General features: G+C 40.8%; 1 protein-coding gene across 1 annotated transcript; it reads right to left on the minus strand.

The window, feature by feature from the left end:
* Positions 1-50,174: 50,174 nt before the first annotated feature.
* On the minus strand, positions 50,175-105,815 carry LOC149822394 (PH, RCC1 and FYVE domains-containing protein 1-like). Its single transcript, XM_089980281.1, has 5 exons — positions 104,226-105,815; positions 82,674-82,844; positions 82,392-82,538; positions 51,008-51,534; positions 50,175-50,475 (listed from the first exon to the last, which is right to left on the minus strand). The coding sequence occupies exons 1-5, from the start codon at positions 105,813-105,815 to the stop codon at positions 50,274-50,276; spliced, it is 2,637 nt and encodes an 878-aa protein (XP_089836407.1). The 3' UTR covers positions 50,175-50,273.
* Positions 105,816-144,179: the final 38,364 nt, after the last annotated feature.

Below are 144,179 nucleotides of genomic sequence, written 5' to 3' on the forward strand. Positions count from 1 at the left end.
CTGTGCGAAGCTGAGACGCGGATCTACGGGTTCCGTGTTTGAAGTTTTTGCTATTTTGGTGCGGACGGACCCCAAATCGGGTCATCTTTCAGGCTATTTTTGGGCCATGCAAATAACTATATAACTATATATATATGTAAAAAAAAAAAAAGAAGAGAGAGATCGATCAGGACTCGCCGTGTCCCGCTGCAACCCCTGCAGCGTTCGGTATGGCAGGGTGGTCTGACCCACTTTGGGGTTCGGACCCACCTATTGGGATTTCCCCAATCATATGGGGAAGGGGCGCCACACGGGACGCCCATGGTTTTGGGTAACCGGGTGTGCTTTACACCCGGAGCACCCTTTTCGTTGGGACACGCCCCAGCAGCCAGCAGGCCGCAGCCTTGCTGCTGGCTGTCCCTTGGCCAAGGAGGTTCCCTCCTAGACCCGGCAGGGTCTGGTCCAACGTGGACCAGACCAGCTGGTCGCTGGCCGTCGCCTTCCAACCGCACCCTAGCTGCACCCCATGGTGCAGGCTGCTCGCGGCCCATTGCAGGCTGCTGCCTTAGCAGCCTAGGGTCTGACACATAGGTCATACCAAGGTAGGTCCGGGTCTGGTCCAGCAGACCAGGCTGCCCAAACGACCCCGATGGGAGCCTTATGGTGGCAGCGGGTGCTAAGGGCGCCCGCAAAGCTTAGCCAACCACTAGGTGGTTGCGTGACCTGCTGCACCCACTCAGTAGCCTCGTGTAGAGCTTAGTGAAGCTCGTGTTGGTGGCTATCACAGCCCTATGAGTTTGGGACGACAGGCCTAGACTACCTATATATGCGATTTCCACTTGCCGCCATTTCAAAAAGCACGAAAATGCACGCATGAAGGCAAAACCGATAGAGAGTCACTAATAGACTCCTTGTAGCACGTGTATGATGTCCAAACAGCCATTTTGTACACTTGGCACTAACGGTGCATGGTTCGGAACTGCCTATAGGGCCTGGTGGGCTACGATTAGCCTTTTGGCATTTCGGCACACATTGTGCCATCATACCCTTGCCGTCACGTCAGTGGTCCAGAATGACCACCTTAGCCTTCGCTGCCACATCGTGGTGAGTTTGGAAAGGGGTATAGTGTGGCGAGCGGTACGCTGCCCATGTACCTTACTACGTTTCCCAAGTTTTGGGTCTTTCGACGTTTTCAGCAGAAAACCGTCGTTTTGACTTATTTGAGTTTTGCTAGTGCGGTGGCACCTCATGGATGTATTGACGTAATCCCCGTACACATGGGGTTACTTTAAGAACCTTTCTCGACACTCATCAGTGTCTACACTACGGTCTTCCCTAAGCGAATGGTTTCGCTAAGTGTTGGAGCCGACGTAGGGCGGCGAAAATATGTGTATTTGGGAGACCCGTGCTTAAAGCTTTGGACAATGGTTGTCGTACGAACGTGTTGATATATATATATATATATTTTGAGCCTGTTATCGCTCAGATTTGTGCCTCTATGAATATGTGTTCCAAATCGTGATAATGTGTGGTTTATGCACGTGGCACATCATGACACGTATGTCACCCGTTCAGGTCCGTCGAGTACTTTTTGTTTTGGCTCACATTCGTATATCAATGGATATACGACGCACCAGAGGTGTGTTTTGTACTCGATGTGACATACTCCTGGAAAGAACTGAAAGCACTGTAGGGTATGACACTTTTGACCTGTTGAGGTTTGGGACTCGGTTGGAGTCTTCGGGCAGTGGCCCGGGTTTGTGAGAGTGTACTCACACCTTGTGTCACCCTAGGCATAAAAATGAACATGTTATAATATCGTCTTCACAGGCGATGTGCTCGTGGTGGCCGTGAGAGGCTGAGCACGTGGATGGGCAGGCCAAGTCCTCGTTTGCGTACCCCGCGGGGACCACGAGGCACAACTACCTCGAAGGGAGGTACGACTTGAAGAATGAGCCTAAATAAGATAATCCTGCCGCGCCCCATTCACAAATTTGGTCACCCAGGGAGAGGGTGAATGGTACAGCCCCGAGTGACGTGTCGTTACTACGACCTGTTCTTTTGAGGAGCCGATGTGCCCTCTGACCTCCAGTCACTCGGAGTTAGGGAGGTCAAGGTTGCCCTCCACAGGGACCTTTGCTACTGCAGTAGTACGGATTGCAATCCTTTTCCCCTGCGAAAGGTTTCTCCTGGCTGCGTGTCGCCCGCAGGTGGTTTTTCTCGTTCTGTAGCATCCCCGATTACCACACTAGAAATTTAATAACAGACGCCGGGTGCATGTCTCACAGAACTCGAGGGTTTTTCCTTCGCGTACCCGAAGGAGGTTAAAAAGAAGAACATAAAGACTAACCAAACAGACTAACGTACAGTAGTTGGTTACTTGCTTACTTTAGCACTGCTTGCACTTCTATTAGACTGTTGTACCTTATTGGTTAGTTGCTGCTCTGTTTCAGTTGTTGCACTGCTACTTGTAGTTTTACAGTCTTCTAGCACGAGCACTTACCTGACACTCGCACATATATCTGTCATTTTACCTGTTGCATGATATGTGCCTTTTCTTGATAAAATGGATATACAATGTTGTTGTTCTTCACCAACTCGCAAGAGTTCTGACCCCGTTTTATGGGGATACAGGTGATGAGTAGGCGCAGTGGCGATGCGACGGTGTACGGTTGGAGACTTGAGACCCACACTTAGCTGCAGATCTTGGTCCGTGTCTTGTTTTGGGGTTTGAGGGGAGTTTTCCTCTCATTTTGGGAGAGACTCGTTGTATGGGTGTTTTTAGTCTCATTTTGTAAAACTCTGATATTATATGTAATGGGAATGGATATGTGGTTTGTATCTTTTACTGTGGCCCGCTCAGACTTGCGGCCTTTGCTTACCCCTTTGTACTTCCGCTATTCGTTTTAAATCCTTTCAAAAAAAAAAATTTGCTAAAAAACCAAAGGTTTTTACAAGGTCGGGGTTTTGGGGCGTCACAGAGATTGGTATCAGAGCAGCTTTAAGTGTGGTCCAAGACTTCTGCGTGCATCGTTCATCGCACTGTAAGTATGTTTGGCTCGGTTAATTATGTTGATTATCGTTGTTTCTTGTGCTACTTAGTTTATACATATGCATGCTTCGAATGTGGTTTGATAGATGTCGTCAGACCCAAGGTACGAAATGATCCTAGAAGCAGTACGTGACCTAAGTCAGGGCGTAAGATCCCTAGATCATGCTGTGAAGCATTTGGCACGAGGTGTTCAGATGATGGCACCTCCGGCACCTCCGTGTGAGAGATGTAAAGTCTGCCATGAGGGGCAGATTTGCCCACGGGAATGGTGTCACTGCTTTCGTTGTGGCCTTAAAGGGCATATTGAGGCTGAGTGCCAGCGTAAATTGGAAGACCTGGCAGCTGACCCAGTGGAAGGGGTGCATACTCCATCAGGTTTACCCAAGTGCACACCTTCTTCAACTCCTTGTCCGAAGCGAAGACGGTGCGGAAACCGGAACAACTACCGCGACCTCTACACTAGTAGGAAGTGAGAGCGGTCGCACGGATATAAATGTTTTGTTAGGACACTGAGTCAGTGTCTGCGGTTGTTACAAAGGAGTATATCCTGTAACCCTGTTATAGAGGGTAATTTTGGCTTGTACTACATATATGTATGCATATTTGATCGTATAATGAAATTTTGTTTTGGTATCTACTCTTTGCTTATACGAGTCTCATTGTTGTCAAGATGGCTTGGCGTGAACGTTGCAACAACATCATGGACACCTTGAACAACCTGACAGAGGTTGTAGGCAGGCAGGCTGAGGCCATGCGTGCCATGGGGGAGAACATGCAAGCCTCTCAGGGACGAGAGACTCCTGTTCCTACTCCTTCCCCGGTGTTAGTAGCGACAGCCGTACCCTACAAGCAGTTCATGGCTATGAACCCTCCGTCATTCGATGGGAAGTCTTCTCCTGAGGCAGCCGAGGACTGGATACGAGAGATCGAGAGAATCTTTCGTGTGCTGCAGGTCAGTGATGACCGAAAGGTGGATTTTGGCACGTATCGGCTCCGGAAGGATGCCGAAAGGTGGTGGGCGACCACCTGGGATGTCAGGTTTGCGGGCGGAGCCGTTTCGTGGGAGCAGTTCATGGAGGTTTTCTACGCGGCCTACTTCCCGACCCACGAGCGCAGTCGGAAGATGCAGGAGTTCCTCGACCTTCAACAGGGGAACTCTACTTTGGCGGACTACATCACGAAGTTCAAAAGCCTAGAGCGCTTCTGTCCGCATGTATACGTGACCGAGAAGGAATGAGCGATGAAGTTCGCTCGCGGTTTGAAGGTAGCACTGCGCCTGAGAGTGATCACGCGCGCTCCCTCGACTCTTGAGGAAGCCCTGGAGACGGCTACACTCCTGGAGCAGGAATGGATAGAATCCCAGAAGACTCCACAGTCCAGAGGGAAACCGCAGCAGATAGGCCAAAAGAGTTGGCCTAAGAAGAGATCCTATCAGCAGAACTCGGGTGGAAAGAAGTCTGCCCCGCCAGCGAAGAGGAACCATCAGAACAACAACAACCGTCAGCGACAGAATCGTCAGCAGCAGCAGCAGAATCAGGTAGTGGAGACATCGGGATGCCCGAAGTGTCGTATGGATCACCCAGGCCGACCTTGTCCTCGTGACGTCGGAGGATGTATCTATTGTGGCAAGATGGGCCACTACATCAGGGATTGTCGGAAGAAGCAGTCCGATGATCTAAGGAGGAATACACCAGGAACGTCGCAGCCAGCACCTCAGCGACCTCCTCAGCAGCTGCAGCAATCGTACCCGCCGCAGCAATCTTCTCAGCAGAAGACGGGTAATCAGAAGACAGTGGCAGGGCGTGCCTACGCAGCCACTATCGAGCAAGTGACCAAAGGAGAGTTGGTCCAAGGTACTATTCCAGTCGCTGGTCATGCAGCTTTTACTCTGTTCGACTGTGGTGCTTCGCATTCGTTTATAGCTTCTAGATTTGCTAGTTCCTTGCCTATGACTGCTGTGTTGCTGAAATACCCATTAGAAGTGCGTACACCGACGGGTAATCAGTCCTTGTGTACTTTGTACATTCCGAGCATAGAGGTGTCAGTGGCAAGTCAGAGCTTGCCAGCTGACTTAATCCTGCTAGACATGACGGAGTTTGATGTCATTCTAGGCATGGATTGGTTATTTGAGTATCATGCTCAAGTTTTGTGCAGAGAGAGCAAGGTGGTTCTGTACCCTCCTAATCGTCCAGTTTTGGAGATCAGCCTTGATCGACCTATTCGAGATAGTCGTATGATTTCGTCATTTAAAGTTCAGAAGTATTTGCGGAATGGGGGTACTGCTTTCTTGGTCAGTATCGCCCCAGTTGACTCGGTGTTAACCCCTATTGAGGATCTTGACGTAGTTCGGGAGTTCCCCGATGTGTTTCCTGAGGAATTGCCTGGATTACCTCCGAAGCGTGAGATCGAATTTTGTATTGAGTTGTTGCCTGGAACAACTCCGATCTCAAAGGCACCGTATCGTATGGCTCCAGCAGAACTCGAAGAACTGAAGCGTCAGTTGGGAGAGTTGATGGATCAAGGATTTATCAGAAACAGTGCATCGCCGTGGGGTGCACTTGTGTTGTTCGTGAAGAAGAAAGACGGATCCCTGAGGTTGTGCATTGATTACAGAATGCTCAACCAAGCAACGATTAAGAATAAGTATCCGTTGCCGAGAATAGAAGATCTCTTTGACCAGTTGCAGAGGGCGAAGATATTCTCGAAGATCGACCTCAGATCGGGTTATCATCAACTCCGGATCAGAGAAGAAGATGTCTCAAAGACAGCTTTTCGAACTAGGTACGGGTTGTACGAGTTCGTTGTGATGCCTTTTGGGCTCACGAATGCACCAGCAGCATTCATGGATCTGATGAATCGTATTTTCCGTCCATTCGTGGACACGTTCGTGATCGTATTCATCGATGACATCTTGATCTACTCAGAGACCTCTGAGCAGCACCGAGAGCATCTGTGTATCGTGTTGGGAGTACTTCGGGAGCACAGATTGTTCGCCAAGTTCTCCAAGTGCGAGTTTTGGCTTCGACGAGTTATGTTTTTGGGTCATGTGATATCCAGTGATGGTGTGTCAGTTGATCCAGCAAAGGTCGAAGCGGTGTTGGACTGGAAGCAGCCGCAGTCTGTTACCGATATCCGTAGTTTTCTCGGGTTAGTTGGTTACTACCGACGTTTCATTCAGGACTTCTCCAGGATCGCGCTTCCTTTGACGAAGCTTTTGCGTAAAGGAATCAAGTTCGAGTGGACCGACTCTTGTGAAGAGAGTTTCCAGATCCTGAAGACGAAGCTGACTACCTCTCCGGTGTTAGCTTTACCTTCTGGTAGAGGCGGTTTTGTGGTGTACACAGACGCTTCAGGTACAGGCCTGGGATGCGTGCTCATGCAGCATGGTCGTGTTATTGCATATGCTTCGCGACAGCTGAAGATTCACGAAAGGAACTATCCGACTCATGACTTGGAGTTAGCAGCAGTGGTATTCGCCTTGAAGTCATGGCGACATTATCTGTACGGAGATACGTTTGAGGTCTTTTCTGACCATAAGAGTCTCAAGTATTTATTTTCCCAGAAGGAGCTAAATATGAGACAACGTCGTTGGCTCGAGTTTATCAAGGATTATGAGTTTACATTGTCTTACCACCCTGGTAAGGTGAACGTCGTGGCAGATGCGCTTAGCCGCAAATCGAGCAGTGTTCTAGCTAGTCTTGTGTGGAGCCAGAAGTTGATCGAAGATTTTGTGGCTTGGAAGCCATTTGCAGTCGAAAGCGGAACGATTAGATTGTCGGGGTTGGCCATTCGGTCAGAGTTCTTGCCTAAAGTTATCGAGGCGCAGAAGCAGAACGCTCAGTATCAGAAGTTTGTTGACCGAGCTCGTGAAGACGGCTCAGTCTTTCGTATTGATGACAGCGGTTGTATCCGCATGAAGGATCGACTTTGGGTGCCAAATGCCCCTGAGTTGAGGAAGGAGATTCTTGATGAGGCACATCTGTCGAAGTACACCATCCATCCTGGTGGTACTAAGATGTTTAAGGATCTTCAACGACGGTATTGGTGGAACGGGATGAAGTGTGAAGTCGCAGCGTATGTTTCGAGGTGTTTGACTTGTCAGCGAATCAAGATCGAGCACCAACGTCCCGGTGGTTCCATGCAGAGGATTGAGATTCCTCAGTGGAAATGGGAGGATATCACGATGGATTTTGTGGTAGGTTTACCGCGAACCAGGAGAAAGCACGATGCGATATGGGTGATTGTGGACAGACTCACCAAGTCTGCTCACTTCTTACCTATCCGGATTAGTCAGCCGCTTGAGAGCTTAGCAGACTTGTATATCCAGGAGATTGTACGGTTACATGGCGTACCTACATCTATCATTTCGGATCGTGATCCCAGATTCACGTCGCGACTGTGGGGACAGTTGCAGTCAGCTTTGGGAACAAAGTTAAAGTTCAGTACAGCCTTTCACCCTCAGACTGATGGCCAGTCAGAGAGGACGATTCAGACACTAGAAGATATGTTGCGGGCGTGTATGCTCGACTGGAAGGGTGAATGGGATTCACACTTGTGTTTGGTCGAGTTTGCCTACAACAATAGTTATCATGCTAGTATCGGTATGGCTCCGTACGAGGCTTTGTATGGGAGACCTTGCCGATCACCGTCATATTGGGACGATATCAGCGATCGATCCAGTGAATCGCCGATTGTTCTTCAGCACTACACTCAGCAAGTGCAGAAGATCCGAGAACGTCTGAAGGCAGCTCAGGACAGACAGAAGAGCTACGCCGATAAGAGGCGGCGAGAGCTTCAGTTTGATGTGGACGACATGGTTTTCGTGAAAGTATCACCGACGAAGAGCGTCTTTCGTTTCGGAAAGAAGGGAAAGTTGAGTCCTAGATATGTTGGGCCGTTCAGGATCCTCGAGAGGATCGGTGGAGCAGCCTATCGTATTGAGCTACCGCAGCGGTATGCTCAAATTCATAATGTTTTTCACGTGTCGATGTTGAGGAAGTACATTCCGGACCCATCGCACGTCATCCGATACGAAGATGTCGAGGTACAAGAGGACTTAACTGTGGCCGAGAGGCCTGTTGAGATCATCGATCGTCGTGATCAGGTTCTGCGTACCAAGACCATTCCGTTGGTTAAGGTACGGTGGCAACACCATGGCATTGAAGAATGCACATGGGAGCCGGAGGCCAGCATGAGGGAGAAATACCCTGATCTTTTTGTGGCCTAGCGTTCGTGATTTCGCGGACGAAATCCCTTTTTAGGAGGGGAGGATGTAAGAACCACGATATTTCTGAGATATTTTGTATTGGCATGTGCTTCATTATTTGTTACTCTTGCTTTGTCGCAAGAATTTTTCGTGATTGTGCTAATATAGCAATACGAAGTCTTAATCGCGTAAGATTCGATTTACGAAGCAATTAAGGACGACCTTGGCGAACTAAGGTCCGATATCCCTAGACTAGATTTATAACTCATCTAAGTAGGTTCATCCCGAATTAGAAACCTAAACTAGGAAATATTTCTGGTAGTAGGGCGAAACGGGTATATCGGTAAATACGAGTCACGACGAGAGTGAATTTGTCAGAATGGAAAGCCTAAGTAAATAAGCTTAAAAATTAAGTTTTAATTCAAAAGGGTAAGGTTTGAAATGAAATTTCTTAAAAGTTTGAAACCTAGCTTTTAAATGAAAAATTTACTAAGGTTTTATGAGATATTAAAATTTGATTTTTTTGTAAAGTTAGAAGAGACTTTTTTCAAAAATCTCCAAGACCTAATTTGGAATTTGGAAAAGGTAGCTAGCATGGGGCCCACGTGAGCATGAGCCCAGCCCATGCTACTTTTAAAAAAAATAATAATAATAATAAAACAATAATAATAAAAAAAAATGGTATTTAAATAGCATTTTTGAAAAGCATGAATTTTCAAAAGTTGGGGTTGGGTTTTGGCATTACCACAAGTGGTAGCCCAAAACCCAACGGCTATTGGGCTGGAGGGGGCGCCCCTTAGGGGGGGGTAGCTCCAGCCCATCATGTCAAAAAAAAAAAAAAAAGGGGTTGATTTGATTTTAAAAAGGGGTTTGACCTTAGGGTCAAAAGGTGGTCTATGGGGAGACCTACTCTCCCTAATTTAGGGAGAGTAGTTGTGGGCTAGGCTCAAGGGTTGTACACCCTTGAGCTAGGCCCATCATGAAGGGGGTCAAATACCCTTGGGCTAGCCTTATAGCACCTAAAGGAAGGGGGGGGCGTGTGGGAGGAGAGCCCTCCATCTCCTCCCCTCTAATCCCAGCCCTCCATCTCTTGGAGTGGCTATTTAAGGGAGGGAGGAGAGAGAAATTCATTTCTCTCTTCCTCCTCCTCAACCCTCTCCCTCCATCCTTCCATTTTCCCCTCCTCTCTCTCAAGTGTGAGAGTGAAGAGAGTGAGGTGAGTGTGGCTGAGAGAGTGCAAGTGAGGGCACTAGCACCACCACGCCGGAACCATCTCTGTCCCTACGCAGGAAAACCCCGAAGGTGAAGAGCTTCCACTTTGCATTCCACTTCTTTTGAAAAATGCATGTAAAAATTGTTATCGTTGGTTTGGGTTTTTCCTTCTTTTTCTATACCATGAAACTTGTATGAGTGTGGGTGTGTTTTAGAGGGATCGACACATCGTTGTGGTAAACACGCACACACCGGACGTTCCACGCAATGGGACTGTCCTCAGGCGATTTCGGAGTCCTGGAGCTCCGGAGTCTCCTCTGCTCAAAAGACCGTATCTCACTCGATACTGGTCCGAATGGAACGTTCTTGGACTTTTCGGAAAGGGGAGACGACGTTCTCCAACCTTCATGTTTGTAGTTTTCACTGGTTCGGTTTGCAACCATCCCGAAAAAGCTCCGTTTTTAGCAGACGTTCAGAACTTCTGTCAGTGTACAGGAAGTCCTGAATATTGTCCGGTAATCAGGTGATATTTCTCAAACCGTCTGTCAAATTCTTTCATGTTATAACTTTTCGGAAAGGTAAAATGATTATCTACGACTTCGATGTTGGAAATTTTCCCTGATCCGTTTTGTAAACCCTTCAAAAAGTCAGGTTTTAGCAGACTGACAGGGTTTTGACAGTGGTCCAGAAAGTTTCAGACACTGTCTGGTAACACAGCTCCCTTTTCCAGACCAATGGTCGGATCAGAGTGATCTTGGTGTCTGTGCGAAGCTGAGACGTGGATCTACGGGTTCCGTGTTTGAAGTTTTTGCTATTTTGGTGCAGACAGACCCCAAATCGGGTCATCTTTCAGGCTATTTTTGGGCCATGCAAATAACTATATAACTATATATATATATATGTAAAAAAAAAAAAAGAAGAGAGAGATCGATCGGGACTCGCCGTGTCCCGCTGCAACCCCTGCAGCGTTCGGTATGGCAGGGTGGTCTGACCCACTTTGGGGTTCGGACCCACCTATTGGGATTTCCCCAATCATATGGGGAAGGGGCGCCACACGGGACGCCCATGGTTTTGGGTAACCGGGTGTGCTTTACACCCGGAGCACCCTTTTCGTTGGGACACGCCCCAGCAGCCAGCAGGCCGCAGCCTTGCTGCTGGCTGTCCCTTGGCCAAGGAGGTTCCCTCCTAGACCCGGCAGGGTCTGGTCCAACGTGGACCAGACCAGCTGGTCGCTGGCCGTCGCCTTCCAACCGCACCCTAGCTGCACCCCATGGTGCAGGCTGCTCGCGGCCCATTGCAGGCTGCTGCCTTAGCAGCCTAGGGTCTGACACATAGGTCATACCAAGGTAGGTCCGGGTCTGGTCCAGCAGACCAGGCTGCCCAAACGACCCCGGTGGGAGCCTTATGGTGGCAGCGGGTGCTAAGGGCGCCCGCAAAGCTTAGCCAACCACTAGGTGGTTGCGTGACCTGCTGCACCCAGTCAGTAGCCTCGTGTAGAGCTTAGTGAAGCTCGTGTTGGTGGCTGTCACAGCCCTATGAGTTTGGGACGACAGGCCTAGACTACCTATATATGCGATTTCCACTTGCCGCCATTTCAAAAAGCACGAAAATGCACGCATGAAGGCAAAACCGATAGAGAGTCACTAATAGACTCCTTGTAGCACGTGTATGATGTCCAAACAGCCATTTTGTACACTTGGCACTAACGGTGCATGGTTCGGAACTGCCTATAGGGCCTGGTGGGCTACGATTAGCCTTTTGGCATTTCGGCACACATTGTGCCATCATACCCTTGCCGTCACGTCAGTGGTCCAGAATGACCACCTTAGCCTTCGCTGCCACATCGTGGTGAGTTTGGAAAGGGGTATAGTGTGGCGAGCGGTACGCTGCCCATGTACCTTACTACGTTTCCCAAGTTTTGGGTCTTTCGACGTTTTCAGCAGAAAACCGTCGTTTTGACTTATTTGAGTTTTGCTAGTGCGGTGGCACCTCATGGATGTATTGACGTAATCCCCGTACACATGGGGTTACTTTAAGAACCTTTCTCGACACTCATCAGTGTCTACACTACGGTCTTCCCTAAGCGAATGGTTTCGCTAAGTGTTGGAGCCGACGTAGGGCGGCGAAAATATGTGTATTTGGGAGACCCGTGCTTAAAGCTTTGGACAATGGTTGTCGTACGAACGTGTTGATATATATATATATATATATTTTGAGCCTGTTATCGCTCAGATTTGTGCCTCTATGAATATGTGTTCCAAATCGTGATAATGTGTGGTTTATGCACGTGGCACATCATGACACGTATGTCACCCGTTCAGGTCCGTCGAGTACTTCTTGTTTTGGCTCACATTCGTATATCAATGGATATACGACGCACCAGAGGTGTGTTTTGTACTCGATGTGACATACTCCTGGAAAGAACTGAAAGCACTGTAGGGTATGACACTTTTGACCTGTTGAGGTTTGGGACTCGGTTGGAGTCTTCGGGCAGTGGCCCGGGTTTGTGAGAGTGTACTCACACCTTGTGTCACCCTAGGCATAAAAATGAACATGTTATAATATCGTCTTCACAGGCGATGTGCTCGTGGTGGCCGTGAGAGGCTGAGCACGTGGATGGGCAGGCCAAGTCCTCGTTTGCGTACCCCGCGGGGACCATGAGGCACAACTACCTCGAAGGGAGGTACGACTTGAAGAATGAGCCTAAATAAGATAATCCTGCCGCGCCCCATTCACAAATTTGGTCACCCAGGGAGAGGGTGAATGGTACAGCCCCGAGTGACGTGTCGTTACTACGACCTGTTCTTTTGAGGAGCCGATGTGCCCTCTGACCTCCAGTCACTCGGAGTTAGGGAGGTCAAGGTTGCCCTCCACAGGGACCTTTGCTACTGCAGTAGTACGGATTGCAATCCTTTGCCCCTGCGAAAGGTTTCTCCTGGCTGCGTGTCGCCCGCAGGTGGTTTTTCTCGTTCTGTAGCATCCCCGGTTACCACACTAGAAATTTAATAACAGACGCCGGGTGCATGTCTCACATAACTCGAGGGTTTTTCCTTCGCGTACCCGAAGGAGGTTAAAAAGAAGAACATAAAGACTAACCAAACAGACTAACGTACAGTAGTTGGTTACTTGCTTACTTTAGCACTGCTTGCACTTCTATTAGACTGTTGTACCTTATTGGTTAGTTGCTGCTCTGTTTCAGTTGTTGCACTGCTACTTACTTGTAGTTTTACAGTCTTCTAGCACGAGCACTTACCTGACACTCGCACATATATCTGTCATTTTACCTGTTGCATGATATGTGCCTTTTCTTGATAAAATGGATATACAATGTTGTTGTTCTTCACCAACTCGCAAGAGTTCTGACCCCGTTTTATGGGGATACAGGTGATGAGTAGGCGCAGTGGCGATGCGACGGTGTACGGTTGGAGACTTGAGACCCACACTTAGCTGCAGATCTTGGTCCGTGTCTTGTTTTGGGGTTTGAGGGGAGTTTTCCTCTCATTTTGGGAGAGACTCGTTGTATGGGTGTTTTTAGTCTCATTTTGTAAAACTCTGATATTATATGTAATGGGAATGGATATGTGGTTTGTATCTTTTACTGTGGCCCGCTCAGACTTGCGGCCTTTGCTTACCCCTTTGTACTTCCGCTATTCGTTTTAAATCCTTTCAAAAAAAAAAAAATTGCTCAAAAACCAAAGGTTTTTACAAGGTCGGGGTTTTGGGGCGTCACAGTTATTATATAATACATTCAATGACCATAGTCAGGGATCTATTATGTCTTCAATCTAATTCTTAATTCATTTAAAGAATGAGATATGCTTTTCAAAATTCAATTTCAAATTCTTTAAATTCACTCATCATTTAGGATAGAATTGCATCATATTTTCAAAATTTTCTTTCAAAAACTCCAAGTAATTTTGAGTATCTTCCTTCATTTCTCAAATCAATTCTATTCTATAGATTCAAATTCAATTCTATCTCATTTCAAGATTCAAAAATTCAATTTTAAAGTCTAATTTGACTTTGAAATTTCAAAATCATTTTTTATTCAAACTTCAAATTTCCAAATTCAATTCAAAAATTCAAACTTCAAAGTTCAATTTAACTTTGAAGTTTCATCTTCTGATTCAAAATCAAGTTTTATCTTCTTATCTTCAAAAAAATTCAAAATCAAAGTTTGAGATTGATTCTGAATCTCAAAACTCAAGTCTTTTTCTAAGTTTTAAATTCAAACTGGGTTTTCAAAAAACCCAGATCCATCTTCAAAGTCCCATTTGGACTTTCAAAATCCGAATCCAAAGTTAGAACCCAATTCCACTTTAGGATCCAGAATTCAATTTCACTTTGCATCTCAGACTTCAGATCCAATTCCATTTTAGGATCTAGAATTCAATTTCACTTCGGATCTCAGATTTCAGATCCAAATTCCATTTAAGATTCAGACTTTGGATTCAAATTCCATTTTGATTTCCAGATTTCAAATCCAAATCCATTTTCAGACCTCATCTGGACTTCTTAAATCCAATTCTATTGTCGGATTCCATTTGGATTTCTCAAATCCAAATTCCATCCTGATTTCAAAGTTTAAATTTAATTCTATTTCAAATTTTATCTCTTCTCCTAAATCTAAGTTCAAAGTCCATTTTCCAACTTTGAAATTTCCTTCATTTTCCCTTTTATCTCAGCTTCAAAATCCTTCTTTTCAAACCAAAGATTTATTTTCCCAGCTCTGATCGTTTCAAAGACTTAGAACTTCAAAATATCCTTCCTAATATATCTCAAGTTCTAAGTTAGATTCAACCATTCAGAAATCATTTCTTCACTCTATTATCAAATTCATCTCAGAGAAGCTTGGAAATTTTCAAAACATTTTCTCAAAAGAATATACATCCTTGCATTGCACAAGCATGATTCTTTGTGCATTTAGACTTAGGATAAATTCTTAGATAATATTTAGGCAAAGCAAAAGGCATAAATTCGATCCTTGGTTCGATTACCCCTGGTAAAGGCGCCAGGAACAGTCGAACCTCGTACCGACGAGCGAATCCCGTCTCTTCAATTTTCCCGCAATATTTTCAAAACGAAGACGAATAATTTTCTAAATATTTTCAAATCAAGGTCAAGTGAGACCCCGCAAAAGAGTTCCTCTCTCTTCTCTTTCTTTTCTTTTGTCTTCTCTCTTCTTTTTTGCCTTTTATTTTCTCCCTTCAAAAAGGAGAAAATAGAGGTTGGAAAAGGAAAAGAGAAGGAAGAGAGAGAAAGATACAAGAGAGGAAAAATTTTGCGATGATCACAATAACAAGATGATCTAGATAAAAGAAAATTGATCCGGATAACAAGATGATCTGGGTAGCCAACAATAAATGAAGTATGATCCGGCTAACCAAAAAAAAAAGAAAAAGAAAACAAAAACAAATGAAATACGATCCGGTGACGTTTGATTCGGATCACGCCAAATCGATGTGATCCAGTCCCAAAATTTGTGACTTAGCCGACTCAACTTAGGGATTACGAGCAATGGTGCGCTCGCCGAAAAAAGGGACATCAACCGGAATCGCTCTGACAAGCTATCATCAATCTAGGAGTCTGATCGAAATGGTCTGGCAATATGACCATTAGCATGAATACGCTGTCGAAAAACAAGGAAAAGCAGAGACCATTCCGACAGACAAAATCGATCGGAGAATTGGGCTAGATCGCAGTCGCGACAGGAACCTGACGAGAGTCCGACATCTATTCGGGAAATCGATCAAGGTAATCTAGCAAGTTGACTATTAGCACAAGCACGGTTGCCGGAAAACAAAAACTGACACGGACAATTCTGACGGAGCAGGGTCGATTCAAAATTCCGACCAAGACAATCCAGTGACACAACTATCAGAATGAGCATGATCGCCAGAGAATCAGCGGATAATCGTTCGATTAAATCGAAGGAATAGGTGATAAAAAAAAAATTCAACATATCGATGATTAATTGGACACTATCCAACTCAGATAATCGGACGATTGCAGGATTCCGGCAGAACTCAGCAACAAACGAACGGGAAATCAGAATTTAAAAGAAAAATTAAAGTATAAATAAGCAATCAAAAATTAACAAAGAGGGGAAAATTAAAGCACAGTAGGAAATCAAAATAAGATGGGGAAAACATGCAATCAAAAGCACTGTCAGAATGCAAGGATTCCGTCAATATCGCACAGGGAGGTGTTGAGGTTCCTATAGGCAACTCAACACCTTCAATGGTGCATTTACGAGCCCGAAATAAGAAAAACTGAAAATGAAGCAGAAGAAAGAAAAAGAAAAATGAAAAGGGAAAGGAACGGTGCTTACCTTTCTGATGGAGCAGGGAGATTCGCCCTTCTGGATTGCTCGTATTGCTGGAAGTGTTGATCTTCTTCGCCCGATCAGAGGGAAGAATTTGAGAAGACGGGAATCGGAGTGAAAGGGGGGAGGTGAGAAAATGGGAAAGAGCTGCGCCCAAGAAAGATCAGGAGAAGGAGCTCAATGTGGTGAAGTGAATCGCAGATGAAAGGCTGAGAGGTGGACGATCGGATCCTGAAGGATTAAAGAAGAGGAAAGGATGGGAACGGATTTTAATGGATCGTGAAGGAGAGAGAAGGGTGTGTGAAGCAATGACGGGGTGAAGATGGATGGGAAAACGGAGGCTTGCGGCTTCTGTTTTATAACAGAAGGCCGTTAGGCCTTCTTTGAATTTGGTCCTTTCAATTTTCTAAAAATTTTAGAATAAGGTTTCTTGAAAAGAGGTCTTTTCAAAAGGGTGGTTTTCACTAAAAGAATAACTTTCAAAAAGGGGTTTTCTAAACTATTTTTTTGTATTTTTCTTTTCTATTTTTATTTTTTTGCTCTTTTCTTCATTTTCTATATTTTTTTGGTATTTTTGAAATAAAATTCTAAAACTAAGGAATTTTTAAACTAAATTTTTAAATATTTACAAAAGAAAGGTTTTCTGAGAATTCAGGGTTATTTTAGGGAAATTTCTTCAGAAAATGGGTTTGGATCCAGGTTTTGAGAAAATATTCGAGTTTTGAACCTCAAATCGAGAAATACAATGCGATGGATCCAAACGGATACCGGATGAACTGTTTGATCCTTTCAAAAGTTATTTTGGTGATTTTGAGAACTTGGTTTAAAAATTGGATAACGAAGCTCAGATTTGGATTCTGGTATTGGATCCGGATCCGAAATCGAGTCAGATATAGAAAATTGATTTGATTCCAGTAAATTTAAGAAATAAACTGGAATTTTGATTGAAAAATGACTCAATTATTTAGAAAATGGAGGCCAGGGGCAAAAAGGGAATATTTACAACATTTTGAAAAATTTCGGGTGTTTACACACTTCTCAGCTTTGTATTATCGTCAAGGGAATGGTCAGGCAGAAGCCACCAATAAGATCTTGATCCGCATTTTGGAAATAACTATGGAAATAGGCCGTGATTGGCACGAGAAGATGCACGATGCACTTTGGGCATACCGAACCACCATTCGCACTCCAACCAATGCTACTCTTTCAGAGCTTGTCTATGGGACCGAGATGGTATTACCTCTCCACGTTCAGAAGCCTGCATTCAAATTTGCATCGCTCATAGAACTCTTGCTTGATCAGTATCAGCAGTAGAGATTGGTAGAACTTGATCTGCTAGACTAGAAGAGACTCAAGGCAGCAGAGCATGCTCAAGTTTATCGTCGAAGGATAGCTCGACACTATGCCAAGTCAGTCATTGAGAGAAACTTTTGAGTTAACAATTTGGTGCTCAGATCGATAGCTCATCTCAAGCATCGACCGCGGGGCAAGTAGTCACCCAATTAGGAAGGCCTTATGTGGTTAAAGAAGCATTGTCTTGCAATTCGTATCGTCTGATCAACGTAGATGGGGTAGAACTGCCAGATCCTATCAATGCTCTACACTTGAAGAGATTTTATACTTAAAATGTTTATTCTAGCCTTTTGTACTCTTTAAAGAGCCTTTTCAATAAAACAATGATCTTCTGTTATTCTCTGATTAAAAAAATTGACAATAAAAATTGAAAAGATTGGTGAAAAATTGGTAGAAATTTGAGGAAAAATCAATGATGGAAAGCTTCAGGACTATCCCTTATCCTAAAAGAAAAAGGACCTCGCGGGACGAGGTTAAGGTTTATCCCTTAACCTGAAGGGGTAGAAGGAGATACCTCGAAGGCCGAGGTTCAAGTTTTATCCCTTAACCTGAAAGGGAAAAAGAATACCTCGAAGGTTGAGGTTCAGGTTTATCCCTTAACCTGAAAGGGAAAAAGAATAAAGGAGTACCTCATTGAAAAGAGGCATCAGGTTTATCCCTTAACCTAAAAGGGTAAAGAATAAAATTGATAAAATTTAAAAATTGATGAAAAATTGATAAAACTTGATAAAAATTGAAAAAATTGATGGTAAATTGATGTAAACTTGATCAAATTGAAAAATAAATAAAAATGGATGAAATTAATAAAGATAACAAGTTTAACTGAAAATTGATAAGATTTGAGGAAAAAGAGTTTTTAATTAGTTGTTAGTTAAGTAAATTGTTAGATAATTAGGTTTGTTAATTAGCTTGTAATTAGAAATCATTTTCACTTAAAATTGTCAATTCGATTTCTTTCATGTTTTTAGCATTTAATTAGTTTAGTCAGTTTAGTATAGTTTTTATTTCTATCTCTTGTACTGCTCGTGTTTCTTTTGAATTGTACAGGATAGCACAAAAGTGGAGCTCAAGTGGATACGTGACACGGAAGCACAAGAGTAGAAGATTTTTGCTTTTATTTTTTTAGAATTTAGGCATTTAATTCTGGGTTTGTAAATAATGTCTTTTACGCCCTCTGTGTAGGGTATTCATTTGTTGTAATAAGTAGTTAAATAGATTTCATTCTTTCATACTTTTTCTCCATTTCGGCAATAAATAAATAGTTAGTTATTTGTTTGAATACGAAATATTCTCGTTCCCTGAGTTCGACCCGGTCTCATTCACTAGTGAGAACCGGTTTTTATTATTTGATGTCTGGTTTTCACATGTTCTTCATTTAAAAATCTTTTCAAAACTACAACAAATCTCAAAAAAAGACATCAAATTTTGGTGTCATTGTCGGGGAATGGCGAAATACTAGTATTCACTTTATTGCTTAGTGTTTGTTTTGCATTTAGGATTAGAACTACGTGTGTGCATATCGTAGAGACGAGCTTACTTTTCTGCACAGCCCACCTACTAGGATTCCCTTAGAGGTGACTGTGTACGATTGCTACCGTACACAAATTTCATATTTTCTTTGCATAATCTCTGTTGTGTGCAACTGCGTGGTGTTTGTTTAGTTCATGTTGTTTGTTAGTTTACTCACTTTGTAGTTTGCGTGGTTTGACCGCTTAGTGTGTTAGTTAGGTAGAAAACCTCACATTAGGACGTGTGCTACACTGGTCTACTTCGAGGTGTATGCAAGGGCGACGTTTGCTTGACCCCGAGCTGGTAGAACTGATTGAGGACCCCGAGTTCCTTATTAGGAGAGCCCAGAGATCTCCAACCATGGCTGAGAATCAGCAAATTACTCGTCCTCTTAGGGAATACTTCATGCCCAACACCTATACTCCCGCCTCCTGCATTGCAAGACCTGATATAGGAGTGAACCATTTTGAGATAAAGGCCAGTGTGATCCAGATGCTACCTTCATTTTATGGTCTCAGCAATGAAGACTCATATCAGCATCTCGATGAATTTCTTGAGATTTGCTCGATAGTGCGAATCAACAACTTTGGAGACGACGCTATGAGGTTGACCTTGTCTCCCTTCTCTTTGAAGGATAAAGCCAAGCATTGGCTGAAGGCGTTAGATACAGTTCGAATTACCACATGGGAGCATATACAAAGGGAATTTTAAAAAAAATATTTTCCAATCGATAAGACGAACTAGTATCGAAAGGCCATCACCAGCTTTTCGTAAATAGAGGGAGAAATGTTCCACGAGACTTGGGAGAGGATGAAGGATCTTCTCCACAAGTGTCCTCAGCACTAGGTGCCTCTGTGGCAACTGGTGCAATATTTCTATGATGGTCTTACTGAGAAGAACCGTCAAATGGTTGATGTCGCGTGTGGGGGCACTTTTATGCTCAAAAGTGAGGATGAAGCGTAGTCGCTTTTTGAGACATTGAGCGAGAATTCAATGCACCATGCGATAGCTTCACGGTTCGATGGGGTTGCACCTGCACAGGATAGCACTAAGAGGGCAGGTATTTTTGAGATAGGGATGAACCTTGAGTTGAGCAACAAGGTAGACCAACTGTCTCAGAAATTAGATCAGTTATTGTTGGGTCCCTCTCCTGCCATGCAAGTGTGTGCTTTGTGTGCGAGTCCTGCACACCATGTCCTTGAGTGCCCAGTTGCGCCATAGTACCCTGAGTTTATCCAAGAGCAAGCTCATATGGCTCAAAACTTCGCTAGGTCCGCACCTAATCCATTTGCCAATACTTATAACCCAGGCTGGCGAAGCCATCCCACTTTCTCATGGCGCAACCCACAGACTCAACCCCCTAACCCTTCCCAGAGTCAACCCAGGCAAGGCGGTTATGCGTCTGGATTTCAGAGATCAAGTTATCCCTCAAACCAACCTGTTTATACTCAACCCCAGTCTCATGAGCCTTCACCAAGTCAGTCCTTCAAGGACAAGATGCTACAAGCCTTTTCTGATATTAAGGCGAATTTGAGCTCACATACCCAGTCTATTGCAAAATTAGAGACCCAAATGGGGCAGCTCGCCGAAACGCTTAGCAGGCGAAGTGAGGGGACACTGCCTAGCCAACCCATAGTTAACCCTAGGGGTAAAGAGCCAATTCATAACCTGCATATGACCGATACACATCAAGAGCAGGCTCAAGCAGTGATTACCCTTAGGAGTGAGAAGCAATACCATTCAAGGAAGGCTGCAGAAGAAAGAGAAAAGATAAGTGAGAAGTAGCCTATCCCTAATGTTTTACCTTAGGAAAACGAGAGGGTTCTTCCATCTGAGCCTTCCAAAGCCCATATTCCCAAAGCCCCCTTTCCTGAGGCGTTAGAGAGACAGAGAGCACTAGGTAAGTTGGAAGTGAACATGCAAGAGATGCTTGAGATATTCAAGCACGTTCAGATAAATCTCCTCTTACTAGATGTCATCCAACAAGTCCTTGCATATGCAAAGTTCTTCAAAGAGGTTTGTACGCAGAAAAAGAAGTTGAGGTCCCATGCGCAGAAGAAGATCTATTTGACTGAGCAGGTGAACGCAGTATTACAGCACCAAACCCCACCTAAGTTCAAGGACCCAGGGACCCCTATCATCTCATGTGTCATAGGAAACATCATTGTTGAGCATGCACTGCTCGACCTTGGGGCAAGTGTTAACATTTTGCCGGGTTTCTTCTATGACAAATTTGGATTGAAAGAGATGAAACCTACACCTATGACTCTTCAACTCGCAGATAGATAGATCAAGGTCCCGAGAGGGATACTTGAAGATGTTTTAGTCAAGGTGGAGGATTGTTATTTCCCTGTTGACTTCATGATATTAGATATGGAGGGAGTTGATAGCATCAGGCAGACCCCCATTATTCTTGGTCGCCCCTTCCTAGCTACCGCCAATGCGTGCATTAATTGTCGCTCTAGTGAGATGGATGTTTCATTCGGAAATAGGAAGATGAGGCTAAACTTTTTTTTTGCAGCGATGGGGTCTGACATTGAAGAGGTTTTTTTCGAGGTTGATGTCATTTAGGACCTCATAGAAGCCAAGCATGCTTGGTTGTTGAGTGATCCACCTCAAGAGGAGGAGGATGAATCACTCAAAGAGGATCACCTTGATCTGATAGATAGTAAGGCAGGTGAAGTGAGTTGGACTTGGCACTTCTAGCCACTTCCAGAGTTAGCTGAGAAGCCCGCAAAACCATTGATAGAGAGTCCCCCATAGTTGGAGTTGAAGCCTTTACCAGTTTCACTCAAGTATGTTTATCTAGGAAAAGAGCAGAATCTCTCAGTCACCATTTCTGCAGACCTGACAGATTCACAGGAGCATCAGTTGTTACAGGTCTTGCATGAGCACAAGGAGGCTATTGGATGGTCTGTTGCGGATTTGAAGGGGATTGACCCCTCCTTTTGCATGCATCGGATTATTATGGATGAGGGAGTTAAACCCTCAAGAGAAGCACAAAGAAGACTAAATCCCCACATGAAAGAAGTGGTGAAGAAGGAAGTAATCAAATGGTTAGATGCTGGGATCATTTATCCCATCTCCGACAGTCGGTGGGTGAGTCCTACCCAGGTTGTTTTCAAAAAGTTTGGGCTCACTGTGGAGAAGAATGAGAAAGGAGAGAGTGTTCCCATGAGGACTACTACGGGATGGTGAGTATGTATTGATTATAGGAAGTTGAACAGTGCAACTAGAAAAGATCACTTTCCGTTGTCGTTCATTGATCAGATTTTAGAAAGACTCGCAAGCCAGCAGTATTATTGCTTTTTAGATGGATATTTGGGATACAATCATGTGGTCGTACATCCCGAGAATCAGGAGAAGACGACATTTACCTGTTCTTATGGTACATTTGCTTATAAGAGAATGTTGTTTGGGCTTTGCAATGCTCCGGCTACATTTCAGAGATGTATGATGGCGATTTTCTCTGAAATGATGGATAACGTCCTTGAGATATTCATGGATGATTTCTCGGTCTATGGATATTCATTTGACGATTGTCTCCAAAAGTTATCTCGTGTACTTCAGCGCTGTAGGGAGATAAATCTAGTGCTTAGTTGGGAAAACAGTCATTTCATGGTTAGACAGAGGATTGTTCTTAGACATATTGTTTTGAGAAAGGGATCGAGGTCAATAAGGCTAAAGTGGAGACCATCACCAGATTAGCTCCACCGACCTTTGTGCGGTAGGTGCGTTCATTTCTAAGGCACGTAGGTTTCTATCGACGGTTCATGAAGGATTTTAGCCAGATTTCTCGACCGTTATGTAACTTCTTGTCGAAAGACCAACCGTTTGTGTTTGATGATGTCTGTCTGAAGGCATTCTTAGCCCTGAAGGAGGCTCTGACCACCGTTCCTATTCTTTGATCTCCTGAGTGGTCAGTGCCATTTGAGATTATGTGTGATGCATCAGATTACGCGGTTGGAGCAATTCTCGGTCAGAAGATTGAGCGACAATCTCATGTGATTCATTATGCTAGTAGGCCCCTATCGGAGGCACAAATGCATTATACCATCACTGAGAAGGAATTACTAGTTGTAGTTTTCGCGCTTGAGAAGTTTCGCTCGTATTTGTTAGGCTCCAAGGTCATCATTTACTCAGATCATGCAGCATTACGATATTTGATGAGTAAAAAGGATGTGAAACTGCGTCTTATTTGATGGATTCTTCTGTTATAAGAATTTGATCTTGAGATTCAAGATAAGAGAGGATATGAGAATCTTGTAGCAGATCATCTGTCTAGATTGACTGTGGACTCATCCACTGATCAGGGACAGATTGCTGAGTCTTTCCCGGATGAGTAATTATTTCATGTCAAGCGTCTACCCTGGTTCGCGGATATCATAAACTTTCTGGTTACTGGAGAGTATCCTACACATTGGAACTAGAATGAGAGAGAGAGATTTTTTGCACAAGTGAAGCATTACTTTTGGGAGGAACCAAAATTGTTTAGATCATGCCCAGATCAGATGATTCAGAGATGTGTGCCCAAAGAAGAGTATGACTCCATTCTATCTTTTTGTCATTCTTTGGCCTGTGGAGGCCATTTTTTTAGTCGAAAGACCGCCACAAAGGTTCTCCAGTCCGGATTTTGGTGGCCAACACTTTATAGAGATGCTCACGAATTCTATAGGAAGTGTCTGTGATGTCAGCAAACAGGTCGCATTATCAAGCGCGACATGATGCCTCTTCTACCTATTCTGATTGTGGAGATTTTTGATGTTTGGGGCATTGATTTTATGGGTCCTTTCTCGCCATCGTTTGGATTTACAAATATTTTAGTGGCGGTCGATTATGTTTCAAAATGGGTCGAGGCAGTAGCCACCCGGACCAATGATCATAAGAAAGTGCTTCGATTTATCAAGCACAACATTTTTAGTCGGTTCGGAGTTCCTAGAGCGATCATCAGTGATGGTGGTACGTACTTTCGTAATGTGCAAGTAGCTTCCTTAGGAAATATTTTGTGCATCATCGGATTGCTACACCTTACCACCCGCAGATCAGTGGCCAAGTTGAGGTTTCTAACAGGGAGATCAAGAGGATTCTTGAAAAGACAGTTCGACCAGACCGCAAGGACTGGTCCCAGCGCCTTGATGATGCCCTGTGTGCTTATAGGACTGCTTTCAAAACCCCGATTGGTATGTCACTATTTTGATTAGTTTTGGGGAAACCTTGCCATCTTCCTGTTGAGTTAGAGCATAGAGCATATTGGGCTATTAAAAAATTCAATTTTGATATTACCCAAGTTGGAACAGAGAGAAAATTACAGTTGAGTGAGTTAGAGGAATTGTGTAATAAGGCCTATGAGAGTGCAAAGATTTACAAGGCTCGAACTAAGCAGTTTCATGATTGAGATATTGTTAGGAAGCAATTCGAGCTTGGTCAAAAGATGTGGCTTTATCATTCGCGTCTTCATCTTTTTCCAGGCAAATTGAAGTCAAGATGGAATGGTCCATTTGTTGTGCATAGGGTGTTTCCACATGGAGCGATAGATCTTTTAGACCCTCGCACGAGTGCCATTTTCAAAGTGAATGGGCAGCGGCTGAAGCCCTATATCTCAGATACTGTGATAGGACACGACATTGAGGATGTCGATCTTTTAGAAACTTAGGGCTCACACATGTTTGTATATATTTTAAGATTTTATAAATATTCATAGAAAAACATTTTTTTTAGTTTAGTTTGCTTTCATATAGTTCATGCGCAAAATGCATAGATCATGTTCAGTGTAGGCATACTTTCACATTTTAGATTTCAATTCATATTGAGTTTACCTTCTTTCCCTCATTTATTTCGACTCATGTGCATTCACTTAGTTTCATATAAGCATGGGGGAGTGCCACTGGGACAATGTCATTCAAGCATGGGAGAGGGTGTAGTAGCTCACCTGAATATTTCTGTTTACGTTCTTGCACATGTTTACACATCTGTCATGAAAAGTAGGTTTTTAAAGAAAGAGTTTGAGCTTATATGAATGTTATTTCAAATCTAATGTTCTTAGAAGATTTTTAAGCCCCACAAAAAAAAAATTATGACTTGGATCTATAAATTATGGTTGTTTATGCGGATTTCAAAGAAATGATGATAGATACATGTTAGAGTTTATTTTGAACTACAACTATGAATATGCACAGTTCTATTTTTGAAAAACTAAGCAAATGAACAAAAGCATAAAAATGAGCTCAAAAAGTGAAAAATAGCATGTGTTAGGTTGTTTGGATAATTTCACAATCCTTAGTAGATGGGATTTAGATGTAAGATGAAGCTTTTGAATTCTATTTTGAAAAGGAGAGTGGAAAACTTCGTGATCTTTAGTAGCTGAGAACAGACACAAGTTGAAGTGTTTGACTCTCACGTTGCAAAGGTAAATGAAGGAAGTCACTTTTATGTCTTAGTTGATATCTTTTTATGTCTATTAAAAAAGTATAGAAGATATTAGCATTGCACAAGGCATAAAAGCAGACCACACGCAAGCTATAAAAGAATAAGTGCGCAAAAAGAAAAAGCATGAAAAAAAAAAAGAAAAGAGCTTAAAAAGAAAAAGAAAAAGTTCAGTGCTTAGAAGTGTGATTGAGAAAATCTGTGCAGAAAACATATGAGTGAGAATAAATAAATAATAACTTGTTTTTATTGGATTTTCTAAGAATAAAACATAAATAATTGTGATATTTAGAAAAGTGAAAGAAATTCTTTTTCTATGGTGGTATATAAAAGACTCTAATTATGTTTTGATTTTGAAATAACAGGAAATATTTGTGAAAATAAATTCTTTAATTACCTATTACTTATGAGGATGTGTAATATTATGCATACATGACAGAGATGTTTGTGGGTAGCATCACTGCAAACCCTCACGAGACCTTACTCGTCCACTGGGGTAAACCAGGGGTTGAAAGGGCTTGTTGCATGTGCTAAACACAACCATGATTCCTACAAAAGTGAGTTAGTGATAGTTTGATTTCTTGCATTTTTCTAGTTTGCTCGAGGACTAGCAAAACATAAGCATGAGGGTATTTGATCATGCATATATTTTAGAGATATTTCATATAAAAATATGCATGATTTCATGAGAAAATGATTTAAAAACCTTATTTTATGCTAGTTTTGAGTAAATGAGCTAAAATGATTTAAAAATAGAAAATGCATGAAAAATAGTGTTATTTTAATGTATATGTTAGTTTTTTATTGTAGTAGTTTAGTTATTGAAAAAATAGGAAAAATTATTAGAATTAAACTAGCATTAGTATAGATTTTTTTTTTAAAAACATAAAGGAGGCATGTTGTAAATATTTTTTAGAATAAGTTTTTTATGAAATTTCTAGTAATTTTTAGGACCTTTTGCAAAAAAATAATAAAAAATCGGTAACAACTTACTGGATGTGCTTTTAAACTGAACAAAGTGAAAAAAAAATCGTCTCCCCCCTGTGTGCTAGAATCCTCTCCTTCCCCCTCTTTTCCTTCTCTTCCCTCCTTCCCCACCACCGCCGGACCATTCTTCCCTATGTCTTCCGTCTCTTTTCCCCTATCCTCTTTCCCTTTTCCTCTTTCCCTTTCTTGCAATTCGGTGGAGGCTCTTCTCATTCGGGTGATGGCATACGGGAGGAGATCGCCCTCTTTTCCAACCCCTCTGATGTTACGGTAAGTCTCTCAATCATTCTTCTTCTTCTTCTTCTTCTTCTTCTTCTTCTTCTTCTTCTTCATCTTCTACATTCATCTTCATCTTCTTTTCTCTCAATCATTCCTATTTTTGTTTCTGTGTAAAAAACGAAAAGAAAAAAATAGATCGAACTCTGTATTTGTTGCTTCCCGATATTCTTTTTTTTTCTTTATTGTATGATTCTTTGTGTTCTGCATTCATCCTCTACATCTTCTTCTCTCTTCTTAATTTCCTTCTCCGTTTCTTCATTTTTTTTCCATAATAGAAAATAAAAACAGTAGATCGTTTGTTTTTCTTCCTCTTTCCGATTTCTAGACTAGAATTTTTGTTGTGCATTTGTGTTTTTAGGATAGCTTTACTGTGTAGAATTAGCTTCCTTGTTACATTTGATATTGATCTCTCATTCCCGATTACTGAATTTTGATTTCATTTAACCAATTTCCCCCATCTGATTTCAGTGCATCAAACTCCCTATTTTTTTTTTGTGTGTTTTTCTATTTTTGCTATTTTGATTTTCCTGTTCCTCATTCTTTTGATTTCCTATATATTCATTTGTTGTTTTTCCTGTTTTGCTATTGTCATAATTTTTGTTCATCGTTCGATCTTTTGTTCTTTCATTGATTCTTTAGTTAGCTTTCTTGATTCATTTGTTACATCATAGCATTTCATTTTCATAATCTTCATTCATTCATTGTTTTTGCATTTTGATTCATTTATCGTATAGATTTCCTGTTTGTGTTTCATTCCTGTTTTTTCTGCATTGTTCATTTCCAGATTTACTGCTTTTCATTTGTTAAAGATTAATTTTATGTTTGTTTTGATCGTATTTTCCTGTTATGATTCCATTTCCTGTGTTTTTGTTTTGTATTCACACTGTTTTCGATCTTGTTTTATATTCAATAATTTCCTGTTTCATGTTATCACGATTTCCTATTTTGTTGTTTAATTTCTTGCTAACTGCAATTCCTACTTTTCTTTCATAGCGCAGTCTTAATTTCCATTTTTCCTGTTTACTTCATTCACTAATTTTCCTGTTTTTCCTATTTTTTTTTAAATATTCGTTAACTTGTTGTTTTACAATTCATTTTCCTGTTTTTCAAATCATTCATTTCCTGTTTGTTTTTACACTCTGAATTTCTTGCTTTTCATTGCATCTTTTATATTTTCCTTTCTTTCCATTTTTGAATTCCTAATCTCCTGTCTTGTTTTCATAATTAGTTTACTCTATTGTTAGATACTAGTTAATCGAGTTTTAATTAGTTGTTAGTTAAGTAAATTGTTAGATAATTAGCGTTGTTAATTAGCTTGTACTTAGTTAGTTTAGTCATTAGATGTAATTAGAAATCATTTTCACTTAAAATTATTAATTAGATTTCTTTCATGAGTTCTTTCGTGTTTTTAACATTTAATTAGTTTAGTCAGTTTAGTATAGTTTCTATTTCTATCTCTTGTACTGCTCGTGTTTCTTTTGAATTGTGCAGGATAGCACAGTAGTGGAGCTTAAGTGGATACGTGACACGGAAGCACAAGAGTAGAAGATTTTTGCTTTTATTTTTTTAGAATTTAGGCATTTAATTCTGGGTTTGTAAATAATGTCTTTTACGCCCTCTGCATAGGGTATTCATTTGTTGTAATAAGTAGTTAATTAGATTTCATTCTTTTGTACTTTTTCTCCATTTCGGCAATAAAGAAATAGTTAGTTGTTTGTTTGAATACGAAATATTCTCGTTCCCTGAGTTCGACCCGGTCTCATCCACTAGTGAGAACCGGTTTTTATTATTTGATGTCTGGTTTTCACATGTTCTTCATTTAAAAATCTTTTCAAAACTATAACAAATTTCAAAAAAAGACATCAGGTTGTGAGGAAATGAGAGATGAGGTCTCTCTTCTTGCATTTCTCCTGGACTCACCTCCTCCAGTCGATCAAAGAGAGAGAAGAGGAGAGAGAGAGAGGAAGAAAAGGAAGAAAGAAAGGAAGAGAGAAAGGGGAAAAAGGAAAGAGGGAGAAGAAGAGAGGAAGGTGATAGGGCGATGAAAGGGATGCTTGGTGGATGAGAGATGGTCTCCTTTGCGTTGGTTTATAACAGGGGAGACCGTTACAAAATTTTCAATAGTGGTCCCTCATTATTTTAAATATTTTCAAACGAAAGGCTTTATTAGAAGGTTTTTCAAAAAGGGAGGGTAAAAGCTACTTTTCTGAAAATTTTCTTTTATGTTTTTGAGATAAAAACCTAAAAATACGAGGGAAATGTAAGGGCTTTGAAAGATGGGATCCAGATGAGGTTTTTGAAAGCTTTACGCAAAAATATTAAATTTGAAATTTTAAGGATTTACAAAAAGAAGGGTTTTATGAAATAGCATAATCGATTTTAAAAATTGGGTTTTCAAAATAGATCTAGATCAAATATTTTTAAACAAACATCGAGCTTGGATCTCGAACTGAGGAAAAATGAAAAGAGTGGAACTAAATGGAGATCGGACCCGAATGAAATACCTGAGCAATACAGAGAATTACTTTTTGGTTTTTTTGAAAATAGAATATTCTGGCTCAGAATTGGATTTGGATATCTGATCTAGATCTGGGATTAGGTCAAGTATAGAAAATGACATTGGATTTCGGATCTTCAACAAGGAAGTGAATCCGAGAATTTAACTAGAAATTGACTCAATTGCTTAGAAGGGGGGGGGGGCAGGGGTAAAAAAAAGAGAATCTTTAAAATTTTGAAAATTTGGGGTGTTCACAGATGTCCCTCTTTGCTGCTAAGCCGGTTGAAAGTCGAGCTTAATAGCAAAGAAAAATACACCAAATTTTAAAATGCCTTAGTCAGAAGATCTGAACTGGGTGTGGAAGAATTGTTTTGTGCAAATGATTCTCAAGCTTAGCACCTTATCCTCAATGGCTTGGAAAAAGACAAAATCCTCTAGAATGAAATAATTGGATAAAAGGAAATGAAGAAATCGTGATGGGACATTCGTATGAAGATCCCAAAATTGTGACAAAGAGATTTTGATGAAGTCTCATGGCTGAGACAAAAATAAGCTTTGGGAAAGATTCAGGTTTAGCCCTTGACCTGGATGAGACAAAAATATGTTATAATGAAGTTCAGGTCTAACCCTTACCTCAATGGGAATAAAAAATATGGATTCCTCATCAGAACAGAGAAACCATGATGGGACATTTCTGAAAAGTACCTCGTGAGACGAGGTTTAGGCACAATCCTTACCGGAATGGATATGAAAAATATGGATTCCTTGCCAGAATATGGAAACCATGATGGGATTGAAAGAAATACCTCATCAGAATGAGGTTCAAGTTTAACCCTTACCTGAACGGGAAGGAAATACGTCAAAAAATGAGGTTCAGGTTTAGCCCTTAACCTAGAAGGGGAATGAAAAATATGGATTCCTCATAAGAATGGGAAAAACTTTATGGGACTTCCAGATTTTGCACAAAGGATCTGAAAGGAGTTGCAAAAAGGCAAGGAAAGTGAGATAGTAGGAGTCAACTTGGAAGATGAATAAGGCAATTCTTTTGAAGAAGTATAAGGTAAAAATTTATCAGTGTGAACAGATGAATAGGGCAACTCTCTCAAAGAGGAGCGAAGGCAATTCTTTAGACAATGCAAAAGATGAATAAGGCGATCCTTTTGAAGAGGGGCAGGTGATTCGTCCAGCAATGCAAAAGATGAGTAAGGCGATCCTTTTGAAAAGGAGCTGGCAATTCTTTCGACAGTGCGAAAGATGAATAAGGTAATATGAGGTAATCCTTTCGACAATGTGAAAGATGAATAGGGAAATATGAGGCAATTCTTTCGACAATGCGAAAGACGGATAAGGTAACATGAGGCAATTCTTTCGACAATGCGAAAGATGGATAAGACAATCCAGAAGAGAGAAATGAGGAAAATCTTTCGACAATGCGAAAGACAACCAAGGATATTCTTTCGGAGAGGAGTAGGGCAAATCTTTCGACAACGTGAAAGACGACAAAGGCTATCCTCACAGAGAAGAGTAAGGCAAATCTTTCGACAACGCGAAAGATTAAAAAGGCAATCTAGAGGAACAGGGCGATTCTTTCGACAATGCGAAAGACGAATAAGGCGATCCAGAGGAGCAAGGCGATTCTTCCAACAACGCGAAAGATGAATAAGGCAATCTAGAGGAGCAGAGTGATGCTTTCGACAATGCAAAAGATGAATTAGGCAATCTAGAGGAGCAGGGAGATTCTTTCGACAACGCGAAAGATGAATAAGGCAATCTAGATGATAAAAGCGATTCTTTCGACAATGCGAAAGACGAATAAGGCAATCCAAAAGAGCAGGGCGATTCTTTCGACAACGCGAAAGAAGAATAAGGCAATCCAGAGGAACAGGGCGATTCTTTCGACAACGCGAAAGACGAATAAAGCAACTCTTTTGAAGAAGGATAAGGCAACTCTCTTGACTATGCAAAAGAATGAAAAGACAACACTAGGATATATCAAAATGTACGTCAAGTTTTTATTTCATATAAGGAAAGCCAGGAAAATTTTGCCAAAAAATGTAGCTGATTCAAATGTTGAAAATGTGCATGTATGTGCAGAAGACATTCCCTCTTTTACCTAGAGTATTTCCTCCAACAAGATTAACTCTATGGATTCAAGAGTCAAATTCAAATTTTGTTGCTTTTGGGCTTCTTCAAGGACGTCATTCATTTCCTTGATATGAAAAGAAAAGAATTATTCTCAGTTTCATAAAAGCAAATGATGAAAGGACATTGATGAAAGAATTTCGCATAAAAAAGGATAATTTTTGGCAACTTCGGCAGTTTGATATCTCAGATTTTCCCTTGTTGATCTTTTTGTACTCTTTTTGAGATATTGAGCTTTCTTGGGATTTAGAGAGAAGTTCATCACATCATCCTTCATCTTGGAGATGTTCTGATTTTCTCTAGAAGGGTACATTACACACTTCTTTAACTTGGAGGTGATATGATTTTCTTTGAAAGGGTACATCACACGCTCCATCAACTTGGAGATGGTCTAAGCCTTCTTTGTCTTAGGAATTATACTGATGATATTGTCTCTTTGATTGAAATTTCTTGATGATGACAGAAATTAAATATCTTTTAGGGTTTGTTGGGAGATTCATCGCATCGACCTTCAACTTGGCGATGATCTGAACTTTCCCTGGAAGGACACGTCACATGCTCCTTCAACTTGGAGATGTTTCGAGTCTTCTTTGACCCCAGGGGTCTAACTCAACCATCAGTCTTCAACTTGATGATAGTTAAGAGATCCCTTTTGCAGATAGTTAATTATGCTTGCTATATTGAGGAAATTGAGTGGATTCTTTATCGCTTAGGATATTTTCACTGCCTTATTGCCAGAAGAATTGTCTTTGAAATGTGTCATAGCTGTGATCAATATCAATTCATTTTTGGCTTTTCAAAATCATTGAATGCTCCTTTGCAGCCATATCAGGGACTTTTTCTTCATCCTTTCGGTTGACCAACAGGAAAATAATTTAATTTTGCTCTTTTTTGCAGAATGCTTCACCCTTTTGAAAGAAATAATAGAGAATAATAGAGGTAATTTGAGGTGATCTTTTTGTGCGATGAAAGTTTGAGATCAACAAATAGCTTTGGTAGCAAATTGGAAAAATTTCCTAGAATTCTTGGTGAAGGAATTTACTTGATATTAAAATTGATGGAATCCTTAGCCAAGATCTTGAAGGAAGGTCCAGCATAAAGCTGGAATTGGAAGGAGAGCCCAACCCAAAGCTGGAATTTCAGCAGAAGGCCGAATCTAGAAGGAAAGTCCAGCATAAAGCTGGATTTGAGAAATTGAAAGGAAAGTCCAGCACAAAGTCGGATTTGGAAAAAAAATCTAGCACAAAGCTGGATTTTGAAGGAAATTTCTAGCGTGAAGCCGAATTTGGAAGGAAATTCTAGCATAAGGACGAATTTTGAAAGAAATTCCAGCATAAAGTCGAAATTGGAGAGAAAGTTCAGCACAAAGCTAAAATTAGAAGTAAAGTCCAGCATAAATCTGGATTTAGATGAAAACTCTAATACAAAAAGGAGATTTTTGGGCCTAAAATTTAGCTGAAAAAAAAGGCAAATTTGAAGATAGAATTTTGAGAAGGGACCGATGAAAATCAGATTTTGGAAAGGAGATCAACCCAAGGGTTGTTTTTGGAAAAGGTTGATAAAAAATAGATTTAGAAAAGGAGACCAACCCAGGGTTTGTTTTTGGAAAAGATTGATAAAAATTAAATTTAGAAAAGGAGACCAACCCAGGGGTTGTTTTTGGAAAAGACCAGTAAAAATTAAATTTAGAGGAGGAGACAAACCCAGGTGTTGTTTTTGGAAAAGATTGATAGAAATCAAATTTAGAAAAGGAGACCAACCCAAGGGTTCTTTTTGGAAAAGACTGGTAGAAATCAAATTTAGAAAAGGAGACCAACCCATGGGTTGTTTTTGGAAAAGATTGATAAAAATTAAATTTAGAAAAGGAGATCAACCCAGGGGTTGTTTTTGGAAAAGACTGATTTGAAACTAGTTTTTATAAAAGGAGATCGATATGAAGATTGATTTTGAAAAGACCGATTCAAAACCAGTTTTTGTAAAAGGAGATCAACACGAAGGTTGATTTTGAAAAGACTGGTTCAAAACCAATTTTTGTAAAAGACTCAACCCGAGGGTTGATTTTGAAAAAGATTGATAAAAATTATTTTTGACAAAAATATTATACTCATGACTTCGAAAAAGACCATTGCTTAAAAAGCTCTCGATGATCATGATGGAGATTTTGTAAAAAATTTCAAAGGTTCACAATTTTGGACAAACCCCTATGGGTAATCTTATCGCTCTCATGAATTATGTCAGGATTGTCCCTTATCTTGAATGGGAATCTGGAATAGGAAATTGATAATTTGATAAAAAATGATACAAATTGGCGATGAAAAGAGTTTGATCCTGCCTGCATATAGGACATTTTGAAGTAAAAATAAATTTTTGAAAGATGCCTTAGTGTAACAGGGAAAAAGGATATGTGAAAAATGTTTTTTGAAGATAACAAGGCGACAAGCTTTTTGATTGATTCGGGAGGCCCTTCGAAAGAGGTCACTCTTCGTAAAAGAAGACATTTTGCAAAAAGAAGGAGAAATGAAGAAGATGTTGCCAAACTATAAGGAAAATTGAAAATTTTACTGATGTAATGAAGAAAGAGTGACAAAGGAAAGAAATGAGACTATATTATCTCTTTAAAATGACAAAAGAAAAAAATTGAGAAGTGAGGAAGCTCTGGCATTTTCAGTTTGAATGATCAGGGAAAGGCTTGGTCAGGACGACTGCTAGTCCTCTTCTTTATCTTCAACAAGGAGATTCTTGTCAATGCAGTCTTGAACGATATTTCTGAAGATGAAGCAGTGGTCGGTGTCATGCCCTACTGCCCGATGGAATTTGTAGATCTGATTAATGAATCTTCCCATGATTGTGGGAGGATCCATGGCTTTTGGGAGCTTTACTAATTCTTTGGTCAGCATGTATTCAAGGACTTCTTCGAGCGACTGCTCTAAGAGAGTAAACTTGTGGTCGCTACCCCAACCGTCATGCTTTATCTTTTCTTTTTGTTGAAAGTTGGATGGAACCGACTTGTTGTTCTGTTTGGAAGACTTCTCCCCCTAAGTTTCATGGTTGTTCTTGCTAGCTTTGTTGTCATTGCTGCCGGAGTTGGCAGAGAAGGTGAAATTTGTTTTCTTCTTTGAATCTTGATTGTTCTTGACGAGGGTGATTCATTCATAGACTCCGTTGTCTATCCTCATCTCGAGCCGCTCAGCTCGTTCAGTAAGTTCAATGAATGACTTGGAAGGTAAAGTGGAAATAAGGCTTTTCAGAGGCTGAGAGAAGTTGTTCAGGATAATCTGGAGTGTGTGCTCCTCTGAGATGGGGGTTCTCATTTTATTGCAGGTGTCTCTCCATCTGTGAATGAAGTCTCTGGCTTTCTTTTTTTGTCATTCTGTTTCAAATGATACAGGTGATTGAGGGTTGGTAGTGCCTCAGTATTGAACAAGAACCTTTCAATGAATAAATTGACAACTTTGTTGAACTCTCGTAGTTCGATCGGGTTGATGTGCTCAGCATACCATCTCGCTGCAACACCTTCTAGACTGCGCGGAAAACATATAAACAAGGCTCTGTTGTCCCTCTTAAATCGGTTGCAATATGTGAAGAACATGGCCAAATGAGCCTTGGGATAAACGGTTTCATCAAATTTAATGAATTTATGAGGAAGGTCCTCCAGGTTGTCATCCTCTTCTTGGTCATCATAGAAATCATCGCTGGTATAGATTCTCTTGCCTTTGTCCCTAACCTGCAGATCTTTGACCATGTGGGTCATCTCTTTCAATTGCAGCTGGATCATATCTTCCATCGGGATTTGAAACTTAGGCTTGTTCACTGGCTCAGGCTCCTCAACGATTCTCTTGAACTGATGTAGAGGGTTTTGAAAAAATGCAGGTTGCTCTTCCTCTGAGTCTTCTTCTGTTGAATTTATCCCTTTTGAATTGTTGTCAAGTTGAACCCTTTTCTTGGTCACTTTGACAGGTTTTCTCATGAGATTTACCTTGGATTTCTTCTTGGATGACTTTTTTCCTGATCCTGCCTTGGCTTGATCCGATTGCATCTTGACCATCATTTTTAAAATAAATCATACATGGTGGGATCGATGTCATCGCCGCCTGTCTGATCCTGACCTCTGGCCGATCTTAGAGAGTCTATTTCTTCGGTATCGTTGTAATGTCTTCTTCACAAATCACAATGCCAATGTTTCCTCTATAGAGGAACAAGGGGTGGTTTAGACTGAAGAAATTTTGGAAGAAAGAGAGATGATGAAGGCGATATTTGAGAATTAGGTTGATAATTTAAAAAAGATATCCCATTACCAGGGATTGGGTCATCACAAAATTTGCGATAATTACGTTGTTACTCTGAGAGAGAGAAGAAACAACTAGAATATGAAGGAAAATGTTATTTTGAAAAGGATATCTCTTGATGAAAGAGATTTTATGTGAGAAGGCAAACATAATTTTTTTTTTAATAGAATCGAAAGATATACTAGAAGATATGAAGAAGAAGAAAAAATTGAAAACAGTCGGCAAGATTTGAAATTTGAAAAAAAATACCAGGCAGGATCAGAGAAATCAAAAAAAGGAAGAAAAAGAAAATACACCTGGAGTTTTCAAAAATCGAAGGAGTATTTTAAAAAGAAGTTCCAGGTTTTGAAAAAATTGATATGAAGAAATAAGAAAATAGATGCCTGGATTTTAAAACATCGAAGAAGATTTGAAACAAATATCTAGGGTTTTTAGAAAATAATTCTAAAGAAATGTGGAAAGAGAAATATACTCCTAGATTTTAAAAAATATAGAGAAATCTAAAAAATATCCAGGGTTTAAGAAAATTATTCTGAAGAAATAAAGAAAGAGAAATACATACTTGGATTTTGAGAGGTAGAGAAAATTTTGAGATAAATATCCAGGGTTTTGAAAAGGTGAAGTAAATGAGGGTTACAAGACAATATCCACAAAAGAAGCAAAGCTACACAAGCAATGATACACAGAACAACATTCCCTAAGAACTGACTCTAAATGCAATATTTGAAAAGGCTTGTAGGACCTTAATCCTAACTCTAAGGTTTAGATCATCTGAATCCAACCAAGATGCGCTGATATACTCAAGTCGAAGCTTGAAGTATGTGGCATAGAAAATTATCTCTGGTTCTAAGGTAATGGTTTTCCCAACATCCTTGAGCGCCTGCTGATATACTTTGAACTATGGCCCTTAGTACGTGGCCGGGGGGTGTTAACCCAAAAAAAAATGGTCCAGTTGTGAGGCTCTTTCTTGAACTATGGTTCAGTGAGACTACCCAACAACGTGAAGACCGAGACAATATAGGTGTGGATGTTTTTGAAAATATGCTCAATATGCAAGAAATTAGATGGCTCTAATGCAAAGTCCTAAAGAAATAGAATTTTGAAAATCATAAAGAAGCATAGACTTGCATACATTATATTCATTCAATCCCTAGATTGAAGAGGGTTGTATTGCAGACCTAAGTCTAAGTGAGCATGCATAAATCTCCTCAATATGGTCCTACCAAACCATACTTAATCCTATATGCATCATGTCAGCTGGGTCAGAGTCTAGGCTCCTAAGTTTTGTATGAAAATGAAGCTAACATTGGTAGAATAATGACTTAGACAATTTAAAGTAAGGCAAAGGCATAAATTCGACCGGACGAAGACGGGTCCTATCACGGTCGCCAAACCTGTGATCATTGCAAAAAATTTTCCTTTCATTCTTTTCCTCCCTTTTGAGGGGGAAAAGAGGAGAGAATATAAACACTTTGCAAGGTCTCACTTGACCTTTTGAAAAAAATGTTTTAAAATTTACTCGCATCTGTTTTAAAATTTTGCGGGAAAATGGATAGTGGGGATTCGCTCGTCGGTACGAGGCTCAACCGTTCCTGGCGCGTAATTGAACCAAGGATCGAATTTATGCCTTTTGCTTTGCCTAAATTTTTCAAAGTGATTATTCTGAAATCCTAAATGCATATAGAGTCATGCTTGTGCTATAATGTATGCTTTTAAAAATATTTCAGAAATTTGGTTTTCCAAGTGATCTTGAAATAAGTTTGAAAATATCCTTAAAGAAGGGATTCAGAATTTAAACTTGTTTTAAACCTTGAATCCAAGTTTGAAACAGATTTGAGATTCAGAATGAAGTTAGAAATTCTGAAAGATTGAGTTTTGAAGAAAGATGTACTTGAAACTGGATTGAATTTTGAAAATTGGATTGGCAATATCCTTTTTAGAAATGTCCTTTAAAGTTCAGAAAATGGTTTTTGAAAGTTTGAATTTTGAAATGGATTCTGCTCTGAAAACTTTCAATTGAGGATTCAGAAATTGGATTCAGAATTTGAGAATTTTGAAATTTAAAATTTACAGAAAATCAAATTTGAATTGAAAATCAAGATTGGAAATCAATTCTAAGTTTTGAAATCATAATTAAACTTAAATTTAAACTTGAACTTGAAATTAGAATTGATATTGAATTTGAACTTCGAATTTGGAAATTGGAATTTGAAATTTGAAATTGAACTTGGAATTTAAGATGGGATTTTGAAATAAATTTCAAACATTTGATTTAGAATTGAATTGAGAATTGAAAAAGACTTCAGAATTTAAAATTGATTTTGAAAATAAAAATTTGAAATTTTTGAATTTTGAAGAGAAATAAAGAATTTTGAATTTAGCATTTGAATTTGAAAAGAAATTCGAAGTTAAAATAAGAAATTTAGAAATGTGAAATTCAGAAATAAGGATTGAAAATTAGAATTTGAAATAAGATTTAAAACTGAGTGGAATTGAGAAATAAAAGGTAAATCCATATTTGTAAATTGAAAAATGATTTTGAATAAAGTGAAAATTGTGTTTTTGAAAATTTTATTTCAAAAATCACTTGGAATTTTGAAGATAACTTGAAAGAATTTGAAAAAGATGGCAATTGACGAATGCATTGAAAGAATTTGTTTAAAATTAGAATTTTAAAAGCAAATTTCATTCTTCAATAGAATTGAAATGAGATTAAAGTTTAATATATTCATGGCTATGGTCACAAATATATTTTAATTTAATCTTCCTTTAAATTCCAAGAAAGAATAAAATTAATTTTTGTGCTTTTATAGAATTTAAGGTAAGATTAAATTTCAATATATTCATGACTATGGCCACAAATATATCTTGATTTAATTTTTACTTTTAATTTTGATAAAAGAGGAAAATACATTTTTGAAAATATGATATTTTTCAGAAAGGACCTAAAGCGTAGGTCAAATTTTATTCCATAAAAGATAAAAATCCTGAGTATTGTTCACATTTTGACTATGACCATAAATGTGAATCATTTACTTAAGATTATTTACCTCTTATTAGAATGGTGTATGTACCATTCGTGTTTCACCATTGTGCTTTTTGAAGAATAAAATAAAAGGAAATGTCACAAGCAATTATGAGAATTTAAAATACAACTATATGCTCATACATTCTATTCTAAACAAAAAAGTAGAAATTCTCATTAATAAGAAATTATTACAATTGAAATTGAATATTGAAACTCCTAATCTAGGAAAAGAAATTACCATCTTTCAAGCTTTCCTGCAAAAGATAAGATAGCACAAGGCAACAAAAATGCAAAGTATAAAAAAAGAAATTGAAAATATCATGTTAAAGCTAATATGCATATGGTTATGCCTAAGATATAATGGAAATGCATATATTAATGAAGATGCAATGCCTAAGGCATGAATGAAATGCATATGCATTTGCCTAAGTGAAATGCTTATGCTAATGAAGAAATGCACAGGCATTTGCCTAAGTGCAATGCTTATGCTAAATGAAAGAATGCATATGCAACTACCTAAGTATGATGCTTATGCTAATGGAAGAATACATATGCATCTACCTAAGTATGCTACTTATGCTAATGAGAGAGTGCACATGCATTTACCTAAGAATACACCTTATGCTATAAAGAAAATGCCTATGAGAATGCATATGTAATGCTAATGGAGAAATGCATATGCATTTTCCTAAGGGTAATGCATATACTTAATGAGAGAATCCATATGAAGATGTGTATGTGAGGCTAATGTTAATGAAGAAATACCTAAAATGAAGCTTACAACAGTTCATGGGACTGTTGTGGGTGTGTATGAAGCCACAACAGTTCATGGAACTGTTGTGAATGCATAGGAGGTCACAGCAGCTTATAGGCCGCTGTGAATGCCCATGACAATGTTCTATGAATGCATATGAGGTCACAATAGCTTATAGGCTGTTGTGAATGCTCATAACAATGTGCTATGAATGCATATGATGTCACATCAGCTTATAGGATGTTGTGAATGCTCATAACAATGTTCTATGAATGCATATGAGCTCACAACAACTTATAGGATGTTGTGAATACTCATAACAATGTGCTATGTAGGTACTGTGCCTATATACAAGTGTTGCAATATGCAGTGATTAACGCTACTTTGATGTGCAGGGGATGACTGCAAGTGCTGGGTTGGACTTTGATGTTGTGCATAAGCTAATCACACATAATGGTTGTGCACTGGATCATGATTGAACTTAACTGTAGATGATTCGAAACAACAATATGCAAGTACTAATATTCAGAACAAAGATATGCAAGATCCAAAATCAAATCAGAACAATATATATTAAAAATACATCACAGTTGTGTAGGTGGCTGATATTAAAGTTGGAATACAGGTAAGTTGCAACACACAAAAACGAAAAAAAAAATGGATGCAACTAATAGAAGGTGATCAGTATACAGAACCAGACTGAATACTGGTAGTATCCAAGGCTACATGGCTGCTGGCAGCAGCCTAGTATATAGAAACAGAAACAGGCTTCCTTGGGGCAAATGGTGCCCGAGGGGCAGTAAAGCTTATATTTGAAAAACGTTACTTAAACTTGGAACAGATGAAGTGCCAAAACCAAAACGGATGCTGGGAGAAGGTGATGTTGACCTAAATGCAAAAGACATGACAGTTTCCTCAACTTTCTGAAGTTTCACTTCTTTTATCCAACCCCAAGTTTATCTATTTAACTGGGCTCAATTTTCTTTTTGCATTGGTCTTGACTGAAGCATCAATTACAGCAGGAGCAGACTAGTTAAGTAGAGTGATGAAATTCTTTTTTTTAACAGCATGCTTCTCGATTTCGACTATTTTAGCATGGCTTGGAGGAACTAGTTAGTTTGAAGGAAAGTCTCAACTTTTGTAGATGGTTTACAGATAGTGACACAACATTCTCCATGGAAAAATCTAGCTTCCTCTTCTTTCTTTCTTTTTTTTTTTTTTAAGATCTGTTGGTAGTACAAACAAAAGCATTATACCCTTTTACATGTGAGACAACCTTCCTCCATAACAAAATTATATAGTTTTACCATAAAATTCAATTTTCAAATGGGAAGTCTTGAAGTCTTTTCTCTATTGAAAAAGAAATTCACTCAATCAAACACACAAACAAAACACCAATTCACTGTGGACAAGTATGGTAGGGCAAAAAATATCCTCGCTTCAGGCATTGCCTTCTCATACCCTTTCGAAACTTCAACATTAACTTGTGCGACTAATAGATGCTACTAACTGATCAATCACTCGTATCACGAGCAACATATAACAGATTTGCATCAATGAGGTAATGAAACATTATAACAGGGCATGACAAGCAAATGGAACTCCAATGTCTATAACAGGTAGAAGACATTAACCATACGCAGTTCATGCAATTGAAAGACCAACGAATGATGTTCAATGATATAAGAAAACCCATAACTCAAAATTTGAAGAGAGCATTTGGGTGGTATTTGAAAGGAGCAAGTTATTTTTCTGTGAAATGCAAGAATACATGATAGATTAAATCAATACTTGATATCATAGTATGGACTTTAAATTGATAGAACCAAGAGGCGATTAAGAGGCCTTAAGGATCGTCCTTCATTGCTAAAACATGAAACAACCAGATGATAGAAAGGGGATAGTCCCCAGCTACCTGAATGAGCGAGTTGACACTTCAAGATAACCCAAAGACCAGAGGAAATGAGGACCTCCAATCACAAACATAATGCCCGAGATGGCTTGTATAGTTAGAGAGTATTGACTTTAGCATATCAGGCCCCCACAACAAATACTGTTGTAAATCTTGCCACGAATGGTGCTTAATTATGCTTAGACAATCGATGAGACTGCAAAACACACTAAACTTATCACTAAAAAGCAAACACACAGAATTGTAATAAAGGGTTAGAAACAAAATGCAAATGGGAGTGTGGCAGAGAGTAAAATGTGAGAATGCAATAAAACAAGAAAACAAAGTGAGGATAATGATGTATTGTAAGTGGATGAACTTGATGGTGCGATGATGTTAAACATAAATACAATAGAGAATGATGCATATGTTACCAAAATAAAAGATTGTTGTAGAAATGTTATATTCACATTAATGAAGGCATCTCTTACACTTGAAAGGGGCATGTCATTCAGCGGTGAATGCCATAGATATGATGCAGCTAAAACATGATGTAGATGCAACTATGGTGATGCTGCTAATGATGAAAATATTGTGGTGCATCCGATTGGAATGTGATAAAATAAGTAAACAAAATAAATGACATAAAATCGAACAAGGCAAGTAAATGTATGCAATCGAAGAAGAAAAAAAAATATGAATAGATGCCAGATTATTGGATCATATTCACGAGATTTCAGGATAAAATATCAGTATTGAATCAACTTTGATTAAATCTGATATTTTCTATGCTGAAATCCACTTAATCGAAAATACAGTGAATCGACAAAGAGAATTATAATAAAACAAATAAAGAATGCGTGAACTATTGCTACACGATGAAAGAAGATTTTCAGAAGGAAGACAAGAAGAGAAGAGGAGAATATTTTACCATGGGTTTTGAGGAAATGAGAGATGGGGCCTCTCTTCTTGCATTTCTGCTGGACTCACCTCCTCCAACCGATAAAAAGAGAGAAAACCAGAGATAAAAGGAGAGAGAGGGGGAAAAGGAAGGAGAGGAAGAGAAAAAGGGGAAAAAGGAAAGAGGGAGAAGAAGAGAGGAAGGTGATGGGGGGATGCGAGAGATGCTTGGTGGATGAGAGATGGTCTCCCCTGCTTTGGTTTATAACGGGGGAGACCGTTACACATTTTTTAATAGTGGTCCCCCATTATTTTAAATATTTTCAAAAAGAAGGCTTTATTACAAGGTTTTTCAAAAAGGGAGTGTAAAAGCTACTTTTTTGAATTTTTTCTTTTATTTTTTTAGAGAAAAACCTAAAAATATGATGGAAATGCGAGGGCTTTGAAAGATGGGATCCAAATGAGGTTTTTAAAAGCTTTACGCAAAAATATTAAATTTGAAATTTGAGGATTTTACAAAAGAAGGGTTTTGTGAAATAGCGGAATCGATTTTAAAAATTGGGTTTTCAAAATAGATCTAGATCTGAGATTTTTGAGCAAACATCGAGCTTGGATGTCGAACTGAGGAAAAATGAAAAGTGTGGATCTAAATGGAGATCGGACCCAGATGAAATACCTGAGCAATAGAGAGAATTAATTTTTGGTTTTTTTGAAAATAGATGATCTGGGCTCAGAATTGGATTTGGATATCTGATCTGGATCGGGGATTAGGTCAAATATATAAAATGACATTAGATTTTGAATCTTCAACAAGTAAGTGAATCCGAGAATTTAACTAGAAATTGACTCAATTGCTTAGAAGGTGGGGGCCAGGGGCAAAAAAAGGGAATCTTTGAAATTTTAAAAATTTGGGGTGTTCACAAGCATGCGCTTTAGTTACTTTACGGTATGACCTTAACATAGGAGTCATAAATGAAGCCGCTAAATCATGGTTATGATCACTAATTAAAGTATGAACTATATATTTCTCATTCGGAAGTCTTCTTAACACCATTCTTGTTGGGCATTCACATCTTGAATCTGGCTTGCTCCTTGTTGGATTTTCACTTGACTTCTTCCAACCTTAGAACAAACATGTCTCTTTCTCACCACGACACCCTGTGCATTTTTTGACCAAAAATATCTTCTAACACTGAAGCCAAGTTTTAAGGCATAATCATTATAAAATTTGTATGCAACTTCCTCATTATTAAACTGCATTCCTTCTACGGAAACAGAGTCAAGTGTACTATCATGTACATTCTCAGTGTTTGCACCTTTATCAAGTGTATTGTCATGATCGTCTACCTCATAATTGAATTGCATTTCTTCTGCTGGAACATGCAAGTCAATAGTGAATCCAATGCCTGCACCCTTCTTATCATGTGCATCATTAGTGCACATGTTCACTTCTTCAGGTGCGTCATTAGTACAAATGTTCACTTCTCTATAACTTTCTAATTATTGAGATAGATCATCTTCATTGCAACCAGATGATAAGCTCACCACTGTCATAAGCAAGATATCTTTTTGTGTTAGCCAGCGCATATGTTTATTATGATTTATTAAAGATGCATATAACAACGGATACCGATAAGGTTAAGCAAGTCAAAGAAACGATTCAACGAATCACAGTATAAAAGCAACAACGATTTGTTATTTGCTTATACTATGCATCAAGTTGTTACTTACCATGCCAATAAAAGAAACAATTTATCATATATATGTGTTGACGATGGCGATTCACGTGACAACGATTTAATTATATCTACGACGCTGTGAAGCGATTTCAATAGAAATCGCTAAATGAGTAGCAATTTGAAAACAAAATCGCTATCGCAAGCGCGCAACAGTGTATTTCCGCATGCATACGTTTTAAAATTCTTTCTATAAATATCTTACAAATCGATACTAGAAAACACATAATATCATACAAATCGATATACATATCGCATAATATATTACAAATCGATACAGCAATTCAGCATAACAACTTACAAATCAACACTACGAAACACATAATATCTTACAAATCGATATACATATCGTAAATGATATTATAAATCGATACAGAAATTCAGCATAATAGCTTACAAATTGACACTACAAAACACATAATATCTTACAAATCAATATACATATCGCAAATTATATTATAAATCGATACAGAAATTCAGCATAATAGTTTATAAATCGACACTATAAAACACATAATATCTTACAAATCGATATACATATCATAAAATATATTACAAATCGATACAAAAATTCAGCATAATAGCTTACAAATCGATATTAACAAACAAAACAATATCTCACAAATTGGTAGTATGTTACTACAACCGCGATTTGCGATACCTTGCATATACTGAGTGAATGAACAATACCGGATGGAGTGGATGTCCTTCCTCGTGTCTGTAAACAAGCATTATTGTCAACAGGTCCCAGTGTACAAATATCTTTCATTTTCCAACAGTCAAAAAGACAAGATCCACCTGCAATAACAAAACAATGCCTTAATGGCACTCGCGATGACATACGTTCTTCAAGAATAGCATAATGACATGGAAAGGTACTCACAACGCCTTAATGGCACTTGTTGAAATGTTTGTGTGTCATTGCTTTTTTCATACTGCCTAACGAAAATGAAAAAAAAAAGAGAAGATTCTAAAAAAAGATGGCTGACAAATGCCCCTATGACACCCACCAATGATCAAACCAGACGATCGATTTATAGTTATCTTCATGAGATAGGAACGAACCTGGGAATGTTTTGTAACACAAGCCAGGAACGAGAAGGCGGCAATGCGTTATAACACAAGCTGAAAACCAAGGTGAGACCTTGGACTCGAGACGACGGCAAAGGGTGCTCCGACACCAGCAGACGATGGTAAAGAGTGTGTCGTCAAAGGGAGCTCCTGTTACAGCAGATGGTGCAAATGGAACGTTTGGACTTTGAAGAGTTAACATCATCCTCGACTTTCTGGATGGAAGACATTTTTGTCCTTTTCTTGAATCGTCGTTTCACTTTTCTAGAATCATTGTTTCACTTTTCTAGATGGAAGACAATTTTGTCCTTTTCTCGAACCATCGTTTTATGGCGAGAATAGCAGGAAAGAGTACTTAAGTCTTTGCAACCGCACTGATCTCCGATGCTAAGTGATGCTGACACACACAGGGATACGAGCCCCACATGCTTATATAGGTGGTGCTCATTCGGACCCCCAAACATGCACTGTAGCAAACAATGCGTCTTCAAGGGAGAACACACAACACCCTCTGTCGGGTTGGGCTCATTCGGACCGCCGAACACACAACGAGCCCCACATTGCAAGTTGGAATCCCAATGGTATGGTTGTATAACTGGTAGGGGTCTGCCTAATCCCAGCTTCTCTGTCGAAAAAAAAAGTTGAATGATTACCTAAGAAAGATTTTCCTATGGCATCCCTCAAAGTGATCGAGGTATATCTATAGCTAAAGTCATCTCATGATAAATGTTACATAAACTTAAACGTCAAATACATGAAAATCAAGATAAATTGTCCCGATGATACAAAAACAGGTTCATTTCACAATGAATAATCAAGATAGCTTGAAGTCAACTCTTTATCACTTGAAACCCTAATTTACAATTAAATATCTCATTTGAAAGCAAATTAACTTTATAATTTATAGTTTTTTGCAAAAACTTAAATGTGATCTATCAATCTCATGTTATTAGAAGATCATGCAAAGTTGAAAGAAATGTAGTCTTTTGGTCAAAAATCAATTTTGTTCAAGCGATATTTGTATATCAAAATCGGTCAATTTATGTAACTTGTTGAAAAGTTCTTAGTTGAGAATCCAAAGCATTTTAAAATCTTCATTCTGACTTCAGACTTGAAAGTTACGGCCAAGTTATTATAAAAAAAAACTTTCCCCAAAAATAGATCATAATAATCCAAAGATGTTTATGCTAATTTAAGGTGGTTTTTTTTGTAATCCTAGCACTGAGTTAGAGATTGTACACTTAGTAGTCATGATGCTCAGGACCACCTTGTAGGACTTTCCTAGAATACCTAATTGTTTCAATACAAAACAACAACAAATGCAAATCAAGCCCAACATTTCTATATTAAAAAAGAAAAAGAAGGAAACTTTTTTGAATAAGCTAGCATTTCAACAATTAAAAAAAAATTGAAGCAATTCGGCATTTCTATAATTAAAAGAAAAAAAATTATGCAATTTAGCATTTCTACATAAAAATGGTAACTAACTATATATTTGTAGTTGAGCGTAGAGTTGATTATAAATGACCAAGCTGATTGGGGCTTGGCTCAGATCGGGCTTATTAAGAGCTTGTTCAAACTTAACATGCAGATTCACAAGCCAAGCCATGATCTAGCTCATTTATGTCGTAGAGCCAAGAAGAAATAAGGAGTGGTTGGCCCTTGTAGGTGAAGTAGAAATAGAGCCAATTGTGAAAGATGCAGGAATTGCTTAACTGAAAATGATCGTATTGTACAAAAAATAAGACATATATTTTGAAATACCCTATAATTTTTGCTATTCTCTCTATGTCCAAAATGACAAATATCTGGTTTTAAAATGACTTTTTTACTCTTTGGACATGTGATTTCCTAAATATCTGTGAATTTTCTCTAAAATATGTGACTATTTTTTGCAAAACAGTTCTATTCTTAGATCTGTATCTCACTTATCCAACTTTAAAAACTTACGTTTTTATAGTTGTTGAAAAGTTGAGACATAGGCCTATAACTTTCCGGTTTTGATTCAGAACCAAAAACCCCTCTAGGGTTTCCATTTTTGTATTTCAAAACTAGAATAGAAGCATGCTCTGCAGACTGAAACAAGTGTAGTTGTGCCTTTTCTATCTGTTGTATGTTATTTTTCAGCCATATGCACTAAAAATCGAGAAAATTATAAAAAATAACAGAAACAAATTAGGATGTTAGCTTTCTAACTTCACCAAAATCACCTTGATCTAATGAATGGTTGGAGAGAAATTTCATCTGGAAGATAGACTGTCCGGTTATTCCAGTTTGTAGAACATGCTTCTATTCTAGTTTTGAATCTCTAAAACGGAAATCCTAAAAGGTTTTTTGACTCTTATTTTAAATAGAAAAGTTATAAGTTTATGTCTCAGCTTTTCAATGACTGTAAAAATATACGTTTTTGACATTGGAGCAGAGAGATACAGACCTGAGAAAAGAAATTGTTTTTTAATATATATACATATATATATATATATATATATATATATATATATATATATATATATATATGTGTGTGTGTGTGTGTGTGTGTGTGTGTGTGTGTGTGATTTTTGCATATATTTTCTATGATTTTGTTTTAAATAAATGTGGAGTTCCTCCTATATATATGATTTCCTCTTAAATATATGTAATTTCTTCCTATATATGTGATTTTTCTATTAAACATACGATTTTCTCTTAAATATATGTGATTTTTCTTCTATATATGTGATTTTTTTCTTTTATATGTGATTTTCTCTCAAATATATGTGATTTCCTTCTATATATGTGATTTCTCTCTTAAACCTGTGATTTTCTCTTAAATATATGATTTTTCTCTTATATATGCAATTTTTCTCCTAAATATATGTGATTTTTCTTCTTTATATGTAATTTTCTCCCAAATATGTGATTTTTCTTCTAAATATATATGATTTTCATGAATAAAAATCATATATATAGGAGTAACTATGCATATATTTAAGATAAAATTATATATATTTAAGAGAAAATTACATATATAAGAGAACCACCGCACATATTTAAGAAAAATTATAGAAAATATATACGAAAATCACATGTTTAGGAAGAAAATCACATATATAGGAGAAAAAATGCATATATAGGAGGAACTCTGCATATATTTAAGAAAAAGTCTCAGAAAATATATGTGAAAATCATATATTTGAGAGAAAATCACATAAAAAATAACAATCACATATTTAAGAGAAAATTCACATATATAGAAGAAAATGTGCATATGTTTAGGAGGAAATTGCATATTTAGGAGGGAAATCACATATATAGGAGGAACTCCGTATATATTTAATAGAAAATTGCATATAAAATAGAAAAATCATATATATTTAAAAAGAAAATCACATATATGAGAGAAAAATCGCATATATTTAGAAAAAAATTGCATGTTTAGGAGAAAATCAATATGTATGAGAAAATCACATATATAAGAGAAACTCTGCATGTATTTAAGAGAAAATCATAGAAATATATGTGAAAATCGCATATATATTTTCTGTAAAATAGTGTGTGTTCTCAAGTCTATATCTCTTTACTCTAACATTCAAAACTTGCATTTTTACGGTCATTAAAAATATAAGACATAGGTCTATAACTTTTCTGTTTGGAGTCAAAGACGAAAACTCTTCTAGGGTTCCTGATTTTGAGCTTCAAAATCAAAATAGAAACATGCTCTGCAGACTGGAATAACCGAAGAGTCTATCTTTCAGAATATGTTTCTCCCCAACCGCTCCTCAAATCAAGGTGATCTTGGTGGCATTGAAAAGCTAACGTCTTGATTTATCTCTATCTTTTTTTTATTTTTCTCAATTTTCAATGCATGTGGCCGAGAAATAATATAAATCATCCAGTATGCAAAGCATGCTTCTATTCTGGTTTTATAACTCAAAAATAAGATCCCTAAAAGGGTTTTCGATTCTTACTCAAAACAAAAAAGTTACAAGCCTATGTCTCAATTTTTCAATTACTATAAAAATGCATGTTTTCGATGTCAAATTAAAAAGATACGGATCTAAGAACAGAGACTCTTGTGCAAAAAATAGTCACATATTTGAAAGGAAAGTCGCATATAGTTAAGAAATCGCATGTGTAAAGGGTAAAAATGTCTTTTTAAAACTAAATATTTGTGATTTTGAACCTGGGGAGAATATAAAAAAGTGTAGAGCATTTCAAAAAACGTATCATATTTGCCATTAAGTATAGTCAATTTTCGAATTGCTTAATGTACCTGCCTTTCAAAGCAGACATTAAATCATACTGTTAATATAAAAATTAAAAAATGTGGTAAACAGGCTTAGCTCAAGCTCCAATCATCTAACTCTCTCGGTAAGAGCTTATGCTCAGCTTGGTTTTGAACTGATGTTTAAGCCTAAATGAGCCAGGCTCCAATAAGCCTAGCTTGGCTCGCTTAAGCATTTCTTTGTTAACTAAATTTGACAAGTTCCATAGCATAGAACCCTATAGGTAGAACTCAAACCTGTACTTTTGACATATTCAGTAACATCAGAAAATCATAACAATCTTTGGAAGAATCCAGTAGTTTTGAGAAGCTTTTGAAATAAGGAGTGAGAACGCTCTGTATTCTCTACCCAGGCATTTTGTAATAGCTTGATTGCATCTTTAAACTGACATCATATGCAGACATCCATCTTGTTAAGGCTCTAAATATCTGGACCATGGTTCAGATTTGGGTTAGTCTAGGTCTGAATAGTCTTTCTATTTGGTCAAAATATGATAGGATATGGATGTGGATTTGGATCTGACTGGACATAAATCTAGTTTTCATAAGTTGACATGTAAGGCTGGCCGTGGATCAGGTTGGGTTGGGTTTCGATCAGTGCAAGCCAATGGGACTTGGGTCGTATATAGGGTCAACCTGCTGGATCATGAGTCAGGTTCAGAAATTTTTGCCAGCCCTATTAACACGCGCGCGCTTCTTAATTAGCATCCCAGCATTGCAAAAATTATTTACTCGACCAAAATTAGGAGTAAGAATAAAAAATTGAAATTTTCAAAAAACACACCCAACTTATTAGCAATAATAGAACACGCATGAGGTTTAGAAATTGTTAAAAAAGCACCTAAATTATTATGGTTAATTGAAAAAAAAAGAGTTAAGATTCAGCAATGCTATTGCTAAATGTATGCTGCAATTACCATTTTACCCCTCTCCCATATCGATCTTCCGTCCTATGCAACCGACTTCTCGCCAAAGTAAACTCATAAAACAAGGCTTCAACAGAAAAAGAGGCGTTCCTCTAGCTTTTCCTTAATTAATTCTTTTTCATCAAGACCAAACTAAGTTGGAAAATGAATTGAAATCAAACAATAGTGATGCTATCAAAGAGAAGAGAGTTACCTAGCTTCCATTGCGTCAAAGAAAATATGATGGGCAACATGTGAGAGATAGAGGAAGAAGCCTTGCTGAAGAATGGCCTTTAGTTAGGTCGGTGGGAAAGAGTATTGAATTAAGGCAAAAAAATTATAAAATTTAGTTGTGTTTTCTATTATTGCCAATAATTTAGGTGAATTTTTGAAAACGTCACTATAAAGAAAAGGCATCTTACACTGTACAATGAAAAGGAACAAGTGCCTGATTTCTTTATTCCAACAGAGAAACTAAGTTTGGGTGGAAGTTCCTGATTCATTTTCTCCCACCGAATGCACATTCACTGGTGGTGGACTTGGAGGCATTGCCACACCCAAGGGTGGTCCACATGTAGGCTTTTCCATGATCCCTTGGACATTATACTTCTCAAACACCCTTTCCTGGTTTTCTGCCCACCAGACTTCAGCTTGACGTTCAGCAAATCTTCTTCGGCTGCAAAGAAATGTGAATGCTAATTATAGAACTGTTTATTAACTTACTGAGCACAAACAAATCAATTTGCTATCAGCCAACGGTCACCACTGTATGGGCCATTAGAGGATAGACTTTGCAGACCAAGTTTCAGCCTTATAAGTCGATCAAGCTCAAACTTGGATGCTGAAAAACAAGCCATAAGCAGAGACCATTTCTTTCTACATCTCATTTTTGAAGTTGAGAGCAAATCTCCAACATAGAGAAGGGGAGGGGAGGAAGGGTCTCGTTGATTTAGCCAAATGATGGACGAGTGTTCTAAGAGTAACTAATTACAACCCAAGCATCAGCAGCAGAAACTAACAAAACCCATAATGATCAAGCATATTCATCGGTTAACAGAGTGCACGTGTATGTAAAGCAAGAGATGTTTGGGCATAGTGGTGCATAAGTTAAATTAATAAAAGCCAAAACATCAAGCGAATGCATAACAGCTAGCGGTTAAACATGCAGACACATGTATGTACAGCAGTGCAAGAGAGAGAGAGAGAACCTGAATTTCACTTTTTTGAGAACTTGGGTCCCATCCCGAAGCCTTAGAAGTGTAACATAAACTCCAGATTCAAATTGCTCAGTCCATTGAGCTTCTACTTCATTAGTTTTTCTTTGTGCGGAGACCATGGGTGATGTTAAGCCATTCTCAATGTTTGGATGAGACCGTGCTTGTGGACCACCAGTATCAACCAGTGTACTACTTTGTAAGCTTTCTTCAATATCATGTAAAAGCGGATCAGTTAATTGAGCACTCTCAGTTGAATCAACATATCTACCTAGTCTATCAGCCAAGTCACTGATCAGTGATAGGTTATCAAGTGAGTTACGACCAGATTCAGAAAAGTCAAGTGCCACAGAAGAAGCAGAATGATGCCCATTTCTTTGCAATTTTGAAACTTGAATACCAGCAGATGAAGACTGATGAATGTCAGTTGGATCACTTGCAATAGCACTGAGATGATCCACCACATTTTGGATGTGACTGGAATGCAGTTCAAGGGGTAGTTTCTGTGCCACCTCCTTAAGCTGAGGATTTAAACAACGAATTAGGTAGTCAACATGAAAATTAATTAAAAAGAGAAGAAAATGTTAATCAGCACAGAGAGAGAAAGAGAGATGAATTATATGGTTGAGATCATGTAACACATTTTCACATTAAAGGCATGTTTGCAACTATTAAAGCTAAATTGGGGCTTAAAGCTACAGATTGTTCCAGTCAAACATCTAGCATCACCTCAAAATTAAAATAATTGTGTAACCACAGGTAGAGAGTGGAATTTTCCAATATGGCTAGGAAGGATCTTAGATGCCCAAGGGATTTTTTAGAATATACATTTTTTTTAGTCAGGATTTTTAAATATTTCTAGCAATAAATGAATTTTTTAAAATATTTATTTGATGAGTTAGGATTCTTTTTTTTGCAATATATCTAGAAAATCAAATTTATACAATGTCGATTTAGGCTGAAAATTGCTATTGAGACAGGAAAATGAGTCCATCCAGGAGTTTTATGCTCGATTTCAGCAGTTATCAGATGCCTTGTCAGCCATGATGATTATCGCCAAGTGCAACAAGTGTGAAGACTGAAGAGTGTGGAGTATAAGAATCACAAAGTTGAAACAAGGGACCAAAATCAAGTTATTGATTTTCGCATGGCTCTTCATCCAGAGTTCGACAATGTGTGCAGCAGTGTTGTGAAAAGCATTGAGGCGTAGCGAGGCGCTCCACCAAAATCTGAGGCGAGGCGTAAGCCTCAAGGCGTAAAGCGTAAGCCTCAAAGTTTTTTTTTTAAAAAACTTAAAAAAAATATCTAAAATTATAAATAAATAAAAAAATCTTATTGATGAAGCAACAACCAACAAGAAATAAAAAATCTCAAATAAATACTGAAAAAATATGAGATTAACATGTAAAAGTAACATTAATGCAACAACTTAATCTATGTAAGTATCTAAAAAATAAAACATGGGCATTCATTAAATTAAAAATCGTTTCACTTTCTACAGCTGCATGCTTTCTTGAATTAAAAAAAAAATAGAAAATTTTAAAAAAAAGATAATCATCGTGCATCTGTGCATGGACTGCAGCATAGAATATCAGTAAGCATCCTTGTGGACAAAAAACAAATGAATTATTCTTTTCTAAAAAGAATCAAAACTGCCCTGGAACTTAACACAGAGATCACTTTCTGTCAATGTGCTTAACACAGAAATTCAAAACTGTCATTAGGCTTAATACATCTATATCCTGTCATGGAACTTAACATAAATAAATTTCTGTCAATATCCTTAATACAAAATTTCATCAAAACCGAAAACATGCAATCAATCAAATAAATCTAAGTTGAAAAATGAAATCCTATGTAATCAACATAGAACACTTTGTTTGCTAGGACCCAAGAATGCCAAAAATAAGAATGCACGAGAACTGTTTGTTGAAGTGTGCTACTCTTGGTTCTTTCTTATACCAGGTCTTTCTGACCCAATTTAAACAAATTGAAATATTATGAACTGTATTTTGCAGCTGCTGTTACTTCAGAAATAAGTCTGACACATTAGAAGAAGCTGAGAGAGCAATGCTGGCGACATATTGTGAGAGAGCAAATGTAAAAGATGGGCAGACAATTCTGGATATTGGGTGTGGTTGGGGATCTCTTTCTATATACATTGCTCAGAAATACAATAATACCCATGTCACTGGAATTTGTAATTCTGAATTGATGCAGGCCTTCATTTGGTATGGTGTTACTGAAGCCAGGAAAGGCAGATAGTTGAATGAGCACTGGTCACCTCCCCAATAGACAGAGGTGGACTAGGCATCATTAGGTTATTTTCCATTGTTCTATGTGTTTCCACGGGCGGGAGTCTCGTGATGGTTCTCGCAGGGGTAGATGCGAGCTTTTGCCTTATTTTTGCATGTTGAATTGCAAAACTCAATAATTGGCTTTTAATAAAAAGATAATGAATAAGAACAGTGTAATATACGTTTTGGAATATCTCATCTGGAGTATGAGAATCTTAGAGAACCGGTCTTGAGAAGACTATGAGGATACAAGAACTCTGTGTGCTGAAATTTTGTCCCCTGAACCCGATATTGAGGTTCCTTCTCCTGACCACGGTTTTAGGGAAAGTCTGCCACTTTACCTGGGGGTGGTGTGTTGGTCACAACTGTGAGTTTGTTTTGGTACCAAGGAAGTGACACTTGTGGGCGTGGGTCTCCCTTGTGTCCCCGATATAAGATGCGGAGGTCTAATATTCCAAAGATGATTCGATCGAGGGTTAAGTTTGGAACCCAGTAATAAAATACAAATTGTGTGTTAAGCTACCCTGGAAACCTACTTGACCTCGAGGGTTGTACCCGTTTGGTATATCCGCAGGCAACGGTAATTAAAAAGAGGAACTTAAATTGTATGCATTTAATAGGGCATGCATATGGAAAGGGAAACTTAAGGAAAGATAATAAGAGGATTCATGCATTACACATAAGTCATGCATTTTCTTGCTATGCATTAGAACATGCATAAAAACTTAGTTATACACTGTCGGTCCCAAGCCCGGATAAAGGAGGAGGGTTGCGGCAGGCCAGTGACAGCCAGCATAAAAACTTAGTCATACCCTATGAATATGAACCAATATGAGAATTTCGTTGGGGCGTTCCCTACTGAGCGACGCGTTGTACTCTATAGGCCCGGAGGCAGTGATAAATGGGCAAGGGTTGCTAGGTCGTCGCCCAGAAGCGACGCGTCACACCGGCGCCCGGGTGTGGTATCAAATAGGCAAGGGTTCCCTCACTTTGTTGGACGGGTGGGGGTAAAGAAGTTAGTCCAAGACCATAAAATTAGGTTAGCCACTTGGAATATAGGGTCTTTAACTGGTAAGTTAGTAGATGTTATGTGTAGGAGAAAGATTGATATTTTATGTCTACAAGAGACCAAATGGGTAGGTGAGAAAGCAAAAGTGATAGAACCTTGGGGATATAAGATTTGGTATACAGGAATAAATAGTAGTAGGAATGGAGTAGGGATTGTTATGAGTCGTGAGTTTATAGATAATGTAGTTGAGGTCTGTAGGAAGGGTGATAGGATTTTACTTATTAAATTAGTATTAGGTATGGATATTATTAATATTATTAGTGTTTATGCACCTCAAGTAGGTTTAGATGATTCCATTAAGCGTCAATTTTGGGAAGATTTAGATGAAGTAGTACAAGTGATATCTTATGGAGAAAAGCTTTTCATCGGCGGTGACCTTAATGGACATGTAGGCATTAGTAGGGATGAATTTGAGAGTATCCATGTAGGCTATGGTATAGGAGAAAGAAACGAAAGTGGAGAAAGGATTTTAGATTTTGGTTTGTCCTATGATATGATCTTAGCAAACACTTGGTTTAGGAAGAGGGAGTCTCACCTAGTAACATTTAAAAGTGGGGTTAATACGAGTCAGATAGATTTTTTCCTACTTAGAAAGAGAGATATGGGTTGTTGCATCGATTGTAAGGTTATACCGGGAGAAAGTGTAGCTACACAACATATAGTCTTAATTTTAGATCTTAAAATTAGACAATGCCGCAAAAGGGATAGCCATAGGATAGATCCTAGAATTAAGTGGTGGGCACTGAAAGGAGCTAAACAAGGAATGTTTGTAGAGCAGGTAATTAAGGAAGTTGATTGGTGTCTCGAGGATGATTCAGAATCAATGTGGAATAAGATAGCGGGTGGCATGAGAAAGGTGGCTAAGGAGGTATTGGGTGAGTCTAAAGGCGGTGCACCGCTAGGTAAGGATACATCATGGTGGAACGAGGATGTCAAATTAGCTATTAAGGTTAAAAGAGTGTTATAAAAATCTAAGAGTCGTGATAATGAGAATTTGGAGAAGTATATGATAGCAAAGAAGGAAGCTAAAAAAGTAGTTCAAAACGCGAGGGATAAGGTATATAAGGAGGTTTATGACAAGTTGGATACCAAAGAGGGCGAGAAGGATATTTATAGGCTTGCAAAGATGAGAGATAGGAAATCGAGGGATCTGGGTATGGTTAGATATATCAAAGATGAAACGCAAAGGGTTTTAGTTTTAGTCAAAGATGAGGAGATTAAGGAGAGATAGAAATATTATTTTGATAAGCTATTTAATGGAAGTCATACTCAGGATCTTGGAGACTTCTCCATTCCTTTTCATGCGATGAATCGTGACTTCATGCGCAAGATTCAAAAGAAAGAAATTGCAGAGGCTTTGAAGAAAATGAAATCAAGAAGGGTAGTTGGCTTAGATGGTATACCTATCGAGGCTTGGAAATGCTTGGGAGAGAAAGGTTTAGAATTGTTACAAATACTTTTAACAAGATTTGGCAGACAAATAAGATGCCTAATGAGTGGAGGAAGAGTATTTTGGTGCCTCTATATAAGAATAAGGGTGATATACAAGATTGCACAAACTATCGTGGTATAAAACTCATAAGTCATACTATGAAACTTTGGGAGAGGGTGATTGAGTGTAGGTTGTCATGATATCGGAGAATCAATTTGGTTTTATGCCTGGAAGATCAACTATGGACGCTATACATCTTCTTAGACAACTTATTGAAAGATATAGAGAGATGAACAAAGATTTGCATATGGTTTTTATTGATTTAGAGAAGGCATACGATAGAGTACCTAGGGACGTTCTCTGGTGGACAATGATGAAGAAAGGTGTTTCTCTCAAGTACATTAGTATAATTAAAGATATGTATGAAGGAGTAGTAACCAATGTCCGCACTTGTGGAGGGGTGACAACCAATTTTCCTATAACGGTTGGGTTACATCAAGGATCTGCTTTAAGCCCTTTCCTATTTGTTGTAGTGATGGATGAACTTACGAGATCAATTCAAGAAAATGTGTTGTGGTGTATGTTGTTTGCTGATGATATTGTTTTGATTGATGAGTCTAGAGCTGGGGTTAATGCTAAGTTAGAATTATGGAGACATACATTGGAAGCAAGAGGTTTTAAGTTGAGTAAGAGTAAGACAAAATATATGGAATGTCGGTTTAGTAAGCAACGAAGTAGTAATGGGAGTGTAGTGAAGCTTGGTGAGCAAGAAATACCGGTGGATGATTGTTTCAAATATTTAGGATCTATCATTCAAAAGTATGAAGAAGTTGATGGAGATGTAAATCATAGGATAAAGGTTGGGTGGATGAAATGAAAAGGTGCAACTGGAGTGTTGTGTGATCGTAGAATGCCATTGCGGTTGAAGGGAAAGTTTTATAGGACGACTATTAGACCCGCTTTACTATATGGTACGGAATGTTGGGCTGCCAAGAGACATCATATTCAAAAAATGAGTGTAGCTGAGATGTGTATGCTTAGATGGATGTATGGAAATACAATAAAAGATAAAATTCGGAATAAGGAGATATGTAAGAATGTAGGCGTTGCACCCATTGAAAATAAGATGAGAGAGAATCGTTTATGGTGGTTTGGACATATTCGGCGAAGGCCTAATGATGGTCCAGTTAGAAGGATGGAGAAATGGGAAAATATATTAGTTAAAAGAGGTCGGTGTAGGCCTAAGAAGACTTGGATAGAGATGATAGGAAAGGATATGAATGTTTTAAACCTCACCGTGGACATGGCATTGGATAGAAATGATTGGAGGAGAAGGATTCATGTGGAAGACCCAGAATGATTTTCTTTTTTGGTTCATATCGCCCAGCCCAATTGTTTTGGGATGAAGGCCTAGTTGTTGTTGTTGTTGCATTAGAACATGCATATGTTATCTGTTTCCTTAATTGTTATATGTTTGGTGGATGCGTGATGTTTAACTTTCAATGTATGTTAAATGTCTTGTTGTACTAAAATTGTGCATCATGGTATTGTTTAATGTTTCTTTATGCATAATGGATGTACCTTGTAGTATAAATGCGTACCTGAATTATGAATTGTCATAATTGCATTTCTCTGAATAATTGTGTAGATTCATATTGTGGTTGTGGGATATATAAATGTTGCTATTAATGTTACCTGTCAGTTAACTTCTGATAAATTGTTGACGGTCGTAGCATAGACCTTTACTTATTCTTGTATGTGCCGAAAATCATACATGACACCCATATCACATACTGGATTCATGATGTACCACATTAAAAGTTACAGATTTCCTACTTAGACAGCTGTAGTCTAATTCCTATAAATTTTCAGGTGAAAAGTTGGAGTTAGGAGCGGCTGGGGGATGAGGCTTCGATCGAGATTTTTGGATTTACTGTTCCAGGGATAGTGTGAGAAACTCTGATGTTATTTTTCATTAATAATGAAATAAATGTTTTGGTTTGCTTCCCCTGTAATGTTCTGGAATGCTTAACCCTATGGTATGACTTGTTTCCGTTGTATTAAAAAAAAAAAATCCACAAAATTTGGGTTAAGATTTCGGAGCGTTATAGTTATGGTATCAGAGCATGGGAACACTAAATCAAAGATCACGGTCGTGCCACACCCTGCAAGCGCTCCGTAAGTATAATTTATTTTGATTTTTGTATTAGTCATATTACTGATACTTTTTATTATGATGGTGAATTCACACCTACATAGTTTCATTGTAGATGAGTGTATCATGAATATCTGACTAAATTTCTTAGTAGACGTGTGTGTGTTTCACGTCGAAATAATCGAAGGTGATATGATGTCAGGATTATCAAAGCACATGAAATGATGAAATAATCTGAATGTCTTAGATGCTATGTCACATGGGTGCGGGTGCGGGTGCGGGTGCGGGGATTCGGCACTTTCAAAAAACCTGGGTGCGGGGGTGCGGCAGGGGCAAAAATGTAAAAAAAAAATATATATATATATATATATATATATATATATATATATATATATATATATAAAGGGGGTCAGCAGCTCTGTCAGCTGACAGACAGCTGCTGCGGCTGACAGCAGCTGTCAGCAGACTGCTGCAGCTGTTCTGACAGCTGCTGCTGCTGTCAGCAGCTGAAAGACAGCTGCTGTCAGCAGCTGTCAGCATTACTTTTTTTTTTTAAAATTTCGCAGCCCATTTGGGCAATTTTTTTTTTAAAAAAATAAATCCAAAACAAGAATGGACCAAAATGATCCTGGGTGCGGTCAACGCACCCAGGATAGGGTTGACCGCACCCGGTGCCGCACCCGCACACGCACCCGCGTCGAGTCGCGTCGACGCGGGTGCGGCACCCTGCTAGCCGAATCCCTGTGACATAGCTTAGATGCGTATGTGATTTGAATCCTATGTGCATAACTCAAACTACGTAAAAGTTACGTATCTTGAGGTTTAGTTAATTTTTGGTATATACGGGATCACATTATATAAAACTCATGTTTTGGTTACACCTGTTTAAGGTTAAATTTGAAAAATCAAATGTTTCTGGTGGCAATGATATGATGCATATGATAATATGCTTCTGTATGATATGATTGAAATGCCACGTGATTTGAAATATTGAATGCATGTGATATATGCTTAAGTTCAATAGCGAACTATGGTTCATAAAACCTTGTGGGTGAAAGGTTTTGTTTTATGGTTCTTAGTGTCATATGAAGTGATGTGATTCATATTGGCGATATGTATGCTTGTGCCGATATTGGTGTCTATCGACCCTGGAAGCGGTCATTTATACGTATCACTATTTTGGCACCTGTTGAGGACATTTTCTGCAAAGGATTATCAGCGACGGTGGGTATGACCAAGATCAGGTGATCCGACGTGGATCTTGTTAATCTTCAATTGAAAAAGAGATATGGTAAATTGTAAGGATTTGGCAAGATTGATGGAAATACCTTGTCATGAATCAACAGATTTGGCTTTTAGTTGAAGCAGAATCTGATCGTTATTGATTTTAAATCTTAATATAATGACATGTTTGTGTCTTTTGTGGATAGAAGGGTCACTCCGTAAGAGATTCTAGACCTTGATTTGAGGTTATGATTGGGTCTTCTGTGAAAAGATAGGGCCCTTTTGAGAAATATAAATAAGTGAAGGTTATTCAGGACAATGAGACTCTTAGAAACTCATTGTGTGTTTGTCATGATCCTTATATGTTGGGGTATATGTTGGGAGCACACACATATACGTGCATCCTTGTCGATACCAATCTCCTCAGACTACGATCTCTACGGAAAGTCTGCAATGAAATTTCGCGGACGAAATTCTTTTTAGGGGGGAAGGATGTAATACCCGTAAAAAAATACGATGGGTAGTTTTATTCATATTGTACCCAGGATCCGTTACCCGGATCCAAAAAGGGAATATATCTATATATGAGTGTTAAAAATATATATAATAACAATATTTGATAAATAAATAAATAAATTTATTTATTTTTAGAATAATATTAGTATAAAAATGAATTACTTGGGGTTGGATCCGTGGTTGGACCCAACCTGTAGATCCAGAATCCATTACGGATCCACATTCATCGTGGATCTAGGGGAGAGCTAACCCGGATCCACACAATGGTGGATCCGGCATAGCGGGTCGCGGGGCTCGGACCCGGACCCGACACCTTTTTACGTTTAAAGGGGGCTCAATTTCAGGAATCGTGCCTAGGGCACGATTCTCGCAGGAGCTCAAGAAGGGAAGGGGAGGGGGTTACAGAGGAGAGAGGAAGGGTTCACCTCTAGTTAAAAGGTGGGGGAAAAGCAGATCTGTCCCCTCTCGGCTCTCTTCCTCTCGGATTGCATCTCCCCCACACTCTCTGCCTCCTCTCTCACTTTCTTGCTCTCCCTCTCCTCTGCCCCTCATCACCCTCTCGACCGGCATCGCGGTTGTGGAAACAGCAAGCCGACCATCGACAACAGCCTCCCGATCGCGCCCTTCACGGCGGCAGGAGCAACCGGAGTCGGTCGACCATCGTCTCGCAATAGCAGTCTCGGATCGTCGGAAAAAGCACCGGAAAAGGTAGGATTCTGGCCTTTTCTTGTTGGTTGTGGACTGAATCAATTGTGTTTGGGTCGGTCAAGGGGGAACCCCAATTCTTTTTCATGATTTAGAGTTTTTTCAATGTGATTCTTGGTCACCGGAAAAACCCAGATCGGTGAGCTAGGGTTTCCCGGTAGTGGTGATGTCGATTTGGGGGTTCCCTTCATTTCTTTATGGGTTTTATGTCATGGACATCTCTTGTTATTTTAGATGGGTTTTCTTGAAGCTTCGTGCGGGTACTTGTTATAAAGGGTTATTTGGTTGCTTAGTTTCAGTTTAGCCTATTTTTCTTGACCTCATTCACTATTTGGATGGTGTTATGAAGTATCGACCGAATGGTTTTGGTTGGATTTCTATTGGGTTTCTCTCTCCATTGCTTGTGTTTATGTCATGAATATTATGAGTTCCATGATGGTTTTTACGAATCAAGTCGAAATCCCTCTTTTAGCTACTGTTATTCTTGGCTCAAGATGAGGGACTCTTCGTGGGGACTGCCACATCTTGAACTGAGTTAAGGGTTGTATAGCTCAATCAGCCTTGTGAACCAGAATGATCATATAACTATTCGGGAGGTGCGATCTACTGGGAGATGCCGGTTCATAGATGGTATGGTTGGGAATTCAGTTGTTATAGAAATCTTTATGTTTCAAATCTTCACGTTAAAGTGAGTTAAAATCTTGATTTGGTTCTTGTTTTAATTTCTGTGAATAGTTCCTTTTTTGAGATACATTCTGATTTTTTATTCTTGTTGTTTCCCAATATGAGTATCGTATTCTTGAAATCGAACACATGAGTACCGATTTGATTTGCGTTGTTTCCATTTGGGTATCATATTCTTAAATGGGATTCCATGTGTTCATTTAACATCTTGCATATTTGTATATCAGTGAAGCATGTATACTTCACGATTTACTGGAGATTATTCAAATGGGTAAAAGTCTGAACCCTTAGGGTGTTCAGCAGATCCTTGAATCAGGGTTTTTCCTGAATAGTTGATTTGGGAACGGTGATGAACTCACCGATGAATGATGCATGTTTCATTCTTGTGTATGCATGCTCTCTGGTTAAACTGACCCACTAGATGAATGGGAGCTAAGTAGTTGTCTGTACTTAACGTGGATACTTGTATCCGAAAGTGATTGGTTGTGTAGTGGTAGATGCTTTTATGAATAAAAATGGAAGAACAGAGTCAAAATGTTAGCATTTGTTGTGCAGCTCATAACTCTTACATACCATTAATGCTATTGCTCATTACATTGAGTGCGGTGCAGTTTTACACAGGGTGTGATGTCAATTCTATTAGGAATTGGATTGACAAATCTGGTCCAGATTTACTATTTTAAATGGGTTTGCAATCTGGTCAGATTTGCTAAGTTCAAGAAATATGTAAAGTTGACCAGACCTTACTGAGTTTCATGTTATGTAGATTGAATAGATTGTGCGTGTGACCTGTTGACTGTTATGAACCTACATATGCCTATGTATATGTCAAGAATCCTAGACCTTTGGAACTTAGTTGGATGTTTAGCTAGGAGGATAGCGGGTCCGGGATTGGTAAGCCTGACCATCGTCCCTAGCACATGCTACAGCTTACACTTCTGCCCGAAAATTATGTAAATGTTGTTTTTGCATTTCATTATACTAGTTGTGTAATCTTGAAGGTGAGCATGACTAGGTTGTTGATGTTGCTTCTTGAGCATGTATGCTTGATGAGTATGTGTAATTTTATATGCACACTTACACACTCAAAAGGGATATGCAATGGTTAATACCCGTATGTGATGTAGGTAATACACATAGTGGGGATGCATATGATTGAGAAATGGCATGCTTATGATTGGGTTATGTTTATGTGTGTGGATGTTAACACATGAAAAAGTTTCATGTGCCTACATTGATGGGACATTATTATTTATCGTGCGTTTATGAATTGGTTTCAAGTACATGTGCATACACGAAATCGATGTGTGTTTAGCATGTAAAATCAGGTATAAATGTCTCATGTACTTAAGAATTATGGATGAATGCATGTGTGTTAAGTGATTACATAAAAGCACTTGCACATGGATGGTGAACACATGCATATGATTATGGTAACTCATGCACATTGTTAAATTGGTTTGGATGGATGTGTATTTGGAGGCATGCTGACCTCATTGCATAAATTGCAAGTTGTTATGATTTTTGCATATGATGCATCGATGGTCTAAATGAATCATCACAGGCTTGGAGAGCCTTGAGCTTGGGTTTGCTCTTTCTTTAATTGTTTAAATGCATCGCAATAATCATATTTATATGATGGTTTTAATTGTGTTGTTCTATGGTTGCCATGGGTGGTAGGCCATGAAGAGCTACGCATTGGTGATTTGCGAGCTTATGTTTGCATGTTGATTTGCAAGCCTATGATTAACTTTGCATGTTGATTTGCAAATGTGATTCTATTGCTCTATATTGCATTGTTCGATGTGTTTCCACGGGCTGGAGTCTCGTGATGGTTCTCGCATGGGTAAATGCGAGCTTTTGCCTTGTTTTTGCATGTTGAATTGCAAAACTCAATAATTGACTTTTAATAAAAAGATAATGAATAAGAACAGTGTAATATACGTTCTGAGATATCTCATCTGGAGTATGGGAATTTTAGAGAACCGGTCTGGAGAAGACTGTGAGGATACAAAAACTCTGTGTGCTGAAATTTTGTTTCCTGAACCTGATATTGAGGTTCCTTCTCCTGGACATGGTTTTAGGGAGAGTCCGTCACTTTACCTGGAGATGGTGTGTTGGTCACAGCTGTGAGTTTATTTTGGTACCAAGAAAGTGACACTTGTGGGGTAGGGTGTCCCTTATGTCCCCGATATTAGATGTGGAAGTCTAATGTTCCGAAGGTGATTCGGTTGAGGGTTAAGTTTGGAACCCAGTAATAAAATACAAATTGTGTTAAGCTACCCTGGGAACCTACTTGACCTCGGGGGTTGTACCTGTTTGGTGTATCCGCGAGCAACGTAATTAAAAAGAGAAACTTAAATTGTATGCATTTAATAGGGCATGCAAATGAAAAGTGAAACTTAAGGAAAGATAATAAGAGGATTCATGCATTACACATAAGTCACGCATTTTCCTGCTATGCATTAGAATATGCATATGTTATCTTTTTCCTTAATTGTTATATGTTTGGTGGATGCGTGATGTTTAACTTTCAATGTATGTTAAATGTCTTGTTGTACTAAAATTGTGCATCATGGTATGGTTTAATGTTTCTTTATGCATAATGGATGCACCTTGTGGTATGAATGCGTACCTGAATTATGAATTGTCATAAATGCATTTCTCTGAATAATTGTGTGGATTCATATTGTAGTTGTGGGATATATAAATATTGCTATTAATGTTACCTGCCAGTTAACTTCTGATAAATTGTTGACGGTCGTAGCATAGACTTTTACTTATGATTGGGTTATGTTTATGTGTGTGGATGTTAACACATGAAAAAGTTTCATGTGCCTACATTGATGGGACATGATTATTTATTGTGCGTTTATGAATTGGTTTCAAGTACATGTGCATACACGAAATCGATGTGTGTTTAGCATGTAAAATCAAGTATAAATGTCTCATGTACTTAAGAATTATGGATGAATGCATGTGTGTTAAGTGATTACATGAAAACACTTGCACATGGATGGTGAACACATGCATATGATTATGGTAACTCATGCATATTGTTAAATTGGTTTGGATGGATGTGTATTTGGAGGCATGCTGACCTCATTGCATAAATTGCAAGTTGTTATGATTTTTGCATATGATGCATCGATGGTCTAAATGAATCATCACAGGCTTGGAGAGCCTTGAGCTTGGGTTTGCTCTTTCTTTAATTGTTTAAATGCATCGCAATAATCATATTTATATGATGGTTTTAATTGTGTTGTTCTATGGTTGCCACGGGTGGTAGGCCGTGAAGAGCTACGCATTGGTGATTTGTGAGCTTATGTTTGCATGTTGATTTGCAAGCCTATGATTAACTTTGCATGTTGATTTGCAAATGTGATTCTATTGCTCTATATTGCACTGTTCGATGTGTTTCCACGGGCTGGAGTCTCGTGATGGTTCTCGCAAGGGTAAATGCGAGCTTTTGCCTTGTTTTTGCATGTTGAATTGCAAAACTCAATAATTGGCTTTTAATAAAAAGATAATGAATAAGAACAGTGTAATATACGTTCTGAGATATCTCATCTGGAGTATGGGAATTTTAGAGAACCGGTCTGGAGAAGACTGTGAGGATACAAAAACTCTGTGTGCTGAAATTTTGTTTCCTGAACCTGATATTGAGGTTCTTTCTCCTGGCCATGGTTTTAGGGAGAGTCCGTCACTTTACCTCGGGATGGTGTGTTGGTCACAGTTGTGAGTTTATTTTGGTACCAAGAAAGTGACACTTGTGAGCGTAGGGTGTCCCTTATGTCCCCGATATTAGATGTGGAGGTCTAATGTTCCGAAGATGATTCGGTTGAGGGTTAAGTTTGGAACCCAGTAATAAAATACAAATTGTGTGTTAAGCTACCCTGGGAACCTACTTGACCTCGGGGGTTGTACCCGTTTGGTGTATCCGCGAGCAACGGTAATTAAAAAGATGAACTTAAATTGTATGCATTTAATAAGGCATGCATATGGAAAGGGAAACTTAAGGAAAGATAATAAGAGGATTCATGCATTACACATAAGTCACGCATTTTCCTGCTATGCATTAGAATATGCATATGTTATCTTTTTCCTTAATTGTTATATGTTTGGTGGATGCGTGATGTTTAACTTTCAATGTATGTTAAATGTCTTGTTGTACTAAAATTGTGCATCATGGTATGGTTTAATGTTTCTTTATGCATAATGGATGCACCTTGTGGTATGAATGCGTACCTGAATTATGAATTGTCATAATTGCATTTCTCTGAATAATTGTGTGGATTCATATTGTGGTTGTGGGATATATAAATATTGCTATTAATGTTACCTTCAGTTAACTTCTGATAAATTGTTGACGGTCGTAGCATAAACTTTTACTTATTCTTGTATGTGCCGAAAATCATACATGACACCCATATCACATACTGGATTCATGATGTACCACATTAAAAGTTGCAGATTTCCTACTTAGACAGTTGTAGTCTAATTTCTATAAATTTTCAGGTGAAGAGTTGGGGTTAGAAGCGGCTGCAGGATGAGACTTCGATCGAGATTTTTGGATTTACTGTTTCAGGGATAGTGTGAGAAACTCTAATGTTATTTTTCATTAATAATGAAATAAATGTTTTGGTTTGCTTCCCCTGTAATGTTCTAGAATGCTTAACCCTATGGTATGACTTGTTTCCGCTGTATTAAAAAAAAAATCTCAAAATTTGGGGTTAAGATTTTGGGGCGTTATATAGGTTCACAGGGTAGCTTAGCACACAAGTTGGATTTTATTTACTAGGTTCCAAACTTAGCCCTCGATCGAATCACCTTCGGAACATTAAACCTCCACATCTAATGTTGGGACACTAATGACCTCCACATCCAATAGTGTCACTTTATTGGTATACCAAAACAACAGTTGTGCCGAACATACCACCCCCAGGTAAAGTGGCGGACTCTCTAAAACCGTAGCCAGGAGAAAGAACCTCAATATCGGGTTCATGGGTCAAAGTAAAGCCCAGGGAGTTTTTGTATCCTCGTGGTCCCCCAAAACCGAATCTCTAAGATTCACATTCTTCCGATAAGAAATATCAGAATGTATATTACATTGTTCTTATTCATTATCTTTTTATTAAAGGCTAATTATTAAGTTTTGCAAATCAGTATGCAAAAGCAAAGGCAAAAGCTTGCATCTACCCCTGCGAGAACCATCACGAGACTCCCGCCCGTGGAAACACATAGAACAATGGAATATAGTGCAATCAAAATAAATGTGATTTTTTTTTCGATGCATTTAAAAGTAAATAAAGAGGGAGCAAACCATAGCTCGAGGCCCACCTGGCCCACGATGATTCATTTCAACCATCGTTGCACCATATGCAAAAAACATAACACTATGTCCCACATAACATAACGTCAACATGCTTTCAATGTACATTCATGTATGCCAACATAACAATGTGCATGCAACAATAATAGCCATATGCATTCTGATGCGTATCCATATATATCAATTTAATCATGTGTATGAGCCAACAATATTCATATGCATGTGTTCAAAATTCATGTGCATGTGCTTTTACATATTTTCATTCATGAATCATCTCAATTTGGACAAGTGAACAATCCATGTACGTGTGAAACATATATTAATTCCTGTATACGCATGCACTTGAAACAAACTTCGTATAGCATAATACTTAAGTATGTCACATCAGTTCAAAGTATGTGAAAGTTTTCATTCACAACATGTATTCAAATCAACCCACATGTATATAAGAAAATTCTGGAATTTTAACATGCTTATTAAATATCTAATTCCAAACTTAAATAACATAAGTGTTGAATATATATATATATATTTAGTTGGCTTATCAAGCCTAGCCGACACCGTCGACTAGGGTTCAGCCCCGACCCGGCTGATCCCAAACAAGCCACCCGCCTGTCCAAAACAAGTGTCTTTTTCTTTATAAAAACTTTGTTTTCAAAAATATAATTCATTCATCACATTTTTTTTATAGGCCTATAGCCTTGCCGACCCCGTCGGCTAGGGGTTCAAACCCCGCCCAGCTGAGCCTGAGAAAAGAACTCCCACATCAAGTTGCATATACACCTAGATGCACAATAGAATCCAGAAAGCCTAAACTGATTTGTCAAGCTTTCTCCTGGTTGAAAATGCCATTTTACATCTACTGTGCCATTTTGTGATCAAACCACCCCACATATCAGGCCAGCTGTCAGTGGCCTTCATTGTATCAATTACTACCAAAGATTGGGCATTGGCCCTCTGCCCCTGCAGAGGTTTGACCGAGGACCATCTGATCATTCTTTCTTATTTATCCACCTATTAAAGCTCAGTAAGAAAATTTTCTAACCAATATGTTTATTTGCAGTAATACGCCAGACTATCTGATCCGTTAAACTTGTTATCTTTAACATTGAAAATGCCTTTGTTTCTATGCAAGTGACACTACAATGATGCGGGTTTGCTTATTAGGACTAATTTATAAGCCCATATAATTACTCAGTTAAAACACACCACAAATGGTTAAGTACAGAAGTAGATAAGGTTTTATACTTAACCATTTGATCAAGAATATTGGTCCACATTATACACATATACATAGTTGTATAATAAGAGAAATATTCCTGATGCAAGCATATAATTGTGAAGAATCCTTGCAAACAATCAAGTTTTCAAATAACTTGATACTTCAAATACTCAATACACAAAATAAATGCACAGTATTTATAAGCTTTACACCACAAAAGAAGTGCAATAAATGCACAGTGTTTATAAGCTTTACACCAAAGAAAGTGCAATAAATGCACAGTGTTTATAAGCTTAAGGAGACAACTCCTTACTCTAATACATTCATACAATGGGCTCACATAGCCCTTATTTATAAGCAAACTTAAGAGACGTTGGGCTATTCCCAATCAGCCCAACGTCTATATTTTTAAAACTGTGTACACAGTCAGCCACTGACTGTGTACAAAAACATTATATAAAAAAAACAAAAATAAGAAATGAAAAAAATTACAAAAATAAAAAAATAAAAAGGAGGAATTACAATCATATTCAAAAACATGAATATGCGTAAAATGTAGAAATGACTAAAACACCCCTACAACCAATACAATAAAGAAATATATATTTTATATATACAAGTAGATGAATACATATACATATATGAAATATATATATGTATATGTATCTTCTTTTATATATATAAAATATATATAGAAAATACATTGTCTTATAAATTACAATTTAACACCCCCCTCAAACTTAGGGCAAGATGACCGAAAGTTTGCCAAGGAGGAAATTGAATCGCGGAGCACACAAAGCTTTGGTGAAGAAATCTGCCAACTGATATTCTGAAGTTACATATGGAAGATCTATAACTCCTTTCAGATACACTTCCCGAACATAGTGACAGTCCATCTCAATGTGTTTAGTCCGCTCATGAAAAGTATGATTTTTGACAATGTATATTGCACTCTTGTTATCACAGCATAGCTTGGTGGGCCCTTCTATTGAGATCTCCATGTTTTCTAATAGCTAATGAATCCATACAATTTTCATTGTAGTAGTCGTCATGGCACGATATTCAGCTTCTGTTGAGGATAGAGACACTTTTTGCTGCTTCTTACATCTCCATGAAATCAGCGAGTCTCCTAAAAGCACACAAAAACCAGTAGTGGAGTGACGGTTATTTGGGTCACCTCCCCAGTCAGAGTCAGTATAAGCAATTAATTTTAATTCAGAAGAAGAGGATAAGAATACTCCCTTGTTTAGTGTGCCTTTTATGTATCTCACAATCCGCAAGATGACACTCATGTGAACTAATGTTGGTGCATGTTGGAACTGACTTGCAGTATGAACTGCATGAGAGATATCTGGTCTAGTAATACTCAGATACATCAAAGATCCCACAAGCTGTCTGTAGGGGGTGGGATCGGAGAGAGGAATACCATCATCAATCTTCATTTTGGCTCTTACTATAGCAGGAGTTTCACAAACCTTATCATCTGTAATACCTGACCGGTCAATAATCTCAAAGGCAAGCTTAGTTTGAGATAAAAAATACCCTCTATGAGAGTAAGCTACTTCAATACCCAAAAAATAAGTTAGAAATCCCAAATCAGACATTTCAAACATATCCTTCAAAATTGATTTTATGCTTTTAACCCCTTTAGAATCACTTCCGGTTATAAGCATATCATCCACATACTGTGTCACATGGGTGCGGGTGCGGGGATTCGGCACTTCCAAAAAACCCGAGTGCGGGGGTGCGGCGGGGGCAAAAATGTAATATATATATAAATATATATATATAAAGGGGAGAGAGAAAATCCTTTACGAAAAAAAGGATTTGAAAAGGCAGGAGTTGTCAGCAGCTGTCTCTCCTTTACGAAAAAAAGGATTTGAAAAGGCAGCAACTGACAGGAGCTGTCAGCAGAATTTTTTTAAAAAAAAATTCGCAGCCCATTTTATAGGGCAAATTTAAAAAAAAAAATCCAAAAAAAATGGACCTAAATGATCCTGGGTGCGGTCAACGCACCCAGGATCGGGTTGACCGCACCCGGTATCGCACCCGCACCCGCGTCGACGCGGGTGCGACACCCTGCTAGCCGAATCCCTGTGACATAGTCTACATATAAGAGCAGAATGACAATCCCTGCATTGTTTTTTCTAACAAATAAGGCAGTGTCAGTGAAACATGAAGAAAAACCATTTTCTAACATTACAGAGTTAAATCTATCATACCAAGCCTTAGGGACTTGTTTTAAACCATAAAGTGTTTTTCGAAGACGAAGCACTTTCCCTTTGGGAGTCTCCATTCCTGGTGGAGCATCCATATATACCTCTTCATTCAGATCACCATTTAAGAAGGCATTTTTAACATCCATTTGATAGATGTTCCATTTGTTGATTGAGGCAACGGTAATGAGACATCGGACAGTGACCATTCGGGCCACAGGGGCAAAAGTTTCTTCATAGTCAATCCCGTATTCTTGACTATATCCCTTTGCAACTAATCGAGCCTTATATCTCTCAAGAGATCAATCGCTCTTAGTTTTTACCTTAAATACCATCTACACCCTATTGCTTTCTTACCCTTAGAAAGATCTTGGAACTCCCAAGTCTTTGCCCTGTTGAGAACTCAAAGCTCACATTCCATTGCTTTCAGCCATTCATCATTCTTTTTGGCTTCTTCGAAGTTTTTGGGTTCTATATAGGAATGAATGGCGCTAAGGCAAGCTCTATGTTTAGGAGTAAACGAATCATATGAAATAAACCTAGAAGGCATCTTTCTACTTCTCTCAGTTCTTCGTAGGTTTTCATCATTTGTTGAATTGGACCCACTAGGTTCACTGAATTTTTCAATTGCACTCCTAAAACTGTTTTTATCTCTATGGGTATATGTTATAGGATCTCTCAATGCTCCTTCACTTCTATGTTGGGAGATAGGTGGATGGAAAGAGCTATCTTCTTTATCATTGACGTCATTATGAATGAAATAGTCATCACTATCATCATCATGTGCTAATATTTCAAATAAAAAGGAGTAATCCATGTTTTCTTCAAAGGGTTCACTCCTTTCAAAACCATTAACATTTTCCATAAAACTCACATTTCTGGAAACATATAGCTTGTCATTCTCAATATCATAACAACGAAACCCTTTTTGGGTTTCAGAATATCCAAGAAAAGCACAGGCAATGGCTTTTGGCGAAAGCTTGTCATTCTTGTCAGTAAGAACGAAACATTTGCAACCAAAAATTCTCAACCGACTATAGTCGGGTTCTTTGGTATACAATTTTTCAAAAGGCGAGATATTGTTCAAGTTTTTAGAAGGTAGCCGATTTATCAGATAGACAGATGCTAAAGCCGCTTCAGCCCAAAAACCTTTTGAGATGTTTTGCGAAACAAGTAATGTTCGAGTTGTCTCTATTATATGTCTATGCTTCCTTTCGGCTAATCCATTTTGTTGAGGGGTTTTGGGACAAGATCTTTGGTGAAGAATACCATGACTTTCAAGATAATTTTTGAATTCACTTGAAAGGTATTCTCCACTAGAGTCAGTTCTAAAAATTTTTAGATTCTCATTAAATTGATTTTTAATCATCATATGATAGGTTTTAAAAATTGAGAAAACTTCATATTTGTGTTTAAAAAAATAAATCCAACAATATCTCGTGTAGTCGTCAACAAAAATGACATAATATGCAAAGCCTCCTTTTGATAGGAAGGGTGTCGGTCCCCTTACATCCGAATAGATAATTTCAAAAGGTCTTGTTGTAAACATAGATATTTCACAAAAAGGCAATTTTTTCATTTTCCCAAGAATACAGTCATTACAAGTTAAATCACTTTTACATAGACTTTTAACAAAAGGTAAATGAGAAATTTTTGTAATATTTGGATGTCCAAGTCTCTTGTGCCACACATTAATATCCTTTTGTTGGACAACATTACAAAACGGGTTCTTTGAAATTTAAAGGGAATCGACATAGTATAGATCGCCCTTCCTAGAGCCTTCCCCAATCAATCTCCCGGACCGGCGATCCTGTATCTAACATTTGTTAGATGAGAACTTTATATCACACCCATGATCAAAGAGTTGAGAAACAAAAAGCAAATTTAAGTTTAATTTGGGTATAAATCTAATTTTTGGAATAACGAACCCTTGTTTTTCAAAATTTCTTATTCCTTTTACTTTAAGAGATGTTCTATCCACAGTTGAAACAAAAGATAGAGAGGGATTTTTTGAGTATTCGGAAAAGGAACTAAAACTTGGGGTCATGTGAAAAGAAGCTCCTGAATCTAAAAGCCAAGAGGTTTTATCGAGAGGAGAAGAGGTTGACATGGCAGCTCCGAAAATAGCCCCTTTTAAAAGAGGTTGAAGTGCATCCACGACTTGTTGCAATGAAAGAGCTTCATTTGAAGATGACGAGCACTCTTCCTTTTGAGGTTGGGATGTAGTAGCCATGGCAAGTAACTTTTTCCACTTTGGACAAATAGGCTTGATATGCCCCGGTTCCTTACAAAAATGACATAAAAGCTTGCTATAATCCTTCTTCCCTCCTTGACCACTTGAGTTTTGATTTTTGAAGTGAGGAGGCTTGTAGGTCCTTAAGTTGCTCCCCGGTCTTGAGACGACATTAACTCCTTCATTTTCTTCATTATAGGAAGGTGTAGCTAGAACACTTGGATTGTTCTTGCTTATACCCATACGAGTCTCTTCCCCACTTAGTTTAGTAATTACATCTTCAAGAGAGGGGGAAGTGAAGGCAGATAAAAGAGAAGATCGGATTTGTTCGAATTCAGGCCTGAGCTCATTCAAAAAATTAAAAAATCTATCTTCCTCCAATTGTTTATAACGAAACTCTATGGCTTCTCCACTCCACTTGGGTTCGAGCATAGCGAGCTCATCCCAAATAGAAGAGAGTTCAGCAAAATACTCCCTTATAGTCATCTCTCCTTGACGAAGAGTTAGAGCTCACTTTTGGAGGTAATATTTATGAGACAGGTCCCTAGAGGTGTACATCTTCTCAAGGTACTCCCACGCTTGAGAAGCCTTCTTAAACTTGATAATATTGGCATTAATTCTTGTTTCTACGGATGAGAAAATCCATGAGAGGATTTTAAAATTTTTCATCTCCCATTCTTCATGCTTTTTGATGTAGTCTTCAAGAGCCTTGGCTCTTTCTTCGCCTTCAAGGATTTTTATTTCTCCTTTCTCCATCAAGGTTATCTTTGGCTCCGGTTCAGGAATCGAGCCTTGAACATAACCCCAAAGCCCTTCTCTTTTAATATGAGCCTCCATGTTTCCGGCCCAGACGTGATAGTTGGACCCATTGAGTTTGAAGCCGAAAGAAAAATAAGAGTCTTTTTCACCCATTAGAGAGGAGAGATGATGAAAAAGAATACGTACCACAAAGGATTTTTAGACCTTTCTTGATAGAAGAGTCTTCTAAAATATTGGATGAACAAGTGAATCCACTTCAATCACCAAAAAAATCGAGGGCACGCTTTTCGAGGCGCCCGAAAAAGTGAGAATCCACACGATCCTTTTTTTTCCTCCAACCTTGCTCTGATACCATGTGAAGAATCCTTGCAAACAATCAAGTTTTCAAATAACTTGATACTTCAAATACTCAATACGCAAAATAAATGCACAGTATTTATAAGCTTTACACCACAAAAGAAGTGCAATAAATGCACAGTGTTTATAAGCTTTACACCAAAGAAAGTGCAATAAATGCACAGTGTTTATAAGCTTAAGGAGACAACTCCTTACTCTAATACATGCATACAATGGGCTCACATAGCCCTTATTTATAAGCAAACTTAAGAGACGTTGGGCTATTCCCAACAGCTCTTATTAAAGACGTTGGGAATCAGCCCAACGTCTATATTTTTAAAACTGTGTACACAGTCAGCCACTGACTGTGTACAAAAACATTATTTAAAAAAAACAAAAATAAGAAATGAAAAAAATTACAAAAATAAAAAAATAAAAAGGAGGAATTACAATCATATTCAAAAACATGAATATGCGTAAATGTAGAAATGACTAAAATACCCCTACAGCCAATACAATAAAGAAATATATATTTTATATATACAAGTAGATGAATACATATACATATATGAAATATATATATGTATATGTATCTTCTTTTATATATAGAAAATACATTGTCTTATAAATTACAATTTAACAATAATAACTATTTTTTTTCCACCGGATTCACTAAAAATATTGTATGAAAAACGAATTCGCATCCTTTTTCTCATTCGGATCAAGAGAGGAACCCGTACCTCAGAATCCGACGCTTGGGGGCTGCTGCTATTGCGAGAAGAAGGTTTGCCGACCACCGATCCTCTGTCGTAAAGGGGCGATCGGGAGGGAGAGCGAGAAAATGAGAGAGAAAGACAAGGAGACAGAGAGGGAGAAGGAAGAGAAGATAGTGGAATTTCAGCCGCCTAAATCGAACCCCTACTACAGAAAATCGAAAGAACCCCCTGAAAATAAGTCGTTTCTGGGTCTTGGACCCAAGTCGGGTCTGTGCATGACCAGACCTGATCTCCGTACTGGATCGGATCAAGATCCAAATGATGAAAGTGTGTTGTAATCAGTGTTGTGAAAAGCGTTGAGGCGTAGCGAGGTGCTCCACCAAAAACCGAGGCGAGGCGTAAGCCTCGAGGCGTAAAGCGTAAGCCTCAAAAAATTTTTTTTAAAACTTTTAAAAAATAATAAAAAAATATCTAAAAATATCAGACATTAGCCCCACTTTGTATACTTGCACCTTGAAGTTAGGCGAGGACCCTGAGCAAATTTTGGTGGATTAAAAAAAAAGAAAGAGTAAAGTATGGTGTTTGTTAAGGACACAAATCAATCAGAGTTCTAACTCGAGTCCGAACCAAATCTAGCTCATATATTATTGGGTCCACTAGTATATTTTCTAATCTGGGTCCAATTCAAAGCACATATATATAATCAGGTACAGTTAGATATGGGTGAAATCAGGTAAAACAAATATGAACAGATCTGGGTCGAAATTAGCATCACTCAACCCATTTTACTTGCTTGAAATCATTTTTTTTAAGCCAAGCTGCGGTTAGGCAGACTCCTACCAGTTATACAAATATACCATTGGGTTTTGAACCTGCAACTTCCCAACACAAGGTGCACTAGCTGATCCTACCAGACAAGGAGAGCCCCGTGCTTGAAATCATTTTTTTTTATTCGAAGAAACTGCCCCCGGCACAGAGACCTAGCCATGCTGGCTCAGCCTATCGTACTACGGTCTCTATCCATGTCGGCATAAAACTCCGAGGGCTTACCCCTCGACCCAGCGAGTTGCCAAGCTTCGGCAGGGGGTGACGCCCATGAGATTTGAACCTAAACTACCCATCAAACAGTCTAGGCCCCATCCCGCTACGCCTTAGGTCTGCCGTGCTTGAAATCATGATCAATATGTTTTGCCCATTTTCAGTGGATCCAACACCCAGGAGTAAAAAAATAACTGAATATTCTGCAAATCAGATTCAGATCCAAGTTTGATCCCACTATTCACCAATGGTGGTAGTTGTACCCATGTACCAAATCTCACGATACGTTAAAAAGTAAGGATAAATCTTGAGAAAGTATCAGCATATATTAAATATGAACTATATATACAATACAAAAATAGAAATAACATAAAAAAATACTGCAAAAATGGTTTTTACAGTGATACTTATTTTAATATTACAATAAAAACCTGCAATATTTTCAAAATCGGTGATATCTGATAAATAGTGTTTTCTTATCGTAAGACACGGGCATTTGAAATCATCGTGATAAAATCGTGCTATTTTAAACTTATCGGCAATTCACCACCGCGGTGGCTACTCATGTGGTCAGCGGGGTATTGTGTCAAGCTGAAGGCACCGGATCCGCTGGTGCATTGGGGCTGTTGGTACTTTATCACGATTGGGGCTCTCCATCCACGAGAATGCCAAGGGGCTCGCCCGCTACGCCATCATCTGCCAGGAGAACCGGCTGAAAGCCTAGAGGGAGACGTACCTGTTTCGGCTCCACCACGAGAGAGGCGTGCCTGTTTCGGCTCCACCGCGAGAGAGACAAAGAGAATGTTGCAACTATGAGAGTCAAGAGGGAGAGATTGCTGTGAGAAAAAAAACAGAAAGAGGGGTTCGAAAATTGTTGATTCAACACATAAAGGGTCGGGGGTTTATCCCTAATTTTTGGTCGAATGAGGGTTTTGACCCTCATTTGACCAAAGGCTTTGAGGCGTGTATGCCTCAGCCTGAGGCGCGCCTCGCCTCGAGGCGTGCGCCTCAAGGCCTATGAGGCGCACGCCTCGAGGGTTTTGCTCTTTACACATGCGCCTCAAGGCAAAAAGCCTCTCGCCTTGAGGCGAGGCGCGCTTTTTGCGCCTTGAGGCACGTTTTTAATAACACTGGTTGTAATTATGTTTATTGTTAGAGGGTAGTTTTCTATCCTAAAATTATGTATTAGTTATATACTCGAACCCTAATACAATGAAAATACACTAGAGCCTTTAACGAGTTTCTGCAGCCTCTTCTCTAAATCTTGTTTCCTCTTTCCTGCACAGGTGAATGTGGGGAGCTTCACATTTAACATGGTATCAGAGCAGTGTTAAAAGTTGGGCTTGAGGTTGCCTTCCAGAAGGAATGCCCAAGGAGATAATCTAAGCCTTTCAAGTCAAGAAAATATCGCTATTCAACCTGATTTCTGCGCGCGTCTTCTTCTTCGTTTCTTTTTTATTCTACTTCGGTTCTGGTAAGAACCCGATTTCTTGGTACGTCTTCTTCCTTATTTCCTTTCTATTTCGGGTCTGGTAAGAACCTATTTCAGCGTACGTCTTCTTCCTCTTTTCCTTTCTGTTTCGGTTCTGATAAGAACCCTGACGTCTCTTTCTCCTCTTCTCTAAATCTCGTTTCCCGATCTGATTTTCTCAGAATCAGTTAACTAATTTCAAAACCATCAAAAAAAAAGGGAGGGGATTCTCGTTTTGGATTCCTTGATCTGGATATTTAGTCGTTGAAATTAATGTTACATGCAGTGTTGTGAAAAGCGTTGAGGCGTAGCGAGGCGCTCCACCAAAATTTGAGGCGAGGCGTAAGCCTCGAGGCGCAAAGCGTAAGCCTCAAATTTTTTTTGTATTAAAACTTAAAAAAAACTATAAAAATTATCTAAAATTATAAATAAATAAGAAATGCTTTATTGATGAAGCAACAACTGGTGTTTTTTTGTCCAAGTTTACTAATTCTTTCCTTTTTATTTTTGTTGTTTCTTTGGACACTGAGTGGGTAAAGGGAAAGGGTCAGGGTCGTGTATTCTTGTTGATGCAAAACTGCTGTTGGTTGTACTTCAAGAAAGTTCGATTACTTAGATGAGCAAGACAGTGAAGTAGATGTGGTGTTTGTGTAAATATATTTGTGATCAATTGTGTGAATATCATTTCAAAGTCGCTAAGTTCTCTAATCTCAGATATTATACCCAAATGTGTCTTTCATGTTTTGGTCATCCTTGAAATTCTTCCGGTAGCACTCAACTGGAGCTTTGTGTGTTGCATGGGTGGACTTAAGCCCCTCAAGTTGTAGCAATTACCTCCAGTAAGTTTCTAGCATTCCCTAACAAATCTGGCTACTTAGAAAATAAATATGAAACTTACCTATCAAGAAACTAACAAGAATCTGCAGAAATGAAGAAAAAAAAATGATTAACCTAACTATATACTGCAGCACACACGTAAAGCTAATAATCAATAACTTCACCGTTGATCATGCTGAATGGACCTAACAGTGCAATCTGCTGATTTCGCAGGTCAGCGTATAGGAGAAAAATTATTTTCAATACTTATGCTGAATGTCAACGATCAACAGATCTAGACTCGCAGTGATCTGATCCATGCTGGTGCCGATTTGCTACCGACCCAAAACAAGAAATAAAAAAATTTACGTTTTGTGCAGGGTGTTCAGATCTGAGCAAATCTACGAGTGTATATCAAATTGATTCATTGCAAACCACGACTGTATTAATTTTTTCGTTATGCACAGGGCTGCAGATCAGCGATGATCTGCAGCGTGATGTACACAGGTTGCTGACGCTCCATCGCACTAAATCAGAGTTTTTTTTAACGAAGTGCTCACGCTGGCTTCATCTAGCCGATAATGCGAGGCAGATTGAGGACCAACTGCGCTCTCCCAAACTACTAGATCGACTGCTGCAGAGCAGACAACTATGGTCTATGAATCACGCACATCTGCATGATTCGTAGATCAAGATTTTCTGACATAACATATATGGCTAAAAAAAAACAGGAATCTGCATATCTTTTTGGGCGTACTGCGAGATCAAACACCCTGCGTGAGTATGCAACAGGCTTTCGATCTCGATCTTCACCACCACGGAGGCTTCGAGCCATTGCGCCACCGATAGAGGTCGATCATCACCACCCGAAGTCTGCCCACCAACGAAAAACTTCTGGCTCCGCCACTGTGTGAGAGCCGAGAGAGTGTGACTGTTGTGAGAAAAAAAAACAGGCGTAAGAAAAAAATGAGGGTTTTCACCCTCATTAGAGTCAGGCATTTATTTAAGCCCTAACTTGTGGTCAAATGAGGGTTTTGACCCTCATTTGACCAAATGCATTGAGGCGTATACACCTCTTCCTGAGGCGCGCCTCGCCTCGAGGCGTGCGCCTCAAGGCCTATGAGGCGCACGCCTCAGGGGTTTTGCGCTTTACCCTTGCGCCTCAAGGCATAAAGCCCCTCGCCTTGAGGCGAGGCGCGCTTTTTGCGCCTTGAGGCGCGTTTTTAACAACACTGGTTACATGGTATTCCCTGTTTTTCGAACTATTCATACTCATGTTTCATGCAAAGATCTGGAACCACTTCTATGTTGATATTCATTATTGAACTGTTTAAGTCTGAATATTATACTCTCTGAGATCAACATTGTGTTGTTTTAGTCTGCAAGACCCTGTTTCATGTTTTCACGTTGGCACTGATTCAATTTCTGATATTCAGTTTTGTTTTGAAAACTGTTTGATCAATTACTTTCTAATCATACCTGAATATAATACATCTGCCTAATAAAAAAAAGGCAGAATATTCAAGTGACTGAATTCTTTGTTCGGCCTAGGCATTTCTTTTTCCTCTCTTCTTTTCCATTATCTTTGTAAATGGACTCATCCTACCCACAGTCAGGCCTTTCCTCTAACTTTCTTAGCCAATTGGTCTCTGAAAAGCTGAATAATTCCAACTTCTTGACCTGGAAAAGGCAGATTGTTCCTTTTACAAGGAGCCAAGATCTCTCTGGTCATCTGGATGGATCGATCTCACCCCCTCCGTGAAAAGAAGTCATTATTAGATCCCGACCCGACTTTGGTATTGGATCGGATCCAGATCCAAACATTGGAAGTATTGTAATTATGCTTGTTGTAAAAGGGTATTTTTGTACCCTAAAATTATGTAATTGTTATATACTCAAAACATAATACAAGGAGAGTGCGCTGAGCTATTCCTAATGTGTTTTCTCTGCAACCCCTTCTCCCAACTTTTGTTTCCTCTTCCTACACAGGTGAACGTGAAGATATTCACAGTTGAATATGGTATCAGAGCAGTGTTAAAGCTGGGCCTGAGTTTGCTTTCCAGAAGGATTGTCCAAAGAGGTGATTCGAGGTTTTCAAGTCAAGAAAATATCGACTCTTTAATCTCGGTTTCTGAGCGTGTCCTTCCTTTTTTTTCAGTCCAGGTAAGGACATTAACGTCTCCTTTCTTTACTTCTTCAGCGTCTCCTCTTCTCTTTTCTTCCTTAGATCTGATTCTCTCAGAATCAGTCAGTTTTAACGTCTTCCTTCTTCACTTCTATTTCAGATCTGTTTCATGATTCTACTTAATCTGAAACAGATCTAGAACACTTTCTCGATCCCTTTTCCACGATCTCTTGACAAGAAAAGATGCAGATTTCTGTTTTGTTTGGATTTCTTTAACCAAACAGAGTTCTTTTTGTTTGGTTTTCTTGACGTGAAAAGACGCAGATTCCTGTTTCACGTTTTTGTTTAATCTAAAGTCATCGTTCCTCTGTGCTGATTTTTAATATTGTGTTGTTTCAGTTGACATACCTTTATTTCTGTTTCACGATTTTTTGTCCTTTTAATCTGAAACCATCCTTTGTGCTGATATTCAATATTGTGTTGTTTCAGTCTGAAATACCTTTATTTCTATTTCACTATTTTTAGTTTGAAACACTCTTGCCTTGGAATGATTTTATGAATCTGATACTGATTCAATCCTTGATATACAGTTTTGATTAGTTTCCTTTTCTGATCATATCCAAAAAAAAAGGTAAAATATTTGAGTGACTGTTTTCACAATTCCTTCAAATGGACTCATCTTTCTCGCAATCGAGCCTTTCCTCTAATTTTCTTAGCCAATTGGTGTTTGAAAAACTTAATAATTCCAATTTCTTGACTTGGAAAAGGCAAATCGTTCCTTTTATAAGGAGCCAAGATCTCTCTGGACATCTGGATGGATCGGTCTCACCCCCTCCAGAGTTCACTTCGCAGAAAAAGACGGATGATAAAGGGGCGCAATCCATTGTTCTCCATAAAAATCCAGATTATGTTGCTTGGATGAAAAGAGATCAAGCGCTAGTGGCATACATCACCTCAACACTTTCTCAGGAAGTTCTTGTAGCCATTCCCGATGATTGTTCAGCCAAAGAGCTATGGGACAGGCTAGTTCAGATGTATTTGCAGATCTCTGAAGCGAGAATCGTGTTTCTAAAGAGAGAATTTCAAATGCTGAAGAAAGATTCAATGTCTATTATGGAGTACCTGAATAAAATGAAGGGCATCACAGATCAGCTGGCTATTGTGGGATGTCTTGTTAGTGATAAAGACAAGGTGCAACAGACCTTGAGTGGATTAGGGTCAAACTATCATGTTCTGGCAACATCTTTGTTGTGTCTCCCAGAACTTCCCAAATTTAAAGATCTTCGTGCAAAGCTATTGCAGTATGAAATGGTCGTGCGACCTCGAACCGTGTTAAATGCACAATGTTGTAAACATATAAAAATGGGATCGCCTTCACAGGTAAGATGCTCATTAGGTCAAAAGACCAGAGCATATAGAATGAGTTGTCAGTTAATTTACACCTGGCGCACTCATTCGCCCTTGTGTTTCTGTCAAGGGAGAGGATGGATTGGTACAAAACTCCAATGGACAGGTTGTTAACAACCACCCCACGGGCAAAGATCCGGCATCCTCAGTCATTGGAGTTAGGGGAAGGGACTACCAGACATTATCCTAGGTGGTAGATCCCATTGACTTCTGCAGAAGTTGGATGCATCTGTGGCACTGCTTACCTGCCTTTGGGGAATCCTCTCTCGACTAAAGTCGTCCCCTTAGGAGCGGACTCTACTAACTATTCGGGTTATTGAAAATACATAGAATAACAGATGCACGAACTACTCTCAATTGTTTCTAAGTTTTGCCTACGCGTACCCACAGGCCAGTAATATCGAAACATAAAGTCTGTTCACACTGGTTGATGGGTCATGAGACTTGCTTATTGCGTAGTAGTTCACAGCTTACGATCAAATGAATCGTCATGCTGTGTTTGACAGTTGCACTGCTTACTTGCTTTGAACTGCTTACCTGCTTCGAACTGCCTACCTGTTTTTGAACGGCTTACCTGTTTAACTGCATATCTGCTTTAAACTGCTTAGCATGCTGAATTAAATGTACTTAATTTAGTTTTCTGTAGTCTCTCTTGTGCACCTACTAGTTTTTCGCGAAACTAACTCATTCTATGGGTACAGGTGATGATTAGGTACACTACGGGCGACGGCGCGATGGCAAGATGACTTCAAGACTTCTTTTTTCCTGCTCTTAGCTCACGTCCTTGACGTTTTTGGGTTTTGTAACAGATTTTTCCTTGAGATATCCGAATTTTGTACTATTTGGAAACTTCTTTTAATGAATGTGGCTTTTCCAAGTGTTTTGCAAGTAACATGGATTGTGAGTTTTGGTTCTTTTAGCTAACGTGCCCAAAGTTGTCAGCTTGCCTTTCTGAATTTAACAAAAGAGTAGTCTTCCGCTGATTTCATAAACAAACTCTGAAGGAAAGAGAATTATTCTAGTCTCTTGCCTGTTTTTTGAAAGGTTCGCAGGTATGGGGTTGACCCCTCTTATTGTTGACCCTAAAACACAATCTATGTACATGAATATCTATATATATATATATATATATATTAACATTAAGAACAAAAGAACAAAGAACTACATTATATACTATATTAACTTCAACAAAAACTCTAACAGCATATCATAAATCAGTGACAAAAATCACTAGGTCCAAATCCCAATTATAACTAAAAAATATGTGAACTGCTTGTGAACTAGCTTGCTGCTATATAAAACACCTCATGGCAACCCACTGTAATCAAACTATAATAGCATGACAGAACTACATATAAATGTGTCCTTGAAAATCCCTAATAACATGATATCATTAACAGATCAATAGACGTGCCACAAAAAATTCAGATCATCCATTGAAATGGATGGAGAACATAATACTATTAAACATAGATGTTATATTGGTGAAAAGAGATTTTTCTTATGTACGAAACTAAGAATTTGAGAAAATATTTTTTAGTGATGGCAATTTTGATTATTACTTTATAATAAGTTAACTTATTGACAATACCATCTAAGAAGCATTAAAGAGAGTAGATGAGAACCTCTGCAGTGAGGGACTTGATAACTTCCTTGGCAGAATTACATTTAGCAAATTCCTCTTCTGCCTTTGAAGCTGCTTCTTGGGCTTTCTTTTCAGATTTCTGAAGCTCCACATCTTGTTCTTCACATCGTTGCCTAAGACTCTTGACCTATATGAGATGATATCAACCAAGAACCAACAGTTAAGATCAAACAGAATAGTATAATGTAAAGCTATAAAAGATCCAAAAGCTACAAATCAAAGGAGATAAGTCGATTAGGGAGAGAAATAAAGCATAAGATACCTGGGCTTGTAATTTCTGGACTTCTTGGTTTAGCAGATCATTTGTTCTTTTAAGGGCATCAACCATATTCTTTGAAAAGGCAAGGCCACCCATTGTTGAAACTGGAGTTGTAGAAGGTGGAGGGCTTGCCCTCCTTGAGAATGGTGACACAGGCCTGGAGTTATTACCTGGCTGTGATGCAGAAATAACACTTTTGTTTAGAAAATTGTTTGATTTGAATATGTTGAACATGGAAAGTAGATGTCATTTAAGAATAACAATGATGGAATCACAATTACAAATATTATCCTCGAGATATTAGTGTGACAAATATTAGTGATATTTAGAAAAGAACACCCAAAAAATTGTGATATTTTAGTTGATGTTTTAAATGGCCAAGATATCACAATATTTTCAAATATTGGGGGATTATCTTTTAAATGAAAATATCACTATTATATCATGATATTTATGTTTATAATGGCTATATCTCAAGGAAAATGGTCAATTTATTCTTTATATATATTTTTCCTTTTTACATATTTTTTTAAAAAAAATTAATGTATTTTTTATGTAAATACTTTTCACAAGAAAGTATTGGAAAATCTTAAAAAAAAAAAAAAAAAGATAAAATAAAATTTGCAATAGTAAAAAATTAAAGTAATTATTGTTAGAAAGTATGCGAAAATGAATTACAAGAATGCATAATGCATTCATAAGGTCCAACATTGGACAAACACAACCCCACAATGGGGAATAACAAAATGGTCCACTAAGAGACACCACAATAAGCCTACGAATATGCATAAGTTACATATGCTTTATTGAATGAGGGCCTAAAAGGCCATAAAATGCATGAGGGATAACTCCTCTATTTATACACAAAGGAGTGAAAGAGAGAGAGAGGTCCTTGGGAGGCCCAAAAGGAACTCGTTGGGCCCCCAACGGTCACATTTGTGACCGTTGGGGGTCCAACGACTCCTTTGGTTGGGCCCCCAATGCAATGCATTAAATGCATTTTACATTTATTAAAAATAGAAAAATGAATAATAAAAAGAAAATACTGTAAAAAAACTAAAATGCTCCTAATGGGCAGAATTACAAAAATACCCTTTATCGGGTATGATGATATATATATGATTACATATATTTTAACGCCCCCCCCCCCCTCAAACTTTACGTGGGGATAACGAAAAGTTTGAAGATACAAAAGGAGGGCTCCAAGTCTTCAAAAATTCTTCAATGAAAGTCATCAATTTTATAGCGCATGAAAGAACTTTGTAAACTTCAGCCTTTAACTGTCTTCAATGATCATCCCCAAGCTCCATCCACGATGTATCATAGATACTCCTTTCCTGTCATCTTGGCGATCCTATAGAACAAGCCAAAAGAACTCCAAGTAAAAGTATCTTTGTATCTTAATCAAATAAAAGATATCAAATAAGAATAGACCATAACATTGATTAAGAAGGATATATAATTTCATCAAAAACAACAATTCATAAGATATTTCATGCATTTCAATTGAGTATTATGTAAAAACGATTTAAACTTAAATACTCTATTGATAAAACACAATATGTTCTTGAAGAAGGATATGTGTACAAGGGTACACTAAGTAGAGAACACTAATAAATGTTAAAATGTCTTCAAAGATGTGCACTACAAGTTCCAACACCCCAAAGGAAAACGTGTATAAAGACACATCAAGAATACTTGAATAAAAGTACATAAAAGTACATGTGAAAATCTCTATACAAAAAAGATTTTGTGTAATACCATAATACAAGAAAAACAAAGAGTGCACAAAGGCACAAAGGAGAACACTCACAAGTGCACAAAGGCACGGATACACATGCACAAAAGCATGAAAAATATGAACTTCAATATATGAGATCCCAAGAGGGGCTTTGCAAAAGCATATAAATCAACACTAAGGGGACTTTTTATCAATAAAAGATGAGTTAATGATTCTCCTCACATCTTTAGAAAGAAGAAATTCTATGCCAAACAAATGTCATATGAGAATTTGCAAGAACAAGATTACATTAAAAATATTCAACCAAGAGTCAAGAATAAATGTTATTTGAGTAAAGAGCCTTACACATTTAGGGAAATCTCACTCAAATGTTTGCAAGTACAAAAACTCATTAGGTGGCCGAAAAACTATAAGTACTTAATATATAGGTCAAATTGATTTCCAAATATGCATATCAATGATATGATTCACTTGTATCTCTTAAAAACAAAATATGAATGAAATTTTAAAAATTTCAACAATAGTTCATCCACTATAAGCAACTACCTCATTAGTCCTCCAAAAACCCATAAATCAAGTGCATAAGCAACTAGAACATAAACATAATGTCATTAAAGGCCAAAGACACACACAAAGGTATGTAAAAATACCTCTTGTCTACATGTAATAATAATTGAAATGAGTGTATCAACGACAAGAACAAGAGAATGCACGCCAACATGGACTAAAAGCATCTCTTGTCTACGTAAAGAGACACTCAAAATCAAGTATGTTCAGCTACTAGAACAAGAGTACCAAGCCAACCATAGGCTAAAACACACACGAAGGTGTGACAATACATCTCTTGTCTACATAAAATGACACTTGAAATGAGTGAAAGAAGTCAACCATGGGCACACATCTCAACGACTAGAACAAGGACACAAATGCCAACATGGACTAAAATCACACACAATGGTGTGAATCAACGTGCTTTGTCTACATATAATGACACTCAAAACAAGTGTATTCAACTACTAGACCAAGAGAACAAAGCCTACAAAGGACTACCAACACACAAAGGTGTAATAAAAAATCTTGTCTACATATGATGACACTTAGATAAGAGGTATAAAAGGAGAAGACTTTTGAGGCAAGAAAGCTTGTAATGGAAATACAATTAAAGAACATCAATTTCTCAATATACCTTAAAACACTAAGGTTTCAAACTTTAGACATCCATCACAAGTATACAAAATTAAAAGCATCCATAAAAACAATGGTCACAAACAAATGAATGACACACTCATAATTAGAGATCACATAACAAGTCATTTTAGAGTCAAACTACAAGTTGACGACCTAAAATGACATAACACGAGGTACTCATAACTCACCTCAACAAACATCTCTAATATAACAATAACAAGGCCAAAAAGGATTGATGCATCATATAACAACTTGTGATGGATAAATATAAATGTCATAAAAAGGCAATGAACACATAAAAAAATCATTTTCCAAATAGGTGATTTTACAAAGAGGGCCGATTTGAAAAAAAAAATCAAATCAAAGGTCCAATATAATCAATCATAACAATATGTCTTATAACAACAATTTTGCATAAACATGAATTATGCTTAATCATGATCAATTCTTTAAAAGAAGTCATTTATACCAAAAAGGCTTATCATGCAACAAACAATCATGAAATATTAAGCAACATCATGTGTAAAAACCGATTTGGAATAATCAAATAGTCAAAACAAGCCTTAACTATGATAGATATAAAGTGCAATTATATGCACACCAAATGATAATAGATGCACTTTTATGCAATATAAGATGCCAAACGACAATAATCTTGAATGAGCAAATAACAAATTTAGGCCAATATAGGCATTCATAAAGATGGTAAGAATATGAAGTTTGAAAATCTTATGAAATCCACTATTGTAACTTAAAAATGATGCTCACAACCAATCTCAAAAGATCCACAAAGGTTTACAAGTATTAATGAATCTTTGAAGGATATTATGCAAGAGAAAGATACAAACAATCTTCTTCACAACAACCATGAAATCTTCACAAAAGAGTATATACTCACAAGAAAATTATAATGACCCAAAGGGCTCCTTAAACGAGAGCTCAAACACAAAAACACACAAAATTCCCAAAGAAGGGGGAAAACTTCATTAAAGTGGGAGAAATCCCAACAAAGAAGAATAATAGATTTATTAAAAAACCTTATAACAAAATAAAATTGTACTATGGCATAAATCTATAAAATCAATCATGTGAAAACCTTAATAAGGTGCATCAGAACCGAGGCAAATAGATAGAGAGAGAGAGAGAGAGAGATCGGCTGTGAGAGGAGAGAACATGTTTATTCAATTAGGGCTAATCTCTTCTAAGTTAAATAGAGAGAAGCCAATATAAAAAATTACTTACAAGTCCCTCCTCATTTATGAAATATCCAATAACCTACCTTTTAAGAAAACTTAAGCTTAAAACCGCAATAGGACCATTAATCTTAACACTCCCCCTCAAGCTGGAGCATAGATATCAATCATGCTGAGCTTGTCACAACATTTTGAGAAATTTGGTCTAGCAAGAGGCTTTGTAAACATATCTGCAACTTGGTCCTCCGACTTACGATATTTGGTAACAATATGACCAGCTTGAACCATATCTCTTACATAGTGGCAATCAACCTCAATATGTTTTGTCCTCTCATGGAAGATTGGATTGTTCGCTATATATGTGGCTGCCTTGTTATCACACATCATTGTCATAGGAGATGAAACCTTCACCTGAAGATCATTTAGTATTGTTCGAACCCACATTAATTCAGCAGTTGTTTGGGCTATAGCCCTATATTTAGATTCTGCACTCGACCTAGCAACCACATTTTGCTTCTTACTTCTCCATGAAATTAGGTTATCTCCCATAAACACACAGAATCTTGTGGTAGATTTTCTATCCACTACAGATCCTACATAGTCAACATCAGAGGAAGTCACTATTTCCAGGGTTCCTCCCTTCTTGAATAATAACCCTTTTCCAGGAGAAGATTTTAAGTACCTGAGAATCATTATTGCTGCATTCCAGTGTACCTCAGTAGGTTTATCCATAAATTGGCTAACCTTGCTTATTGCTAGAGCGATATCAGGTTTGGTCACAGTTACATATAATAGCTTCCCTACCAGTGAGCGATAGCTTTTGCTAACAACAGGTTTCGACCCTTCTTCAAACAACTTAACTTTATGGTCCATGGGAATATTTGTTGGTTTAGCTCGTAACATTCCAGTCTGTTTTAATAAGTCAAAAACATACTTCCGTTGAGACAAAACCATCCCTTCACGGCTCCTGGCAACTTCTATACCCAGAAAATATCTAAGTGAACCAAGGTCTTTTGTAACAAAATGTTTCTGAAGATGAGTCTTTGTAGCTTCAATATCGTTCATATCATCTCCTGTAAGAATGATGTCATCCACATATACCACCATAACAACAATACCTGATTTAGTTTTCTTAATAAATAGAGTATGGTCTGTCGCCGACCTATTGAAGTCAAAACTTGACATCACTTCAAACAACTTTTGAAACCATGCACGCAGACTTTGTTTCAAACCATATATCGCCTTTCTCAATCTACACACCTTCTGACACTCCCCCTCAACCTCGAAACCAGAAGGTTGTTGCATGTATACTGTCTCAGATAGATCCCCATATAGAAATGCATTTTCACATCTAATTGACACAAACTCCATCCGTGGTGAACGGCAACGGAAAGAACAAGACGAATGGTACCCATCCGTGCAACAGGAGAAAAAGTTTCAAAGAAATCAATACCATAAGTCTGAGTATACCCTTTTGCTACTAATCTGGCCTTGTACCTTTCAATAGAACCATTTGATTTGTACTTTATTGTATATACCCATCCGCACTGACATACTCTATGCATTTTTTAGCTTGAGCAGATAATTTATCACGGTCAGGTCCAAGTTTGTGCACAAAACAAACACACCCAAAGATTTAAAGAGAGAAAGAGAAGAGTGGGGAATTAGGATTTAGGATATGTAGCGGAATTTGATCTCCTATGGAAGATGAAGGCATGCGGTTGATCAGATAACAAGCAATGATAACCGCATCACCCCAATATAACGCAGGAACATTGGATTGAATCATAAGGGTACGTGCGACATCAAGAAGGTGTCTGTGTTTTCGCTCAGCCACACCATTTTGTTGAGAGGAATAGGCACAAGTAGTTTGGGGTAGAATGCCATGGTCTTGATAAAATTGCAACAAGGCTTTTGTTTTGAACTCAAGAGCATTATCAGTGCGAAAAATCTTGACAACAGATTCAAACTGAGTTTTTATTTCAAGAATTAAGGATTTGATAATGTTGAGAATAGGTGGTTTTATGTTAAGTAATAGGTGGTTTTATGTTAAGTACTCTTATATTAGAGTTTTTCTGAAATTTTACTCTTATAAGGATTTAGATGTAATTTCTCTTTTTGCCTCTCTCTATTTAATATAGAGAGAAGCCCTAATCAAGATTATGTGATTGAGTTTTCTGTGCAGCTGTCTCTCTCTCTCTCCCTCCCTCTCTCTCTCTACACAGGTGGCTGCCCCTGTCTACATGGTATCAGAGCTTGCGATCTCGGGAGAGTGATTTCAAAGAGGACTGATCTTCACCAACGGAAAAAATTTTCAGACTGCGAGAAAAAAAAATATATCAGGTTTGCTGTTGCACTAGTGTGGAAGATCTGATAACAGATCTGGGATGTTACCCAAATCTGTCGTCAGATCTAAGGATGGATGTTACCCAGATCTGTCGTGATCTCCTGGAGCTGTAAACAGTTTTTATCTGTTTTTTTTTTGATTTTTTATCTCCTGTCGTGATTTTCTGGAGATAGACGAGTTCCTGCTGATGCGTGCATGTTGTGATTGACGTGCGGCTATTTGGGTAACGCAGCAGGCTTTTGTGCTGCTGTGTCGCAGCCGAGAGTTGTTGGCTGTTCCTGGCTGTTTGGGCCACGCAGCAAGTGTTTGTGATATTGCGTGCCAGCCGAGAGTGTCATATTTTCTGTGCTGATTGCGTGACTACCGTGATTTTGAATTTTTTTTCTGCGTGTGATCGAGATATGATTGATCTATTTAATTGTTTGAAGACTGATTGGTAGTTATGCTTTATATGTTTTGGGAACAGCAGTTGTCGTATTCATATGCGTTGCAACTGAATAGTATTGTTGGTCGTGGTGTGTATGGGTGCAGCTATGGTCTTAACTCCCTGCTGGGGTGAGTTGTGTTTCGTGCTGTATTAGTTTCAGCTATCCATTTGTCGTGGAAGCAGCAGGAGTGATTACCTGCTGGTTGTGGACTGTTTTGTGGAAACAGCAGGGCTGCTTCCTTATAGTGGTGGAAAACTCTACTTAAACACTTGTTGTTCTAGTGAACAGTATGGCTGAAAGTTCAAAATATGATTCGAAAATGGAACAGATTGGGGAGTATAAGGCTTTTGCCAACCCCTTCTCATATGGCTCTTCCGTTAGGTTGAATGAAACCAACTATGCCCGATGGTCCAAAACTTTTATGATGTCGGTATCTAGACATCGTCGAAAACACATTTTGTTGGAAGGCGAACCCACTGAGAAGTTGGGAAAATATGTTACTTGGGATAAAGATAATGACATAGTTATGTCATGGATAATGAATAGTGTCGAACCCCATATTGCAGATGGATTGATCTACTATAATTCAGCAAAACTGATGTGGGACAATCTTCGTGATACATACACACAATAAACGAATGTGAGTCGTATCCTGCAAGTCGAACAAGAAATATATAATTTGCAACAGGGAAATCAGACCTTGGCCCAATACTATGCTTCTGTCAAAGCTGCGTTTGAAAGACTTAATGCTCACAGGCCTCTTTGTTGCTCGAAGCAAAAGGATCATCAAGAACAAACCATGGTTGCTGGTTTTCTTACAGGTCTTTCTTCAGATTTTTCTGTTGCAAAAGTTCAAATGTTGACTGGATCAGATGTTCCCACTCTTGCTGATGCTTATAATCGTCTGAGTAGACTTGCGATCACTCTGCCACAGTCTCAGCCTGTAACTCAGTCATCTGCTCTTGTTGTCCCATCTAGTTATGGGCGTGGAAATATTCAGAATATCAGAGGACGAGGACGTGGACGTGGTATGGGAGGCAGAGGAAAGCTTCAATGTACATTCTGTGGAAAATCTGGACATTTAGAAGATCGTTGCTGGGATAAGCATGGTCGGCCAACATGTTCTTCATCAAAGTCATATACTCCTAAAGCAAATGTGACTACTCTCGAGGCAACAAATGTACAAGAGAATATCGCTGAAAATGAAAGTAGTATCACCCTTAGTCGTGCAGAATATGATGAGCTGATAGCTCTTCGACCTCCTGTAGCTGGTGTTGCATATTCAACCGGAAATCATCTTCATCCGACTGATAGTAAGTGGGTTATTGACTCTGGTGCTTCCAGACATTTGTGTGGAAATTCACATGTTTTTTCAGATCTTAAGGATGTTAAGGCTTAGCTTGGAGTCTCCTTAGCCGATGGGAGCTCCTCCCCGGTTGCTGGTCAGGGAAATATTTCTATATCCTCCTCATTAAAGTTGAATAATGTTCTTCATGCTCCAAACTTACCTCAAAGTTTACTCTCTGTTAGTTGCCTTATAAAAGAAAAAAACTGTAGAGTAATATCTGATCAAATGGGTTGTCATTTTCAGGATTTGCTGACGGGGAAGAAGATTGGTGGAGACTATGAAGAAAATGGAATTTACTACCTATATCATCCAATGGGTTATGTTCATGCTGCAGTGGAACATTCATTCAGTCCTGTTCAGTGGCATCGTCGTCTTGGTCATCCTTTATTGTCAAAGCTTCGGTCAGTCTTTCCTCAGATTCCTTCCACTACATCATTTCAGTGTGAAGCATGTCAGTTGGGCAAGCATCATCGAAGTTCGTTCCCTTCTAGTCAGAGTCAGTCTAATAATAAATTGTTTGAACTTCTTCATGCAGATGTATGGGGTCCTAGTAAGATTCCTACTAGGACTCAGTGTCGTTATTATCTTGTTATTGTTGATGATTTCTCTAAGTTATCATGGGTATTTTTAATAAAAGAACGATCTGAAGTTCCAAGTCTTATCAAATCCCTAATTCTTGAAATAAAAACTCAGTTTGAATCTATTGTCAAGATTGTTCGCACTGATAATGCTCTCGAGTTTAAATCAAAAGGTCTGTTACAATTTTACCAAGATCATGGCATCCAACCACAAACTTCTTGTGCCTATTCATCTCAACAAAATGGGGTGGCTGAGCGAAAACATCGGCACCTCCTTGATGTTGCCAGGACCATTATGATTCAATCTAATGTTCCTACGTTATACTGGGGTGATGCGATTACCACTGCTTGCTATCTGATCAACCGCATGCCTTCGTCTTCTGTGGGTGATCAAATTCCATTACATATCCTCAAACTTAATGCTCCACTTTTTCCTTTATCACCAAAAATATTTGGATGTGTTTGTTTTGTACACAAACTTGGCCCTGACCGTGATAAATTAGCCGCTCAAGCTACAAAATGCATATTTATCGGTTATCCAAAAAATCAAAAGGGCTATCGATGTTATGATCCTATTTCTCGCCCAGAGTATGTCAGTGCGGATGTATCTTTCCTGGAATCCTCTCCATATTACTCTATTTCCGGTTCCCCGCTGCAGGTTGATCCAACTGAGTCTTTTTCATTACCTATACCTCCTTTTCCTTTGGAATTTGTGCCCTCATTACCAAACCAAACTTCATCCTCTTCCAGATTCAATAATCCACCATTGGTATATGTGCGTAGAGCTCCACTTCCGCAAGAGCCTTCATCTTCTTCTTCTCCTAAGGTAAGTTCTACTGACAATTGTGATCTTCAGGATGATGATAACAGGCCTATTGCTCTACAAAAGGGGACAAGACAATGTACCTTATATCCCATATCTCACTTTGTCTCCCATGCCAGAATTGGACATCAGATGAAGTCGTTTATCTCAGCCTTATCTGCTGAAACTATTCCTCTGAACTATCAACAGGCAAAACTTGATACTCGCTGGAAGTTGGCTATGCAAGAAGAAATGACAGCTTTAGTATCTCAGCATACCTGGGATCTATTTGATTCTCCAGCAGATACTGACATTGTTGGATGTAAATGGGTATATACAATAAAGTACAAATCTGATGGTTCTATTGAAAGGTACAAGGCCAGATTAGTCGCAAAAGGGTATACTCAGACATATGAAATTGACTTCTTTGAAACTTTTTCTCCTGTTGCACGGATGGGTACCATTCGTCTTGTTCTCTTAGTAGTTGTTCAGCATGGTTGGAACTTGTGTCAATTAGATGTGAAAAATGCATTTCTATATGGGGATCTATCTGAGACCGTTTACATGCAACAACCTCCAGGTTTCGAGGTTGAGGGGGAGTGTCAGAAGGTGTGCAGATTGAGAAAGGCGATTTATGGCTTGAAACAAAGTCCTCGTGCATGGTTTCAAAAGTTGTTTGACGTGATGTCAAGATTTGGCTTTAATAGATCAGCAGCAGATCATACACTTTTTATAAAGAAAACTAGCTCTGGCATAGTTGTTACGGTGGTATATGTGGATGACATCATTCTTACAGGAGATCATGTGAAAGCTATTGAAGCCAAAAAGGCTCATCTTCAAAAACACTTTGTTACAAAAGACCTTGGGTCACTCAGGTATTTTCTGGGTATAGAAGTCGCTAGAAGCCGTGAAGGGATGGTTTTGTCTCAACGGAAGTATGTTCTTGACTTATTAAAGGAAACGGGCATGTTGGGAGCTAAACCAGCAAATATTCCCATGGACCATAAAGTTCAATTGTATGAAGAAGGGTCAAAACCAGTTGATAGCAAAAGCTATCGCTCCCTAGTAGGGAAGTTATTATATGTAACTGTGACCAAACCAGATATTGCTTTAGCAGTAAGCAAAGTTAGCCATTTATGGATAAACCAACTGAGGTACACTGGAATGCAGCCATAATGATTCTCAGATATCTAAAATCTTCTCCTGGAAAGGGGTTATTGTTCAGGAAAGGTGGAACTCTGGAGATAGTAGCCTATTCTGATGCTGACTATGCTGGATCTGTAGTAGATAGAAAGTCTACCACAGGATTCTGTGTGTTTTTGGGAGACAACTTGATTTAATGGAGAAGTAAGAAACAAAATGTGGTTTCCAGGTCGAGTGCAGAATCAGAATATCGGGCTATGGCCCAAACAGCTGGTGAATTGATATGGGTTCGCATTGTTCTTCATGATCTTCAGGTGAAGGTTTCCTCTCCAATGACCATGATGTGCGATAACAAAGCGGCAACATATATAGCAAACAATCCTGTCTTTCATTGAGAGAACAAAGCACATTGAGGTTGATTGCCACTATGTAAGAGATATGATTCAAGCTGGTCATATCACTACAAAATACCTTAAGTCGGAAGACCAAGTTGCAGATATGTTTACAAAGCCTCTTGCTAGGCCAAATTTTTCCAAATGTTGTGACAAGCTGAGTATGATTGATATCTATGCTCCAGCTTGAGGGGGAGTGTTGAGAATAGGTGGTTTTATGTTAAGTAATAGGTGGATTTATGTTAAGTACTCTTATATTAGAGTTTTTCTGAAATTTTACTCTTATAAGGATTTAGATGTAATTTCTCTTTTTGCCTCTCTCTATTTAATATAGAGAGAAGCCCTAATCAAGATTATGTGATTGAGTTTTCTGTGCAGCCGTCTCTCTCTCTCTCTCTCTCTCTCTACACAGGTGGCTGCCCCTGTCTACAGATAATACTTGGAACTTCAGATCTTTCTTTTATTAAAAACACCCATGATAACTTCGAGAAATCACCAACAATAACAAGATAATAACGACACTGAGTCCTAATAGGAATCTTACTAGGACCCCATACATCTGCATGAAGAAGTTCAAAAACCTTATGACTGGACTGACTCTGACTAGAAGAGAACGAACTACGATGATGCTTGCCCAACTGACATGCTTCACACTGAAATGATGTAGTAGAAGGAATTTAAGGGAAGACATAACGAAGCTTTGACAATGAAGGATGACCAAGACGACGATGCCACTGAACAGGGTTGGATGAGTGTTCTACTGCAGCATAAACATTGCCCACTGGATGATGTAGGTAGTAGACTCCATTTTCTTCATAGCGTCTACCAATCTTCTTCCCCGTCAGCAAATCCTGAAAATGACAACCCATCGGGTCAAATATCACTCTATAGTTTAGTTCTTTGATAAGACAACTAACAGAGAGTAAACTTTAAGGGAATGAGGGAGCATGAAGAACATTTTTCAACTGCAAGGAAGAGGATATAGAAATATTTCCCTGGCCAACAACAGGTGAGGAACTCCCATCTGCTAATTAGACTCCTCGATGAACAGTAATATCCTTTAGATCTGAAAAGAAAAGCGAATTCCCACACAGATGTCTGGATGCACCAGAGTTAATAATCCACTTACTATCATTCAGATGAAGATGATTTCCTGTTGAGTAGGCCACACCAGCTACAGGAGAAGAGGAGCTTGAAGGACGATGAGCTATCAACTCATCATATTCTGCTCGACTAAGGATGATACTGTCATTTGCAGAAGTGTTATCATTTGCATTTGCTATCTCTAGTGTAGTAACATTAGCTTTTTGAACATTAGACTTTGATGCAGAAAAGGTTGGTCATCCATGCTTATCCCAGCAACAATCTTCTAAATGTCCAGATTTTCCACAGAAAGTACATTGAAGTTTGCCTCTGCCTCCCATACCTCTTCCTCGTCCTCTAATATTCTGAAAATTTCCACGTCCATAACCAGATGGGACAGCTAGAGCAGATGACTGGGACATAGGTTGAGATTGTGGAAGAGAAATCACAAGTCTACTCAAACGATTGTATGTATCAGCAAGAGTAGGTACATCGGATCCAGTTAACATTTGGACTTTTGCAACAGAGAATTCTGAAGATAAACTTGTGAGAAACCGAGCAACCATAGTCTGTTCCTGATGATCCTTTTGCTGCGAACAACAAAGAGGCTTGTGGGCATTGAGTCTTTCAAATGCTGCTTTTACTAAGGCATAATACTGAGCCAAGGTCTGATCTCCTTGCTGCAAATTGTATATCTCTTGTTCGACTTGTAGGATACAACTCACATTAGTCTCTTGAGAGTACGTATCTCGAAGATTGTCCCACATCTGTTTGGCTGTATTATAGTAAATTAATCCATCTGCAATATGAGGTTCGACATTGTTCATGATCCATGACATAACTATATCATTATCTTCGTCCCAAGTAATATATTTTCCCACCTTTTCATTAGGTTCAGTTTCCAACAAAATGTGTTTTCTACGATGTCCAGATACTGACATCATAAAAGTTTTTGACCACCTGGCATAGTTTATTTCATTCAATCTCACAGAAGAACCATACGAGAAGGGGTTTGCAAATGCCTTATATTCCCCACTAGTTTCAATTTTGGAATCAAATTTTGAAACTTCACCCATAATGAAGAGTACTCACACGATGATACAACTGCAATTAACCAAAAGAAATTCACTGTATTAATCTCTCAGATTCTGAATCTAGGATGGTTATCAACCACACACGACTATTTCACGACTACAGTGTTGAATTAACAGTTCCAGTTGATACAGGAACAACATGTTCATCAACCACACACTTTCAGCTGATACAAGAACCGCGTGTTTTATGATCACGCAACAGCCACTTTCACGACACACTTTCAGCTGATACAGGAACAGCGTGTTTTATGATCACGCAACAGCCACTTTCACGACCACACAAGGCTATTTCACCACATCAGAATCGAATTCACGCCAGCAGAGACAGCGTTTTTAACGATCTCATTGGGTTATTCAACCCACATCAGAACCAATAATAAAAATCAGAAACATAGATCTAAAAAACTAGAACAGAATCAAACTCGGCATCCATTATGAGCAGTTGTACTCCCACAGTAATCCCACGACATAAAAAAATGCTCCCACAAAACAGGATTTACATAAAAAAATTTATTTGCTCGCAACACCCAACTCTGCCGCAACCCGATCCAGTTAACATATATATCATTGTGACCTTCAAATCTGATTACAGATCTGTGTCATGACATTAGTCAGACATCAGATCTATGATCAGATCTATTGCAATTAGAAGACAAGCAAAGATAAGCACACATGTTTACGGTTTAATTTTTTTCGGGCCTTTTTTTATGTAGATCGACACTATTTATTTTTTTCAGCCTTTTTGATGTCGATCAATCACGTGCTCAGGCTCCCGAGATCCACCGCCCTGATACCATGTGAAAACCTTAATAAGGTGCACCAGAACCGAGGCAGATAGATAGAGAGAGAGAGAGAGAGAGAGATCGATTGTGAGAGGAAAGAACACGTTTATTCAATTAGGGCTAATCTCTTCTAAGTTAAATAGAGAGAAGCCAATATAAAAAATTACTTACAAGTCCCTCCTTATTTATGAAATATCCAATAACCTTCCTTTTAAGAAAACTTAAGCTTAAAACCTCAATAGGAGCATTAATCTTAACAAAACATTTATTAAGGAGGAAAAATTCAAAACTCATAAGTTTATCAAAAACATATGACTTAACAGGTTATTACCAACTCCTAATACAATAAGTACGCAACAAACATTAATGAAGACCATAAATTTTACAATGAGACAAACTCTTTAAATCAAATTGAAGAATCTTTAACAGTATAAAGATGCAAAGAAAATCACCATATTCCATAAGACCATTTTAAAACTTAATTCAATTGGTATTATAAAAAGCCTTTTTAATCAAATATTGCTCATATGAAAAGGACACATTAGGTAAGTCAATCAAAACTTAATAAGGAATTTTTCATATATGTCAAGTATTTTTCCAAAAAATACACGATATTATAAGAAGCCATATATAAGACCTTTCAGTGGATAAACACATACCTTCAATACGAAACAACAAATATGATGAGAGAGTAGAAGAGTATGTGATCAAACTACATATCTCACAAACATTTTAATCTTAACATAACTTTCTTTAAAGACTTATCATTCATATAAAAGGTATTCTTACAAACAAAGTTAGGTATAAAATATAAATTCAAAGCTCCAATGGTCATAAATTTTTACCGACCCATTAAAGCAAGTTTTGAGCAATCATATATCTAATTTTTCGAAAAACAAGTTCACCGGTTTTTAGAAATTATCATTTAAAATTTTCAGAGAAAAACATACGAAAAAGTATGTATACGAAAAAGATTCAATGGAGTATCAAGTAACTCAAATTCTTATAAAAAGACATAATGACAAAGAGAACACATGAAAAACATATCAAATTCTTCATACGACACTTAAAGAAATAGAATGCATACCGAATAACTTTAAGAAAGAAAAGAGAGAGAAATGAATACTTCACCATTTTTCTGTTAAAATTTCTTAAATAACACGCTTCCCGATGCACCAAAGAACAACTCGATCCCAACCGAGCTTTGATACCATGTTAGAAAGTATGCAGAAATGAATTACAAGAATGCATGATGCATTCATAAGGTCCAACATTGGACAAACACAACGCCATAATGGGGAATAACAAAATGGTCCACTAAGGGACACCACAATAAGCCTACGAAGAGGCATAAGTTACATATGCTTTATTGAATGAGGGCCTAAAAGGCCATAAAATACATGAGGGATAACCCCTCTATTTATACACAAAGAAGTGAGAGAGAGAGGACCTTAGGAGGCCCAAAAGGAACTCGTTGGGCCCCCAACGGTCACATTTGTGACCGTTGGGGGTCCAACGACTCCTTTGGTTGGACCCCCAATACAATGCATTAAATGCATTTTACATTTAATAAAAATAGAAAAATGAATAATAAAAAGAAAATGAAAAATAAAATATTGTAAAAAGACTAAAATGCCCCTAATGAGCAGAATTACAAAAATACCCTTTATCGGGTATGATGATATATATATGTGTGTAGAAGGAAGATGTGATGCACAGCCACCTGTGTGTGTAGAGAGAGAGAGAGAGAGAGGAAGAGAGAGAGAGTCGGTTGCACAATAGAAAACACGTTAACTGTTATTAGGGCTTCTCTCTATGTTAAATAAAGAGAGGCTAAAAAGAATAATTACATCTAAGCCCATTATGAAAACAAAATTTCAAATAGCCTCTAATATAAAAAGACTTCACTTAAAACCACCTATTCTCAACACTCCCCCTCAAGCTGGAGCATAGATATCAATCATGCTCAGCTTGTCACAACATTTTGAGAAATTTGGTCTAGCAAGAGGTTTTGTAAACATATTTGCAACTTGGTCTTCCGACTTTAGATATTTGGTAGTGATATGACCAGCTTGAACCATATCTCTTACACAGTGGCAATCAACCTCGATGTGCTTTGTTCTCTCATGAAATACAGGATTGTTCGCTATATATGTTGCAACTTTGTTATCGCACATCATGGTCATGGGAGAGGAAACCTTCACCTGAAGATCATGAAGAACAGTACGAACCCACATCAATTCAGCAACTGTTTGGGCCATAGCACGATATTCTGATTCTGCACTCGACCTAGAAACCACATTTTGTTTCTTACTTCTCCAAGAAATCAAGTTGTCTCCCAGAAACACACAGAATCCTGTGGTAGATTTTCTATCCACTATAGATACTGCATAGTCAGCATCAGAATAGGCCACTATCTCCAGAGTTCCACCTTTCCTGAACAATAACCCGTTTCCAGGAGAAGATTTTAGATATCTGAGAATCATAATAGCTGCATTCCAGTGTACCTCAGTTGGTTTGTCCATAAACTGGCTAACTTTGCTTACTGCTAAAGCAATATCCGGCCTGGTCACAGTTACATACAGTAGCTTCCCTACTAGGGAGCGATAGCTTTTGCTATCAACCGGTTTTGACTCTTCTTCAAACAACTGAACTTTATGGTCCATGGGAATATTTGTTGGTTTAGCTCCCAACATTCTCGTTTCCTTTAATAAGTCAAGAACATACTTCCGTTGAGACAAAATCATCCATTCACGGCTCCTGGCAACTTCTATACCCAGAAAATACCTGAGTGAACCAAGGTCTTTTGTAGCAAAGTGTTTTTGAAGATGAGCCCTTGTGGCTTCAATAGCTTTCACATCATCTCCTGTAAGAGTGATGTCATCCACATATACCACCATAACAACTATGCCAGAGCTAGTTTTCTTTATAAATAGTGCATGATCTGCTGCTGACCTATTAAAGCCAAAGTGTGACATCACTTCAAACAACTTTTGAAACCATGCACGAGGACTTTGTTTCAAGCCATAAATCGCCTTTCTCAATCTGCACACCTTCTGACACTCCCCCTCAACCTCGAATCCTGGAGGTTGTTGCATGTAAACGGTCTCAGATAAATCCCCATATAGAAATGCATTTTTCACATCTAATTGGTATAAGCTCAACTGTGTTGAACAGCTACTGAGAGAACAAGACGAATGGTACCCATCCGTGCAACAGGAGAAAAGGTTTCAAAGAAATCAATACCATATGTCTGAGTATACCCTTTTGCTACTAATCTGGCCTTGTACCTTTCAATAGAACCATCAGATTTGTACTTTATTGTATATAGCCATTTACATCCAACAATGTCAGCATCTGCTGGGGAATCAACGAGATCCCATGTATGCTGAGATACTAAAGCATCCATTTCTTCTTGCATAGCCAGCTTCCAACGATTATCAAGCTCTGCCTGCTGATAGTTCAGAGGAATAGTTTCAGCAGATAAGGCTGAAATAAAAGACTTCATCTGATGTCCGATTCTGGCATGGGAGACAAAATGAGATATGGGATATAAGGTACATTGTCGTGTCCCCTTTCATAGAGCAATAGGCCTGTTATCATCATCCTGAAGATCACTATTGTCAGTAGAACTTACCTCAGAGGACAAAGAAGATGAAGGCACTTGCGGAGGTGGAGCTCTACGCACATATACCAATGGAGGATTATAAAATCTGGAAGAGGATGAAGTTTGGTTCGGTAATGAGGGCACGGATTCCAAAGGAAAAGGAGGTATAGGTAATGGAAAAGACTCAGCTGGATCAACCTACAGCGGGGAACCGGTACTAGAGTAATATGGAGTAGATTCCAAGAAAGATACATCCGCACTGACATACTCTCGGCGAAAAATAGGATCATAGCATCGATATCCCTTTTGATTTTTGGGATAACCTATAAATATGCATTTTGTAGCTTGAGCAGCAAATTTATCACGGTCAGGGCCAAGTTTGTGTACAAAACAAACACATCCAAATATTTTGGGCGAGAAGGAGAAGAGTGAGGTATTGGGTTTTAGGATATGTAATGGAATTTGATCACCCACAGAAGACGAAGGCATGCGGTTGATCAGATAGCAAGCAGTGGTAATCGCATCACCCCAGTATAACGCAGGAACATTGGATTGAATCATAATAGTCCTGGCAACATCAAGCAGGTGCCGATGTTTTCGCTCAGCCACCCCATTTTGTTGAGATGAATAGGCACAGGAAGTTTGGGGTTGGATGTCATTGTCTTGGTAAAATTGTAACAGACCTTTTGATTTAAACTCGAGAGCATTATCAGTGCGAACAATCTTGACAATAGATTCAAAGTGAGTTTTTATTTCAAGAATTAAGGATTTGATAAAACTTGGAACTTCAGATCGTTCCTTTATTAAAAACACCCATGAAAACTTAGAGAAATCATCAACAATAACAAGATAGTAATGACACTGAGTCCTAGTAGGAATCTTACTAGGACCCCATACATCTGCATGAAGAAGTTCAAAAACTTTATTACTAGACTGACTCTGACTGGAAGGGAACGAACTTCGATGATGCTTTCCCAACTGACATGCTTCACATTGAAATGATGTGGTGGAAGGAATTTGAGGAAAGACCGAACGAAGCTTTTACAATGAAGGATGACCAAGACGACGATGCCACTGAAGAGGACTGAATGAGTGTTCCACTGCAGCATGAACATTACCCATTAGATGATGTAGGTAGTAAACTCCATTTTCTTCATAGCCTCCACCAATCTTCTTCCCCATCAGCAAATCTTGAAAAAGACAACCCATCGGATCAAATATTACTCTACAGTTTTGTTCTCTTATAAGGCAACTAACAGAGAGTAAACTTTAAGGAAAGTTTGGAGCATGAAGAACTTTTTGCAACTGTAATGAGGAGGATATAGAAATATTTCCCTGACCAACAATCGGGGAGGAACTCCCATCGGCTAATGAGACTCCTCGATGAGCATTAATATCCTTTATATCTGAAAAAGCAAGTGAATTTCCACACAAATGTCTGGATGCACCAGAGTCAATAATCCACTTACTGTCAGTCGGATGAAGATGATTTCCGGTTGAATAGGCAACACCAGCTACAGGAGGGGTGAAACTCAAAGGACGAAGAGCTATCAACTCATCATATTCAGCACGACTCAGGGTGATACTATTGTCACTTGCAGAGATATTATCCTGTACATTGGTTGCCTCGAAAGTAGTAACATTTGCTTTAGGAGCATATGACTTTGATGAAGAAGAGGTTGGCCGACCATGCTTATCCCAACAACGATCTTCTAAATGTCCAGATTTTCCACAGAATGTACATTGAAGCTTTCCTCTGCCTCCCATACCACGTCCACGTCCTCGTCCTCTGATATTCTGAATATTGCCACGCCCATAACCAGATGAGACAACAAGAGCAGATGACTAAGTCACAGGCTGAGATTGTGGCAGAGAGATCGCAAGTCTACTCAGACGATTGTAAGCATCAGCAAGAGTGGGAACATCTGATCCAGTCAACATTTGAACTTTTGCAACAGAAAAATCTGAAGAAAGACCTGTAAGAAAACGAACAACCATGGTTTGTTCTTGATGATCCTTGTGCTTCGAGCAACAAAGAGGCCTGTGAGCATTAAGTCTTTCAAACGCAACTTTGACAGAGGCATAGTACTGGGCCAAGGTCTGATCTCCCTGTTGCAAATTATATATCTCATGTACGACTTGCAGGATACGACTCACATTCGTTTCTTGTGAGTATGTATCACGAAGATTGTCCCACATCAATTTGGTTGTATTATAGTAGATCAATCCATCTGCAATATTTGGTTCGACGCTATTCATGATCCATGACATAACTATGTCATTATCTTCATCCCAAGTAACATATTTTCCCAATTTCTCAATAGGTTCGTCTTCCAACAAAATATGTTTTCGATGATGTCCAAATACCGACATCATAAAAGTTTTGGACCACCTGGCATAGTTGGTTTCATTCAACCTTACGGAAGAGCCGTACGAGAAGGGGTTGGCAAAAGCCTTATACTCCCCAATATGTTCCATTTTGGAATCACATTTCGAAGTTTCAGCCATACTGAAGATATAATTCAAAAAAAAAATCAGATTACCTCACTTGAACAGCAAGTGCTCAAGAAGAATTTTAAACACAGCAGGGAATCACGACTGCTGAAATCCATATTCTGAAATAAACCAACCAACTGAAGTCCAGGAATCACGAACATTGCTGCATCCAAACACAACACGACCAACGATAATATGCAGTCGCAGAAAAAAATAATCACGACACCTGCTGTTCTTCAAACATATAAGGCACGACAACCAATAAGCCTTCAGGGCACAGTTAAACAGATCAATCATATCTCGATCACAAGCAACAACACATTAAATGAAATTTGATCACACGCAATCAGCACAAGAAAGAACTCGGCAATCACGGCAGCACAGGAAATGAAGATTTTTGCTGCTCCCAAACAACAGGAACACAACTCGGCAACACAAAACTCACGTCACGGCAGGAACAGAACTCGACAACAAAAGGTCACGGCAAGAGATTCAGGCAATCACGGCAGAAAAAAAAACTCCAAACTGAGGAGCTCAAGGGTTACGGCTCCACATCTGCTCCTTAGATCTAACGACAGATCTGGGTCCAGATCTGTTATCAGATCTTCCACAACAGACAACATCAAACCTGATTTCAAGAAGTCATGTTTTTTTTTCATTGGTGAAGATCAGTCCCTATTGATCACGCTCCCGAGATCGAGGGCTCTGATACCATGTAGAAGGAAGATGCGATGCACAGCCACCTGTGTGTAGAGAGAGAGAGAGAGAGGAAGAGAGAGAGAGTTGGTTGCACAATAGAAAACTCGTTAACTGTTATTAGGGCTTCTCTCTATGTTAAATAGAGAGAGGCTAAAAAAATAATTACATCTAAGCCCATTATGAAAACAAAATTTCAAATAGCCTCTAATATAAAAAGACTTAACTTAAAACCACCTATTCTCAACAATATATATATATATATGATTACATATAAGAATGATTAACTTTACCAAGAGGAATTGGAAAAGACAAGCGGGAGGAGATGCCCCTCCCCTCCTTATAGAGAGGCTTGAGGCCTCTCTTTCAAAATTCTCATTAAATGGGATTATGCGCACAAGGACTTTTTTTTTAAAATAAGGGTCAAATGCAAAAGTGATCTTCAAAAAAAAAATCTTTCCAATTTTATCATGATTTTATCAATAAATTACAGGAAGCTTATAGTGGTGTTATATTCTATTTATCATGTTTTATGTGTAATACAAATTGTTGATTTTATTGCAAAAATATATAATGTGACCAATTGAGATTCTTAATGATGTTTGTGACCATGGATGGAACTTATGAATGTTTTCACCTCAACATATTTAACTGGTGCCTCATGAACGGTTTGTAAAATCTTGGATGACTTCAAGTCTCCTTTGTCCATCCTATAATTTAGGTCCATTGAAGGTCTAGGTATCAGATTCTTCTTGGTAGTAACAGACGCTTCATTGGCCTCAGATGCTTTAAGTTTGGCGAAGCATGAATCACAAACACGATGCAGTTTCCCTGGAGTTGGGGCCAATGCAGCTCTTAGAGCCTTCTTAGAGCTGCATGCATGGCAATGGACCAGACCACAATTATAGCAATTGTGCCTTTTTCTTGTAAATCCAAATGCTTGTCGGCAACCGGAGCAAACAGACTGATCTGCACCCAATACCCATTTATGAAGGCATACAATAGCAGTAAAATTTGAACCACATGATATGTTTCTGACATGCCTATCTTTCAATGTTTCAACAAGACAGGGAGTTTTCCGATCTTCAACATCCCCATGCCCTAGTCTTCCATTGGCACCCTTCCCCCATGTGTATACTTCACTTCTTGAAGTCAAAGCAGCAATGTGATACGACCCACAAGCAATTTCCTCAACACATTCTCCAACCAACCTATCTTGAACCAAGCAAGGTACCTTTCCATCAGATTGTGTGTTTCCTAGCTGGCCATGGACAACACTTCCCATGGTAAAAACATGTCCTGATGTTGTTAGGCCAACTGTTATGCTATGTCCACAAGCCAACTGGCGGAAATTATACTCAACAAGTGAAGACACGCATGTGGGAACTAGACGTGCTTGCTTATCCCCATGACCAAGGCGATATTTGTCACCATCCCCCCAGGTAAACAGTTTCCAAGATGAGACATGTGCACCAGGCTGTGCCACAATAACCTCCACAATAGCTGCTGTATGCCACACTCCACATGCAACTTTCATTGTCTTCAGTCCCCTCAGAGATTCTACTTCTTTTGGGTATGTTGTGCTTTCTCGATTACCATGGCCCAATACCCCAAAAGTTCCATCACCAAATGTAAATAATTGGCCATTTGAAGTTATCAATACTGAATGCCATGTGCCACAAGCAATAGATGAAACTTGAAGTCCTTCCAGGGGACCTGAAACTCTCTTTGGAATCCAGTGACTAACTTCAGTTCCATGACCAAGTAATCCAGCATTGTAGGAACCATCACCCCATGTATAAAGATCACCTGCTACAGTTGCTGCACATGTATGATACTCTCCACAGGCAACAAGCTCCACATTGCTGATGGCCAAAGATTCAACCAGTTGAGGTCGACAAGCATCTGCATCAACTCCATGGCCAAGCCGGCCACCAGATTCTTCTCCCCAGGTAAAGACTTCTCCTTGTTTTGTAATCAAAGCAGCATGTCTAGCACCACATGCAATCTGGTAAACATCCAAAACTACGTTGGACTCTAAGGGCCTTGGGAGCAGCACATCTGTTCTTATAACAGAAGAACTCAAAGCCCCATCAGACCATACCTCTCCCCAAACATAAACATCTCCCAAATTTTCACAGTCATCAGGTCCAGAACCATGACTTGAAGTACTAGGTCGACTTGAAACACTAAGTCGGAAACCATCCCCAGTACCTCTTAATTGCATATTTGCAGAGTCTGACCCCACATCTGACCTTGCCCAATTCAGTGAAGGCTCATGAGCAGAAAAACTGATTGATGCCTTTGTACTATGATTGTTGGATGAGCTTGAAGAATTAATCTCTAGTGTCGCACCAAAGGGACTATGCACTAAAGGAGGACTATTTTGAATGCTGTCACCATTCTACAAAAACAGTAAACAGAAAGCATGTTATATACTTATGACATAAGAAAAGATCCCAACGTGCATGTGCCCTAGAGCCTCCATATTTGTGGACCAACATAAGAGAAAACAATGAGAGAACTGCCAATCATGGTCCTAAAACATACAAGAAGTTAAAAAAACAACCAAAACACGTGCATGAACACATGACGAAACACATAGCAACTCTCTTGAACAAAATGGCACATAATACAACTGAATGTATAGAAACCATATATCCATAAAATAATTCATAGAAGACAAAAAGGGGTCAGGTGCAGTTATTGATCAAAAGCAAAAGAGTAGGTTATTAACAGGTAAAAATAAAAGGAGGCAACAAACACAATATGGAGAACTTCAAATACAAGGCCCCACCATTTTTTTAAGGAAGAAAAGGAGGATTTAAAAAATAAAAATCAAAAATTGGAATTTACAGCAGAAAGAGCAGAGAAAAAAGTACAACAAGGTCATGGCTAGACTATAAAAGAAGTTGATTATAAGATACTGCCCTGGGACTGCATGAAAAGATCATAGTTTACTTCTGAGAATTATCCAGAATTAGATGCATTATATAGAACTAGTCTTACAAGGCAGCCTAAGAATCTTTAAGAGACAATACTGCAAACCACCCTGGGAAACTCTAACAGATAATACCAGACTAATGTAACAAAAGCAAATAAATATCACTAAACCAGTATGAATTTATGGTAGGAAGATCAAAACACAGTCATTTTCTTATTTTGGCTTCAGAAAAATTTATAAGCAATATCTGCATATTCCTCAAACTACAAAAAGCTTAAGATAGGCTTTCCACACAAACGCTTCCCCAGTGCCATGAAGCAAAGTCGTTCTATGCAGTTGGATTTAATATTCAAGATGTTAGTATACAAACTAAATGTGAAGAGGTCCAATGAGAAAATTGGTTCTCTAGTCACACTAGTTTTAACCATGGTGTCTCAGGAAATCCACTCCTATGTGTTTGTTCTCTCATGATATATCGGGTTTGTGGTATATGGATGGCTGACTTGTCGTCACAATGCAGCAACATCGGTTGATCCACTCCAATATCAATCAGTTGTAGGATTAACTCTAACGCCCGTTAAAAAAAATTTGCGTCTGACTCATGTGACACGTGTCAGGGTTTGGTTTGTTGTGTCGGGCCCGGATCCGGGTCCGAACCGGACCCAAGCCTAACCCGGACCCGGGTTCTCGAAGCCTCGAGAACCTGCGTCTTTTAAAAGACACAGGCGTCTCGGGCGAGGGTCCAAAATCCTCGCCCCTTCTCTGTCCTCACCCGTTCTCCTCTCGCTCCTCCCTGCGGCCACCGAGCGCCGGCAACTCACCGCCGGCCACCTGTTCACCTCCTCTCTCAGTCTGGCAGACCCCCCGACGACGCAAGCACCCCCCCTGTCTGTCTCCTGTGTCGCAAGACGCCGACAACTCTTTTGACCTTCGAAGCCGACATCGGCGACATTCGAGCAGTCGACGACCGACGCTGACAGCAGCCTCCAAGCTCCGGTGAGCCCCCGATCTCCTTTTTCTACTCTCGTCGGCGATCGAAGCCGACAGCGGCCTCTGAGCATCGTTGACTCTCCTATCGGCGACCATCTCCACCTCCCGACTGGAGGCCGGCTGCGCCAGAACCCCGACGCCAGGAAAGTCGACGCCCCTTCCACTCAGCCTCTCTCCCTGTTACATCGGCGGTTTCATTTCTTTCGGCCACCTGACGTCTACAGCTGCCGGCGACAGCACCGTCGTTGTCCCCTCTCTGTTGTGGTTGTCGTGGTTCCCGATGATCGCCGTCGTCAGCAAGCAACCCCGACGGCCCCGTTGTTGCGGCCTTTCAAGGTGAAAAACCCTCCCCTCCTTTTCTTCTCCTTTGTGAGGAGTCGGTCGACAGGGGGCTGAGCCACCTGTCTTCACCTCTTGTCGGCAGGGGGTTACCCCCCTGCCTTTTTGCAGTCAGTCGATAGGGGGGCTGAGCCCCCTGTCGTCGCCTCTTGTCAGCAGGGGGCTCCATCTCCTGTCGCTTTATTGTTTTTCGGCAGGGGTTTTGCCCCCTACCTCTTGGGGTCCTCTGTCAGGGGGCTTTGCCTCCCTACCCTATCCTGTGTTCGGTAGGGGACAAGCCCCCCTATCGTTGTTTTTCGGCAGAGGGCGAGGCCCCGCTGTCGTTGCTCTTGTTTTTCGGCAGAGGGCTTCACCCCCCTGCCTTATGTTGTTGTCCCGGCAGGAGGCGCAGCCCCGCTGCTCTCCTGTTGTTTCTCGGTAGGGGGCGAGATCCCCCTGCCTTTGTGTTGCTTCTCGGCAGGGGGCTTCGCCTCCCCTGCCTTCTTTTGTTTGCCGGCAGGGGGCAAGGCCCCCCTGCCTTCAGTTGTTTTCCCTGCAGGGGGTGGAGCCCCCATGCACCCTTTGTTGCTCCTCGGCAGGGGGTTCTGTCCCCCTACCTCATGCGTTTTGCCGGCAGGGGGCGAAGCCCCCCTGCTTTCCTGTTTTCGAGCAGGGGCTTGCCCCCTGCATTTTATTTGTTCTCCGGCAAGGGGCTTTGCCCCCTTGCCTTGTTCTTGCTGCTGGCAACCCTTGCCTGTTTCGTTCCCAGCAGAGAGGTGCCCCTGTCCGTGTAAAACCAGTTTAAAAAAAAAAAAAATTAAGATCGGACCCGGGTCGGGTCCAGACCCGACCCGGATCCAACCTGTGCCAGCCCCTCGAAAACCCTTTTCGAGGGGACTGGCAGCCCGCAGGGGGAGGGGAGCCTCCGGCGACACAGGGGGCGAGCCCTGTGTGCGCCCCCTCCCTATTAAAAGGCGAGAGGGGAGAGGAGAAGGCTTACGAGCCTCCCCCAACCCCCCGACTCTCTCTCTCATCTCTCGTCTCTCTCCCCTCTGCTCTCTCTTCCCCCGACTCCATCTCTCTCTCTCCTTGCCTACGCCGGCCAACCCCCCCTTCACGGCGCCACCCTCTCCGGCGAGCTCCCTCCTCGGCAACCACCTCCCCGGCGTCCTCCCTTCTCTCCGGCAGCCGCAGGTGAGCCCCCTCCCTCGTTGTCTCCTCTCCTATTACGGCAGGCAGGGGCCAAAGGCCCCTGCGACTGCCCCCCCCCTCCTTCTGTTCACCTTCCGGCAGGGGCCATCGGCCCCCGCCCCCTTTTTTTTCAGTCCCGCAGGGGCCATTCCCTGCCCCCCCCTTTCTTTTTCTCCACGAACGACAGGGGCCATTGGCCCCTGCCGCCTCTTAGATAGCCGCAGGGGGGCCTTTTGCCCCTGCGCTCTCTCCCTTCTCTTCTGGCAGGGGCCGATAGGCCCCTGCCCTTCTCTTTTTGTAGGGGCCGATGGCCCCTACTCTTCTCCTTAAAAGAGAAGCAGGAGCCACTTTGGCTCCTGCCTCCCTTCTTTTGGAAAAAAACCCAGCAGGGGCCATTTGGCCCCTGCTCCTCTTTTAACCGACAAGGGCCAGAGGCCCTTGTCTCTTTTTCTGGCGAGCAAGGGCTCGGCAGGGGCCTTTGGCCCCTGCACTCTCCCCCACCCTATTCATTTCATTGGTAGGGGCCATCGGCCCCTTTCTTTTAAAGAAAAGTTGGCAGGAGCCGAAGGCTCCTGCCCCACCTTCTTTTAACACCCAGCAAGGGCCTCGAAGGCCCTTGCCCTCCTTTAGAAATCCGGCAGGGGCCGATGGCCCCTGCACCCATCTCCTTTAACGACATGGGTCATTGGACCCTACCCCGTTCTCTTTCGCAACGGTAGGGGCCAATGACCCCTGCATTGGATTGCGGAGAAACTGAGTTTTCTCCCTATCTATATTTATTTTATGCATGCTAAACTACGTACTTTTGCAGTGTTACGCAACGGAGCCCGTTCACGCCCCGCGAACTAAACAGACGATCACTTACGTTCGTAGACGGCTTCATTCTCGCAATACTCCAAGGTAGGAGAAGTTGCACAAGGACTTAAATAATTAAATCAAGCCTAAATAATTAATGATCCAAATGACTTAATGATATATTTATATACTTATATGTATATAAGTACACTTTTAAATCAAGGACGCGGTTTCGCGATCCTTGTCCTTTGTTTTCGCATTTCAATTTGTCGTCGCGCTTTGCGCCCAGGCTTTTACTTTCGTATTTACTACTTATTGTCTTTTAATTCAAGCACGCGGTTTCGCGGTCCTTGTCCTTTGCTTACGCAGTTTCTGTTTCTGTTGTCGTCGCGCTTTGCGCCCAGGCTTTTGCTTTCATAGTTACTACTTACTGTCTTTTAATTCAAGGACGCGGTTTCGTGATCCTTGTCCCTTTTCGCAGTTCCTGTTTGCCGTCGCGCTTCGCGCCCAGGCACTTCCTTTTCGCATTAGTATCTTTTGTTTCTTTTCCTTGCCATAGACTCAGTGTATTCGAGAGGTATACCTATTCCTCTTTCCACCCGATATGTTTTGGGAAAACCCTTGATCTGGGGCAAGACCAAATTGTTGGGTGATAGGTTCCTTTGTGAAACCCATTTACCAAAACCAGTGTCGTGACTTACATAGCACCCAGACACTGCGTCATCGGATGTCAGATTCGAGAAAATCACATGCCTTATGTTGGCAAGAATGTGTGTGGTTTCGAAAGATTTGATATGTTAAAATAGTTTTTAAAAAAACATTATATCTTTGCGAAACACACTCCCGAGGCTCCTATTAAGGACCTGTATCCCTTTCCTCGTAAGTGTACTTCTTAAACATGCGAGACATGTTAGTACTACGACGATTGGATGAGAGAGTCTTATGACCTCGATTAATACTTAGTGCAGGTTGTTGAAAACACATATAAGAATGGGATCGCCTTCATAGGCAAGATGCTCGTTTCGGTCTAATGGACCAGAGCATGAAGAATGAGGCAATGGCTAAGAAACCCCGTCGCGCTCAATTCAACCTTGCTTCGTCAAGAGAGAGGACGAAGGGTACCAACTCCGATGGACAGTCCATTTATGGCTTTCAAAAAGGGCAAAAGACCCGTTTTTCCCCAGTCATCGGAGGTTAGGGGGAGGGATAGGGGCTACATAAGTTAGCCTAACACTTCTGCAGAAGTTGGATGCATCCCTATCAGGCCTTGGGGACTTACTCTCTCGACCATCGGTCGTCTCCATATGAATAGGATTCAGTCAGACAACCGAGGTATATTAAAATACTTAACATAATGAACACTCGGCTTGGACTCGACTGTTTCGACTCACGTGCCATGTATGTACCCGCATGGTCGGTTATCAAGTAATAACTAAATTGAGCATGCACACCCTTTTCAGTTTGTTGTACTTAGCTTATTCCTCCAGTCTATCTGCTTAGTTTGCTCGTTACTACCTGCTGCATAAATTATCTATGACTAATTTAGTTCTTTCTGTCTTTGTACTCTCCTGCTAGTTTTTCGCAAAACTAACCCATCTCATGGGTACAGGTGACGATCAGGTGCATCAGGCGATGGCGCGACTGCGAGATGATTGAAGGATCCACTGTTTCTGCTCATAGTGTTTCTCCTGGACATTTTTGGTTTTTGATACGGTTTTCCCTTGAGGAAACCCAAATTTTGTACAAACTTGATACTCTCTTTAAATAGAAGGAATGGGTTCCTAAGTATGATTACAGATCGTCCATGGTAAATCTTTGTTTCCTCGCTAACGTGCCCAAGGTTGTCAAACCTGTCCTTTTTCTTTTAAAAGAAATCGATTCCGCTGATTTAGAAATAAACTCTGTAAAGAAAATGAATTTTCCAACTATTTCAAAGAATTTATAAGGTTAGAAATTTTGGGGCGTTACAACTTGGTATCAGAGCAGATCGAAACAGTGATTCTTGGTCATCGAGCATCCGCATCGCGCTGTAAGTAAATTAATTTCTTTTTTTTATATACTATTAGACTAGAGTATACCTTACATGAATATGTGGGGTTTTTCTTGTTTAAAGAAAATGAACCCTCCGGATGGTGAGAGATTAGGACGTAGAAGAGGCGCAAGAAGAACGCGTTGTCGTTCTGTAAGGGGCAGAAGTTCTGTGGTAGGAAGACTTGAGCGTTCAACTACCGGTTCAGATCATTGGACCAACATGCACTACCTTTTTAGTCAGTGTCGTCCAGTCTGAACCGACGCTAGTTTCGATTAGAGATCTGGAGGTGGTTCGGGATTTTCCAGACATCTTCCTAGAGGAGCTGCCAGGACTTCCCCCACCACAAGAGGTTGAATTCAACATCGAATTGTTACCATGTACTGCGCTAATTTCTAAAGCTCTATACCGTATGGCGCCAGCCGAGCTCGAGGAACTTAAGAAGCAGCTTCAGGAGTTGATGGATTTAGGATTCATTCGCCCCAGTGTCTCGCCTTGGGGAGCTCATGTTTTATTCGTTAAAAAGAAAGATGGATCATTGCGGTTGTGCATCGACTATCGAATGCTCAACCAGGCCACGATAAAGAATAAATATTCGTTACCGCGTATCGAAGATCTGTTCGATCAACTGCGGAATGCCAAGATTTTCTCAAAGATCGACCTTAGGTCAGGATACCATCAACTCAGAATTAAGGGAGATGACATCTCCAAGACGGCTTTTCGAACCAGGTATGGGCATTTCGAGTTTACTGTCATGCCTTTCGGACTCACCAACGCTCCTGCAGCCTTCATGGACCTCATGAACCGTGTGTTTAAACCCTTTTTAGACACCTTTGTCATCGTGTTCATTGATGACATCCTGGTGTACTCAGAGACCTGGGATCAACATCGCGAACACCTGATCATCATTTTGGAAACCTTGCGGAAGGAGCGTTTGTTTGCTAAATTCTCTAAAAGCGAGTTTTGGCTCAAGGAGGTTATGTTTTTGGGACATGTTATATCCGAGAAAGGCGTATCCGTAGATCCTGCAAAGGTGGAGGCCGTACTAAGCTGGCAGCAACCGAGGAATGTTCGTGACATCAGAAGCTTCCTTGGATTAGCTGGATATTATCGAAGATTTATCCAAGATTTTTCCAAACTCTCCCTGCCTATGACAAAGCTACTAAAGAAGGAGGCTAAGTTCGTGTGGGACGATTCGTGCAAAAACAGTTTTCAGTTGCTGAAGGAACGACTTACTACCGCTCCTATCTTAGCCTTGCCTTCAGGACAAGGCGGCTTCGTGATTTATACTGACGCTTCTGGGACAGGCTTGGGCTGCGTCCTAATGCAGAATGGTAAGGTAATCGCCTACGCATCGCGTCAACTTAAGATTCATGAGAAGAATTATCTGACTCATGACATGGAATTAGCGGCTGTGGTGTTCGCATTAAAGATTTGGCAACACTACTTGTACGGGGAACAATTCGAGGCTTTTACGGATCATAAGAGCCTCAAGTTTTTGTTTTCACAGAAGAAGCTTAATATGAGGCAACGACGGTGGCTAGAATTTCTCAAGGATTACGATTTCACCCTTTCCTACCATCCAGAAAAGGCGAACGTGGTAGCTGATGCCCTCAGCCGTAAGGCTTCTAGCATTTCCGTCAACCTTTTATACGTTGGTTGGAAGTTGATTGAGGATTTGGTTTCATGGAAACCGTTTGCAGTCTCATCAATTTTTATCAGTCTTTCTAATCTGATAGCTCAACCTGAGCTATTAGCCAAGATCCTTGCTGGGCAAAAGACTGATGCGCAGTACGAGAAGTTGAAGGCTCGTACACAGCAAACTGATACTCCTTTCCGACTTAAGGACGATGGAAGCATTTGGCTCAAAAATCGTCTTTGGGTCCCAAATGATCCCGTTTTGAGAGACGAAATTCTGGAAGAGGCCCATAAATCCAAATATACGATTCACCCGGGAGGCACGAAGATGTTCAAAGACTTGCAACGCAGATATTGGTGGAGCGGAATGAAGCGAGACGTGGCCGAATACATCTCTAAGTGTTTGACTTGCCAGCAGATTAAGATAGAGCATCAACGACCTGGCGGAGTGATGCAGCAAATGGGCATCCCACAATGGAAGTGGGAAGACATCACTATAGACTTTATCGTCGGTTTGCCAAGGACACGAAAAAAGAACGATGCAATTTGGGTGATCGTTGATCGACTCACCAAATCGGCTCATTTCCTTCCTATCCGTATTAGTCAGTCCTTAGACAGTTTGGCGGATCTCTACATTCGTGAGATTGTGAGGTTGCACGGTGTTCCGGTATCTATCATCTCCGATCGTGATCCGAGGTTTACCTTGAGGTTTTGGGGACAACTTCAAATCGCGTTGGGTACGAATTTAAAGTTCAGTACCGCTTTTCACCCTCAGACTGACGGACAGTCTGAACGCACAATTCAGACTTTGGAGGACATGCTGCGTGCGTGCATGATGGACTGAAAGGGAGAATGGGATTCTCATACCAGTCTGGCCGAATTCGCGTACAACAACAGTTATCACGCTAGCATCGGGATGGCCCCTTACGAGGCCTTGTATGGAAAGCCCTGTCGTTCGCCTCTCTACTGGGATGAGGTTGGTGACCGAAGGATGGAATCTCCTGTAGTGCTACAACACTACACTCAGCAGGTGCAGATGATACGAGAGCGACTCCGTACTGCACAGAGTCGGCAGAAAAGTTACGCAGATCGTCGTCGTCGAGAGCTCACCTTCTCGATAGGAGATATGGTTTTTGTTAAGGTATCTCCCACAAAGAGCGTTTTTCGTTTTGGGAAAAAGGGAAAGCTAAGCCCTAGATTTGTCGGACCGTTCGAGATCCTGGAACGGATTGGTGAAGCAGCTTATCGTGTGGCTTTACCTCCTCAGTACGCTCAGATCCATAACGTTTTTCACGTATCCATGCTTCGGAAATATGTTCACGACCCAACACACATCATCCATTATGATGATGTAGACATTCAGAAGGATTTGCCTTTTGAGGAAAGACCAGTCGAGATCGTTGATCGTCAAGATCAAGTGCTTCGATCTAAGACAATATCTCTTGTAAAGGTGCGTTGGAAGCACCATGGAATAGAGGAATGTACTTGGGAGCCTGACTCTGCTATTAGGGAGAAATACCCTGACTTGTACCTTGATCGTTAAGTTCAATTTAATTTCGAGGACGAAATTATTTTAAGGAGGGTTGGATGTAAAACCAGTTTAAAAAAAAAAATTAAGATCGGACCCGGGTCGGGTCTAGACCCGGGTCGGGTCTAGACCCGACCCGGATCCAACCTGTGCCAGCCCCTCGAAAACCCTTTTCGAGGGGACTGGCAGCCCGCAGGGGGAGGGGAGCCTCCGGCGACACAGGGGGCGAGCCCTGTGTGCGCCCCCTCCCTATTAAAAGGCGAGAGGGGAGAGGGGAAGGCTTACGAGCCTCCCCCGACCCCCCGACTCTCTCTCTCATCTCTCGTCTCTCTCCCCTTTGCTCTCTCTTCCCCCGACTCCATCTCTCTCTCTCCTTGCCGACGCCAGCCAACCCCCCCTTCACGGCGCCACCCTCTCCGGCGAGCTCCCTCCTCGGCAACCACCTCCCCGGCATCCTCCCTTCTCTCCGGCAGCCGCAGGTGAGCCCCCTCCCTCGCTGTCTCATCTCCTATTACGGCAGGCAGCCCCTGCCCCCCCTTTTTTTTTTCTCCACGGACGACAGGGGCCATTGGCCACTGCCGCCTCTTAGATAGCCGCAGGGGGGCCTTTGGCCCCTGCGCTCTCTCCCTTCTCTTCTGGCAGGGGCCGATAGGCCCCTGCCCTTCTCTTTTGGTAGGGGCCGATGGCCCCTACTCTTCTCCTTAAAAGAGAAGCAGGAGCCACTTTGGCTCCTGCCTCCCTTCTTTTGGAAAAAAACCCAGCAGGGGCCATTTGGCCCATGCACCTCTTTTAACCGACAAGGGTCAGAGGCCCTTGTCTCTTTTTCTGGCGAGCAAGGGCTCGGCAGGGGCCTTTGGCCCCTGCACTCTCCCCCACCCTATTCATTTCATTGGTAGGGGCCATCGGCCCCTTTCTTTTAAAGAAAAGCTGGCAGGAGCCGAAGGCTCCTGCCCCACCTTCTTTTAACACCCAGCAAGGGCCTCGAAGGCCCTTGCCCTCCTTTAGAAATCCGACAGGGGCCGATGGCCCCTGCACCCATATCCTTTAACGACATGGGTCATTGGACCCTACCCCGTTCTCTTTCGCAACGGTAGGGGCCAATGACCCCTGCATTGGATTGCGGAGAAACTGAGTTTTCTCCCTATCTATATTTATTTTATGCATGCTAAACTACGTACTTTTGCAGTGTTATGCAACGGAGCCCGTTCGCGCCCCGCGAACTAAACCGACGATCACTTACGTTCGTAGACGGCTTCATTCTCGCAATACTCCAAGGTAGGAGAAGTTGCACAAGGACTTAAATAATTAAATCAAGCCTAAATAATTAATGATCCAAATGACTTAATGATATATTTATATACTTATATGTATATAAGTACATTTTTAAATCAAGGACGCGGTTTCGTGATCCTTGTCCTTTGCTTTCGCATTTCAATTTGTCGTCGCGCTTTGCGCCCAGGCTTTTACTTTCGTATTTACTGCTTATTGTCTTTTAATTCAAGGATGCGGTTTCGCGTTCCTTGCCCTATGCTTACGCACTTTCTGTTTCTGTTGCCGTCGCGCTTTGCGCCCAGGCTTTTGCTTTCATAGTTACTACTTACTGTCTTTTAATTCAAGGACGTGGTTTCACGATCCTTGTCCCTTGCTTTCGCAGTTCCTGTTTGCCGTCGCGCTTCGCGCCCAGGCATTTCCTTTTCGCATTATTATCTTTTGTTTCTTTTCCTTGCCATAGACTCAGTGTATTCGAGAGGTATACCTATTCCTCTTTCCACCCGATATGTTTTGGGAAAACCCTTGATCTGGGGCAAGACCAAATTGTTGGGTGATAGGTTCCTTTGTGAAACCCATTTATCAAAACCAGTGTCGTGACTTACATAGCACCCAGACACTGCGTCATCGGATGTCAGATTCGAGAAAATCACATGCCTTATGTTGGCAAGATTGTGTGTGGTTTCGAAAGATTTGATATGTTAAAATAGTTTTTAAAAAAACATTATATCTTTGCGAAACACACTCCCGAGGCTCCTATTAAGGACCTGTATCCCTTTCCTCGTAAGTGTACTTCTTAAACATGCGAGACATGTTAGTACTACGACGATTGGATGAGAGAGTCTTATGACCTCGATTAATACTTAGTGCAGGTTGTTGAAAACACATATAAGAATGGGATCGCCTTCATAGGCAAGATGCTCGTTTCGGTCTAATGGACCAGAGCATGAAGAATGAGGCAACGGCTAAGAAACCCCGTCGCGCTCAATTCAACCTTGCTTCGTCAAGAGAGAGGACGAAGGGTACCAACTCCGATGGACAGTCCATTTATGGCTTTCAAAAAGGGCAAAAGACCCGTTTTTCCCCAGTCATCGGAGGTTAGGGGGAGGGATAGGGGGTACATAAGTTAGCCTAACACTTCTGCAGAAGTTGGATGCATCCCTATCAGGCCTTGGGGACTTACTCTCTCGACCATCGGTCGTCTCCATATGAATAGGATTCAGTCAGACAACCGAGGTATATTAAAATACTTAACATAATGAACACTCGGCTTGGACTCGACTATTTCGACTCACGTGCCATGTATGTACCCGCATGGTCGGTTATCAAGTAATAACTAAATTGAGCATGCACACCCTTTTCAGTTTGTTGTACTTAGCTTATTCCTCCAGTCTATCTGCTTAGTTTGCTCGTTACTACCTGCTGCATAAATTATCTATGACTAATTTAGTTCTTTCTGTCTTTGTACTCTCCTGCTAGTTTTTCGCAAAACTAACCCATCTCATGGGTACAGGTGACGATCAGGTGCATCAGGCGATGGCGCGACTGCGAGATGATTGAAGGATCCACTGTTTCTGCTCGTAGTGTTTCTCCTGGACATTTTTGGTTTTTGATACGGTTTTCCCTTGAGGAAACCTAAATTTTGTACAAACTTGATACTCTCTTTAAATAGAAGGAATGGGTTCCTAAGTATGATTACAGATCGTCCATGGTAAATCTTTGTTTCCTCGCTAACGTGCCCAAGGCTGTCAAACATGTCCTTTTTCTTTTAAAAGAAATCGATTCCGCTGATTTAGAAATAAACTCTGTAAAGAAAATGAATTTTCCAACTATTTCAAGGAATTTATAAGGTTCGAAATTTTGGGGCGTTACAGTCCGAGATCTTGTTCTGACAGGGGGTGTTTCCCCCTGCCTTGTTGTGGCAGGGAGCCTCTGCTCCCTCCCCTGCCTTTCTCTGTTCTGGCAAACTGGGAGCTCCTGCTCCCTGCCTTTGCTTCTGTTGCCAAGCAGAGCTGAGGCCCCTGCCTCTAGCACCCTTGTCTGCAAGATGCAGGGCTCCTGTCTCTGCCTCCTGCAGGCAGGAGACCTTGTTGCTTCTCGTTTATGCTACGACGGATACTAACGTTCTAAGCTTTCTTGGTTGAACGGTAGATCTAGCTCGCCCTCTGTGGCTCGAGCTCTTGTTTGCTTACGCCGCTGGCGTACGAGGACCCGCAACCCCTCAAGGTAGGGGATTCTTGCGTGAAAGGACAATAAACGAATAAATGCTAAAATAAGGAAAGATAACTAAAAGAGGATGATATATGTATACGTATAATATATATGCGTATGTTTTTACCTTCAAGGATGCGGTTTCGCGATCCTTGTCCTCTTTACTTTCTCGCACTTTCCTTTCTGTTGACGTTGCGCTATATATGCCTAGGCTTTTCATTCTTGTCTTTACATTTCATATCTTTTAACTCAAGGACGCGGTTTCGCGATCCTTGTCCTCTTTACTTTTTCGTATTTTACCTTCCTGCTGCCCCGCGCTTTGCGCCATGGCATTTACTTGTATGTCTTTTTACTCCAGGGCATCCTGGTCCTCTTTTACGTTCCTGCACTTTGCTTTCTGCATTTACTTTTATTGTCCTGCGCTTTATGCGCCATGGCCTTGCTACTTGCTTTACTCTTCGTACCTTACTTTTCTATTGTTGTGATGCTGGCTGTCACACTTTCGTATGTGTTCGTCTTTGCCTTGTTGTCGCACTTCGTGCATATGCTTTGCTCGTGCATGTATTCTTATCTCTGTTGTATGCTCCTTTACTTGCTTACGCTTATCGTTTAATCGAGGTGCAACCCCATGCCTCGTGAGTCGTCCTTTACCCTACTCGGTGATACACGCATCTATACAATCGACTGCTCTGAACTATTGACTGCTCTCGAGATCAGTAGCCACAATATGGGCACAAGCATGTATATCAGCAATATGCATTGTATCACTCCGCGCATAAGCATATAATCCTACGCATCGTATGATTGCCACGAGGAATATTGCAATCCTCAAATAGGCCCTCAAAGCATGTGTAAACGACACATGAGAACGCGCAGATATGGCAATTCAGTTGATTCTATGGGCGAAGGGTAACTAACTCTACCCGTCAGCCAAACAAAACAACTGAATAAGACAAGCACTCATAGCAATGCTCGTAAAACATATAATTACCATAAAATGGCTCAGTCCATGAACAAGTAATTAAATTAATCGTAAGGCATAAACCATTACATCACAAGCCATTCATAAGCAATCAGACGACAACAATTATATCACAATATGTAAGCAGCTTATAAGACAAGCGACCACATCAATCCTAGTTGCCACCAGTTCGTAGATTACGAGCTGTATCAATCACATCAATCATAAGAGATGCAAGCCAACAAGTGCTACGCTACAATAAGCACCAAACAGTTCGACCAAGGGATAAAGCAAGTCACATGCTAATATGTAGCAACTGGCATAATGCTACTATTATAAGCATTTAACTAGTATGAGAAACTCCTTATTACTCCGCAAAGAACTGCGTAAGCAGTTTAACCAACTAGAGTAACGCCTTGACAGGCGTACACAGCTCAACGAGTAGCATATTGAACTATCGAGCAAGCAAGCGAATTAGTAGTGCAGGCGAAGCAGTAGTGCAAGCGAATCAGTAGTGCAAGCGAAGCTCACGACTCAACGACCAGTGTGAACAGACCTTATGTTTCGATAATTACGAACCTGCGGGTACGCGCAGGCAAAACGTAGACCCAACTGAAACTAGTTCGGGCGTCTATTATTCTATGTATTTTCAATAACCCGAATAGCTAGTTGAGTTCGCTCCAAAGGGACGGCTTTAATCGAGAGAGGATTCCCCAAAGGAGGCTGTGCCACGGACGCATCCAACTTCTGCAGAAGTGTTGAGCTAACTAATGTAGCCCCTTTCCCCAAACTCCAATGACTGGGGAGGCTGGATCGTTGCCCGTAGGGTGGTTGTTAACAACCTGTCCATTGGAGTTTGTACCGCTCTGTCCTCTCCCTTGACAAACACAAAGAAGCGAATAGTTACGTTAGGGGTTGCTTAACTAACGACTCATTCTATGTTGTGGTATTTAAACCACCCGAGCATCTTGCCTGTGAAGGCGAATGTGAGGCCATTTATGTGATTACAACATTTTGCATTTAGCGTTGTTCGAGGTCGCACGACCGTCTCATCCGATCATCGCAGTACTAGACGTGTCGTGCACGACTACAAGTACTCTAGGATGAAGGGGGTATAGCTCCTCAATAGAAGCCTCAACAGAAGTGTTTCACAAAGATGTAAAGTTTATCTACTTTACTTTATCTTTTGAAACAGCAGTACCTTGTGCCAACATTATGCATGTGATTATCTCGAATCACATCCGCTATCGGGGTATCTACATGTCTCGCATGACTCGATACCGGCCTCGATAAACGGGATACGGGTTTCTTAATAGAACACCCGCTAAGAAGTTCGCTTGAACCCCCAATTCGGGATCACCCGAGTTATGCCAAAAAGGCGAGCAAAAACAGCCAGTCACATCCTTCCAAATGCTTCGATTTGGAGCAGTCTTCGATGCTTTTGCGCAGCTCCCTGAAATCTCAAGTCGACTCTACAGGACTGCACACACGAAGAGCCAGGATCCTTGCGAGGTATCCCTCTCCTTAGACGAGGATGTGTCGCTCGCTCCCGACTGAACTCTTGTCGCAAGAGGGAGAGGGGTAAATGCCCCTTGCATCCTCCACAAGGATGCCTTTAAGGCATACGCAAAGATCAAGAACATGCACGTCATCTGCAATAGCAAGGCAATACCAACACTATGCAAAGGCAAGAGCCTAGGCGCAAAGCGCGACGACAAGGTAAAGGCGGTAAGCAGAAGTGCAACGCAAACCCCCGGCACAACGCGCAACGGCAAAGTAAAGACCGTAAGCAGGAGTGCAACGCAGAACCTTTGCGTGATGCACGACGGCAAAGTAAAGGACAAGGATCGCGAAACCGCGTCCTTGAGTTAAATGCGTACTCATATAAATATATATGATATATATATGCATATATATTTATTTAATTGTCCCTTTTTAGTTAATTGAGCTCAATTCAAGTGTCCAAGTCTTCTGTGCAATCTTCCCCTACCTTTGAGAGTTGCAAGCTTGCTGTCGTCCGCGGATGTACGCAATTGGCGGCTCAGGTCGCGGAGCGCGAGCAGGATCCGTCGTACGAGCTGCAAAAGTAACGATCTTAGCAAGCTAATACCAAAATAGAAAGTCAGAGGCACTATCGCCGCCCTGACGTAAGGGAAACAGAGGCAGGGGCATCGTGCGCATGCGCACGTGCTATAAGCGCAAGAAGCAGAAGCAGGGGCTGCAAGCCCCTGCTGACTTGCTGTCAGCGGACTCCGAGGAGGCAGGGGGTTGCACCCCTACCCTCATATAGCGAGGGCAAGCAGGGTTGCGCCCCTGCTTGACAAAGTAGAAGAGAGGCAAGGGCAGAGCCCCTGCCTGTTAGCAACGAAGGGGAGGCAGGGGGCTTCGCCCCTGCCAGACGACATACAAAGACGGAGGCAGGGGGCCTTGCCCCTGCCTGCCGAAGAACAACAGAGGCAGGGGTGATGCCCCTGCCTAAAGAGAGAAAAGGCACAAGGAGGGGGCTCGACCCCTCCCCTGAACGACGAGGGCACAGGGAGGGGAATTGACCCCAATGGACAGAGCGGTACAAAACTCCAATGGACAGGTTGTTAACAACCACCCCACGGGCAATGATCTGGCCTCCCCAGTCATTTAAGTTAAAGGGAAAGGGGCTACATTAGTTAGCTCAACGTTTCTGCAGAAGTTGGATACATCCGTGGCACAGCCTCCTTTGGGGAATCCTCTCTCGGCTAAAGCCGGCCCTTTTGAAACGGAACCAACTAGCTATTCGGGTTATTGAAAATACATAGAATAACAGACGCCCGAACTAGTCTCAGTTGTTTCTACATTTTGCTTGCGCGTACCCGCAGGCCAGTAATTATCAAAACATAAGGTCTGTTCACACTGGTCGTTGGGTCATGAGATTCGCTTGCACTACGGATTCGCTTGCACTACTAATTCGCTTGCACTACAGATTCGCTTGCACTACGGATTCGCTTGCACTACTGATTCGCTTGCACTACGGATTCGCTTGCACTACTAATTCGCTTGCTTGCTCGGTAGTTCACTATGCTACTAGTTGAGTTGTGCACGCTTGTCAAGGCGTTACTCTAGTTGGTTAAACTGCTTACGCAGTTCTTTGCGGAGTAATAAGGAGCTTCTCATACTAGTTAAATGCTTATAATAATAGCATTATGTCAGTTGCTACATATTATCGTGTGACTTGGCTTATCCCTTGGTCGAACTGTTTGGTGCTTATTGTAGTGTAGCATTTGTTGGCTTGCATCTCTTATGATTGATGTGATTGCATACAGCTCGTAATCTACAAACTGGTGGCAACTAGGATTGATGTGGCCGCTTGTCTTATAAGCTGCTTAAATATTGTGATATAACTGCTACCGTATGATTGCTTATGAATGGCTTGTGATGCAATGGTTTATGCCTTACGATTAATTTAATTACTTGTTGATGGACTGAGTCATTTTATGGTAGTTATATGTTTTACGAGCATTGTTATAAGTGTTTGTCTTATTCAGTTGTTTTGTTAGGCTGATGGGTAGAGTTGGTTACTCTTCTCCCATAGAATCAACGCAGATTGTCATATCTGCGTGTTCTCATGTGCCGTTTACGCATGCTTTGAGATCCTATTTGAGGATTATAATGTTCCTCGTGGCAAGAACACGATGCGTAGGATTATATGCTTCTATGTGAAGTGATACAATGTATAACGCTGATATACATGCTTGTGCCCATATTGTGGCTACTGACCCCGAGGCGGTCAATGGTTCAGAGCAGTCAATTATTGATGCATGTATCCCTGAGTGGGGTGTTTGTCGAGCACTTAATCTCCAAAGGATTATCTGCGACGGCGTGTATGATCAAGACCAGGTAGCCGGCTAGAGTGGTAGATTCTCTGTAAGGATGTACACTGTCCACGAACGGGTAGCCGCAAAGACGGTGAACTCCTGTGAGGAAGTGTATGGTCCAAGACCAGGTATACCATCTAGGGCGGTGATTCCTTGTGAGGTTACACATTTCCCAGACCAGGTGATCCGGCGTTGATCTTGTTGATTGTAATAGTGGCTATCGACCCTGAGAGTGGTCATTTGCGTTGATGCGTGTATCGCAATGATTTTCATTGGATATGGCATTTGTTGGGGACCGGCTTCCCAAAGGTTTCGCTGTGAGGAAGTGTATGGTCCAAGACCAGGTATACCCTCTAGGGCGGTAATTCCCTGCCAGGTTGTATATCTCCCGGACCGAGCGATCCGGCGTGGACCTCGTGTTTTTGCTTACCATAAAAAGTTATGGTGAGTTGTGATGCTCTTCTGAGATTGTTTGAGACAACAATTATAAATTTATAGCTTCGGCTTTCTGTTTTAGCATGATTACATGCAGGACTCAGATGTGAGAATCAGACGTTAGCGTTTTGAGTTGTGATCATGTTTTGGACCTTCTACGGAAGGGTGGGCTTTTCTGAGGAAGTATGACGCCTTAGTGCGTCATAATCGGTGATTGTTGGGCACGTAAGGCATTGAGAGATGGGAATAGATTAAGGTTGTTCAGGACAAAGCGTTTGTTAGAAGTCGTGAGAGCGACAAACAATGTCCTGATACTGATTCAGTGCAGAGACCTCGTTCTAGGAACGAGAACAAGCTAGTTGCATGGTGGTTCACAGCCTACGATCAATTGAATCGTATGATGTGTTTGTCAGTTGCACTGCTTACTTGCTTTGAACTGCTTACTGTTTGCACTGCTTACGCGCTTGCACTGCTAACTCGCTTGCACGCCTTACTCGCTTGCACTACTTACTCGCTCGCACTACTTATTTGCTTGTACTACTTACGTGGTTGCACTATTCACCTGCTTGCATTGCTTACCTGTTTAACTGCATATCTGCTTTAAATTGCGTAACATACTGAATTAAATGTACTTAATTCAGTTTTCTGTAGTCTGTCTTGTGCACCTACTAGTTTTTCGCGAAACTAACCCATTCTATGGGTACAGGTGATGATTAGGTACACTACGCGCGATTGCAAGATGGCTTCAAGACTTCTTCTTCCTGCTCTTACCTCGCGTCCTAGACGCCTTGGGTTTGTATCGAATTTCCCTTAGGATACCCGAATTTTGGGAGTTTCGGTTCTTTTAGCTAACGTGCCCAAAGTTGTCAGCTTGCCTTCTGATTTAACAAAAGAAGAATCTTCCGCTGATTTCATAAACAAACTCTGAAGGAAAGAGATATTTGTAGTCTCTTGCCTGTTTTTTTGAAAAGGTTCGCAAGTTTGAAATTTGGGGCGTTATAGTAAGATTTGTGAACAGCTAAAGAAATGATAACCACTACAGAGTTTATCTTGGCAACTAGATCAAAAGTTTTATAGTAAGATTAGTAGTCGTGTGGCTGAATTTTTTTCAGCCAACACCATGTTCGAATTCATAATCTTGTGCAACCTAGACACTTTTGAGAAGGTCTGACCAACCTAGGTGTTGGACAATTTGTAACGCCCGTGAAAAAAAAATTGCGTCCGACTCGTGTCAGACACGTGCCCTGCACGTGTCAGGGTCTGAACCCCTGTGTCGGGCCCAGATCCGGGCTGGACCCGAGCTCGAGCCGACCCACACCCCTGCTTCTCGAATTCTCGAGAAGTCGGTGTCCTTAAAAGGACACAGCGTCTCGGGCGAGGGGCAGAACCCCTCCCCCAATCTGTAACGCCCCAAAATTTTAACCCAAATTTAAGAGGATTTTTTTTTATATATAATAGCGGAAACAAGTAATATTATGGGGTTAAACATTCTGGAACATTACAGTGGAGAGAAAGCCATAACGTTTATTTTATTCCACTATCAAGGAATAATGACATCAGAGTTTTAAAAACATAAAAGGAACTCAACTATCCCTGGAACAATAAATCCAAAAATCTCGATCCGATGCCTCATCCAGGTATGTACATTTAGAGACATCAATTGTTTCACTCCATTTCAAATAAATTTAACGATCCCACAAAATAAGCATGGTGATTCCTAATCCCTACACATGTTGTTATGAACCTATAGATTTCATTTATTAGAGATCACTGATATCACATACAGGGCTAATCAAACTAAATTTCAGAATTCATATGATGAGACAACAACATAGATTAACATTGATGACAAGAACGAACAACTTTCTGTCCAGTCCCATTAGCGGAAACAGTGATAACGTTTGATTGCCAAGTAGATTTTCCATTGATCGATAATCTAACTTATTTACATACTGTGAATCAAATTCAGTCACTTAGAGAAAACAAATACAGATGATTCAAATATAGATGTTCATAAAAACTAAGGAGCAATATGTTCGATTCTCATGAACGAATCAAGCCTGCGAAACTCACTACCTAATGATTTCATCGCATTTTAGAAAAGATGATATAGTCGAGTAAACAAAAGGGACTGAATCAACATCTAGCAGAACAACGACCCCATAAAACTTTTCTTTCGTTTAACCGAAACAAACCCTATCGAAAATACAGGCACATAGCTGGCTTTACCAGAAGAAACCAAACACCTATCGTTGTGGTTTCACATGCCGAAATTGCAGACCAATTCAAATAGGCCTACAAACACAGATGCATGCTATTGGTTTTCAAATGCAGAAATGAAAAGTTACATTCAGACACATTGATGTGAAGAAGATCATATATCAAGTTGCTGGTCACCAAGGAGAAGAATGCAAACACAGAATGTTGTGTATTAAATGCGGGAAGTACAGTTCCTAGTAGCATGTAATAGATGTAACATCACATATCAAGGTTAGATATGTTCAACCTATCGTATCCATTCTGTGAAATCACTAGCAATCGTATATATATAATTATAAGGACATACAGTATCAATTTATAATCCTAATAAGCACTTCGATTTCCCATCCTAATACCTACTCTTCAAAACATATGAATCACATTTTTAATAAAGAACGGCTGAGAGTAACGGTTCAATAATTGATGTCACTTGAGAGGGTTAATCAGCCAAAATTTTCATTACCAAAACCAAAATTAGACTAACACCATCCCATAACGTCCAAGCAAAAGATGCAGATCAGATGTCATAATATCAAATATAAAGCCCGAGCATGCAGTTCCAGAGCTACAGTATATATACCTTACAAAATTTAAAGCATGCATTCATGATCTTAACAAATTCCAGAAAATATACATAACCCCCACATCTAGAACATGTTCTCCAATGCCCCAAACGCAGGCCAGACCTTTCACTTCAATATTCCACATGCAAAATCTAAAGCAAAATAGGCAGACCCACACATCTGCCGCCTGATTTCCAGCCGATCAGTGATACCCAATATATTGACCGATTAGTTTCACAGAAATCGCATTCTTTTGCATCTACACAAAAAGCCCCCTTTTTTTTCGTTTTGAGATTTCTTGGACTCCCACACACACACCAGCACACTCAATACCCAAAAGGAAATACACAGAACCCTACCTGTTCCGGCGCTTAGAGGTTGCAGTCACGGGTGGAGGGTCGCCGGCGACATTGGTAGCTGCCGATGGTCGGGGTTGTCGACAGGGATGGGAGCGAGCGAGCGAGAGACAAAAAGTTTGTCGGCGTGGGGTCTCCTCTGACAAGCCGAGGAAGTCGAGGGAGTATGTGAGGGAAGGAGGAACAGCAGCAGCTTTGCCGGCGGCTGGTGGCCGGAAACGAAACGTGAGAGAGTTGAGGAAGATCGAGAGTGGGAGGGTTTGGCTAAATGGGAGAGGAAGGAGGCGAGATGTGGAAGGGTGACACGAAAATCGGAAGGGGATCCGTTATCCTCCCCTTCACCCGGCGGCTGCGCATCCCCCTTCCTCAGCTTCCTCACTTCCATGCTGTGTTAGGGTTCAAAAACGAACCCTAACACTCGTTTTTATCGGGTAGGGCTTCTGTTTTGTTTTTTGTTTTTTGTTTTTTACTTGGTTTTAACGTGCTGTCGGGTGCCTGTTTGGTTCGGCTGAACCCGAACCCGCCACAGCTGGGTCCATGTCCTGGGCATATCCGGATCCATCTGAGGATCCAGACCCACAACTAAATATTTAACTTATTAAATATTGAGTATAACACAAATTAAAAATGTTGTGGATCCAATTACATTATTATAAATATCTACTAACTTACTATGAATCCGGGGTCCATTGTGCTTGATACACTCTTTAAATAAATCTGGATCCAAGGATCCAAAGTTTTCATCGTACCATGACTTGGAACCATGGCTTTAAATTTAATATTTACGAGTCCAAGACAACTATTATGGACTTCAATCAGCGAATCTCAGATCCAATTAGAAATTCTAATTGGATCCAAACCAACTTAAATCTTCTATGTCCAGGATTTTGCGGATCCAAAACCATAAATCCGATCACCTTGACCGAAAAATTGATTATTAAATTTTCAAATTAAGGTTCGTGATTCGATATCTAATGATCGTATCGGATTATCGAAGATCCGAACAGGATATTTATGGATCTGACATTAAAGTTCCAAATAGGATATCTGAGGTCTAAATACTGAAAACATTACAATATCCTTGTAATAACCTAAGGATGTAAATTTTAAGTCTATTTATCTGATAAAATTTATGGGTATTACACAATCTCCTCTGCCTCGTCTCCCTCGCACTGCCGCTGGCAGGCTTCCCAATGACGCAAGCACCAGCACTCCCCTCTTCGTCCTCAGTGTCGCAGGATGTCGTCGATCGACGCCGACGGCGGCCTCTGAGTTCCGGCGACCAGCGATCCCCTCCCCCCTGCGGCCACCGACGTCAACCACTCGTTGTCAGCCACCTCTTCACCCCCTCTCTGTTGTATCTCCCTGCAACCGCCACCACTGTCTCCTCTCAGCTTCTCCCCTCTTTCTCGGCTCCCCTTCATTGGAGGCTGACGCTGTTGACCCCGACGCCGAAGTTGTCGGACACTCCTCTCCCTCGATTCGCTGTCATCGGTGAGGGCTGCCACCGGCAACTCGCCACCGACCTTGTCTGTTGTCCCCTGCGCCTCTTCTCTATCAGGCCCCTCTTGTCTTCCTCTAGCCATCGACCTATTGCTGCCACTTCGGGCTTCCATCGTGCTGACGACCTCGTTCCCCGACGACTCCCTCGTTGTGGTCTTCCGAGGTATAAACCTCTACTCCCTTCTCCTTTGTGTAGGGTTGGTCGACAGGGGGGCTGAGCCCCCTATTGCCTCTTGGGGTCGTCTGTCAGGGGGCTCTGCCCCCTACCCCCCACCCCCCTTTTTCTTGTTTGGTGGTGGTGGACCAGAGCCACCATCGTGGGTGGCTCTGGGTCCACCAGGAGGGGAGGGGTGCCGAGCACCCCTCCTCGTTGTCCCCTCATTGCCACCTGGCATGCTGGTGGGTCGGCAGGGACCGAGTCCCTGCCACCACCTTGGGCTTTCGGGGTGTGTCGACAAGGACCGATCGAGCCCTGTCACCCCCCTTCTTTTGTTGTCCCGTCAGGGGGCTGAGCTCCCTCTGCCCTCTGTTGCTCCTCGGCAGGGGGTTCTATCCCCTTGCCTTATGTGTTTTGCTGGCAGGGGGCGAAGCCCCCCCTGCTTTCCTGTTTTCGAGCAGGGGCTTGCCCCCTGCATCTCTGTTGTTCTCCGGCAAGGGGCTTTGCCCCTTGCCTTGTTCTTGCTGCCGCCAGGGGCCTGTTTGTGTTCCTAGCAGGGCGATGCCCCTGTCCGTGATCCTGTTTTGACAAGGGGTGTTTCCGCCTGCCTTGTTGCGGCAGTTGTGACGGCGAGCCTATGCTCCCTCCCCTGCCTTTCTTTGTATCGGCAGACAGGGAGCTCCTGCTCCCTGCATCTGCTGATGTTGCCAAGCAGGATTGAGGCCCCTGCCTCTGGCACCCTTGTCTGCAGGATGCAGAAGCTCCTGCCTCTGCCTCCTGCAGGCAGGGGGGCTTGCTGCGTTTGTTGCTTCTTGTTTATCTTACGGCATATTCTAACGTTCTAAGCTCTCCACGTTGAACGGTGGATCCAGCTCGAGCTCTTGTTTGCCTACGCTGCATGCGTACGAGGACCCGCAACCCCTTAAGGTAAGGGATTCTTGCATGAAAGGACAATGAACTGATAAATGCTAAAATAAGAAAGATAACTAAAAGAGGATGATATATGTATACGTATAATATATATACGTATGTCTTTACCTTCAAGGACGCGGTTTTGCGATCCTCGTCCTCTTTACTTTCTCGCACTTTCCTTTCTGTTGCCGTCGCGCTATATGTGCCCAGGCTTTTTATTCATGGCTTTACATTTCATGTCTTTTAACTCAAGGACGCGATTTCGCGATCCTTGTCCTTTGTACTTTCTCGCACTTTACTTTCTTGTTGCCCCGCGCTTTGCACCCTGGCATTTACTTGTATATGTCTGTCTTTTACTCCAGGACATCCTGGTCCTTCTTTACGTGCTTGCACTTTACTTCCTGCATTTACTTGTTGCTCTGCGCTTTATGCGCCATGGCCTTGCTTCTGCTTTACTCTCCGTACTTTACTTCCCTGTGCTGTCGTGCTTGCTCTTGCACTCACCTTTTGTATGTGTTCGTCTTTACCTTGTTGCCACACTTCGTGCATATGCTTTGCTCGTGTATGTATTCTATCTCTGTCGCATGCTTCTTTACTTGCTTACGCTTATCGTTTAATCGAGGTGCAACCCCATGCCTCGTGAGTCGTCCTTTACACTTGCGTAGTCAAGAATAGGATCTCATACCTTACGAGTTGCTTACGTAGTTGCCTGCTTGTGCGTTACGATGATCGAGGTATGATCTCATACCTAGTGCGCAGCTCTAGTGTTCTACCCTCGTGGTGCAGCTTCGCCCATCGAGTCTTGCCCCTCGTTTTGCCATTGTATTAGTATGTGCAAGGGTTTGTCCCTTGTCAGCTTGCACTCCCTGAGTGCAGCTTCGAGTGTATAGTCTATATCGTTCACTTGTCTTAAAAGGTCACGACACACACTATGCACTTCGTCTCTCCAAAGACATCGTCTAAGGTGCAAACCTAATTCCAAGGATGTATAGCTTGTAAAGCAGAGATAGCGACTGGATCTCCCAAATCGATGTATTTGGGATAGGTGTGTTACAAACCTTAGTTCGCATATCTGATACAACTCAGATAACCTTGTTTAGGAACCTATGCACGAGTAGGGCGAGGATCCTAGAGAGGTACTTGCGCCATCGCTAGATCAGCATTACCTCGTCTCTGATGCGAGACTTAGTTTCTAGGCTTTCTGGTTGAACCAAGATTGTAGCGCCTTCCTTCCTTCGTGAAGGTATTGTTGGATCTCTTACGAGGGATCCATGTTCCACCTCTTGTAGTTGTACCCTTAGTCACGTACGATATGTTTGGACTACGAAGAGCAGGACGAAAGGTCTATAGTAACCTCCAAGCGTGTATTGACACATTAAGCTAACCTGTTATGTTGATAATCGCCTAATAGGCAGATTGCTTGCGATTGTCTAAAGGACCCGAGCACGATAAGTGGGAACTTGAATGAGTTCACTGTGGGCTTCTGTAAAGCAGAAGTATTGGGATTTTCTGCAAGAGATCCATGCCCTCTCATCGTGGTTGTACTTTTGAATAGGTACGTTGCGTACTACGATGAGTAGGATGAGAGGTTTATGTCTGCCTCGAACATGCAATGGCATGTGTTTGAGATCACAAGAGTGATGTTTCTACCCTCACTACGGATTGGCCCTTTTCATCGTGGTTGTACATTTGAATAGGTTCGTTGCGTACTGCGGTGAGTAGGGTGAGAAGTGTGTGGTTGCCTCGAACGCGCAATGGCGCGTATAATTCACCTAAATAATAATCATGCGCCTTCACAGGCAGGATGCTAGATTGGGTTAAAAGACCAGAGCATGTAGAATGGGACGGCAGTTAAGAAACCCTCCATCGTGCTCATTCAGGACGGTTCATCAAGAGAGAGAATGGATGGTACAAAACTCCGATGGACAGTCATTAATGGCAATCTCGGGCAAAGATCTGACCTTCCCAGTCATCGGATATTAGGGGAAATCCTTGAGGCCACTTCTGCAAAAGTTCGGATGCGCATCCATTGGGCCTTTGTTTGCCTTTGGGGATTTACTCTCTTGGTCACTGGTCGTCCCCTTAGGAAGCGGACTCAGTCAGTCATTCGAGGTATAATAAAATACATAGCATAATGGACCCTCGAATCGATCTCGGTTGTTTCTACGTTTTGCCTTGTGCGTACCCACAACGGCATGCTCATAATGAGACAAGATATAACTTAAACACATGATCATGAGATATGCGTGTTGTGACGTGAATTGATTGCTTGCTTGTTAGCTCGATAGTTTGGTGCGCTACTCGTTGAGCTATGTACGCTTGTCGAGGCGTTACCCTTGTTGGTTAAACTGCTTGCGCAGTTCTGCTAAGTAATGACTAGCTTCTCATGTTGGTCAATTACTTATAATAGTAGCATTATGCTAGTTGTTACGATTAATGTAGTTGCTTGCCGATGGACTGAGTCATCCAATGATACTTGTATATGTATTACGAGCGTTGTTATGAATGCTTGTCTTATGCAATTGCTTTGCTTGACTGTGGGATAAAGTTAGTTACTCTTGATCTTTAGAATCTGTGGGATTGTTATAGTTGCTTGTTTAGCTCTATGATCTTTATTGCTCTTGTACGTAGCTGTTTGTTTTACTAGAGCTTTGCTTACTCTACAGCACAATTGGTTAGATTTGCTAGTTTTGCTTGTTCCTGCTTGAGCTAGCGTTTATCTTGCTTATTGCAGCCTTTGTTCTTTCTTGTCCTTTGCACCCCTACTAGTCTGTTGTGGGACTGACCCATTTCATGGGCAGGTGGTGAACAGGTTATACAGCTTGTGATGGCACGATGACGCGATGCGTTCAAGGCAAGGCCCTTTCCTGACGTTGCGCTCCTGAGGATACTTTTGATGGATGTGGTATGAAGTTTCTTGAAAGCATCTCTTCTGATTTAAACTCTGGATTTCTAAAACTGTATTACCAAAACTTGGTTCTTCATTTCATTTCAATCAAATATATATATATATATATATATATATTTGAATTGCAAATCGGTTTGTAAAGGGTAGTCTGCTTTTGTGTTGTAATGCGCCCAAGGTCTAGGGACTTGCTGTTTTGAACCTGATCTTCCGCTGAACTTTTGTTTTAAACTCTGATAAATGAATGATTTTAAAGCTTTCAACCTTTTTCATAAAAGGTTTCAAGTCCACGATTTTGGGGTGTTACACAATTGTTCTGAAACGGGTTTGCCTTGTTTGCAGGAGCCCTACGCCTACTCGGCGTTATCGGTATTGTTTACCATACTCTTTCCTGTGTGTTTTGTCAGAGGTCATGTTCCCCTAGGACCGGTCCCAACGACCAGGTTAGTCCCTAACAGATCGAGTCTCGACTGTGAGGGCCCAAGCCCTTCTTGAACCCATCACCCTGGACACCTGAGACATGATGAGGGCACATGAGATGGTAAGGGAACTCATACGTACTTTCAGACCCGGTCTGATCAGGTGGACGACCAAATTGCCCACTTGACGCTGACCGCGAGTGTCATTCAGGAGTGTGTGGATGTGCTCAACATGAAACTGGACGAGCGCTTTCAGCAACTCCTAACTGTAAAAACCAAAAAAAAAAACTTGGATTTGGGTCGGATTCGGGTCGGATCCGAACCCGGACCCAACATAGGCACTGCCTCTCGTGTCTTTTAAAGACAACGAGGCCGAGGGGGGGGAGGTTCTTGAAACCCCCCTTTCCCCTTTGCTCTCTCGTTCTCTCTGCTCTCTCCCCTGACTACCTCCTCTCGTTCCCCTGCAGCCACCAACGGCCACAGTCACCAGCGACCGAAGCCGCCGGCCACCACCTTCTTCCTTCTCCCTGTTGCGAAGGCACCGACGACCGAAGCCGTCGGCCACCACCTTCTTCCTTCTCTCTGCAGCGAAGGCGCCGACGACCCACCGCCTTCCGCTCTGGCACCCTCCGTTCTCTCCCTGCATCCGGCCACCTACCGCTGGAAGCCCATGTGCGTACCCCTCTGTCGCCTCCTCTTCCCCTTTTCTTTTCTTCCTTCTATCGACCGACAGGGGCAAAAGCCCCTGTCTGTCGGTATTTTACGGCAGGGAATGGTCATCCGACAGGGGCTTTAGCCCCTACCAGTTTGCCGACAGGTCGGCAGGGGTAAAACCCCTGCCGCCGGTGAGAAGGGTTCTGGTAGGGGGTTTTGGGCCCCTGCCTGCCCTTTTGTCTTCACCAAGGAGGGTCGAGACCCCCTCCCTATCTCCTTCACCAGGGAGGGTCGAGACCCCTCCCTGTCTCCTTTTTCACAGGGAGGGTCGAGCCCCTCCCTGTTCCTCTATTTGGGTGCGCAGGGGAGGGTCTGACCCTCCCTGCCTTCGATCTTCGCAGGGGAGGGCTCGACCCTCCCTGCCTTTGTAGTACGCAGGAGGGGTCAAGCTCCCTCCTTACTCCCTTTGATTTCAGGGAGGGGTCGAGCCCCCTCCCTGCTCCCTGCTGCCAAGGGAGGGGTCGAACCCCCTCCCCGCACCACCTTTAGCAAGGGAGGGACCCAACCCCCTCCATGCTCCTTGTTACGGCAGGGGAGGGGTTGAGCCCTCCCTGCTCCCTATTACGACAGGGGAGAGGGTCGAGCCCCCTCCCTGCTCCCTTTTCTCGGGTGTCAGGCAGGGGCTTCGCCCCCTGTCTTTTGCGTATTCGGCAGGCAGGGGCGAAGCCCCCTGCCTCCCCCTTAGTGGCTTGCGGGCAAGGGCCTCGCTCCTGCCACTTTGCTCTTTCGGCAGGCAGGGCGAAGCCTCCCTCAATGTCTTCTTCAGGCAGGGGTGCAACCCCCTGCCTCCCTATTTCTCGCTGACAGCAGGTCAACATGGGCTCGCAGCCCCTGTCCCTGTTTCTTGCTCGTAAAGCAGGTTTGCCGGGGGCACGCTGCCCCTGCCTTTGCTTCCTTTACGTCAGGACAACGACAGTGCCCCTGACTTTCTAACTTCGGTTTTAGCTTGCTAAGATCGTCGCTTTTGCAGCTTGTACAACGGATCCTGCTCACGCTTCGCGGCCCGAGCAGTCAGTCGTTTAGACCCACAGACGCCAGCAAGCTCGCAGCTCCGCAAGGTAGGGGAAGATTGCACGAAGGACTTGGACAATTGAATTGAGTTCAATTAACTAAAAAAGATAATTAAATAAATATATATATATATATATTTATACGAGTACACATTTAACTCAAGGATGCGGTTTCGCGATTCTTGTCATTTACTTTTTGTCATGTCTTCCTTTTGCCGACGCGCATTGCGCCCAGGTTTGTGTTTGCACTCTTGCTTAAAGTCTTTACCTTGTCGTCGCGCTTTGCGCACAGGCTCTTGCTTTTGCAAATGTTTTGTTAGTGCCTTGCTATTGCAGATGACGCTCAGGTTTTCGCCCATTGCACGTGCTATAAAGGCATCCTCATGGAGGATGCAAAGGCATTTACTACTCTCTCTCTTGCGACAAGAGTTGAGTCGAGAGCTTGGCGATACATTCTCATCTAAGGAGAGGGATACCTCGCAAGGATCCTGCCTCTTCGAGTGTGCAGTCCTGCAAAGTAGACTTGAGATTTAGGGAGCTGCGCAAAAGCATCAAAGACTGCCCAAATCAAAGTATTTAGAAGAATGTGTTTTGGCTGGTTTTGTTCGCCTATTCGACATATTTCGGGTAACCCCGAATTGGGGCTTGAGCGAACTTCTCATCGGGGGTTCTGTTGAAAAACCTGTATCCCATCTATCGAGGCCGGTATCGAGTCATGCGAGGCATGTAGATACCCCGATAGCAGATGAGATTCGAGAAAATCACATGTCAGATGTTCTGGCATAAGTTGTTGGTTGTTTCAAAAGATAAAGAATGTCAAAAGTAAAGTTTGAGAAACATTATATCTTTGTGAAACACTTTTGTTGAGGTTCCTATTGAGGAACTATACCCCTTTCATCCTAGAGTAATTGTAGTCGTGCACTACACGCTAGTACTGTGATGATCAGATGAGATGGTCATCCGACCTCGAATAGTGCTAAATGCACAATGTTGTAATAACATAAAATAGTGACTATTCGCTTTCACAGGCAAGATGCTCGAGTGGTTTAAAGACCACAGCATTAGAATGGGTCGTTAGTTAAGCAACCCCTAACGCACCTATTTGCTTCTTGTTGTCTGTTAAGGGAAAGGACAGAGTGGTACAAAAACTCCAATGGACAGGTTGTTAACAACCACCCCACGGGCAAAGATTTGGCCTCCCCAGTCATTGGAGTTAGGGGAAGGGACTACCAGACATTATCGTAGGTGTTAGATCCCATTGACTTCTGCAGAAGTTGGATGCATCTGTGGTACTGCTTACCTGCCTTTGGGGAATTCTCTCTCGGCTAAAGTCGTCCCCTTAGGAACGGACTCAACTAGCTATTCGAATTATTGAAAATACATAGAATAACAGACGCCCGAACTAGTCTCAGTTGTTTCTACGTTTTTCCTGCGCGTACCTGCAGGCCAATAATATCGAAACATAAGTCTGTTCACATTAGTTGATGGGTCATAAGACTTTCGTGTGCTTTGGGTACGCAATGATTTGAATATTTGCACATATAACTTGAATCCTGTGAATTTAGCGAACTACGTAGGAGTTACATATGTTGATGTTTAGTTGATTTATATTATGTAATCTGCGTCTTCTCATATGTCGTTTACGCATGCTTTGAGGTCCTATTTGAGGATTTCAATATTCCTGGTGTCAATGATACGATGTGTAGTATTATATGCTTCTGTATGATGTGATTGAAATGTCACGTGATAAGAAATGTTGAAAGCATGCGATAAATGTTTATAGTTCATGGAACCTTGTTGGAAGAACGTGGATCTTGTGATTTGTTTTACCATGTGAAGTGATACGATGCATATTGCTGGTATACATGTTTGTGCCCATGTTGGTGGCTACTGACCCCAAGAGCAATCAATTGTTCGGAGCAGTCGATTGTATTGATGCATGTATCACTGAGTATGGTATTTGTTGAGGACATGATCTCTAAAGGATTATCTGCGAGGGCGTGTATAATCAAGATCTGGTAACCGGCTAGAGTGATAGATTCTTTGTTAGGATGTACGTTGTCCAAGAGCGGGTAGCCACAAAGACGGTGAACTCCTGTGAGGAAGTGTATGATCTAAGACCAGGTATATCATCTAAGGCGGTGATTCCTTGTGAGGTTGTACATTTCCCAGACCAGGTGAATCGGCATTGATCTTGTTGATTATAATAGTGGCTATCGACCCTGAGAGCGATCATTTGTGTTGATGCGTGTATCGCAATGATTTTCATTGCATATGGGCATTTGTTGGGGACCGAGTTCCCAAAGGATTCTCTGTGAGGGTATGTATGATCAAGATCAGGTGACCCGGCTAGAGGGTAGAATCTCTGTGAGGATGTACACTGTCCACGAGCGGGTAGCCGCAAAGACGGTGAACTCTTATGAAGAAGTGTATGGTCCAAGACCAGGTATATCATCTAGGGCAGTAATTCCTTATGAGGTTATACATTTCCAAGATCTGGTAACCCGGTTAGAGCGGTAGAATCTCTATGAGGATGTACACTGTCCACCAGCGGATAGCCGCAAAGACGGTGAACTCCTGTAAGAAAGTGTATGGTCCAAGACCAGGTATACCATCTAATGCGGTAATTCCTTGTGAGGTCGTACATTTTCCGGACCAAGCGATCCGACGTGGAACTTGTGAATTTTGATTACCATAAAAAGTTATGGTAAGTTGTGATGATCTTCTGAGATTGATTGAGATAGCCAGCTATGAATCTATAGTTTTGGCTTTCTGTTTTAGCATGATTATATGATGAACTCAGATGTGTGAATCAGATCTTTATTGATTTTAGATCATGATCATGTTTTGGACCTTCTATGGAAGGGTAGCCTTTTATGAGAAAGTATGATGCCTTAAGTGAGTCATAACAGGATACAGTTGGCCACGCAAGGCCTTGAGAGTTTGGAATAGATTAAGGTTGTTCAGGACAAAGAGTTTGTTAGAAATAGTGAGAGCGACAAACGATGTCCTGATAATGATTAAATGTAGAGACCCCGTTCAAGGATCGAAAACAAGCTTGTTGCGTGGTAGTTCACAGCTTACGATTAAATGAATCGTCATGCTGCATTTGACAGTTGCATTACTTGCTTTGAACTGCTTACTTGTTTTGCATTGCTTACCTGTTTAACTGTATATTTGCTTTAAATTGCTTAGCATACTGAATTAAATGTACTTAATTCAGTTTCATGTAGTCTCTCTTATGCACCTACTAGTTTTTCGCGAAACTAACCCATTCTATGGGTACAGGTGATGTTTAGGTACACCACGGGTGATGGCGCGATGGCAAGATGACTTCAAGATTTGCTTTTTCCTGCTCTTAGCTCGCGTCCTGGACGTTTTTGGGTTTTGGCACGGGTTTTCTTTTGGATATCCGAATTTTGTACTTTTTGATTCTTTTAGCTAATGTGCCCAAAGTTGTCAGCTTGCCTTTCTAAATTTAACAAAAGAATAGTCTTCCGCTCATTACATAAGTAAACTCTGAAAGGAAAGAGATTTTCTTCTAGTCTCTTGCCTGTTTTCTTAAAGTTTCGCAAGTTTGAAATTTTGGGGCGTTACACTAACGGTTATGGATGTTATTTGGAACCAAAAAAAACAATTGAAACGATCATAACGGGGGATCCAACTTGGGCAACCAGTCTTCGAGTCCCACAAACGGACCCTACCAGGCCCGCCAATCCAGACTGGAGTTTCTGAAGTTTGCAGGAGTAGACCCCACGAGTTAGTTGTTCTGAACCAAGCAATATTTCTGAATCGCGAAGATGCTTGAGGAGGATCAGGTTGCCTTCGCCTCGATCTACCAGTAGGAAAAGGTTATATGTTGTTTTCACTAGTTAGAAACCTAGTTGGAGACACCTTCTTAGGAGGCTTTTTCGAGAGCCTTGGTGATGATGTAAAATCTGAAAAAAAAAAGAAATAAAATAAAATAAAACTTGGATTCGAGTTGGATCCGGACCGACCCGGATCCAACGGAGGCACCGCCTCTCGTGCCTTCTAAAGACAGCGAGGCAGGGGTTTCAAAGTGAACCCCCCCCCCCTTTTCCTCTCTCGTCTCTCTCTCTCCCCCGACCACCTCTCTCACTCTCCTCGCGTTTGCCGAGTAACCGCCACCGGCGACTCTCTCCGGCGACCTCTAGGTATGCGTCGCCCTCTCTTCTCCTTCTTCGTCCATCTCTCTCTCTCTCCCTCTTTCTCTACGTTCACCGAAAGGCTGGCAGGAGGCCAGTGGCCCCTGACGTGCCTTCCCCTACCTCTCTCTCGCGTTGCTACTCCTTTGCCAGGCAGGAGGGCTCTGCCCCTTGCCTTTGCTTCCATTTTTCACAGAGAGGGTCGAGCCTCCTCCCTGTTCCTCGGTACCTCGAACAGCAGAGGAGGGGTTGAGCCCCTCCCAGCTCTCTTTTACGGTGGGGGAGGGGGTCAAGCCCCTCCCTGCTCATGGTTACGGCAAGGGAGGGGTCTGAGCCCCTCCCTGCTCTCTTTTACGGCAGGGGAGGGGGTCGAGCCCCTCCCTGCTCCCTGTTACGGCAGAGGAGGGGGTCAAGCCCCTCCCTGCTCCCCTTTTTCCGGTAGGGGAGGCGACGAGCCCCTCCCTGCACCCTCGTTGTTCATGGGAGGGGTTGCGACCCTCCCTGCACCTTCCAGCGACAGGGAAGGGGCGGAGCCCCCTCCATGTACCCCCTTATTCAAGGGAAGGGCTGAGCCCCTTCCCTGCATACCCTTTGGCAGGGATGGGGCCAAGCCCCTCCCTGTACACTCGTTTTACAAGGGAGGGGCGGCCCCTCCCTGCACCCTCAGTTTGGCGGGCGAGGGGCCAAGCCCCCTCCCTGTGCCTTCTCCTTTTAGTAGGCAAGGGCATCGCCCTTGCCTTCACTAATTTCGGCAAGCAGGGGCGAAGCCCCTTGCCTCCCCCTTTGTGGCTAATGGGCAGGGGCCTAGCCCTTGCCTCTTTGCTTTTTGGCTGGAAGGGGCAGAGCCCCCTTCCTCTCCCCCCGCATCAGGGGGGGGCTTCACCCCCTGCCTGTTCGCATAATCGACAGGCAGGGGATAAGTCCCTGCCTCCTTGCATGCTCGACAGACAGGGACGAAGCCCCTGCCTCCCCTTCGTTGTTGACAGGTAGGGGCGCAACCCTGCCTCCCCTCGCTTTCTGAGGGCAAGGGTGCAACCCCCTACCTCCTCGTAGTTTGTTGACAGCAGGTCAGCAGGGGCTCGCAGCCCCTGCCCCTGATTCTTGCGCTTATAGCAGGTACACAGAGGCACGATGCCCCTGCCTTTGCTTCCTTCACGTCAGGATAGCGGCAGTGCCCCTGACCTTCTACTTTCGATATTAGCTTACTAAGATTGTCGTTTTTGCAGCTCGTACAACGGATCCCGCTCGCGCTCTATGGCCTGAGCCGTCAATCGCCTACACCCGCAAACACCATCAAGCTTGCAACTCCCCAAGGTAGGGGAAGATTGCATGGAGGACTTGGACAATTGAAATAAGTTCAATTAACTAAAAAAGATAATTAAATAAATATATATGCTTTCAAACCATGATCTGGAGGCTTGCTTTTAGCCATACAATGCTCTGGTTAATTTGCATACATATTCCTTTGGGTCTCCCTCTGCATAACCTTGAGGTTGCTCCATGTAAACCTCTTCTTTTAAATCCCCATGCAGAAATGCATTTTTAACATCAAGCTGACTAAGGGTCCACTCATGTTCAATTGCCAGGCCAAGAATAATACGAATAGTTTCCATTTTCACCACTGGGTTGAATGTCGCCTTGTAATCTTGACTGTATTCTTGAGTAAAACCTTTGGCAACAAGACGTGCTTTGTATCGTTCAATGCTACCATCCGTTTTATATTTAATCTTATAAACTCATTTTGAGCCAACAACATTTTTATCTGGGGCACGGCCAACTATCTCCCATGTTTGACACTCATGAAGCGCCTCGATTTCTTCATTCATCGCTTCAATCTATTTGTTAGAATGAATAGCTTGACTAAAACCAAGTGATTCTTCGTGTTTTTCAATCTTGGATAGAAAAAATTGAAAATCCATTGAAAAAGTATCATAACTCACCCACTTTTCAAAAGGATGCCTTACCCTGCCAGATCTTCTTGGTGCCTCTCCGTTATTGGACAATGCCATGTGTTCTCCAGCAAGCGCATTTGTTTGCTCTTTGAGTCTCCTGGTATAGACATTTCCTTTGTATCTCAGACATTCTATTTTCGATGCCTCATCTGAAGTCGTCTCATCACATATGCGTTCAGAAGCCAGATTAGTGTGTTCTGCAGTATGTGAAATAAGTTCAGCACTGAGCCATGGATCATACCAATTATCAGTAGTGTCAATGCGTTCACAATTGTGATCCGCTTTATTCCCCAGAAAACTATTTTCATCAAAAACAACATTTTTTGAAATTCTGATTCTTTTACTTGCAGGATCATAGCACCTGTAACCCTTGTGTTCATCTGCATAACCTACAAATTGGCATATAGAGGCTTTGTCATGAAATTTAGTTCTCATAGATCTATCAATATGTACATAACATGTGCATCCAAAAACTCGTAACTCATCATAATCAGGATGTACACCATAGAGAACATAATAGGGAGACTGATTTTCAAGAATAGGCATAGGAAGGTGATTTATCACATGAGTGACAGTATGAAAAGCTTCTGTCCAAAGACTAATAGGCACGTTAGAACCATGCATCATGCTCATTGCACTTTCCACGATGTGTTTGTGTTTGCGTTCAGCAATTCCATTTTGTTGTGGAATGTACGGACAAGAAACTCTACGATGTATCTCATTATCTTAGAGAAAATCTAAAAATTCTTTGGAGGAATACTCACCACCTCCATCACATTGGAGAATTTGAATATTTTGAGAGAATTGAGTTTTAACGTAGGCATGAAAATGACAAAAAATAAGACAAACCTCTGATTTGTGTTTCATAAAGAATATCCAGGTAAAGCGAGAAAATTGTTCAATAAAGTATACATAATATTTACTTCCAGAAGAGGAAGGATTGGGGGCTGGGCCCCAAACATCAGAATATATTATCTCAAAAGGCATGGAGGCTCTTTTATTTATTTGATGAAAAAGAAGTACATGACTTTTGTTGACCGGACAACTAGAACACATTTTATTCTTCAACGAGGGTGAAACAAACTCTGGAAGAAAACCATTGGACACTAGTTTTTCAATAAAGACTTGACTACAATGACCAAGACGGAAATGCAAAAATTTTGGCTTATTATATTGAGATATACTTAGAACACTTCTAGAGGCGTGATCGGACTTGAGGGGCTTCAGAACAGTAGAGGTTGGATCTTCATTGAAGATATATATGTTTCCACGTCGCTCCCGTTTAGCGAACGTCTTCTTCGTTTGAAGATCCTTGACAAAGACAGATGTAGGAGTGAATTCAACAGATGAATTGGCAGAATCAACAAGCTTAGAAACAGAAACAATGTTTTTCTTGATAATTGGTGCATGGACAACATTAGATAAAGGAATGGATGAAGATTCAGACAAAGGGATGAGGACGTTGCCTATGTTTGAAATAGGGTGGTGAGTCCTATCTCCAGTTACAATACTAGATTTACCAAAATAGGGGATTAAAGTAAAGAACTTACCTGCATTGTCAGTGACATGAGCAGCCCCAGAGTCAACATACCATATTCCATCATCATTCTGTTTCAGGTTCAGGTTAGCTATAGCAGACAAGAGAAGATCCTTAGCATCATCACTAACCCGAAAGGTACCCGCAGATCCTGATAGAGCAACATTTATATTGCTTTGTATTCTATTGCGGTTTTGAGGATTTTGGTGATTGAACCAGCAATTTGCTTTGATGTGGCCACGTTTGTTGCACTGATAGCAAATGGGAACACTTTTGTTGTTCTGACTTCCTGCAAATAAATTAGGCAATCCACTGGGAGTGGGGAGCAATCCTCGTCCTTCTTGCCCACCCCTCCCTCTTCCTCGTCCTCCACCAAAATAGTTGTCTGCTCGTCCATGCCCCAAACCAAAGCCTGTAGCAAGGACTTCATAAGAATCAGATTGTCCACTTGCTACACTTGTTAAACCCTTTAACGTGGCCTCATATTGTAACATCTTGGCTCACAGATCTTCAAAGCTAGGGAGCTTAGGTAGACATAACAAAGAGGTCACAAACACATGATATTCTTGTCCCAATGCATTCAATGTCTATTGCACCATGTCTCGATCTGATACCTTACACCCCACCACAGCTAGCTTGTAAAACCTCAAAAAAAAAATTTGTTGGACCCGGGTCGGATCCAGATTTAGACCCGACCCGGATCCAAAAGGAGAGGCGGTTGGGCAAAGCCTCACCACCTCCCTCGGGTCTTCTATATACAGCGAGACAGGGGGGGGGGGGGGGGGGTGTTCAAATACAAAACCCCTTCCCCTCTCCTGCTCTCTCGTTCTCTCTCCCCGACACTCACTCTCTTCCCTTCTCCCCCCGACTCGTCTATGCACCCTCTCTCTCGCTGGAGACCCCTGTCAACCCGTTGCCACCTGCAACCTCCCTTCGACGCTGTCGCCACCTGCTACCTCCCTCTGACGTCGCCGCTGCCACCGTCGATGATCTCCAAGTACGCTTCTCTTTTTCTTTCGTCTTTCTTCTTCTTATTCCCCTTCTACTTCTTCTTCTTCTTCGTTTCCCCTTCTCCCCCCTATCCCTCTTGTTTTGCCGGCACCGGTGTCGGCCCACCTTTCCGGCAGGGGCTTCTGCCCCCCTGCCTCTTTCTTGTTCTTCCGGCAGGGGACAAAGCCCCCTGCCTTCTGTTGTTTTTCGGCAAGGGGTTCTGCCCCCTGCCTCATGTGGTTTTCCGACAAAGGGCTTTGCCCCCGTGCCCCCCATCTTGTTCCTGGCAGAGGGCTTTGCCTCCCCTGCCTTCTTATGTTTCCCGGCAGGGGGCGAGACCCCCCTGCCTTCATTTCGTTTTTCAGCAAGGGGCTTCGCCCCCCTGCCTTCTTATGCTCCCCGGCAGGGGCGAAGCCCCCTGCCTTCTTTGGTTTCCGAGCACGGGGCGAAGCCCCCTTGCCTTCTTCTTGATTTTCGGCAGAGGGCGAATCCCTCTACATCTCCTTTGTTTTCAGGCAGGGGAATTCGCCCCCCTGCCTTGATCTAGTGGCCAGCAGAGGCAGAGCCCCTTATCCTGTTTTCGGTTGAGACAGGTTCGGCAGGGAGCCTCTGCTCCCTCCCCTACCTTTTATGTCCTAGCAGGCAGGGAGCATGAGCCCCTGCCTCTGTGGCTTTTTGTCAGCAAGGGTGAGGCCCCTGCCTCCTACACCCTTGCAGGCAAGGTGCAATGCCTCAGCCCGTGCCTCTGCATCTCTGGCGTCTGGGAGTGGGCCTCCCTGCCTCTGGCACCCTGGTCAGCAGAGTGCAGAGTTCTTGCCTCTGCAGCCTGCAGGCAGGAAACCTTGCTGCCTTTGTTGCTCTTTTGCATTCTGCAGGGAGTTGAGCTCCCTGCCTACCCTCGTATCGGGGTCCGGCACTGATGCAGGTCTTACCAGACCCACTTCTCATTTGTATTTTGGCATGCTAACTTTTTTAGCATCACAGGTTGAAT

The sequence above is a fragment of the Nuphar pumila genome, chromosome 11 (genome assembly GCF_984573655.1).
Source record: "Nuphar pumila chromosome 11, dmNupPumi1.hap1.1, whole genome shotgun sequence".
In the NCBI taxonomy this organism is placed as follows: domain Eukaryota; kingdom Viridiplantae; phylum Streptophyta; class Magnoliopsida; order Nymphaeales; family Nymphaeaceae; genus Nuphar; species Nuphar pumila.

What these genes read in the sequence shown, in the direction of transcription:
- LOC149822394 (XM_089980281.1), bottom strand. Translation starts at nt 105,815, where the DNA reads ATGCAATTAAGAGGTACTGGGGATGGTTTCCGACTTAGTGTTTCAAGT. An exon ending in CACCAGTTAAATATGTTGAG is followed by an intron (nt 82,845 to 104,225) that starts GTGAAAACATTC and finishes TCTGCATCACAG; the next exon opens with CCAGGTAATAACTCCAGGCC. An exon ending in CTCAAAAAAGTGAAATTCAG is followed by an intron (nt 50,476 to 51,007) that starts GTTCTCTCTCTC and finishes ATTTCTTTGCAG; the next exon opens with CCGAAGAAGATTTGCTGAAC.